Source organism: Cupressus sempervirens, chromosome 11 (assembly GCF_028749045.1).
Source record: "Cupressus sempervirens isolate cs-2001-9-10 chromosome 11, ASM2874904v1, whole genome shotgun sequence".
Lineage (NCBI taxonomy): Eukaryota > Viridiplantae > Streptophyta > Pinopsida > Cupressales > Cupressaceae > Cupressus > Cupressus sempervirens.
The window spans coordinates 306,406,735-306,550,913 of NC_143128.1; the positions used below are offsets into that span (position 1 = coordinate 306,406,735).

The 144,179-nt window shown below is 34.4% G+C and overlaps 1 pseudogene; it reads right to left on the reverse strand.

Moving 5' to 3' along the window:
- Positions 1 to 13,820: 13,820 nt before the first annotated feature.
- On the reverse strand, positions 13,821 to 110,504 carry LOC149529352 (chaperone protein ClpB1-like; annotated as a pseudogene).
- Positions 110,505 to 144,179: the final 33,675 nt, after the last annotated feature.

Sequence of the window (144,179 nt, forward strand, 5' to 3'; positions counted from 1 at the left end):
AGTTTTATTAGCCCTTTTTGTGAACATTGGTTTATAACATACTAAACTTTATCATCCTTTAGTATAAATGTTTTGAACTTTTGATGTATAAAGTATGGACATAGGGCATAAAATGATAATCATAATTATATTTAAAAAGGGGTTCATTATGTGGTAAAAATCTCTCTTTATGAATGTTTGATATGGGTAGATCTTCCTGCAGCTGAAGAGATTGCAAAAACTATCAGTTGAATAATTAATGCCTTTTCTTTATAAACTAATAAATGAAAATAAATGTTTGTGGTAAGTCTTGTGTGTATTAAATGTTGATCGTAGGATATTGTACACTCGAAAGTGTCCCACTCTAAACCCTTCTATCCAAACGATTCCATGAGATTGGAATGTTCAGATGTCGGCTTAGAGCTCCCTATCCATGGAGTGCAAGAGAGTATATTTCAAGAATAAGAAGGCTCTCAGATGAGCCTTAGAGATACTCTTCTTGCTAGTAAACCATGCAATGGGAGGTTCCAAAGACAAGATGCAAGAATGCAAATGTCCCAAGGAGTTCCTCAAGAACGCAATGCAACTAAAGATTAAACTAGAATGAATATGAAAAATGCAGCTATTCTAAGCATGGATGAGAGTGTTACAATACCATTAATAAGCTATGTGAGATAGATTATTGCAAAATAGAAGCTAAACTAACATGCAACATGAATCTAAGCTAAAATGCTATGGTATGAGAGAATGTAGACAAGAAATAGAAGTTCTCCACAAAGCTCCAAAGAAACCTGTTAGAAAACCTCCAGCATAACAATATTCAAAAGATGGATGCTTTGAGGGGGAAAGCTCTCTCCCTTTTAAAGATGTATGGACGGTAGAGATCAAGATGAAGATGGTGGATGATCAACGGTGGAATTTGAAAATAGGAGTGATCCATGTGCACACACAAGTCAACCAATAGAATATAAGTTGACTTGTCATATAAGACAAAAGTCACAAAGCCTTTTCTTTTAATTGCAAAATAGAAAAAGGACTTTATGTGTGCACTTTAAGTGGGTTAGAAGAATGGGGTCTTTTATTTAATTAAAAGGGGACATGTTCTTTTAATCAAATAATGAACTTAGGATAGCATAGTCAAACTATAGGTTATAATCAAATAAATTGATTATTAGCAATTTGGCTTAGGTAAGTGATTAAATTAATTTAGCCAAAATGCTGAGAAGGGGACTAATAGTCTAGATGACCATTTTTAGGTGATTACATTTGCCCCTCTTTGACTAATGCGTGATCGATCTGGGAACACATTATGTCAAAGAAAATCGAAGCCAAGTAGGCAGTGATAGATATAGATATCTGATTCCAAAGAATGAAATCCAGAAATAGATAGCAAGTCCTAAATGCACAGCCTGATAGCGGTAATACTGAACACTAGGAAGAGATGATGTTAGAATTCAAGAAGAATACTAACACATAGAAAAGCAGATAGAGTGAGAGCAAGTGAGAAGATCAAACAAATGCTCCTAAGCAGTGATAGAGTATTTCTGCCCCCTCGGGATCGAAATTGAAATGAGGTAAGGGGATGCAAAAATTGGCTAGAAATGAGAAAATTAGAATATAGCAATGTCCAATATGACAGATAGATGATTAGAACTCAAGAATGACTATTAGAAACTGACAAAATGCCCCAGTTTGACTAGAGTTGACCTTGAAGGATATAGCATAAAATTAGGTCAAATCTAGTAGAAAGATGATTTAGATGTGAAACAGTGAATTGAAGTAGATATGAAGTATGGAAATGATGAAGACATGAATAAATGAAGATGCCGCAGTGATGATTCAGAGATTAGACCTCAAAAGGTCAGCTAACTACTTAGAAGAAAGTAGAATTTTAAAAGACAATTTTGACCATCAAGATGAACTCGAATTTGGATTTTGATCCCGAAAATAAATCTAGCACGTTGAAATTATTTAAGAGGTCAAAAATTTTATATAATGTGATGATAAGATAGAAAAGAGTTGAAGCGAAAGATTAAGAAGGTGAAAAAACATGAACAAGAAGAAAGTAAAGAAATATATGAAAGGAGTTAGCTGATATGTCCACAAAAAGATGAAGAAAGAGAGCTCTCCCCATATGCAAGAATGGAAGACTAAGCTAGAAAATGAACCTAAAATGCAAGCTAATATGCAAAGTGGTTTACCAGCAAGAAGCGCATAACATTTAGACTCTTAATTTCATCATTGAGCATTTATTAGGGACATCATGAGATCATACAACCATCACTAGTATAACTATGAGGATATGAATATGATCGATATTAGATAGGTATGTGGAAATCCAATCTAAGCATCAGAGACATGTAAGTCAAGATAACTACACGATTAGATTCCCTAAGTTTAATTTAGCAAGATTACACCTGTATCAAGGCATAAGTGCCGGGATAAACCCTGAGTGCGGTCTTGCAAAACAATCAAGGATGATACATTTATAAGTCAAAGTGTTGAATAGGACCAGCATAAATGCTTACAACACTATAGACAAACAAAGTATACCCACAAGCAGAAATCAAGAAGACATGCCCCATGCCCCCAGTCTTCTAGTCAATGACATCCTCGAAAGACTATTAGGGAGGTAACACATGGAAAAGAAATCATCATAAACAGCACAGAAAGTAGATAAAGATAAGCATAGCTCAGTTTTTTAAGTGTTAAAGTGTGTGTGTGCAAGTCACTTGGCCATTTCTTCCAGACTTGATTCTGATAGTGAGAAATATCGCGACATCAGAGACCGTAGGTAAACTATCTGTAAAGTGTTGAAAAACACTTGATGTCAAGGTGGGGGAAGTGTTGAGAAACACTATTTTGTGAGTTGTCAAAGAAACCCTAATGCACAAGAATACCTCAATAGGCTAAGTAGTTATGCCCCCAAGATGAGGACAAGAAACAATTCCAAGAAAGGAAATGTGTAGCAAAGTGGATGATTGAGATGTAGGAAATGTGTAGCCCCTCTTTGACTAATGTGTGATCGATCTGGGAACACATTATGTCAAAGAAAATAGAAAGCCAAGTAGGTAGTGGTAGATATAGATGTCTGATTTCGAAGAGTGAAATGCAGAAATAGATAGCAAGTCCTAAATGCACAGCCTGATAGCAGTAGTACTGAACACTAGGAAGATGATGTTAGGATCTTAAAAGAATTCTAACACCTAGCAAAGCGAATATATTGAGAGCAAGTGATAAGATCAAACAAATGCTCCTAAGAAATAGATAGCTGTAACAATCAGCAATAGAGTATTTTTGCCCCCTCGGGATCGAAATTGAAATGAGGTAAGGGGATGCAAAAAATTGGCTAGAAATGAGAAAATTAGAATATAGCAATGTCCAAGATGACAGATAGATGATTAGAACCCAAGAATGACTATATTAAAAAATTGATAAAATGCCCCAGTTTGACTAGAGTTGACCTTGAAGGACATAGCATAAAAATTAGGTCAAAACGAGTAGAAAGGTGATTTTAGACATGAAATAGTGAATTTAAGTAGATATGAAGTATGGAAATGATGAAGACATGAAGAAATGAAGATGCCCCAGTGATGATTCAGAGATTAGACCTCAAAAGGTCAGCTAACTGCTCAGAAGAAAGTAGAATTTCAAAAGACAATTTTGACCATCAAGGTGAACTCGAATTTGGATTTCGATCCCGAAAATGAATCTAGGACGTTGAAATTATTTAAGAGGTCAAAAATTTTATATAATGTGATGATAAGATAGAAAAGAGATGAAGCGAAAGATTAAGAAGGTGAAAAGACATGAACAAGAAGAAAGTAAAGAAATATATGAAAGGAGTTAGCTGATATGTCCACAAAAAGATGAAGAGAGAGCTCTCCCCATATGCAAGAATGCAAGACTAAGCTATAAAATGAACCTAAAATGCAAGCTAATATGCAAAGTGGTTTACCAGCAAGAAGTGCATAACATTTAGACTCTTAATTTCATCATTGAGCATTTATTAGGGACATCATGAGATCATACAACCATCACTAGTATAACTATGAGGATATGAATATGATCAATATGAGATAGGTATGTGGAAATCCAATCTAAGCATCAGAGACATGTAAGTCAAGATAACTACACGATTAGATTCCCTAAGTTTAATTTAGCAAGATTACACCTGTATCAAGGCATAAGCGCCAGGATAAACCCTGAGTGCGGTCTTGCAAAAACAATCAAGGATGATACATTTATAAGTCAAAGTGTTGAATAGGACAAGCATGAATGCTTACAACACTATAGACAAACAAAAGTATACCCACAAGCAGAAATCAAGAAAATATGTCCCATGCCCCCAGTCTTCTAGTCAATGACATCCTTGAAAGACTATTAGGGAGGGAACACCTGGCAAAGAAATCATGATAGACAGCACACAAAGTAGATAAAGATCAGCATAGCTCAGTCGTTTAAGTGTTAAAGTGCGTGTGTGTAAGTCACTTGGCCATTTCTTCCAGACTTGATTCTGATAGTGAGATATCGCGACATCGGAGACCGTAGGTAAACTATCTGTAAAGTGTTAAAAAACACTTGATGTCAAAGTGGGGGAAGTGTTGAGAAACACTATTTTGTGAGTTGTCAAAGAAACCCTAATCCACAAGAATACCTCAATAGGCTAAGTAGCTATGCCCCCAAGATGAGGACAAGAAACAATTCCAAGCTAGGAAATGTGTAGCAAAATAGATGATTGAGATTGATAGACATAGGTGCAAGGGTTTCAAGTAGCACCTGTTTCCAGGTTTTCACCACTTGACAAATTTTTTCAGGACTTTTTTCAATTTTTTTGTATTTTTTAAGGTTTTGAATTTTTTTGGTGATACATCAAAGTGCCTATTGCTAGATTTTCACTAAGATGATCTTTTTTTTCAGGACATTTTTTGATTTTTAGGATTTTTTAGAAGGTTTTAGAGATTACTAGTTCTCAAGCAAGATCACATCATTTTCTCCCAATGTCTAGCAAGGTATAGGATATGATGGAGCAACGAGCCAGTGGATAAGCAAAGATGCAAAAGAAAGAAATGTGAAGCAAGTGAAAGTGATCCTCAAGGACTGACTCCTCAAGAGTACCCAAGCTAGGGAAAGAGGTGAAATAGTCATATGAAGCATATTTTGGATAAGCAATGGAAGTAATGAGAAAGATAGCGTAGAATAAGTAGTGAAGCCAACAAGTGAGATAGCATATAAGATAAGCGATGGAAGCCAATGAGTAAGATAGCATTTAGGATAAGTAGTGAAGCCAACAAGTGAGATAGCATGAAGTGTGTAGTCCAAAAGAGTAGCCATGTCAAGAGACCTATGAGAACTGTGTTTCATTTATTGTGATCAAGACCAAGGGGTCAACTAGATAGTATAGCAATGGGATAGAGCCATAAGAATAAAGCTCAAGATAGAGGCTATGAGTGAATGGGAGAGCACAATAGAAAATCTCATGGATAAGATAGCCAATATGCAAAGATAGCTCAACATTGTCAAGATCAAAGAGAGAAGAGGGGATAGATGGATGATGGAAGAATTACGCATGATGCCTATTTGCCAGGTTTTCATCATGGTACTTATCCAAGGTGCCACAAGAAGTAGTTTTCACCATAGGATGCATTTATTTCTCTTTACTTTTGCTACCAAGGTGCCACAAGAAGTGGTTTTCACCAAGGCACATTTTCAAATTTTTTTTTTCTTTTTTAGAAAGAGCTCAAGCTTTTTGAATTTAGATAGTGCTCCTATAGGAAAGATAAGCCATGATAAGCCAAGACCATAGAAAGGTATGCTCAAAGATGTTGATAGGGTGATGAAAGGGAAATGGTAGTAGGAAGAATATATGGAGGATAATAGTTCATGTATAGAAAGTTAGTGTAAGCTTTAGAGGATTTCATGAGGGTAGTTGAAATATTGGACAAGATCAACATTGACACACACCTTGAAGGGTATTGGAACAATGGAAGAATCATGGATGAAGTAGCTTGAGGTTTAGATGTATGAGGTGGTAGAAGAGATTTGGAAAAAAGTGGAGTGGAAGGCTTTGGAATATTTTTAGAAAGATTTTTGGAAGAAGATGGAATGGAAGCCTTTGGAAGTTTGAATGTCAACTTTGAAGTATTTTCAATATTCAAATCTTTTAAAAGAGACTTGGGAATCCATATAGCTTTAGATTTTTCTTTGGATACTTCAAAACACATTTCTTCAATAATGGGTTTAGGTACCCATATTTTCTTTGATTTAGCTTTTTTAATAGTGGACCTTTGTGGTCTCTTTTGTGCATTTTCCTTCTTAGCATTCACATGTCGATTAGATGGGACATAGTGATCTTCATTTTTCAATGGATTCTTATGTTTATTCTCACTTCCAAAGGACTTGGGATTTGTGGATGAATAAGTATGATATGACTGGTTTGGATGTATAGATGGGTGAAAAGTCATCAAGGATGAGTGTCTTTGTTGATCTTGAGGTATTATAGGAGAGCTAGGAGTGGAAAGTGTAGGAGATGAAGGAACATAAGGTCCCAATATAGATGGAAGGTTTGAAGGCTTTAGCTTTGATGGATAAGGACCAAGGATAGACTTAGGAGATGCAAATGGATAGTGAAAAGGGATATCAACATCTTTAGAGTGAGCAACGTGGTCAAAGCCATCAATAGACTCATGAGTAGCTTTGATAGGAACAACATTTTTAATAGGAGCACTTGAAGCTTGAGTAAAATTTTGAAGTGGATATGGAGAAGTAGAACATGAGGGGACACTTTGATCTTGACAAGTAGCTTTGGATAGCATATGAAGAGAACTTTTCTCATAATTTTCAGTGAGCTCAAGGGAGATAATGGAAGTGGTATCTTCATCATACTTAGGAGGTGGACAAGATATAGAATATGGAGGGGAAAAATCTTGAAAGCGATGAAAGGGTGCTTGATCTTGATCTTTCTTGACATTTATAGCTTTTTCTTTTTGAGAGTCCTCTTGACATGGAGCCACTTCCAAGGACAAGGGAGAATGAAGAGTGAATAGAGTAGTGCTTGGATTAGGCATAGTAGTGCATGAAGGTTGAGGATGTTTAGGATTAGTAGCATGGAAAAGGTTTGCAGCCAAGTGAAGGTTAGCTTGAGTTTCTTTTAGAGGTAGCCCTTGAGCATACACGTAGTCTATGTGGAAAGTATTAGGTTCTTTATTTGATGGAGGCATGTTGGGAAGATTTGAAGTGTTGGGAGATGTATGAGTGTTGGAAGAAGTGGAGGATGTAATGGAGCCACTACTAGACATAGGCTCATCAACGTAATCTTGCTTAAGAGAAGTATCCTCAGCACATGAGTCACTAGAGGTTCCAAGATCAACAATCTCATCATCAATGAGATCTTGGATTTTATGTTTAAGCTCTATACAATCAGAAGTAGCATGGTCATTAGATCGATGATAGGCACAATAGATATCCAAGAAAGGATTTCCATAGGAGCTAGACTTAGGCAACATGATGATCTTAGTTTCAAGAAGTGTTTGCAAAATGTCATCATAAGAATGTTCCAAGGGAGTAAAAGTCCTCTCAACAATATGTCTAGGATCTTCTTGTTGTTTCTCAAGTGAATAGCATGCGTTCATGTCTTCATCATTATCTTCATCAAAGATAGGTCCATCATGAAATTTTGGCATAGGCTCAAAGGAGGTATCACTTGCTTGTTCTCTAAATAGGTCTCGAGATCTAGAAGATGAAGACATTTGATGTCTTGAAGTAGAGCATGTAGACCTAGAAGAAGAGGATGACCTCAAAGAAGGTGACTCACATGCATGTAAAGATCTTAAAGAAGATTCATGTAATGATGCAATCTTCTCCTCTAACTTTTTCTCAAGTTTAGACTTCATTTCTATCATGCGCTTAGAGAGATGAAGGTAAGAAAGATCATTTGTCTCTTCTAGTTCTTTGTATTGCGCATATAGATCTTGAAACTCTTTAGTGACATGGAGGATATCATGATCATCTAGATTCAATTGAAGTTTGGTAGCACAAGATTTGAATTCCATAGTGATAGATAGATAATCAAGCATGAAAGAGCCTAGAAGATAACTTGATGTTGAAACTATAGGAGGTAGAGTGTTCACTTGCCAAGATAGTAGAGAGAGATGAAAGTGACTTGTCAAAAAATATGTCCAAGAAACTTACGACATGAATGACTCAAGTCAATAGCTAGGCAAGATGCCCAAATAGCCAAATAAATAGAGCAAGCGGGGTGACAAGTGAACAACTCTCCAACCCAAGAGTGTAGTCAAGAAATCAAGGCAACCATTTCAGCAAAAATATAACTAGCAAGTGGACATAGACCATGAAGACAAAAATACCAAGAGCACTAAGACCAAAGAGCCACTTTAAGCATGTTCAAAAACTAGAGACATAGAAAATCAAAGTCAAATGATGAGACTCCCCTTAGCAAGCAACACAAGAAAATGTTTGCATTTGATGTTTTGACTTGGTTGACAAAGTTTGACAATAGTTGATAGCATAACAAGTTTGATGTTCAAAAGCAATTTCTTTCCAAGCAAGATAGTGACACATGGAGTAGTCTTCAAACAATCAAGCAAGGGACAAAGCAACCTTGCATGATACAAGCATATGTGATGTCTCAAAACAATTCCCTAGAATTATCGTCATGTGTATGTTCAAAAGATTTTCACAAGTATACCACATTCGAGAACACATCAAGCAATATCTACCTAAAGGACATGGTTCATTACTCAACAACTTGGCCCACGCTTGATGCTCCTCTGCCTCACACCAAGTGGTTGCCCACAAGAGATATTGGCTTTGTCATGGAAATGCCATAAGCATAACCAAGGGAACACATATGGTGAGTGTAAATCTTGGGGTGATCCGAGTAGTCCACTAGGATCAATCCTTGCACCAAGAAGTTGAGCGGCTAAAAAAGGTAGTTACTAACTTAGGATGTTTAGATAGGGCTTCCGTTCATAGTGTTCCTCTTGCTCCCAATTACGGGACACCTCACCTTGCGATGAGTAACCGATCTCGCGATCACAAGAGTACCTTAAGCATTCTTGCCTAGTGATCTCCCTATGGTCAAAATCCCATAAGCGATCACACTAGGCGAAGACAAACACTATGTCTACCAAAGTTTTGTGTCCTTGGTAGCCTTGAGTTTATAGTGGGTTGGAAGAGCCAGGTAATCGGCTTGTCCCCACTTGGGTCGTTCCTCTCAGGTTGTCCGAGAGCAGGCCCTCTAAAGGATTCTAACTACACAAAGTGGATCAACTTTTGGAAGTCAAGATTTCTGGTTCACCACAAGGGTGAAGAGCATACTCTCCTATTCCAATAATTTTCTCCCAAAAACACCAAGAAGATTCAGTTACCCCTTGCTTTTGAAACCAAATGGCAAATCAAGATTTCTGATTCACCACAAGGGTGAAGAGCATACTCTCCTATTACCAAAAGACTCCAATCACAAGTTTTATGTGCCTATGAAAAATGAACAATTATTCAATGCCACACATGAAAACAAAAAAGCAAGAAATTTGGGTTTTTATGCTTTGGGCAGCCCTGCAAACAATCTTTAGTAGCCCTTGTGCATTTGAAGCTTTGACATGCGTTCTTTTTATGCAATGTTTCAATTTTTTTCACAAGGATGGCAACCTGAAATCACAACTTATTAGCAACAAAAGTTAGTGTGAAATAACATTAAAATATGCAATAAAAAGTGGTGAGTTGCTTCAAAAATCTAATTTATCTTCCAACCAAGTACATGCAAAGAAAGTGCAAGTTAATCACAAATGCTTTCATTTTTACTCTTTGGTTTTGACCTAGTCAACAAGATTGGACTTTTTTGCTATGATTTCGTATCCAAAAATGAAAATGAAAAAAAGAGACCCCTGTTAAAAATCAGAGAGCTTTCCAAAAATGCAAGAAATTTTAAAAAATCTCTTCATTTGCTCTCTAGAGATTGATTTTGTCAAAACAGGCCAAATTTATCAAATCGAATTTTTTATCCTTAATACGATCTCAAAATTAAAAACACAAAGAAAAAACCCCTATTAGAATTCAAAAAGCTTTCTGAAAATGTAAGTTTTTTCAAAAAATGCGTTGATTTGCGATCAAAAATGGCTTTTTATGAAAAATAAAGAAAATATCATAACTTCCAAAAATCATGTCAAAATGCTCTAAAAATTGGACTGAGACATTTTGAGCATATACGAAACCTGTAGAACAAAATTCAGAACCAAATTCTAAGTGGTTTAAAAGATATGATCAAATCTTTAAACCAACTAAGTTTTTGGCCTTCAAACCAATTTACTTATGGCTTGGCCTTAAAACCAAAGTGAAAATTCTACAAAAGCATTTGATTAGACCCAATATGCTGCTGTAAAAAACTAGAGATAAGAAATGAAAGCAAATGGAGCTGAAAATTTGATTCAAGCCCCACGGTGGGCGCCAAAAATGTACACTCGAAAGTGTCCCACTCTAAACCCTTCTATCCAAACGATTCCATGAGATTGGAATGTTCAGATGTCGGCTTAGAGCTCCCTATCCATGGAGTGCAAGAGAGTATATTTCAAGAATAAGAAGGCTCTCAGATGAGCCTTAGAGATACTCTTCTTGCTAGTAAACCATGCAATGGGAGGTTCCAAAGACAAGATGCAAGAATGCAAATGTCCCAAGGAGTTCCTCAAGAACGCAATGCAACTAAAGATTAAACTAGAATGAATATGAAAAATGCAGCTATTCTAAGCATGGATGAGAGTGTTACAATACCATTAATAAGCTATGTGAGATAGATTATTGCAAAATAGAAGCTAAACTAACATGCAACATGAATCTAAGCTAAAATGCTATGGTATGAGAGAATGTAGACAAGAAATAGAAGTTCTCCACAAAGCTCCAAAGAAACCTGTTAGAAAACCTCCAGCATAACAATATTCAAAAGATGGATGCTTTGAGGGGGAAAGCTCTCTCCCTTTTAAAGATGTATGGATGGTAGAGATCAAGATGAAGATGGTGGATGATCAATGGTGGAATTTGAAAATAGGAGTGATCCATGTGCACACACAAGTCAACCAATAGAATATAAGTTGACTTGTCATATAAGACAAAAGTCACAAAGCCTTTTCTTTTAATTGCAAAATAGAAAAAGGACTTTATGTGTGCACTTTAAGTGGGTTAGAAGAATGGGGTCTTTTATTTAATTAAAAGGGGACATGTTCTTTTAATCAAATAATGAACTTAAGATAGCATAGTCAAACTATAGGTTATAATCAAATAAATTGATTATTAGCAATTTGGCTTAGGTAAGTGATTAAATTAATTTAGCCAAAATGCTGAGAAGGGGGCTAATAGTCTAGATGACCATTTTTAGGTGATTACAGATATAAGTTGAGTGGGAGTTTAAAAAATTATGAAGGAATATCACTAAGGCATTGATGACATTAAGGAGAAGCGTTATGACACCGTTGTAGCTAGAAGACTTGGCGAAAAAGTTAGAGGGGATTTTTTTAATGAATAACCAAGCGGGACCTGATAAAGTGGCCGAGCAAGGAAGTAAGCATCAAAGAAATCAGTTAAACATGCAAAGCACGATACCTAGATTCTTGGAAAGCTGTTTGAAGACAGATAAATGAGCAAATCTAGCATTTGCTATGATCTCTATATTTGTGGGGAATTTAAGGGAGAATTAATGTTTTTCCAATTGCATGTTTGCATTCTTAAAGTTGTAACTGGCTTTCCTTCATGAGGAAGTCATAGTTTTAGGAGTTTGTTGTTCTTCCCTATAAATAAGACCTCATCTGTATCTATGAGGTAAACTAGTGAATAGACAGACAGAGTTGATAGACATCTTACTATTTTTCCTAAGTTATTGTAATACTGCATATTTGATGAATACATGCCTTTGCTGAGTTTCTACACTTTTATCTGAGTTTGTCTTTCCTTCATTCTTCCATGGGGGCCCACGCGGAAGGTGGAGTTTTACCTTAGTAAGTAGGAGTTAGACTTAGTTTTCTAAGTTAAAGTTAAAATTATTGTTCCTGTAGCCACTGGAAATAGAACCAGTCACTATTCTTGCAGCAGTAGGTGCATAGATGTATGGCTAAATAATTAGAATTTCCTTTCAAGTATTTGATAGTCATCTTTCCTTTGGATAAACTAGATTTCCTTAACAATTATTGCATTCAAAGTAGTAGTGACTTTTAGTGAAAACTAGAGCATATATTTTGTAGACATCATCTCAAGTTCACACTCTCGGATTGACATTTAATGAAAATTAGCATAGAACTTTGGTGGTAAGGGATGTCCAATCCTGCAACTAAAAGGGTGTTATATTGATTAGACATATTTTTGGTGCCGTTGCTAGGGATGGTGTTAGTGTAGTATTTACTATTGAGTCATTTACTTTCATTTTCAACATTATTGCATGCATAGAAGAAGAGATCACCTTAGAAGATTTCCTCCCAACTTCAATCAGGAAGATCCTTTTTATCCTAACTCTAAAGAAAGAGAAGAAAGAGAAGAAGAACTATTTGAGAAAGTGTTTGTAGAAGTACTAGAACAAGTACAATCACCAACCAGATCTGAAGAGTCTTTTCATTTGAATAATCTTTTTACTGAGCCAAAATATCAAGATAATCCATTAGCTCTAGTCATTTATTAGCCACCACTACGACACCTACAAATGGTAGCAACTCAACCTACCTTTCCTTTTCCAATTCCTCCTCAGCAAGGTAATCAAAATTTGAAAAATATACCCTTAGCTACCCTACCTAAATTCTATGGCCTTATTACTGAAGATCCAAAAACTTTTCTCTTTGAGTTTGACATCCTTTATTGAAGTTATGACTACACAACTAATGCCCATAAGCTGAAATTGTTTCCATCAACTCTCAAAGAAGCCACTTTGAGATGGTTCATAAGTTTAGGTGCCAATGCTATGACACATTGGCCAACTATGAGTAACCTATTCTTTAATAAATATAAGGAATATTGCACAAGCCATGATTTAAAAGGGGATGACATTTTTAAAATGTCACAAAAGGAGGATGAGACTTTGGAGGACTTTGTTGCCCAGTTCATGTTTAACCTACAGTGCAACACACAACATTAGCTGAATGAGGAGTCTCAACAGCATCTCTTTCTAGAAGGAGTACATGACAGGAGTATGGAAGCTTTAGACTTAATGGCTAGAGGTGACATTACACAGAAGACGTGGGCTGAAATCTGGAATATTTGTTTAAACTATTCTAGAGAAACAACAAAAAAAGGATGAGGTTTGAGGGATTTACTCCAAAAGACTCTTGGGGCAGGAGTATCTAAGATAGAATTGTCAAACCTCTTGTCAGATTTCAAGCAAGACATCATTAATGATGTTGCTACAAAATTGGATACCATGCAAGCATGCAGGAAGAAGGAAGATATTGATAGTATGTTGGCAGAATATTGCCCCCATTGTAGAGAAAAGAAACGCAACTGCTGATGTAAGCCTATTGCTAGTGTGGAATCACAGCATGTGCCTACTAAGTTCAAGGCAATTGATGAAGACGGGGAAGTCTTATATGTTGCTGAACGAAGGCCATGGGCTCCAAGATTAGGTATTCCTCAAGACCCACTTCATAATTATGGTAGTAATAGTCAATGGCAACAACAACATGTTAATTAAAATCATTGGCAACAACCTCGCCAAGGTTGGCAACAACCTTACCAAGGTTGGCAGCAACCTTACCAAGGTTGGCAGCAGCCTAACCAAGGTGGGCCGCAAACTAACCAAGGGTGGTAGTAGCCTAACCAAGGTTGACTGTAGACCAACCAAGGGTGGCAATAGCCTAACCAAGGTTGGCACCAACCTTAGTAGGGTTGGCAACAAACCCAGAATTGGTAGTAGCATCAGCAGCAGCTGGCTTTGACTCAACCTCCTCAACAGCAAGCCTTAATGCCTCCTGCAGCTAATACAGCCCTTCCAAAATAGAAACAATTACCTGCACAACCTGCACCTAACCCTAATAGTGCAAAACCTTCAGCCTAGCAACAAAGTTATTCCATCACCCTAAATGATATTCATCTAAGATTTGGAACAATGCTTGCCTCACCTCAGTAGCCCATTATAATAGAAATAGATGATAAAAGTGTTGATTCAGTTCAAGAACCTACCACCATTGTTTCTCCTATAGCCAAAACACCACCATTTCCTAGTAGGTTAATAGAGCAAATATTGCCAAGTGAAAATCAAGCCGCACTAGATTTTCTTGAGCAACCCAAGCAAATGACGGTAAAAATGCCCTTGCTTGATGCAATCAAGGAAGTACCTATATATTCAAAAGCCATCAGAGAAGCCTGTGTTAAAAAGCTAGGAAGGAAAAAGAAAGTCCCAAAGACTATCCATGTCCTTGGACAGCTTTCTGATCATATGCTTGATAACTGCAAAATGCCTAAGTATGCAGACCTTGGTAGCCCAGTAGTAACCCTCACCATTAAAGGAGTACAAGTATAGAATGTCTTAATAGACCTAGGAGCATCCATCAATGTAATGACCAAGGAAGTAGTGTCCAAATTAAGTATCATTGGTCTTAGGTAGATGCCAACAATCTTGCAATTAGCAAATAGTTCTACCATCATTCTTGATGGTATGCTAGAAGATGTCACTGTCATATTAAATTCATGGGAGTATCTAGTTGATTTTGTTGTACTCTCTCCAAAAATAAGTACTGGAGGCTACCCTATCATTTTAGGATGACCATGGTTAGCAATAGAAGATGCTTATATTGCATGCCAATCAGGGAAAATGACTATTTCAGATGGAACAAACACTAAAAATTTGACCTTGTATTCTCCTACTCAGCCTTTGCTACAAGATGATTAAGTTGTCTAGCCAAATATGGATGACTCTGATATGGACATAGATTCTATTCAATAATTGATGATGATCTCACGAGACTCATTTGTAAACATTAAAGAAGAAGATGATGTCATTTCTTCTATTATACTGAATGAGTATGGAACACAACTTGAGACATCTTCTACACAAGAGTATGTCTTAGAAAGCATTCTACCTTTATTTTATGAATTGCATTCACTCCTTCCACATGAGATAGATTCACAACCAATTGTGCAAATTTCAATGGCTAAAAAAGTAGTCAAAATAACAATCATCCTAGGAAGAGAATTAAATATAAGCAAGTCCTTATCTCAGGCACAACATCATGATACCCTGCAGCTATTACAAAAGCATCAAGATGCTTTTGCTTGGGAGTATACAAATATGAAAGGTTTGGATTGTGCACTCTGTACCCATAGAATTTATATCGGTCTAGATTATAAACCTGTGAGACAACCTTAGTGTAGGATAAACCCAACATTAAGGGATATTGTCAAAAATGAATTGCAAAAGTTAGTCAATGTTGGTATCATATATCCTATTTCTGATAGCCAATGGATGTCACCATTAATTATTGTTCCCAAAAAGGGGGGAAAATGGTGAGTTTGCATAGATTATAGAGAACTTAATTCAGCTACCAAGAAGGATCATTTTCCATTACCTTTTTTCGATCAAGTGCTCGACAATCTTGTAGGAAAGAAATACTTTTCATTCTTAGATGGGTTCAGTGGTTACAATCAAATCCAGATAGCACAAAAAGATCAAGACAAGACAACATTCACATGTCCATGGGGAACATTTGCTTATTTTGTATTACCATTTGGTTTGTGCAATGCACCCGCAACCTTCCAAAGAGTTGTTATTAGCATTTTTTCTGACATATTTGTAGATTTTTTGGAAGTGTATATGGATGACTTCACCACATACAAGAAAACATTTGAAGAAGCCATGAAAAACTTGGACAAGGTTTTACAAAGATGCAAAGACTACAATTTGTCTTTAAACAGTGAAAAGTTTTTTATGATGATGCAAGAAGGAGTGGTCTTGGGACACTTTATTTCTCCTAAAGGAATTGAATTAGATTTGACAAAAATAAAAGTCATACATACATTAGCTATACCAGCAAAATTGAAAGAAGTTAGGATTTTTTTAGGACATGCGAGATATTATCGGTATTTTATCAAAGATTTCAGTCAAATTGCAACACCCTTATACAAATTGCTTCGAAAAGATGCAGAGTTTGTATGGGATTCAGAATGTACAAAAGCTTTCCTGCAGCTTAAGGAAGTCCTCTCAATAGAACCAGTGCTTCAAGGACTAAATTGGGAGTTACCTTTTCATATACACATAGACGCTTCAGATCATGCCATTGGAGTAGTACTTGGCCAAAAGATAGATTCAGCAGAACATGCAATTTACTATATCAGCAAAAATCTTCAAGGAGCTAAGTATAACTACATGGTGATAGAGAAAAAATTGCTTGCTATAATTTATGCTCTAAACAAATTCAAACATTACATTACAAGATACCAAATATTTGTACATACAGATCACTCTGCTATCAAATATCTGATGAACAAGCCAGCAATCTCTGGATGATTGGCTCGATGGTTGTTACTAATGCAAGAATTTGACATCACCATTATTGACAAGCTAGGTAAAGCAAATGTTGTCTCTTCTTGAAACACCTGATGATCCTACAGCCACAGAAGATAGCTTTCCTGATGAACATCTCTTCCTTTTGTCAACACAAAATCCTTGGTATGCTGACATTGCCAACTATCTAACTACTGGCATAACTCCTTCACATTTTTTTGCAAAAGAAAAATTATTGCTAGCAGAAAAGAGTTTTAATTTCTCATGGATCTCAGGATTCATGTTTTATACTGGACCAGATGAGGTAATACAACGATGTCTCAGAGAGGATGAAACATATGATGTTCTTCGTGCTTGTCATGATGATCCTTGTGGTGGACACTTTGCTAACAAATGGACTGCATTAAAGATTCTGAATACAGGTTATTATTAGCCTACACTTCACAAAAATGTGGCTCAGTATACAAAAAAATGTGATAAATGTCAAAGAATGGGTAGACCAAAAAGAATAGGTGAAATGCCCCTACAGCCACAAATAGTAGTAGAACCATTTGATAAATGGGGAATTGATTTTTTTGGCCCTATTGAACCATCATCAGAAGGGAAAAGTTAAATATTGGTTTGTACTGATTATGTTACTAAGTGGGCTGAAGCAAAACCCATGAAGTATAACCATGACAATAATGTTGCAAAGTTTCTGTACGAATGTATCTTTACCAAATTTGGTGTTCCAAGAGAATTACAATCAGATCAAGGGCCTTAGTTCACATCTAACCTAATAGTAGCACTCATGGAGGAATATAAAATTTGGTATGGCAAATCATCTCTGCATCATCCAGAAGCCAATGGACAAGTAGAAGTAACAAATAGAGAGCTGGAACATATTCTCACTAAAACAGTGTCTTTGCATCGTAGAGATTGGGCACCTCAACTTCCTAAATCCTTATGGGCGTACAGAACAACATGGAAATCCACTACTAGGTTTATGCCTTTCCAACTCCTTTATGGGAAGACAGCTGTCATGCCTATTGAATTTGAACATAAAACTCTGCGGACAGCTTTAGAACTTGATATTACCCTTCCTGCAGCACAACAAAATCACATTTTACATCTCAATGAGTTGGATGAATGGAAAAAATCAGCTCTTCATAACATAGAATTAATTGAAAGTCAAAGAAATAAATGGCATGATAAATTCATTAAAGACAGAGAATTCTCTATTGGTGATTGGGCACTCCTGTATGATTCACGATATCAGCATCACCAAGGAAAATTTCAAACTCGATGGCTTGGTCCCTATGAAATCATTACAATTTTTAACAATGGAGCAGTTCAACTATCAACAATTGATCCAATTAAATTCAAACTCCTGGTTAATGGGCATCACCTGAAGTTATATCATAAACCAACAACCAGGGAAGAATTTCTTCAACAGTTCACCACAACATAAACATCTCTTCCTATAGCCACTTTGTCTGAGGCTTCCACTCAGATGCCTGTAGTCCCTTGAATTTATTTTCAAGGCCTTCATAATAAAAATTCTGTGCTCATGCGCAAATTCATACCTTTTCTACCTCATTCCATCCCATCTTCTTGTCTTTCCATCATTATTTCATCTCACTTTCTTTCTCTAATAAGGCACTTCTCGGTTCATCCTTCCTATCACACCCTAGGTCAGTCACACTCAACCCCTTTGCATTTATTTAATTTATTATTTATTTAGGAATGCATGTTATTTCAATTTTCAAAATTTGCAATCTTTATGATCTGGTGAAACCCAGTCTCTACTAGGTTGGGGGGAGGGGAAATCGAAATCATGAATGCAAAATCAAGGAATTCTTAAGTTAGCATATAGGATGTATGGGGAAGGCTCATTTTAGTAATGAGTTGGTAACCCTTTGTACTTTCAAAATGTGTGAAATAATATTAAATCATGATTTCACATAACTCCTCATTAATATGGCATATGTTTTTGAGCACGATCTTTATCCCCATTATGGTTTGGTGATTAAAATGTCGTCATGAAGTATTAAAGGATGTGATGTTTGGAAAGTATTGAAGTATTGCAATTTCTCTTTGTTGAAACCCCTGTAGCTATCACCACCCATACTTTCAAAATCACTTGCAGTGAAATCGCCTGTACTAGCATTTTTTTTTTCAAAAATATGGGTGGAGAATCTTAGCGGCATGAACTAGTAGATCACAGAGTCTTACTGGTAGACCCAGCAACGTGTCACAAAGATCACAGAGCTCATTTCAGAGCTTTTAAATTGTAGGTCCCCATCTCCAGTTTACACACTATTCCTAAAGGAGCAAATGATTAATTTTCAGTTATCTTGAATAACTCGAGGGTTGAACCCTTCCTTACATACTCCTCAGGAATTTTATGCAACATTCAATTTAGTTCCAATGACTTTGAAGAATCTCCTCTATGAATTATATGTTCATAATTTTTCTGTGCTAGATGATAAAGATTGGAATTCATTGTTATATGTGGGAGATGTGTAGTTTAGAGCCATTATGTCATGGATGCAGAATGAGATCAGTCGAGAGAACTAGGCTGCTCCTTATAGGGAAAAATGAATGTTTGAACCATTGTACATTCGGCTAGAAATATAGAACACCTTCAAAGTATTCTTCAATTGGATTTCTATTAACAATAATCGTAGTGTTGCTACCAAGATCCACCCCATTCATGAATAGGTATTTTTGGATTGGGAGTAACATTGTTTTGAAAATGCCCCTGATGCTATACAAGCTTCTCTTCAAAGATGGATTGGATTGCCAGAAGATCTGAAAACCAAGGAGTTGCACTCTCCCCAAAATCTAAAATTAGCTATTAGTAGGATGCCCAAGTATCTGACGTTGGGAAGAAATCATAAAAATTATTGGGTACCTCTTCATTTCCAACCGCCAATACTTTTGCATCCTATGCTTGAAAAATATGATTTGTTTGCTAAATATAACATGACTATTGAAGAACAGAAATGGGAAAGATTGAAACAAAATCATGGATATTTCAATTATAAAGCTCATGAATTAGGGGATAAAATTGCCAATGATCTCATACTACAAATGACGATCAGAAACCTATAGATGTTGAAGGGACCAACCTCAGGACGGTTGGGGGAAAAAATGATGACATAAAGAAATAGAATTTTTATTAGCCCTTTTTGTGAACATTTGTTTATAACATACTAAACTTTATCATCCTTTAGTATAAATGTTTTGAACTTTTGATGTATAAAGTATGGACATAGGGCATAAAATGATAATTAGAATTATATTTCAAAAGGGGTTCATTTTGTGGTAAAAATATTTCTTCATGAATGTTTGATATGGGTAGATCTTTCTGTAGCTGAAGAGATTGCAAAAACTATTAGTTGAATAATTAATGTATTTTCTTTATAAACTAATAAATGAAAATAAATGTTTCCGAGAAGTCTTGTGTGTATTAAATGTTGATCGTAGGATATAAGTTGAGCGGGAGTTAAATAAACTACAAAGGAATAGCACTAAGGCATTGATGACATTAAGGAGAAGCGTTATGATACCGTTGTAGCTAGAAGACTTGGCAGAAAAGTCATAGGGGACTTGTTTTACTGAATAACCAAGCGAGACCTGATAAAGTGGCCGAGCAATGAAGTAAGCATCAAAGCAATCAGTTAAACATGCAAAACATGATACCCGGATTCCTGGAAAGCAATTTGAAGATAGATAAATGAGAAAATCTAACATTTGCTATGATCTCTATATTTGTGGGGAATTTAAGGGAGAATTAATGTCTTTCCAATTACATGTTTGCAGTCTTAAAGTTGTAACTGACTTTCCTTCATGAGGAAGTCATAGTTTTAGGAGTTTTTATTTCTTCCCTATAAATAAGACCCTGTCTATATCTATGAGGTAAAATAGTGAATAGACAGACAGAGTTGATAGACATCTTACTATTTTTCCTAAGTTATTGTAATACTGCATATTTGATGAATACATGTCTTTGCTAAGTTTCTACACTTTTATCTAAGTTTGTCTTTCCTTCATTCTTCCATTGGCGCCCACGCAGAAGGTGGAGTTTTACTTTAGTAAGTAGGAGTTAGACTCAATTTTCTAAGTTGAAGTTAAAATTGTTGTTCCTGCAGCCACTGAAAATAGAACCATTCATTGTGCTTGCAGTACTAGGTGCATAGATGTATGGCTAAATAATTAGAATTTAATTCTAAATATTTGATAGTCATCTTTCCTTTGGATAAACTAGATTTCCTTAACAGTTATTGCATTCAAAGTAGTAGTGACTTTTAGTGAAAACTAGAGCATATACTTTGCAGACATCATCTCAAGTTCACGCTCCCGGATTGACATTTAATGAAAATCAGCATAGTACTTTGGTGGTAAGGGATGTCCAATCCTGCAACTAAAAGGGTGTTATATTGTTTAGACAATTATCTTTCATATAGTTATAAATGCTCTTAAAATTGTCCTTATAGCCTTGTATCACATGCAGATAAGATTTGCAAGAACTTGTTCAATATCTTCCTCTTATAATTCCTTACAAAGAACCTACAAAAATACAAATTAGAATGTGCAACTAATTTAACCTATCTTTTTCATTATTACAAAAACCATGTACAAAAAGGGTTCACATTTTACATCATATTACATCATAAATCTTAGGAATTCTCTCCAATTCCACCCCCCCCCCCCAAAAAAAACTCTTCATGATGTACCTACATTCCGATATCATAAAAAAATTAGTAACTTATTGTATTAAACAAGATAATCATTAGTTCATTGAATCATTATGAAGAAAATAACATAAGAAGTAATATACCTAGTTGAGTGTTCTAATAGGGTCCTCTTTTTGTTTTAGGGTCTCCAACAAGGCTTCATGATCAGCATTAGCAATAGTAAAAAGTTCTTTTACTTTTGGTCTTCCTTGATGCTTCAACAACTTTACATTTGTTGCTATAATAAGATGTGAATATATGAGAATTATTTTGTGCTTTTGATAGTCTTCGAATGCAGGAATTCTATTCCTTCTAACCATGTATGGCCATAGCCATGTTCCAGTGACAACCACTGAACTAGTACGATATGTGAATCCATCATCATCTATGATCGGTTGTGCAAGTTTTTGTTTACCTCCTACACAATGTGCTAACCAATAATCAAATTTTTCATCATTCCCCTGTGGTGGAACCAATGCAAATACATGTCCTGACTAAAGTAGATCTAATAGATGGTTATGCTAAAGTGAACTTTCCATGTCATCATTTCTGATAGAGGGTATGATAGACAATGGAGTAGGATAATGTGAAACCCATGTGTCCACCCACTCGACTCATAGTGATCCCAATCACACTGAAAATAACTAGGACAAAAGCAAGCTAGTTATCATGTCCAAATGGTCCATGTACTAGAATCAGAGCTCTGGAATGAATGCATTTTTGATGAGTCTCTCACTATAGCACAATCTGATCTATCAGCTATAGACCCTTCCTCAACCAACCAAAAGAACCTGTGTACCACTAAATCAAGAGTCCTCCCCTATGATAATGCTAAACTACATTGATCAACAATGCTGCGAGCATCAAGAAGCTCTTCTACTGAAATCTTCAGTTGCTCCTTAATTAGAGCTCTCTTCACACATGCCCCTACTCCATCATGTTCCTCTTTTCCATGGATAGACTCAAAAGAAACTCCAAATATGAGGTACCCCTCTCTCTATGTGCATCCTACACAACCAATAAAACATGCGAGCATTCTTGAATTGACTTGTACAGTTATCTAACCAAATGATATGTTTATCCATAGAAATTGCATACTCATGTAAGAAATAAAAATAATTCTTGAAACAATGTTGCACAAACTCATGAGAGTGAGATCTATCATCACTCATATAAAAATTATACTCTCTAATAATATTCTGATTATCTTCTACACTATCAGGGGCATGTCTATATGTTATGTGAATAAAAATAGCAATCTGAATAGACTTGTAATACTGAGATTGTGTCTCATTCTGAGGTTGCAATGTGTAGTTCTCAAAAAAATCAACAACTGATATAATAGTGCCAATGGGAAAAGTCTCCTTGCACATTCTAAATTGTTCATCCAACCACTGAGACCTGTGACTATGTCTTGCATACTTGTAAAAAAAGGTTTTCCTTGCAATCTAAAATAAAACTAGCCACACTGATATCTTTTCCAACCAATTCACATCTAGAGCTCTTAGCTCCACTCTTCAATGTGTATTTCACCATTTCATATCCCTTTTTTTACACAATTGGCTTCCCAAGATCTTGTTCACACCCCTCATGGAAACATGTGTCAAACTTGTATAAGCCACCACATTCTGAACACTTCTCATTTAAGCAAGCATTTCTATAAAAGAAACAATCATCAACTCTATGACATAAAAGTTGATCTAGCAAGTCTCTTGATGATTTTGGAAGCCCACTAGCACCACAGTCCTCCAACATTTCTTTACTATGAAAAGTAGAATGGATGGAGTGTAATAGTTCATAGTGCATAAAAAACTCAACATGATATTTGCAACATGTATTTCAAATTTTGAGTAGCAAACAATAAAATGGCTTCAAAGATTCAAAAGCCCTTTGTGATCTATAAAGACTTGGATGACTCTCTCTAAATTATTTGAACAACATAGTTTGACTTACCTCCAAATAGTGTTTAGGATGTGGCCTATGATCTCTGATGCCAATTCTCAACTTTCACACGTCTTTAGCATTGGGTGATACTCGTGAGTTAGAGTGCCAAAATTGTGTAATTTCTTCCTTCACATCATCAGACAGCTTCTTATCAAAATGTGGAAGTCTCCCATCAAATTCCCATGTTTCATTTTGAAGAGGATCATCAATTTTCTTAGTGCTCTTCTCATAATATGATTTAAACTCAAATCAATACAAGTTTGTCTCATATATCTACCCTTTCTCAAATGATGACTTATCAAAGAGGTTGTAATAACCCTTCAAGCAGCTCTGTTATCCTTCTCCCTGCTATTTTTTCCAATGCTATTGAGAGCACTGAAAAGATTCTTCACAATAATGGTATTTCTTTCCAACTTTTTATTGACATGAATCTTAAATTTGGAAAGCATAGGTCTCATCTTTTGCATCTTTAATAAGTGCATAAAAAGATAACATTGCTCTACCATCGTCTTGTTGCCGAAAAACATCTTATATAGTCTTGAAGCCCATAACTAAATAGTTCTTTCTAATTTTTTCCCTTCCAAACTAGTAATAATCATTTCATCAATTTCAATTATCCATTTTGGTGTTTTAGAACCTTCATGCAATTATAATTAGGAGATATATAAGGTTCTTGTACGTTAACTTCATGTGCATTGTCATGTTCGACATGGTCAATTATGCAATTTGGATTATGACTTGGTAGCATTTCATCTTCAAAAATTTTATTCTCTACTTTTTCAATTTTGGAATTATCATTTTCAATAGGTACATTTTCATTCCCCAACTATACATATTCATTATCTGACTCTATGATTTCACCTTCGATTAATTCATCATCAACTTGACTAATATTTAGCATACCTTGTCTTTTTCTTCGATGTTTCATTTTGTCCCTTTCCCTATATGTCGCAATGTCTTCATTGGATATCTTCCTTTGCATTTAGCCTTTCAATGACTGCTACTCCCCATTCAGATGACAATATCAGACACCTAGGGTTATATTTTCAAACTTCTTTGAATTAGTTGGGCCCCAAAATGCAACATTTTGTAAAACTCGTAAAAAAAAATTAACAAAATGATGTTGTTGGGTCTAAAGGGATAGGGAATATGTTGAAAATTGATGTCAATAATATCAGATATCCAATATCAAATTGGATATCCGATATGCCCCAAGGGACGTCTTGAGGGAAAACTAAGTTTGTGAGCTAATAGTTTATAATTTATCAATTATTTCACTTATATTACTATGTAAAAATATATTATAATATATTATATATGTATAATAATGTAACATAAAGATACAACATATAATCTATTAATATATTATGTTATTCTTATTATAATCTAAAAACATAATATATATTATTAAATTATATTATTATTATTTTTCCTATATTTTTATTAAATATAATAATGTAATATATATATATATATTATAATCTATAATATATTATTATTATTATTATGAGCTATGTTATTAATATATAATAATATATTATCTTATTAGTATGATTATATATATATATATAATATGTCCCTAGGGGTCCTAAGACCCCTAGGGACATATTAGAATTGTTCTTATCTATCAAAGGGGGTCATAGGGTGACCTATAACAACCTTCGATCCATTACATGATGACATATATCCCTAGAAGTCCTAGGACCCCTAGGGACATATTAGAATCATTATTATCGATCAAAGGGGGTCATAGGTTGACTTATGACCCCTTTTGACCCATTACACGATGGTATATGTCCCTAGGGGTTCTAGGACCCCTACAGACATATTAAAATCATTCTTGTGGGTAAAAGGGGGTCACAGATTGACCTATGACCCCCTTTGACCCAGTAAATGACAACATATGTCCCTAGGGGTGCTAAAACCCCTAGGGACATATCAGAATCATTCTTGTGGGTCAAAGGGGGTCATAGGTCCCTTTGACCCATTACATGATGACATATGTCCATAGGGGTCCTAGAAGCCCTAAAGACATATTAAAATTGTTCTTGTGGATCAAAGGGGGTCATAGGATGACCTATGACCCCTTTCAACCGATTACATGAACGCATATGTCACTAGGGGTCCTAGGACCCCTAGGGACATATTAGAATCATTCTTATCGATCAAAGGGGGTCATAAGGCACCCCGTTTGATCCATTAAATGATGTCATATGGACCCTTAGGGACATATTAGAATCATTTTTGTGGATCAAAGGGGGTCACATGTTGACCTATGACCCCCTTTGACCCATTAAATGATGACATATGTCCCTAGGGGTCCTAGGACCCCTAGGGACATATTAGAATCGTTCTTGTGGGTCAAAGGGGATCATAGGTTGACCTATGACCCCCTTCAACCCATTACATGATGACATATGTCCCTAGGGATCCTCGAACCCCTAAAAACATATTAGAATCATTCTTGTGGTTTCAAGGGGGTCATTGGTTGACCTATGACCCCCTTCGACCCATTACATTATGACATATGTCCCTACTAGTCCTAGGACCCCTACGAACATATTAGAATCATTCTTATGGATTAAAGGGGGTCATAGGTTGACCTATGATGCCCTTTAACCCATTACATGATGACATATGTCCCTAGGGGTCCTAGGAACCCTAGGGACATATTAGAATCATTCTTGTGCATCATTAAATGATGACATATGTCCCTAGGGGTCCTAGAACCTCTAGGGACATACTAAAATAGTTCTTCTGGGTAAAAGGGGGTCATAGGTTGACCTATGACCCCCTTTGACCCATTAAATGATGATATATGTCCCAAGGGGTCCTAGGAGCCCTAGAGACATATTAGAATCATTTTTGTGGGTCAAAGGGGGTCATAGGTTGACCTATGACCCCATTTGACCCATTAAATGATGACGTATGTCCCTAGAATCCCTAGGGACATATTAAAATTTTTCTTTTGGGTCAAAGAGGGTCATAAGTTGACCTATGACAACATTCGACCCATTAAATGATAACATATGTCCCTAGGGGACCTAAGATCCCTAGGGACATATTAGAATCATTCTTGTGGGTCACAGGGGGTCATAGGTTTATCTATGACCCCCTCGACACATTAAATGATGACATATGTCCTTAGGGATCCCATGACCCCTAGGGGCATATTAGAATCATTCTTATCGGTCCAAGGAGGTCATAGGTCACATTAAATGATGACATATGTCCCTAGAGTTTCTAGGAACCCTAGGGACATATTAGAATCATTCTTGTGATTCCAAGGGGGTCATAGCTTGACCTATGACCCCCTTCGACCCATTAAATAATTACATGTCCCTAGGGGTCCTAGGACCCCTAAGGACATATTAGAATCATTTTTGTGGGTCAAAGGGGGTCATATGTTTACCTATGACCCCTTTCGACCAATTACATGATGACATATGTCCATAGGGGTCCTTGGACCCCTACAGACATATTACAATCATTCTTATAGGTTCAAAGGGGTCAATTAAATGAGGATATATGTCCCTAGTGGTTTTAGGACTCCTACAAACATATTAGAATCATTCTTGTGGGTCAAAGGCGGTCATAGGTTGACCTATGACCCCCTTTCGACCAATTAAATGATGACATATGTCCCTAGGGGTCCTAAGACTCCTAGGCACATATTAGAATCGTTCTTGTGGGTTAAAGGGACCCCGTTCGACCCATTAAATGATGACACATGTCTCTAAGGGTCTTATGACCCCTATGGACATATTAGAATTATTCTTGTGGATCAAAGGGGGTAATAGGTTGACCTATGACCCCTTTTGACCCATTACATGATGACATATGTTTGTAGGGATCCGAGGACCCCTAAGGACATATTAGAATCATTCTTGTGGGTAAAATGGGGTCATAGGTTGACCTATGATCTCTTTTGACCCATTAAATGATGACATATGTCCCTAGGGGTCTGAGGACCCCTACGAACATATTAGAATCATTCTTATGAGTCAAAGGGCATCACCTATGACCCCCTTCGACACATTACATGATGACAAATATTCCTAGAGGTCCTAGAACCCCTTGGAACATATTAGAATTTTTCTTATGGGTCAAAGGGGGTCGTAGGTTGAACTATGACCCCTTTTGACCCATTACATGATAAAATATGTCCCTAGGGGTCCTAGGATCCATAGTGACATATTAGAATGCTTCATATGGGTCAAACCCTTCAACCCATTACATGATGATATATGTCCGTAGGGGTCTTAGGACACCTAGGGACATATTAGAATCATTCTTGTGGGTCAGAAAGTATTATAGGTTGACCTATGACCCCCTTCAAACTATTACATAATGACATATGTCCCTAGGGACATATTAAAATCATTCTTGTGGGTCAAATGGGGTCATAGGTTGACCTATGACCCCCTTCGACCAATTAAATGATGACATATGTGCTTAGGGATCCTAGGACCCTTAGGGACATATTAGAATCATTCTTATGAGTGAAAGGGGGTCATAGGTTGACCTATGAACCCCTTCGACTCATTACATCACAACATATGTCCCTAGGGGTCCTAGGACCCATAGGGACATATTAGAATTATTCTTCTTGGTCAAAGGGGATTATAGGTTGACCTATGATGCCCTTTGACCCATTACGTAACAACATATGTCCCCAGGGGTCCTAGGACCCCTATGAACATATTAGAATCTTTCTTATGGGTCAAATGGGGTCATAGGTTGACCTATGACCCCCTTTGACGCATTATATGATGACGTATGTTCCTAGGGGTCCTAGGACCCTTAGGGACATTAAAATATTTTTTGTGGGTCAAAGGGGGTCATAGGTTGACCTATGACCCCCTTTGATCTATTAAATGATTACATATGTGCCTAGGGGTCCTAGGACCCTTCGAGACATATTAGAATCGTTCTTATGAGTGAAAGGGGGTCATAGGTTGACCTATTACCTCTTTCAACCCATTACATGATGACATATGTCCCTAGGGGTCATAGGACCTATAGGGACATATTAGAATCATTCTTATGAGTCAAAGGAGGTCACAAGTTGACCTATGGCCTCCTTCGACCCATTACATGATGACATATGTCCCTAGGGGTCCTAGGACCCCTAGGGACATATTAGAATCTTTCTTATAGGTCAAAGAGGGTCATAGGTTGACATATGACCCCTTTCGACCCATTACATGATGACATATGTCCCTAGGGGTCCTAGGACCCCTATGGACATATTAGAATCATTCTTATGGGTCAAAAGTGGTCATAGGTGTATCTATGACCCCCTTCGACCCATTACATGATGACATATGTCCCTAGAGGTCCTACGACCCCTAGGGACAATTAAAATCACTCTTATTGGTAGAAGTGGGTCATAGGTTGACCTATGACCCCCTTCAACCCATTACATGATGATATATGTCCCTCAATGTCTTAAGACCCCTAGGGACATATTAGAATTGTTCTTATGGGTCAAAGAGCATCATAGGTTGACCTATGACCCCCTTTGACCCATTAAATAACGACATATGTTCCTAGGGGTGCTAAGACCCCTAGGGACATATTAGAGTCATTATTTTGGATAAAAGGGGGTCACAAGTTGACCGATGACCACCTTCGACCCATTACATGATGACATATGTCCCTAGGGGTCTTAGGACCCCTAGGGACATATTAGAATCTTTCTTGTGGGTCAAAGGGGATCATAGGTTGACCTATGACCCCTTTCAACTCATCACATCATGACATATATCCCTAGGGGTCCTAGGACCCCTAGGGACATATTATAATCATTCTTATGGATCAAAGGGGATCATAGGTTGATCTATGACACTCTACGACCCATTATATGATGACATATGTTCGTAGGGGTCCTAGAACCCCTTGGAACATATTAAAATTGTTCTTATGGGTCAATGGGAGTCATAGGTTGACCTTTGACCCCCTTCGACCCATCACATGACAACATATGTCCCTAGGGGTCTTAGGACACCTAAGGACATATTAGAATCATTCTTGTGGTTCAAAGGGGACCATATGTTGACCTATGACCCCCTTCGACCTATTACATGATGACATATGTCCCTAAGGGTCCTAGGACCCCTTGGGACATATTGGAATCATTCTTGTGGGTCAAAGGGGGTCATAGGTTAATCTATGACCCCCTTTGACCCCTTACAATATTTCATATGTCCCTAGGGGTCTTAGGACCCCTAGGGACATATTAGAATCATTCGTGTGGGTCAAATGGGGTCATAGGTTGACTTATTACCCCCTTCGACCCATTAAATGATGACATATGTCCCTAGGGGTCCTAGGACCCCTAGGGACATTAGTTGTTCTTGAGGGTCAAAGGGGGTCATAGGTTGACCTATGACCACCTTTGACCCATTACATGATGACATATGTCCTTAGGGTTCGTAGGACCATTAGGGACATATTAGAATCATTCTTATGGGTCAAAGGGGGTCATAGCGTGACGTATAACCTCTTTCGACCTTTTAAATGATGACATATGTCCCTAGGGGTCCTAGGACCCTTCGAGACATATTAGAATCATTCTAATGGGTCAAAGTGGGTCATAGGTTGACCTATGACCCCCTTCGACGCATTACATGATGACATATGTCCATAGGGCCCTAGGACCCCTAGGGACATATTAAAATGCTTCATATGGGTCAAAGGGGGACCCCCTTCGATCCATTACATGACAATATATGTCCCTAGGGGTCCTAGGACTCCTAGGGACATATTAGAATGCTTCATATGTGTCAATCAACCTATGACCGCCTTCGACCCATTACATGATGACATGTTAGAATCATTCTTATGTGTCAAAGATGGTCATAGGGTTACCTATGACCCTCGTCAACCCATTTCATGTCAATATTATATTTAATAATTATATTATATTGTATATTTTAATATAATAATAATATATTATTAGATTATATTGCAATAATAATCATATATGTTACTAGATTATAGATTTAATAATAATAATAACAATATATATTATTATATAGAATAATTTTTTCATATAATACTATTATAATATTTAATAATAATATGTATTATATATATCACTATATTATATTTTAAACTATATTATATTTAATAATAATAATCATATATATTAATATAATGTAATAATAAATATAATATTAATGTTCACATAGTCACGAAATATATAATTTCTTCTAAAATTGTCTAAAGTTTTTGATTTGGAAAATAGGTTTTACAAGGATCCTGAAACCCAAAGTTTTACAGCATTAAACAACTTAAAGCATAAAAAGTCAGAAAAAACATAAACAACCTCAAAAGGCCAGAATCAAAAAGGCCTGAAGCTAAACAAAGGCTAGAAAATGAGCCTGGCGGGCAAAATAGTGTCCCTTCTTCTCCATTGCCTGTAGGATTTCTGTAGCATCACTTTCCTGATGGATGGCCTCCTCCTCCTGAGTCGCGGGGGGGAAATGCAACTAGTCCCCCTAGCTTTCCTGGATTTTAGTCTCTTTCTGAGGATTCTCCTGGCTGGTTCCGTTCTCTATACTCTGCTCCACATTCCCCACAAGATAGGCATTGGTCAGATAGTCCCCCAGATTAACAATGTTTTCATTCAATGTATGAAGGGTGTCCATAATCTATTTAGTCACAACCTAGTGGACGGAGTCTAGCCTTTGGACCTTCTACTTGAGCCAGGTGATTCTATCCTCCTGATTGTCACTGGGGTCCTTGCTTCTGTCTTTTTCTTGGCTACCCACCTGGTCTTTACTGCCTCTGGCCTCATGATCCTTGACTTCCCTCCTGTTGTTGGTCTAGTTGGACCTGTCCTTCAGAGTCTCAATTTCCTAAAAAAGCCACTTAATGGAGCAGAAATTGTCAATCAGGCTCTTCTTTGCATTGTTGAGGAAGTTGAAACCTGTTTCACGGGCATTGTCAGAGAGAACCAGAAGAGTCGGGTCAAGGAGCTCGTCATAGTGGGTGCTACTGTCAAGATCCCCCAACACCTAAATTTTAGCAGGTTCTCTAACAATGCCCATACTAACACTATCCATATTGAAATTTTGCCAAGCTCTTCTCTTATTTTTCCTGATGGCCTCCCCTCCCTTTTCAACCATAATTTCTATCATCTCTTCTACTGGCAAAATGGGGATCTCCGGGGGGGAGGTGGGTGCAGTGGGGGTGGGGGGCAAATCAACATTATCGCTGAGATGATTATGGGTAGAGGTTTGGTCCAATTTTCTTTTCTTGGGGTTATCCTAGGTTACCAAGGGGGTTGCCTCCTTCTTGTTATTATCTTTTTCCTTATTGTCTTCCAACTCACTTTCCTTCTCTGCCATTGAATCTGCTTCCTTCAACTCCATATTCGACTCCTCACTAGACTCCTTAGGATGAGGGGTAGGGGGATTAGGGGGAGGGAACATAGGGCTCTTCTTGCTAGGCAAGCAGGGAGAGGGTTTGGTTTTTGGGGTTTCAGACTTGACAAATTTCACAACGCGCACTTCCCTTGATTCTGAGCTAGCAGTGTCCTCCGAGGAGCCACCCGAAGCCCCAATGGGCCTGACTCTTGTTTTGGTTTTTAGAAACTCAAAAATGAGGAGCAGAAGACCTTCATGAAGGGAGAGATTCTTGACAGGACATTTTTTGTAACTCTCTATATTCTTAGTCATAGAAGTAAAAATATAGAAAGGAAAGGAGATTTTCACTTTATTTCTAAAATGATTAAGTAGAACAAAATGATGGGTTCTGACTCTATCAAACCTGGGCTCCAAAGTGACATACTCTATGATGATCCTCAGAACAAGCCCCCAGAACTTCTTGATGGACTCTATGTTGTAGAAGGTGTCAATCTTTACCAGTTTTCTTTTCTCCTTGTCATTCTTGACGAAAGCGTTGACAGCATTGGCGGACATCTTCTTATCCCTGAAAAAGCTAATGCCTTCCTGGGAGAAGCCCGTCACCTCTGCAATGAGACCCTCTATGATTTGGTGGGAGACACCATCAATTATGACCTTTCCATTTTGCCAGGTTTCAACCATTATCTTGGTAACCCCCGCGTCGAAACCATGGAGCCTCTCCATGAAGCTGGTTATGCCACCCTTCTAGAGTTTTTTCCAAACCTTCCCTTTTTCTTTCCAGCTCTCCATTCCTCCCCATGGCTCTCTTCTAATCCTTTCTCCCACCATTTCAATTTTATGCTGCTCTAACCCTAAACCCTAAACAGAATTGTAGAGCTCAAAGATGGAAAAATCGCTAAGGACGAGAGCATTAATGCGCATGTTTTTGGGTTTAGCTCTGGCTTTCTTCTGCTCGTGTAATCCATACATGTTATTATGAAATGGTGGGGGTTCCGCATAACTCCTATTGATTCCCTTTTTAAAACATGATTTAGCATGTGTCATCATCATAAAAATATTTTGAGTTGGTACCTTGAATTTTCTCCTTTTGGATGAGCTCAATATTTGCCGCTGAAAAATGATTATTGTTTCCCCACATCATCGCCTAATTTAATGTGACCATTGCGTTTGCGAACCAATCAACAACCACGTTAGCTTCACGGTAGACATGGCTGACATGGTAATTTTTAAATTTGCTCAAGTCCATTTTTAGGTCCTCAATTATGCTTTCAATGGTCCATGATGGTTTGGTTACTCCTAAAATACAATTAATTATATTTAGGGAGTCACCTTCAAGCCACAGTTGTTCGATCCCTAAGTCTAGGGCCAGCTTAACAGTGAGTCTTGCCACACTGGCTTCAGCCAAATAGTTGGTTTGGTGACCAATAGGGGAGGAGATAGCAGCAATGCCCCCTCCCAAGCTATTTCTTATGATTCCACCGCATCTGACGGGACCAGGGTTCCCCTTAGCTGCTCCATCGAAATTGGCTTTATGCCAATTTTTGAGGGGGAAGGACCAAGAAGCCTGCTGTCTTCTTTTGATCCTGTCTTCTTTCCTGGTCTTAATTTTCCCTCTTTCCTTTATGTTTCCATCTGTAGTTGTGGAATAGTTCTCTTTCATGAGGCTATCAATTTTCTCTGCTACAATACCCTCAGGAGCTTCTCTATCTCTGAATATCCTATTTTTGTGCTCCTTCCAGATTCCCCAGCAAAAGTGCGGGATAATCTAGGAACTCAAAATTTGGGATTCCAGGTCTTTGTGGTTGCTTCTCCATTGAATGGAGAAATTTTGGATACTGGCTGGCAAGCACCAATAGGAGTTCATATTGGAAGTCAGAAGACTCCACACTCTAGAGGAAAAGGGGCAGTGAATGAAAATGTGATTAACCATTTCCAGGTCAATTTTATAAAGGTAGCATCTGTTGGGAATAATTTGGCCTCTTTTGGCTAAATTATCCAAGGTAAGCATCTTGTCTTGCAAGAGGAGCCAAAAGAAAATGTTGATTTTGGCCATTAATCCAGGGGTCCAGGCCTTGGCCCAAATAGGTTTCTCCCCTGTTCCCACAAGGGAGAGATAGCCTGAGGCTACAGTATAATGGCCTCCAGAAGAGTCTCCCCAGACTAAGGTGTCACCTATCAAGTTGATGTTAATAGCATTCAAAGAGGCCATCAAAGGCTCAAGATCCTACAAAAGTTTTGCTAGATTGTGCCAATCATTCCCATTTTTATAGTTCCTAACCAACATGCCATATCTACCTATTGCCTGATTAGCCCACCTGCCAAATGAAGGATGGTTAATGATAGGTTCCTGAAAAATCCAGTTGTCTTGCCAAAAAAGGATTTTGTCTCCCATTCCAGCTTTCCATTTGGCCCTAGATATGGCAAGGGGAAGGGCCTTCAGAATACCTTTCCAAATGTAAGAACCCAATGACAGCTCAGCCCCCTGGAAAATAGAGGAGAGAGACAGGCCTCCCAGGTACTTCTCAGCCAAAATGTCCCTCCAGACCCCTGTGCCTTGGAAGATGCACCAAGGGACTTTAGCTAAGAGGGATTGATTGAGGTGAGAAATTTTCCTAATTCGAAGACCTCCCTGGCTTTTGGGCAAGCAAACCTAGTCCCAGGCTACCAAGTGGTATCTCTTGTGGTCATCAGTTCTAGTCCAGAGAAAGTCCCTCTGAATCCTCTCCATTCTATCTGCAAACTTAGAGGAAATCCCAAAGAGACTAAGGGCATTGTTGGGGAGGTTCTGGAGAATCGAGTTAACCAGGGTGCATTTACCTGCCTGACTGAGGGTGGCCCCTTTCCAGCCAGCAAGTTTCTTGTTGAAGTTGTCAATAATGCTACTCCAAAAGGAGTTTGGGGGTTTGGAGCCTAGAGGAAGCCCAAGATAAGTCGTCGATAGGGACCCAATGCCACAACCCATAATTTGAGCAATTTTCCTCTGCCTCTCCAGAGGAGTGTTGAGGAAGAAGACAGAGCTCTTGTCTAAGTTAATAGCTTGGCTAGAACCCCTAGTATAGGAATTAAGAATGCTTTTGAAGGTTCCGGCCTCCCAGACTGAAGCTTCTCCCACCAAAATTGTGTCATCCACAAATTTCTGATGAGTGAAAGAGGATGGACCCGAAGAAGGCCTCAAACCCATGAAACACCTGTCCCTGATCTTCTTTTGAATGAGTCTGCCAAGGAATTCTTCCATGATAACAAATAGGACTAGAGAGATGGGGTCTCCTTGCCTTAGACCCCTAGAGGGGGAGAAGAAAGGAGAGGGGTGGCCATTTGACTAGAACCAACAAAGAGGGTGAAGACACAAGCTGAGAGATGAGTTTGCAAACCTTATCATCGAGGCCAAAGGCACAAAGAACAGCAAAGAGAAACTTCCAGTCAACCCTATCATAAGCTTTTGATAGGTCTAGCTTAAGAAGGAATCCTTCCTTTTTTCCTGCCTCAAGAGAGTGGATGACCTCATGAACCGAAACAATTGAATCAAGGATCTGCCTGCCAGGGACAAAGCTAGTTTGCTGAGGAGAGATAACTAGAGGGAGAACTCTAAGGAGCCTAGAAGTGAGAACCTTGGCAATGATCTTATAGAAGGAATTACAGAGGCTAATGGGCCTAAATTTATCCAAAGAATCAACACTCGAGATTTTAGGGATGAGAACCAGAAAGGTAGCATTAAGGTCTTTAAGAAAATTCTTGGCTCCAAAGAACTCCTGAACTGCTTTAACCACATCCTTTTTCACAACATTCCAAAAGATTTGAAAGAAGAAAGTAGGGAAACCATCCAAGCTAGGAGCTTTATCCCCTGCGAGAGAGAAGAGGGCCTGATGGATTTCCTCTAAGGAGGGGATTGCCTTCAGCATGGAGTTGTGGTAATCTTGAAGAATTGGTGGAATGGTTGCTAGGATTTCCTCTTCTTCAGACCCAGAGAGGGAAGGATCAATAGAGAGGAGAGATGAGAAGTAGTAGATAGCTTCCTTCTCAATTTCATCCTCTTTGGTAATCTGGGCCTGGCCCTTTACAATGTTGGATATTCTATTATTAGCCCGGTGCTTAAGGTTGGTCAGGTGAAAAAATCTGGTATTGCAGTTTCCTTCCTTCAACCAACTAATTCTTGATCTCTATTTCTAGAAAAGCTCTTCCTTAGATATGATGTTGTGCAGATTCGAAAGGATGGCCTTTTCTTGTTGGCTATTATGTGCATTGTATCCTGAATGTTGGATTTCATCCTAAATAGAAGGGAGTTGATTAGAAACCTCATCTTTCTCCTAGAAGATGTGGCCAAAGTCAGTTCTATTCCATGATTTGATGTTTCTTTTCACATTTTTCAGCTTCTAGGAAACTCTGTACATAGCAGTGCCTTCAACCTCAATGCTCCACCAATGGGAAATATTATCTTCCAGCATAGGGTGTGGGAGCCACATTTTCTCAAAGCAGAAAGGGAAGGCCTTGTTTTTGGAAAGGGGGGAGGCAGAAAGAGAAATCGAGGAATGATCAAAGCCCACCCTGGGGAGGAGGGATAATCTACAAGAGTGGGAGAGGAGCCATTCGGGGGAAATGAGAGCTCTATCAAGATGAACCTGGATACTATCACCCCCAATTCTTCTATTAGACCAAGTGATTGTTTTATGTTCATTTCCATTTAAATTTGTTTCTCTCCATATTTAAAATTGAAAAAAACTTGCCTTTTGAAATTTTCCACCGAATTGGCATTAGATGTCATTGAGCCTAATCAAATATCTGATCTCAAATCAGATATCCAATTAGGCCTAGTATTTACCAACCCTGCCCAGTCAACCCATAAAACATGTTTGAAGAGGGTTTTAGTGATACTTAGACTTCGGGTAGCCATTTGACAATGTTATTTTGATCGACATTGAATGAAATGAAAAGGGTTTTTTAATATGCTCTCGAGATCCCATCAATATTATTTCTATCAAATTCTGAGTTCAATAAGCATTTATTAGTTAATTATTAATGAAGATTATTGTAAAGTGTTGATTGACGTACTGATTAAAAATAGCTATAACTTTCAAACTGTATAGATTTTTTAAATCTAAAAGTTTTGTCACGTTCTATGCTTTGCCTAGTATAAGAGAAAAAAAATTTAAAAATTTGGTAAATTTTTCTATTAGTTAAGGTGGTTAGACACAGGAGTTTTTTTTCCAAAAATGTTGTGGTAGAAAATTCATATTTAGTTATTTATTTGGAATAAAAATACCAAAAAATATGCATCACATTTGGGCATGAGTCTACTTTTTATATCTATAATTATATTAAAAAATAATTATAATTTTATTTTGATTAAGGTGGTTAGACATACACCTACTTTTTATTTTCACCCTGAAATTTTTGTAGTACTGCATTAAAATCCAAACTTTTGACCAATCAATTATTTTTTCCTCTTGATAAGGCCTAGTAGTTTAGAAACTGCATTCAATTTCCTACAGATTATTTTCTTACAACTTTTTGATATAAATTCCATAACCACTTTAAAATTATGTGTCAAGTTGACATAACCCTGATTTGCTGATTTTTCACTGGCACTTAAGGCCATAATTTGGTACACCATGATCCTGCACATACCTTGATCTTTGTTTAAAAATACAAATCTGTTGCTAATCAAAATACAAGGGCGTTTGAAATATAGATGGAGTAACTGAGAAGTGGGGGAGTGAATCAGTTACCACAAAATATATCCACAGATTCTTTAGATGTCTAACAAAACTAATTACTATTGTCACTTAGTAAACATATTAAAAATGTTGTAACTCAGTAAATGCAGAGTATGTTTTACTTTAGCAGATCTAACATCAATCGTAATAGTTTGCAAACATGAGAGAAAAGAAATGAACATAAGAGACACCAGATTTAATGTGGAAACCCAATATGGAAAAAACAACCAATGTAACTAGTTATTATTTTTCACTCTTGTGAAGTGAGACCTATTAGGAGCCAACCTGATTAAAGGTTACAAAACACACTATTAGGTGTGACCTTGTTAGAGGATTCAATAACTCTGCAAGGAGTGGCCTTGTAAGAGGCATTTAAAACAATTCAATGGATTTGTCACCCTATTAGAGGATTTACAACTGGCTATTAAACCAACTCTATTAAGAGATTTTGGATCACTGCTACAATGGTAACAAAGTAACAATGAAATGAAATTATTGTGATGGAATTGAATTGCTGATTATAGATCTTTGTTCTACTTCATACTAGATCCTTCCTAATGGAATATTACTTTGCTGCTCCACAAGGATATACGATCATCCTTCAAGTTTTCTCACACACTTTCCTTCTTAATCAATCAATACACTTGCATACAATTAAAAATCACAACTTGACCTTATATTTATATCATTTAGATTGTCCATTCAGCTTAATACAAATTACAATGACCAATAATCATTACCATAGTCAACTAGAATCAATACTTGAAATAATTAAACTTCATATCCCAAATCAACAAAATCCTTCGATAGCCAACCCAACTCAATAAACATTGGTCCTAAAATGATTTCATGTGTTAACCAACAAAAGCTTGATTAACACTACAAACTTTGCACAAATCCTTTGGCAATTGAATGAACTCGGTTAATACTAACTCTAACCAAATTTTCTTCATTAACCATGAGAACTCGGTTAACACTGCTTTCTACCATAATTTCCTTCGACACCCGAATGAGGTTGGTAGACATTGCTTGAAAATTGATATGACATTTGTGTGACATCAAAGACAACACACAATTAGTCAATTTTATACAACAATCTCCCTTTTCAGCATTGATGGCAACACAACATGTCATAGCATAATGAAATTTGAGAACAAGACGTACTTTCTCTAATAGAAAGTTTCTCCCTCTTAGATTTTATACCACAAGCTTCTCTTTTATGCAGTAACCTCCCTCTATGAAGGAGTTACATAGCTTCTTTCTCAAAAAAAAAATTAGAAAGATATGATAGTAAACTCTCCCTCTTTGAAAACACATGCCAAAGACAACACATACTAAATGAGGATTAATATACCTTGAGTACTGATTCATATGTAATTTTCTCTTGACTATGTAGGATAAACTAATTTATCTTCAACTAGGTTCATATTGATGCATCACTAAAGCTTTACTTAGTGAGGTTCAGATAGGGGAATGACCCCTAACTTGCCTCTTAGATATAAGAATGTATCCTTAGGTTATGGCTTAGTAAATATGTCTACGATCTATTCTTTTGTATGGATATATTCCAATATGATTTCTTTGTCCTACACCAGTTCTCTGACAAAATGATATTTCATAGCAATATGCTTGGTTTTGGAATGTATCACTAGATTCTTTGATATGTTAATTACGCTTGTATTATCACAAAACATGAAAATTGGTTCCTTGATTTCAACCTTCATACCTTCAACAACTATTTAAACCAAACAATATTAGAATAATTTATTGTTGCTGCAACATAGTCTACTTCTACTATGGATTGGGATGTGCAGTTTTGCTTTTTTCTCGTCCAAGATACCAACTTTTTACCATGAAAGAATGTTCCACCACTTGTGCTTTTTCTATCATCAATATTTCCTACCCAATTAGCATTAGTAAACACTTTTAGGTCTAGATTTCCTCCAAGTTTATACCATAAACCATAGTCTTGAGTGCCTTTCAAATATCTCAAGATTCTTTTGATTGCCATCATATGATTTTCTCTAGGTTTAGTTGAGAATATTACCACTATCTCAACTGCTAAAGCAATATCAGGTCTTATACGAACTACATACTGTAATTTTCCAATCATTGATCTATATAAGGTTTGATCTACCTCTTTTGAGTCATCATCTTTGGTAAGCTTTAATCTAGTATACATGGGAGTTCCAACTAGTTTTGAATCTTACATACCAAACTTCTTGAGTAGCTCTTTGATATACTTAGATTGAGTCATGTAGATACCATTCTTGCTTTGATGTATCTAAAGTCCAACAAAGAATGTTATCTTACCAAACATGGACATTTCAAACTCTTTGTTCATTTTTTCTAAAAATTCTTTATATAGATCATCATTCCTTATAAATAGAGTGTCATCCAAAAATATTTTTGTAAATACAATCTTATTATCTGGTCCTTCCTTGATGTACAAACTATTGTTATCATTAGTTCTCTAAAAACCAATCTACATAAGGTAGTTATGTAATCTTTCATACCATGCTCTAAGAGCTTGTTTTAGACCATAGAAACTTTTTGCAGCTTGAAAACCATGTCCCTTTTATCTAGATCAAAAAAACTTTCTAGTTGTTCAATGTAGACTTCTTCATTAAGAATACCATTGAGAAATGCAAATTTAACATCCATCTAATATACCTTAAATCCTTTATGTGTTGCATATGAAAGTAAGGTCTTGACACCTTCCAATCTTGCAATAGGAGCAATATTTTCACCATAATCAATGCCTTGTTCTTGAGAGTAGCCTTCGCATACCAATCTAGCTTTATTTCTTGATACCTTACCATCTTCACTCAACTTATTCCTGAATACCCATTTTGTGCCAATCACATTTTTGTCTTTGGGCCTAGGTACAAGAGTCCAATTTTTGTTCTTCTCTATTTATTCAATTTCTTCATAGCCTCAATCCAAGTTTTATTTTCTAATGCATCTTTAACACTTCTAGGTTCAAATTCAGCAAGTAAACATGTACCTTTTAGCTTACTTATTGTCATAGTACCTTATGTTTTATCTCTAATAATTTGATCAGGTGTATAATGCCTTTTGACATATTTGGCTAATATAGGTTCTTTGCCTTTTGAATGAATTACATTGTCTTCCTCTTGAATTGCAACTTGAGACTCAGGTTATTCTATCTATGGCTTGGGTCCTTCAAACTTGGTAGGCATTGGCTTGGTAGCTTTAGACTATAACTTGAGTTCCTACAACTTGATTTGGACTATTTGCGACTTGAGAACTATACTGGACTCAAAAGATGTAGGCTCCTTGTTATCAAATATACCTAGCAAAGTGTCAGATTCATTGTAGACAAACCTTCTATAGTCTTTTGGTTCTTTCTTGCTTTCTTCTTCAACTTTTTTTTGTAAACTCATCAATTCTCACATATCCACTTTCTATGATTTTGTAGTAGAAAAATTTAAACATTTGTATGTCTTTCTTTTGCTAGAGTATCCTAGAAATATACCTTCATCACTTTTTACATCAAACTTTCCTTTTCTAGAATCTTTCAAGATATAACATTTACTTCCAAATACTTTTAAGTAACTTACATTGGGTTTGTAGCCGTACCATAGTTCATAAGGAGTCTTGTCTGAATCCTTCTTCAACTAAACTCAGTTTAGGATGTGTGTAGGCACATAACTATGGGGCATCAGCTTCTCATTGGCTTAGTAAGTATGGATCCATAGCTTGCAAGCAAGTAGCATGATGTGTTGATGTTTCAGGTCAGTTACAATCAGTGCCTTACCAACCAAATATATGGGGTAGGGCCACCCACCTATTGATTTATCAAGTAAGTGCATACAAGTGTTATTTGAAAAGGCTGGCATTTGGTAGGATGCTAGATCGAGGGCCTTTAGAAACTCAGCTAACTACAGATAAGAGGGGTGGATCCTACAGAAGCTATAGCTACTACGAATTATGTACCGATTGCTCTTCGGGTCATTTCAGCAAAAACAACATTTTGGAGTACACCTCTATCAATTCTATGGCGATTCTTATGAATGAAAAATACAAGCTCGGGCTGTCCAAGAACCATGGAAGGTGTAGAAACTCCCTTTAGAATAGTAGGGTGCCATTCAATATATGCATAATAAACTGGAGAAACCATGAGAATATTTTGTGGCTTTTTCCTCTCTTCTAAGACAAGGATAGGTTAGAGACTGACCCTCATAGTGGTCTCGACTAAGTAAGGGGCCAGGGGATTCTTTCCTCCATCTCTTCATAGCAACCCTACTATGAATGTTGGGGGACACAACCTTTTCACTATAGTGTTGATAGCTTCTTTTCAATATTTGATAGCAACATTCTTTTCAATCATCAAAGTCCTTAGACAATCCATGATGGATCTATTTCTCCTTTCAACTATTTCATTTTTCTTAAAAGTTCTAGGAGTTGATATCTATCTTTTGATTCCTCTTTCAATGAAAAAGTTTTTGAATTCATTGGAGATGAACTCACCACCTCTGTCTAATCTTAAAAATTTTAGTCTTTTCTCTATTCTTTCTCTACTCTTGCCAAATACCATTTGAATTTCTCAAATGCTTGTAAATTCTCTCTTAAATACGTAAGAGTCATCATTCAAGAGTAGTCATCAACAAAAAGAATAAAGAATTTTTTTCCACTATAATAGCTTTCTACTCCAATAGGTCCACACAAATCAGTATGCACAATTTCTAAGATATCTTCATATTGATAGTTTTTCTTTTAAAAACTAGTCTTTCCCATTTTGCCAATTTGACGGTTCTTGCATAAACCAACATATAGTTTCTTCAAACTAGGAATAATTGTTACTTTCCTAAATTTGCTTATTTTCACCATGCGATCAAAATTTACATGATGTAACCTTCTATTCCATAACCAACTTTCTTCAACTTTAGCAATAAATCATGAGCAATCACTAAGATCAAGATAAAATAAGTTACCTTTTGTTTGTTTGCCTGATCTAATCAAATTTCCTTTGTCATCCAGCAGTCCTATCTTGCCATGCATAAATTCCACCTTGAATCCAATGTTGATTAGTTGTACCACACTCAACAGATTATGTTTTAGTCCTTCAACCCAATAGGCATTGTCACATACAAGTTCTTTGGTTAATGAGATTTGGCCTTTCCCTTTTATACAACAAGGTTCATTGTTTCTAAATCTTACACTTCCTTCATCATAATGTTCAAAATGTTCAATTTTTTTTTTATCTCCAGTCATATGATGTGAACATCCACTATCTATGATCCATGTATCATTTTTGCTAGCATGAGAGATACGTATCATCCTATCTCCTTCATCATTAGATTCATCTTTTACATCAATGTAAATTATTTCATCTTCACTATTATTAGAATCCTTAGCCACAAAACACTATGAACTTTGCACAAATCCTTTGGCAACTGAGTGAACTTGGTTAATACTAACTTTGACCAACTTTCCTTTGTTAACCATGAGAACTTGGTTAACATTACTTTCTACCATAATTTTCTTCGACACCTGAGTGAGCTCAGTAGATACTACCTAACAACTGATATGACATTTTTGCGACTTCAAAGACAACACACAATTAGTCAATTGTATCCAACAAGGGGATCATCTATTTTCCTTCTAGGCTATCTTCTTGTTTCTTATATGTTGACTGGGAAAAATTGAAACCCTTATTAGGGAAAAAATTATTTGCCACTAATTATTGATGTGGGTTTTTTCCATAAAAGGAATGATTTAAAAATTTGGGAAATGCTAATTTATTCACTTGATTCACAACTTTTGTAATTCTCACTATTTTTCTATATTTTTTCTTCCTCATAAAGAATTTCCTTGAGATCTAGTGTATGATGGATATTAGTGATTTGGACCCGTGATTGATCAATGACTTGTAGAATCTCTTCTAAGGGTGCCTTCCAAAATTAGTGCATCTTCCTCAAAATATATCATTGAAAGGCTACTACATTAGGAGTGCTTGATTACAATTTTCATATCCTTCAATGCATGTACCCTCAAAATATAGACCATTTAGTGCCACAAATTCATCATGAAAATTAGCTCCATCTCAAGAAAAATTGATGCACATCAAATTCAAACCATTCTTTGAAAAATTCCTTCTACAAATAAAAAGTATGCACATTTGATTTCCCTATTATGTGTGTTAGCATTATACAAATGGAGAAAATAAGTTATGTGTTCAATAAAATGTTAGTGTTGTGATTTAAAGAATTCATTGGTGATGAGATCATTAAGTTTCAAACTCATGTTGAGTCATTGTGCTCTCAAGCCTTATACATTGGCTGAGTTGTTGAAGTTGGGAATTTGAACAAGTAAAGTATGGGGGATGAGTTGGTTTTCTACTTAACCTGTTCATAGTTCTGGGTCAAAATCATTTCAAACAAATCAAATAACCTATCAGTAAATGTGTACCAATTTAGCTTTTTAATATTTCTTAAATATGTTTTCAAAAATTAAACTGTGATTCCTTAAAACTTATGGGATTGTAATGAAGATTTAGAGTTAGATTTTTTTAATTTCTCTTCTACAATTCAAGTTTTAGAAATAAACTATGCAAAAATATGACCTCCAACACAATCAACAATTGTAACTATGACTTGGATGCCAAGAAATGTTCAAGCAACTCTAGATCATAATAATATTAGATAGAAATTAGGAATTAAAATATCATAATGATGTCTGCATTCCAATTTATTGAAGACTAAATCAATATTATAAAACTTAGGGTGGTAGATGGTTAACAATTAATGAAATTCAAAAATTCTAATTAATTTTTTTCAATAGAATGAGGAGTGACTTAATAGATAACAATCAAGCATGTAAGGAAGAAAAAAAATCAAATAAGTAATAGAAAACCACAAGAATCTTGTAAAACTAACCACAATTAAACAAATATTTACCAAGTATGGTTACTCATGTGGGAATCCATGTTCACCATTCTTGATTCTCCCAATATTGTTACAATGAATAAGATGCCTGATAAATTCCATTACAATCCTATATCCCATTTCAAGCATTAGCATGGGTGAAAATTCTAGTCCAATTTCTTTTCAAAACTAAACCTACCCTCTCTTAATTCTATAAAATAACTAAACAACAACTACATTCACCCTTAGGTTATAATAGACTATTATTAGCAATAGAATAATAGACTATTATCAACAACATCATTCTATGAACCATCTTACTCAATTATTCCTACTATATTAATTATTTTTAATCCAATTAGTTTAAGAAAGTCCATGTTTTTATAGCCTAAAGGTCACTCTTAGAGAATGAAATAGATAATTAATTAATTTTTTGAGTTATCATTGTAATAGTTCATTTGACAAATTCCAAGTTCTATTTTACGAATCAAAATAAAACTTCTGGGAAAATTAGTGATTCCCTTATTTCTTGTAGTATTATATTTATTTAGGAAGGAAATAGCTATAGTTTTTACTAGAATATCCCTTATCAGGTCCTTCATTAAAAAATAAAAATTTATCTTATTTTACAACTCAAATTTTAATAATATGGTTGTATGATGCTAATTTAACTACCTATGATTAACATTGATATATTTACTTTCATTTATCTAATATCTCATTTCTATAAAAATTTAAACAAATAAGTACACATAAAAATCTCATTAACTAGGTCTCCTAGAATATTAATATTGTTCCACATTCATAAAATATTCCCCCTAAGCCAATCAATGTTTGCTTACATCTACTACTTTTTTTTTTCTATTTAATTTTATTAAAAGTATACTCTTTAAATTTAAACCATCTAATTACTTTAATGCATTTTGATCTTCTAGACCATTAATGGATTTATTTTTTAATGTTTCAAGAATAGATTTGATATTTACTCATGATAGTTTCCACTGATCCAATTAAGGCATTTAAACTTTAGATATGTAATCATATTATATTGTCAAACTATAGGTCAGGTTAATAGTACATAATGATAAGAATTACTTAATTTCTAAAGGCTTCGCTATTAAATAAAATAATCGTTAAAACTAAAAATCAAGTTAAATCAAATCCCTTCATAATTAAGAAGAGAAGTAGATACTTAAGAAGTTAAGTCAAAATCCCATAGTAATAAAAAGTTTCCTTATGAATTTACATTAAAAAATTCAAATGAAACAAAAGATGACATCATAATAATAATTTCTCCCCTTAAGTGTAGATTTCCCTAATTAAGGTGTAGCCAGAGAGAAATATTCTAAATTATATAATATTCTTTCTTTTCCCTCTCTCCTCTTGTCCATCCCTAATCCAAAATTGAAATTAGGGTTATAGATTTTTTTAAAAATAAAATAAAATTTGGGTTATGTTGCCATTTTTTTGTCTCTCGCCAAAGTTTCAAATTTGTATGCCCTTCTCACCCAATGGTCACTTCTTGTTATTTTAAAATGTCTAGGAAATATAAAGAAATCAACGATCAACATTAGGCTATCTCTTTATTTCCTAAGTGACTGCGCGTTTTAACTTTTTTGCAAACCCACAACTTTCTTGCCAATGGATCAAGATGGATCTATGACCCTCGCTATGTCGCTATGAGAAAATGCCTGACCCTTAGCTATAGCGACATAGCATCTTGTGGCTGCATGGCTAGTGGGTCCTCCCTTCTCCTTGTGTTTCTCTAGTGCCAGATTTTGCTAAGTGTTTTGTGGGGGCTATGGTGCTATCAAAAAATTTGTGCTCCTCGTCAATAGTAACATAGTACCCACAGGGAAAGTGATGCTATAAGAATATCAAGAAGGACGCTGGGTCCCAGTCTTTGCAATCATTGATCTACAGAGATTTATAATCGGTGCTATATCATCATGAAAAGTTGCACGATAGTTATCCATAGTGATATAGTGCCCTACTATCGCGTGTCCCAATGGGGCCTGTCTCTTCGAAGGTCGCCAATTGTGGTACGTGTGCTGAGGTCATTTTCAGGTGGACCCATGAGCTAGAAAGTTTTAAGGACAAGTGTAGTATTATGAAGATTTCCTCACCCTCAGATCAAGATCAATCTATGGCCCTCACCATGTCACTATGGAAATTGCACATTGATTACATATAGCGAGATAATGACTTGAGGACATGTGTCCTCATGGGCCTAGGAAGGTAATGCTAAGTGTTAATAGTGAGGGCTGGTAGTTAGTGAGACCATCGCAATTAGGGTTGAGAGATGGCACGGTTAGTAATAAAATAGGTAGTCAAACTTAGAAAGACTCCTGCGAGGTGACGAGATAAAGGGAAGTCATTGGCCCATGCGGCTTGTCCTGCTTGCATTTTTAGTTTGACTCATTGACTTGTTGATTCACTGAGACAGAAGTAGGGGAAATCGAGGGTTTTTGTATGAATCCAATCTTCATGATCATTCCCAACCACCAGAAGTAAATGCAAAACAATGAGGAACACTCCACCACCCCTAGCTGATCCATCTACTTGATCAAAGCACAGTTATGGCACCGTTCTATCTTTTTGAGGCCCTATTTTAGTTAAAAAATCAGATTTCATGGTATCAAAAGGCTATATTCAGATCAGATTTTCTTTTGGATCCCCATGATTATTCTCTAAAGGACTTCAATGTAGTAGTTGTGAAGTAATTATCGAGAAATGACATCCCCGTTATGCTTCAACTATAAAGGAAAATTTTGTGAATTTTGTAAGCGTCGACCATTGTCTATTTCTCTATTACTGCTCTGCAATTCTCAATGTAAATTCCCTTTGCCTCTGAATCAAATGATATTCTACCTTATCTCCTTCAGCCATTGGTGTGAAAGTGCAAGAATTCTTTGCCTCTTACTGGTGTTTTGTGGATATCTACAATCTGAATGATTGTATCTCTTTTGGCCTATGAATGATAATATAAGTGAATCTTCTCTTTCCTTGTGTCATTCATCTTGGTTTTCTAATCTGCATGTGATTATTAGATTAAAGCAAGTTTGAAGGTGTATATCCTTAGTTTCATTCTGGTTCAATAATGTATGTATGGGCAAAGTTTTGGTTCAAACATGCTATTTTGGTGCATCACCTCTTTAGATTAGATTAGGTAGATTTTCTTTCATGCTCTCATTCTCCCTTTTCCCCTCCAAGAGTAGTTAGGTGCATCTTGATAGTAAGAGGAAGCCGGCCTTCTCTGGAGACTCAACCTCATAGTTCAAGTCCCATAGCTTGGAGGTTTTTTCCATGTTTCACTAGGTTTTCCTCACGCATAGGCTTTGGACAAGGGTGCAAACCTAAGTGACAACAAGTTTTTGGCACGCCTGGTGGGACTCTAGTCAGAAGATTTAAGGTCTATTGGTTAGCTAGTTGATCCTGATACACTAAGAATTTGGGTGTTATTCCTAGTGTTACCAGCCTTTGGAGGCATTCAATCAAACACCATGGTGACTCTAGTGCAAATCTACTGGTTTCAAGTAGAAACGGTGCTGGTATGTAAAGATCATTTTTTATCTTTTATGATTTTCAAGTTTTCTATGAAATTGCAGCTTTTATGAAAGCCTTGTTATGGATTCATTTCATAGAGATAGTCATTATTCTGCCCCATATCATGAAAATTTTATTCCTCAGCTCTCATATTGCCAATTTCAAACTTCACCCCAAGTTTTTTATAGCCAAGCTGCTCAAAATTACAACCCTCCCACTGCCTCTACTCCATTAGCCCCAACATCCTTAGTTGAAGAACTTAAAGATATATTTTTGGGATTTCAAAGAAAGATGGATTCATGGGATAGGTAAATAGATGAACGAGATGAGAAATTATTGGCCTGGGCTAGACAGCTCGAGGAGATTGATGGACAACTTGAGGAGATTGATGGGTGGCTTGATGAGGTTGCAAGGCAATAAGAACTTGAGAGACAGCAAGAGGAGATGGCCTACCAGGCCTATCTCAAGCATGAAAAAGAGGAAAGGGAGAAATAGGGACATTTTGAGGAGAGCCTTGCAAGGCAAGTTGCTGCAGCAAGAGAGGAGGAAATGAGGCTCCAATCAGCTCAATTTCAAACCAAGGAAGTAGATACCCCCCCTGCTCCCAAATATGTCATCCCAAGCTTTAGCAAGCCCCCTCCCTCGCAAGACCCTACTATTTTAACCCCTCCATCCCCTATAAGAGAGAGTTGGACTAGTCATGACCCCCCTAAGCCTACTACCATTAGATTATTTCCAGGTGGGTTGGTTGTATGGACTTCTGATGGTTCAAATACAGAGTTTTGGGAGAGTGAAACCAAACCCACAAGGATTCCATGTGAGGAGTTGTAGTCTGCTGAGGAGAATAAAGTCGTGGCTTTTGAGCCCTTGCTAGTAAATGAGGACCTATTGCTAGAGGAGGAAGAGGATCATTTGCTACAGCAGACAACCCTCTATGATGTGGAGGATGGACAAGAAGGCCTCAAGGATAGCTTTTTCCTTGAGGAGGAATATGCTAACCTACATGAGGTTTCCCCCCAACCTATGGGTATGTGCAGGATCATGGTGTACCAAACTATGGCCTTAAGTGGCAGTGAAAAACTAGCAAATTAGGGTTATGTCAACTTGACACATAATTTTAAAGTGGTTCTAGACTTTATATCAAAAAGTTGTAAGAAAATAATCTGTAGGAAATTGAATCTAGTTTCTAAACTATAAGGCCTTATCTGGAGAAAAAATTATTTGATTGGTCAAAAATTTGGATTTTAATGCAGTACTACAAAAATTTTAGGGCAAAAATAAAAAGTAGGTGTATGTCTGACCACCTTAATCATAATCAAATGATAATATTTTTAAATATAATTTTAGATATAAAAAGTAGACTCATGCCTGGATGTGACTCATATTTTTGGCAATTTTTATTCGAAATAAATAATTAATTATAAATTTTCTACTATACTATTTTCATAATTAAAAAACTCCCGTGTCTGACCACCTTAACTATTTCAAAAAAAATCAAAATTAAGTTTTTTGTTTTTTTTTCTTATACTAGTCAAAGCATAGAATGTGACACATCTTTTGGATTTCACAAATCTTATACGGTTTGAAAGTTGTAGCTATTTTTCAACCAGTATGTCAATTAGAACTTTGTAGCGAACTCCATTAGAAAATAAGTAATAATTACTTACTAAACTCGTAATTTGACAAAACTTACATTTATGAAAAGCTAAGAACATTCTTAAGAAACCCTTTTCATTACATCAAATTTTGGTTAAAAAAAAGTTGTCAGCTACATGCTTGAAGTAAAAAATACATAAGAAAATGCCAAAAACACATTTTTGGGATGTTTTAAAGATGACCATATAGGGTTGGTATTGAAAGATATAGTAGGAATTATAAAGGTATTAATTGTTTTCATTTAGTATCAAGATGGGTGGGAAAAAAGTAGGAATAGATTTTGAAATTCTTTGAGGCATTTTAGAACTACATATTTTTCAGATTGCCACTTTTTGGCACACCATGATCCTGCACATACCCCTATTCATATCCTTGCAACTGTAATGGAGGATATTAGTGATGAGGATGATCTTTGGGATGATTTGGATTCTCTCTTCTCTTAGATAGATATTAAATCAATATCTCTTATATATGAGGAGCATTTTCTACAACACCAACAAGTGGGAGATCACACCATACCAATAGATCCAAAGGAAGTGGTTCATGGGCAGCATGACCAAGATGTGGAAAAGAAACAAGAGGAGGAGCCACTTCCAAACCAGTTAAAGACTACCATTACAGAGCACAATCAAGTGGTCAAGGATGATTCCTCTGGCCCTACACCATCAAGAGGGTGCCCCATAAGGTACCTAGCTCTACAACAAATCAACAAGTTTCCCTCTGTCATGTTCACTCTAGAGCATGAGGAAGATTATCACAAAGAGGAGCAGGTATGTTTTTCTCCACAAAGTAACACCCTAGTGTTGGAAAGCTTCATTGTTTTCAGCATTGGGAGGACGGTGTTTCATGCATCAGTATGCTTGTCATACCTCTTGATCCATTTAGCTGCCCCTTTGTATGAAGGAAGAAATCAACTGGTGAAGAAAGGCAGTTATTTCAACAAACCAGTCAATGGGTTTGTTTGACCCCTCTCTTTAAAAATTCCATGTATATAGTAGAATAGTTCTTTGTTTTTAGCTTTTCCTTTTTTCCCAGAAGTGCACGGGCACAGGTGTCTTGCTGTGAGATGGAAAGTTTCAAAATTTTGAAGATTGCAGAAGGTTTTTGTTCTCTGGTTCTAGTTGTAGAGATAGGGTTTTTCAGTGTTTTTCTATCTCAGAGGTAGGGTTAGGGTTTCATAGTATATACAAAATCCACATCTTTTTTACTCTGTAGCCCAATGGATGCTTAAGGCCATTTGTCTTATGCATAGTTGGCTTGTGTCCCCTGTGAGTCACCAGAAATGTTGCCATTTTTTGTCTCTCATCAAAGTTTCAAATTTGTATGCCCTCCCTGCCCAACAGTCACTTCCTGTTATTTTAAAATGTCCAGGAAATATCAAAAAATCAATGATCAACCTTAGGCTATCTCTTTATTTCCTAAGTGACTATGCATTTTAACTTTTTTGCAGACACACAACTTTCTTGTCGATGGATCAAGATGGATCTATGACCCTCGCTATGTTGCTATGAGAAAATGCATGACCCTTAGCTATAGTGACATAGTGCCTTGTGGCCACATGGCTGGTGGGTACTCCCTTCTCCTTGTGTTTCTCTAGCACTAGATTTTGCTAAGTGTTTCATGGGCACTATGGCGCTATCAAAAAATCCATGCTCCTCACTTATAGCAACATAGTGCCTAGATGGAAAGTGATGCTACAGGAATATCAGGAAGGACGGTGGGTCCCAATCTTTGCAATCGTTCATCTGTGGAGATTTATGGTGGGCGTTATGTCGCCATGAAAAGTTACATGATAGTTATCCACAGTGACATAGCACCCTACCACCACGTGTCCCAGTGGGGCCTATCTCTTCAAGGTTGCCAGTTGTGGTATGTGTGCTGAGGTGGTTGTCAAGTGGACCCATAAGCCAGAAAGTTTTAAGGGCAAGTGCAGTATTCTAAAGATTTCCTCACCCTCAGATCAAGATCGATCTATGGCCCTTGTCATGTCACTATAAAAATTTTCACATTGATTATGTATAACAAGATAGCAACTTGAGGACATGTGTCCTCATGAGCCCAGGAAGGTAATGCTAAGTGTTAATAGTGAGGGCTGGTAGTTAGCGAGACCATCACAGTTAGGGTTGAGAGATGCATGGTTAGTAATGAAAGAGGTAGTTAAACTCATAAAGACTCCTACAAGGTGGTGAGATAAAGGGAATTCATTGGCCCATGTGGCTCATCTTGCTTGCATTTTTAGTTTGACTCATTGACTTGCTGATTCGCTGAGACAGAAGTAGGGGAAATCAAGGTTTTTGGTACGAATCCGATCTTCATGATCATTCCCAACCACTAGAAGTAAATGAAAAATAAAGAGGAACACTCCACCACCACTAGCTAATCCATCTACCTAGTCAAAGCATAGTTATGGTGTTGTTCTATCTTTTCGAGGCCCTATTTTAGTTAAAAAATCAGATTTCATGGTACCAAAAGGCTATATTCAAGTCTAATTTTCTTCTGGATCCCCATGATTATTCTCTGAAGGACTTCAATGTAGTATTTGTGAAGTAATTACCAAGAAATGGCATCCCAATTATGCCTAAACTATAAAGGAAAATTTTGTGAATTTTGTAAGCATCGACCATTCTCTATTTCTCTGTTACTGCTCTACAATTCTCGGTGTAAATTCCCTTTGCCTCTAAGCCAAATGATATTTGACCTTATCTCATTTATCCATTGGTGTGAAAGTGGAAGAATTATTTGCCTCTTATTGGTGTTTTGTGGATATCTGCAATCTTCATGACTGTAACTCTTCTGGCCTATGAATGATAATATAAGTGAATCTTCTCTTTCCTTGTGTCATTCATCTTGGTCTTCTGATCTGCATGTGATTATTAGATTAAAGCAAGTTTGAAGGTGTATATCCTTAGTTTCATTCTAGTTCAATAGTGCATCTATGGTCAAATTTTTGGTCCAAACACACTATTTTGGTGCATCGCCTCTTTAGATTAGATTAGGTAGATTTTCTTTCATGCTCCCCTTCTCCCTTTTCCCCTCCAAGAGTAGTTAGGTGCATCCTGATAGTAAGAGAAAGTCGGCCTTCTCTAGAGACTCAACCTCATAGTTCAAGTCCCATAGCTTGGAGGTTGTTTCCATGTTTCACTAGGTTGTCCTCATGCATAGGCTTTGGACAAGGGAACCTAAGTGACAACAGGTTATATGGTTTATTTAGATGTTGAACACAATATGTATCAATTAATTTCTTCTACATGAGTGTATGATAAATGTAATATAATATTTATCGTATGACCATTATTTTTTTATATATGTAAATTAGAAAAAATCATTTCACTAATATATGTTTTTTTATAAGATTTGTTATGTGTTTAAAATTCATTTCACCAAATTCGATAAATAGTTGTTTATATTTTAATTAAAACACTCCACTAATTTCTTACAGAGAGAACAAAAAGATTATTTATCTTGCCTCAATAAAAAAAAATTATGAACACATTCCCTTTCAAGTTTTTTTAATTCTATAATTCTTCTTATTATGGACCCACTACCTCTAGCCTAAGTTTACACAAATTTTGTTTACATTCATTCTTTGTCTTGTTACTTATCTAAATTGTAGAAGTATAAATTTAACATTTTGATTCTTAGTGCTTTATTTTCAAACCTTTAATGTGGCCTAAAGCATACATACCACTTCTAATTAAAATTTTAATGTTCTAGTGAGTAATATCAATACTCATGCTACATTATTTTCTCTAACAAGTCTACACTTTTTACATTTTGATTTATTTTGTTTTGATTGTAATAAATAGCATGTAGAAAATTGTCTTTAATATATTCATAAAATTAGTTTTCCATTAAGTAATGGAGACAACAAACTTTTATTAACATCTCAACTTTAATTTCTCATACTTATACATCTAAATGCTTTCTACTCCTTGCTCACGAAGCACTTGTTGGAAATGATTGAAAAGCTCATGAGGGAGATTGTTGGAAATGATTGAAGAGATCATACATAAAAAGTAATGGAATTGGTAAAGAATGTTCTCAATCATTGTTTTGTCATTGATGTCAAACTTGCTGCTTGCAAGAATGACAATTTATTTAGTGATCCAAATACTATCAATTGATTTATTGACAAGGAGGCGGCAATCAATAAGATGTAACCAGAACACCTAGAGAAAGGTTGAAGTTATGATGTTGTAATGAAGTACAAGGATCAGCTAAGCCATTGATGAAAAAGTGTATTGATGACATACTCTTAGACACAAGAAAATGGGCACACTGAAACATATCAAAGATGCAAGGTTTTAGCTATGTCATTTGTAAAGCTGAACTAAGTTCATTAGAGAGAGAGAGCCGAGCATAAATAAGTGCTGAGCAAATACAAGTGTTGAGCAGAAATAAGTGCCAAGCAAATGCAAGTGCTGAGCAAAAATAACTTCTAAGCATAAACAAGTGTCGAGTAAATACAAGTGCCGAGTAACACAGAGATGTCAAGCATCAGTAAACCAATAGTGTTGAGTTGCTACATTATTTCAAAAAATAAAGATTCATCAGATCTGAGCTGACAAGGTTGTTATCTTGAATTTTTTGAATTAAATAGAAGATCAGAGTGATGAGCTGATGGCACAGAACACCATGTAGAACATTTTTGGAGAATACAACTAGACTGTAGACAAAGTTTCTAGAAAAGAGAAAGATATGGGATAGATACATTGTATCCTACCTAATCCATTTGAAACCCTAAAGTTGGAGAGGGAGAATCGAGCGACAAAAGGCAATCCAGATTTCTATTTAAGGAATAACAAGGTCACAAAGAAAAAGGAGAAGAGAGGTCAAGCATGAAAGTATAAAGTGTTGAAGGAGGTGCTAAGGAGTAAGAAAGTACAGTTACTCTACTTCAATAAATGACCACAGATATGATTGCATTGGTATGATGAGTAACAAGACTCAAGGAGATGAAGCTTGAGATGACAAGCTATCAGAGCTGAAGTGATTAAAGCCAAGCAAAGGATTGAGCTAAAGTGTGATCTGAAATCTGCAAGATATGTTGTAAGTTGTATCAGATCAAAAAGCCATTATTGTTACTTTCTAGCAATTGTAACAGTTAGTTTAAATCCTATGGACTTAGGTTGGTTTAATATCCATGTTGTAAATCCTTTAACAGAGTGACATTCCAAGTGAATGTTCTAAATTCCTTTGATCAGGCCCATTCCTAATAGTATGGTGAAATCCTCTAACAAGGTCACATTTAACAGTGTGTTGTAAGCCTTTAACAGGGCATCACTTTAGAAAAGTGAAAATCAAGTAGCATGTTATTGGTGGTTTTTGCCAAATTGGGTTTCCATGTAAATCATTGTGTCATGTGTTGATCTTGTATGTTTTATCTCTACATGTTGATTTACTATAATTTTCTAAGGATGATTGATTTAAGCTTGAATGGATGAAAATTTTATGGATTCACTACAATTTGTGAAAAAGTATTATTAGGGTATTTGGACCTTGAATAATTGATTCACCCCCCGTCTCAGTTATTCTCAAAAATTCTAACAATTGGTATCAGAGCCTAACTGCTGATTTAGTTTAAAGGGACTAGAAGCAAAAAAGATCAAAATGCCTAAGAGAGAAGTCCCCAAGCTCAAGAAAGACAACTTTGTTGCATGGAAAAGTTTGATGAAGCTACATCTTGCATCCATAGGAGATTATGCTCAAAATTCAATTGTTACTGAACATGTTGATCTAACTAGTACTCTTACTGTAGAAGATTTAAAAAACAAATAGGAACACAATTAGACAATGCTAGAGATTGCTTCTGCACTCAACTATGCTGAATTTGATGATATCAAAGGATGTGACACTGCATTCAAAATATGGAAAGCTCTATCAGACATCTATGGAGGAGATCATAATGTCCAAAGAGCAAAAAGAGAAAACCTCAGAGGAAAGTTTGATGATATGAAAATGGAGGAAAGTGAGAATGTTTCTCAGTATGGTGCAAGAATAAAGGAAGTGGTAAGTGCAATAAGATGTTTGAATGGTCAATTGGATGAAGATACTATTAATAGTAAGTTCTTAAGAACCTTGCTCCCTATCTATGCTATTAGAGTATCAACAATACAAGAACTAAGATGTGTGCCAGGAAACAATATAAGTTTTGAAGGAATAGTGGGTAGACTGACTACATTTGAGTTATCTAAGTTTGATAAGTCCAGACCTGAGAATGTTGAATCTGTTTTCAAAGCCAAGCTATCACTGAAAGATGCTAAACAAGTAAAATCAAAGAAAGGAAGAAAAATGAAATATGTATTCAATGACAGTAGCACTGATGAGGAAGATGTGGAACAATTGGAAGCATTGCTAGCTAGGAAATTTCATAGAGGCAAAGGAAAATTCAAAGCTAAGATGCCTATCATTTGTTTCAATGGAAATGAAGTAGGACATATTGTTGCAAGGTGTACACATAAAAAGGATTACAAGGAAGGCAAAAAATATAAATATAAAAGAGAAGATGATAAGAAAGATTACAGAGACAAAGGAAAGACATGTTATAATGCTGAAGAGAATTCTAATGAAAATGATGATGAAGTTGTTTATGTAGCCATGAAGGACCAGTCTAATGAAGAAGAGCCTACATCACTAGTAACATGTATGAACAAAAATGACAGGTGGATCATAGACAGTGGATGCTCACATCACATGATAGGAGAAAAAAGTAAGTTTGTTAACTTTACTCAATATGATGGTAATAGTGTTAGATTTGGTAATGATGCTCCATGTCAAATAAAAAGAAAAGGTTCCATTAAACTTACAGAAAAAATTTCATGTGATAATGCATACTATGTTGAAGAATTAAACTACAATTTTTTGAGTGTCTCATAGTTAGGCAATGTAGGATGCATAGTAGAATTTGGAAACAAAACTGCAAAAATCTATGGTACTGATGAAAAATTGATAGGAAAAGGAGATCAAATGAGAAGTAATCTATTTTACCTTTATATGGATGATGTTTCTTTTTTTGTTGCAAAATTTGATGATAAATGGTTATGGCATAGAAGGCTATGTCATGTCAACTTTGACAATCTGGTCAATATTAGTAATATGAAGAAAGTCAGAGGTTTACCTAAATTAAAAAAACCTGACAATATCATGTGAAAACAATGTCAATTAGGAAAGATGACAAAGTCAAGTTTCAAAAGTAAAAAATATACATCTAAAGAAGTACTTGAGTTAATTCATACTGACTTATGTGGTCCAATGGAAGTACAAAGCTACAAAGGAGATAAATACATAATGTTGTTTGTTGATGACTATTCCAGGATGATGACTGTTATGTTCTTAAAACAAAAATCTGATGCTTTTCAAATGTTTAAGTGGTATGTGGCTAGAGTTGAAAAGAAAATAGGAAAAAGTTTGAAATTCTTGAGATCAGATAGAGGTGGTGAATTCACATCAAATGAATTCAAGATATTTTGTAATGAGAAAGGAATCAAAAGACAAACATCAGCTCCTAGAACTCCCGCACAGAATGGAATTGCTAAGAGAGAAATAGATCTATGATTGACTATGCCAAAACATTAATGATGGAAAAGATTGTTGCTCTAAAATACTAGAGAGAAGCTGTAAGTGTAGCTATTCATACACTAAACCGAGTACAAGTCAAGAAAGGTACTAGTGCAACACCTTTTGAATTATGGTATGGTCACTCACTCAATGTAAAACATTTCAAAGTATTTGGTTGCAAATGCTTTATCCTTAAAAATGCTAGAAATGGGAAATTTGATGCAAAAAGTGATGAAGGTATATTCCTTGGTTACTCCACTAGAAGTAAAGCATACAAGTGTTTGAATACTAACACTAACAAAATTGTGGAAAGTGCAAATTTAACCTTTGATGAGCATACAGAAGTCTAAGCTGAAAAACCAAAGAGAATGAATGAATATAGAACCTTTGTGTATTCTTATGAAGGAATGCTTGTTGACAAGGATGATATCAATCAAATTGAAATTCAACAAAAAAATTCAGTTTCAGGTGAGTCACAACCAATGAATGTCAAGTTACATTCAGAAGTTGAGCTACAAAATGAAGAAAATGCACAATTTGATCCTAAAGTTAGTACACATGAAATAGATGAAGAATAACCTAACAACGAAGTGCATAGTGACCCTGAATCTGAAAGATCAAACATGCAAACAAGGATAGAACCAAGATTATCCAAATATGTAAAAAGACATCACCCTGCTGAATAGATAATTGGTGACAAAGATGCAAGACCAATTACAAGGAAAAAACTAAGACATGAATCATGTCGGATCAGAAAATTTGAACCTAAGATAGTATATGGTGCATTACAAGATGATGACTAGTATAAAGCTATGGAAGAAGAGATTGATCAAATAAAGAAGAATAAAACCTAGAGTATAAGTTCCCAGACCAATTGACAAGAATGTGATTGGCATGAAGTGGGTATTCAGAAACAAGCTAGATGAGAATGGTGAGATTACTAGAAACAAAGCTAGACTAGTATGCAAGGGTTATGCTCAAGAAGAAGGATTAGACTATGGGGAAACATTTGCTCTTGTTGCTAGAATGTAAGGAGTAAGAACTTTACTTGCATATGTTGCATATAAAGGTTTTAAAGTCTATCAGATGAATGTAAAGTCTACTTTTTTAAATGGTATACTAGAAGAAGAGATCTATATTGAACAACCAGAGGGATTTGTTGATGAGAACAATAGGGATATGGTTTGTAAATTACATAAAGCAATCTATGGTCTGAAACAAGCACCCGAAGCATGGTATGAAAGACTTCACAAGTATCTAGTGCAAATAGGATTTGAAAGAACTAATGATAACATCAACATGTACATCAAATCATAAGAAGGTAAGGATATTATTGTATCTAAGATCTTTGTGGATGACATAGTTTTTGGAGGAAAGGAAGTGCTTTGCAGAGGCTTTGCTGACAAAATGAAACATGAGTTTGAGATGTCTATGTTTGGAGAGATCAAATTCTTTGTTGGATTGCAAATACATCAACTAAAACATGGTATACTTGTGACACAATCAAAATACATCAAAGAGATACCTAAAACATTGGAGACACCCCCAGTTTGAAAGAAAAATGGAAGAATGGTGGAACATCAAAATTGATGGTACTGTTCTCTTCAGAGTGACTTCTAAACTTTAAAATGTCAAAAAAGAAAGTCAAAATGTGGAACAAATACTGCTTTGGGAAATTTTTTGAGGATAAATCTATATTAAAAGAGGATATCCAAAAAATCTAGGATAAAATTCAAAAGGAGGGATATTCCCTAGACCTTCTTTTAGAAGAAAATGAAAAGCTGACTCAATACCATGACATCATTACTAAAGAAGAGATCTACTGGAGGCAAAGATCAAGATTGATATGGCTGACTAAAGGAGATAAAAATACCAATTTTTTCCATCTATCCACTCTGAAGCATAGAGCCAAATCTCACATTTCACATCTTATGAAGGGAGATTTGAAGATTGAGGAGGATAAGGACATCATGGATAAAACATGTGACTTTTTTCTCTAGTCTTATGATAGCTGACCCCAACATCAATATGGAACACTAGGTTGAGTTCCTCAGAGTGATCCCCACTCTAGTTTTAAAGGATCAGAACAAATTGTTAAGCTCAATTCCTAAGAATGATGAAATTTTTTAAGCTGTTTGTTCTCTAGGAGGAGATAAAGCTCCTGGTCCTAATGGCTTTCCCATGTTTTTCTTTCAGAAACTTTGGAAACTTGTTGGAAAAGATGTTTGTGATGCGGTGAAGGAATTCTTTGGGGCAAAACAAATGCTTAAGGAAGTCAATTCCACCTTCTTGTGCCTGATTCCTAAGAAAATTGGAGCTGATTCACCTGATCAGTTTAGGCCGATCAGTCTTTGTAATTCTTTCTATAAAATTATCTCCAAAGTTCTTACTTCTAGATTGCTTTTGGTGACCCCTTTGATCATTGCTGACCAAATAAATGGCTTCACTCCAGGTAGACAAATCCTCAACTCTGTTATTTTTGCTCATGAGAATATTCATTCCTTATCTTGTTCTAACAATCAAGGATTTGTAATGAAAGTGGATGTTGCTAAGGCTTATGACAGAGTTGATTGGTCTTTTCTCTCAACCATTTTGATTGCCTTTAGCTTTGACAACAAGGTTGTTGGACTAATTCATCAGTTGATCTCTACTTCTTCTATTGTTGTCCTGGTTAATGGTAGCTCTTCTCATTTTTTTTATCCCTCTTGGGGATTGAGACAAGGGGACCCTTTATCCCCCGTCCTCTTTGTTATTATGGCTTATTGTTTGGGGAAGTACATTGGGGATCTAGTGTATAAAGGAGTTATTAAGGGATTGCAACCCTCTTCCCATCCTCTTATATGTTCGCATGGCCAATTTGTTGATGATACCATCTTTATGGGGAAATTTGAAGTCAGGGAAGCCAAAAATTTGAAGCAATAAATAATTATTCTTCTGCCTCGGGCCAACTAGTTAACTGGAATAAAAGTGCTATGTTTTTTCTCAATACCCCTATTCTTAGACAACATAAAATTGCCAAAATCCTTGGATGTTCTATAGGTTCTTTCCCTTCTTCCTATCTGTGTCTTCCTTTAGGCTTGAAGGCTTTGGATTCCTTCTAGGAAGACCTTATTAACAAATTCAGCAAGAAGTTGGCTGGTTGGAAAGGGAACCTTTTAAGCCAGGCTGGTAAATTAATTCATCTTAAAGCTTCTCTCCAAAGTATACCAACTTATGCTTTAAGTCTTTTTTAAATCCCCACTAAATTTGCTAAGGCTATTGAAAAAATTCAAAGGAATTTTTTATGGACTAGTTCAGAGGAAAAAAAGAGAATGCCTTTAATTGCTTGGGACCAAGTTTGTAAACCGATCAGGGAAGGTGGACTGGGCATCCGAAAAATTAGAAGCATGAATAAAGCTCTTCTAGCTAAACAAGGATGTCATTTTTTCCATGAAAAAAAGAAGTGGAGTACCATTTGGAAACACAAGTACCTTCTTAATTCTATGTCTCTTTCTAATTTCTTCTCTTCATCTGATGTTATTCATCCTTCCTTCATATGGGGAGTTGTGTAGGGAACAAAGAAAATTCTTGGAGAAGGGTACTCTTGGAAAATTGGTAATGGGATTAGGGTGAGATTTTGGGAAGATGTCTGGCTTAAGGATCACCCCCTGATTGAAGATGTTCAAGATATGACACAAGTTGACTTATGCAAGTAGAGATATGGCACTCTTGTTAGTCATTACTGGCAGAATGACTCTTGGGTGAACTTGAAGGACATTGATCAAAGCTTCAATCACATCCAATTATCTCTCAATGTTGTTTCTCTCCACCCTTCTTTTGAGGATGAGATTATTTGGTATGCCGATCCTAGTGGGAAATTCAAAGTTTCTTCTTTCTTTGTTTCTAAGGAGAAGGAAAATCTTCCCTTTTAGTCGCAAGCTTGGACTAAGGGTCTCATTCCTAAAATTAACATCTTCTTTTGGGTCCTGCTTCAAAATAAAATTCTGACCCTTGATAACTTGCAGAAAAGAGGTATAAATTTGGTGAATAGGTGTATTTTATACAATAATGGATTTGAAGATAGAGACCACCTATTTTTAAACTACTCTTATACCTGGCAAGTCTGGACTGAGATCCTAATGTATTGGAACTTGACCTGGGTTCATCAAAACAATGTGGAATCTTCCTTTAATAGTTGGAAATGCCCTTCTAAGAATTTTGATGTTCAATTCCTATGGATAATTACTCTTCTTCATCTTTGGTGGGGTATTTGGAAAGAAAAAAATAATAGAATTTTTAGAAACAAAGAGGTTCCAGGATGGGTGCTTGGTCAAAATATTATTAGAGATTTTTAAGGAGAATTTCATATCTCTAAAGAACCCTGATCAAACCTTTCCTATTGATAATCCAATGCTTTTTGAAAATCCTAAACTTCAAACTGATAACCCAAGATTGACCATCTCTTGGAGTTCCCCCCCTAATGGTTGGATTAAAGGAAACTTTGATGGTGCTGCTAAGGCCAACCCTGAAAGTGCGGGTTGTGGATGTGTGTTGAGAGATCATATCGAAAATGTTAAAGATGCTATAGAAATCCCTATAGGCCGGACTAATAGTCACATTGCTAAAGTAATGGCTACCCTTTATACTATGAAAATTGTCGTGGAATTGGGATGTCTGAATTTATGGTTAGAAGGTGACTCTTTAAATATTGTTAATATCCTAAATAATAAAAGTTCTATCTCATGGTTGATAGAGGCCACAATCAAGGAGATCAAATACCTTATTCAAAAATTTGAAAAAGTTGCCATATCTCATACCTTTTAGGAGGCCAACGGTGTTGTTGATTGGATAGCCAACTATGTTTTCCTAACAAGGCAAATGGTGAGGTGGACCAATGAATTAACTAACCAAGTTGATCTCAAAGCGATTATTCATTATGAAGCCATCCATGCGCAAGTGGGAAAGATTTGTAAAGATTAGAAAGTTAATGATTTCGTAGAGTGATCATATTATTGCCAAATTTTCTTCCCCAAAGAAGTACACTCAAATGAATGCGATGTGGTTTTCGCATGTATCTCCTAAAAAGGGAGTCTCTTTTGATGGGATGAAAAATAGTTTTCATTTTAACCCTTTCATTCTCTGTTTCTGGTTACTCTAGTTTGAGTGTGTTCTCTATTCTCTACAGATGGGGGGCACACTATGCAAGTAGGAACCAAAAAATTGTGATGCCTGGAAGGCCCATGAGGATGTATGGAAAATTATACAGAAAGGAAATGTGACTTTTTATCTAGAGCGACTCAAAGGTTTTAAGCCACACATCACTACAGCTTTCTTTAAGAACTGGTCCAATGAAAAAGTCACTCTCCATGGTGTTACTGTGAAACTTACGAAGGATTTTATTGCAGAGATCATGGGGCTCCCCATGGAGAGCATAAAATTCACCAAGCAAACCAGTATTTCAAATGCAGCCTACAAAAAGTTTTTGAAAACAGAAGATGAGGAGAAGCAACTGGAAAAGAGTGGTGATTTATTTGATGTGCATCAGATAAAGGAGATCTGGAGGGATGTTCTTTGTTGTATCCGTGAGTATTTCATACTTTATGGAAGCAGTAAAAGAGTTCATAAATGCCACTTTGTTTTTCAAATCACTTTAGACACAAAGATAGAATATCTTTCCCCTTCTATTTGTGATTTTCTTTACTTCATAGTTTAGAAGCCCATAAGAAGAAGGAGTCCAGACCCATTGTACATGAAGGGCTGATTCTTTTTATTGAGGGGTATTGTAAAAATAAAAACATTGCCTCTACTCCCTCTAAGGAAAAGAAGAAGGACTCCATTAAGAGTAAGAAGGGTGACTCTATTAAAGATAAAGATAAAGTCGTGAATTTGAAACCCTTGGCTTCTCAAAAACATGAGGATGAGGAGTCTGAGACCGAGAAATTGGAAAGCTGTGAGAATATTAACCCTGAGGATGAGGATGATGCTGACATCAAGGATTTAAGCTCTAATTTGGATGGGTACTTGGAGACTGAAGGTAATAATGAAAAACAGAGACAGGAAGCTAGTAATGAAGGTAATTCTGAATAGAGTAAATCTATTAATGAGGGTAACCAGGCTATATCTAGTGGGGGTGATAAAGTGGAAGATAACACTGTGGGGAACCTTGTTGAGAAGAGTAAGGAGGACCATACGGCTAAGATTGCTTCTCTTGTCAAGGGGATAGAGGAAGAAAAAAGGAAGGACTCTGCTCACATAGAGGACTCTACCAAGGTTCGAAAGGAGGATCAAACAGAAATGGAGGATAAAAATGACAATGTTCACTCCCCCCCACACGAGATTTCTGAAGATGATAGTGATTCAACACAGAGGGATACCATGCTCACCTTCCTACATTCTGTAAAGGTTAAAGCCAAAACCATGCTCAAAGTATATTCTTGGATCTATAATGAAATGATGGGTTTGAAGAAAAAGGTTGAAATTTTGCAACAAAACCAAGACACTACCAATGCAAAACTTAGCCAACTAGAAGGGTAGATGGGAGACATCCCTAACAAACTTAACTACTATGAGAAAAACCTTAAAATTTTAATCAAGGAGAGTGGCACTAAGATGGAGCAGGTCACCTTGAGTATATGTGCGGCCACTGCAAGCCTGGGCAAAAGGGCTAATGAAGAAATCACTTTGCCTGAGGGTCTGACCAAAAGAATAAGGTAGAGGTCAAGGAAGAGTGTAATGAAAGTTGTTTTTTCTTTGGCTATTGATACCATTCAAGAGACTACAACAATTGGTAAGGAAGCTGCTAAAATGATCTTAGAGCTGCAATAGTGGCTCTGGGTCAAGTTCTCTAGTTTTGTTCCTATCTGGTGCTGGTTACTGGTTGGGGTCTCTGGTCCTAGTTTTTGGTTTTTCTCGTTTAGACTGTTAGTGGTTCTAGGTCCCTGTAAAACCTAGTTTAGTTTGTTTTTGGACTTTTCTAGTGGTTTTAGGTCCTTGTAAAACCCTCATTTTGATACTGTTCTATAGTTTGTTGCAGGTTTCTTTTTCCTGTTGGGTTGTAATGCTTTATCTTTTTTCTTTTTGTTAAAGGGTTTTGGGGTCCCTTCAAAACTTTCTTTTACCATAATCTAAAATATTTGGATTGGAGGAATCCAAACAAGTTAGCACACCAGTGGCAATAGGAAATAAGCTATCCAAAAATGATGTATCAGTTGAAGTCAATCAAACAATGTACAGATCCATGATTTGAAAACTACAATATGTTCTACATAGTAGAACAAACATAGCATTAGCAATTGGAATAGTGGCTAGATTCTCTACTAATCCCAAAGAAAATTATCTCATAGTAGTAAAAAGAATAATGAGGTATCTCAAAGGAACTAATAATTTTGGTCTATATTACAAAATGAATGATAAGTTTGAACTCAATACATATACAAATGCAGATTGGGGAGGCAACATTGATGACAAAAAAAGCACAAGTGGAGGTGCATTATTTTTAGGTAAAAGGCTAGTAACTTGGACCAACAAGAAACAAACATGCACATCCCAGTCCACTGTAGAATCAAAATATGTGGTAGCAGCAGTCAATTGCACAAACATTGTGTGGCTCACACATCTATTGAAAGGAATGAAAGAAGAAGTAACTAAACCTGTGATATTGTATTGTGATAATCCAAGTGCTATAAACATATCCAAAATTCCAGTAATGCATGCAAAAACCAAGCATATTGCAATCAAGTATCATAATGTCAGAGAATTGGTAGAAGACAAAAAAGTGAAGTTGGAGTACATTCACACAAAGGAACAAACAACAGATATCTTCACCAAACCATTGCCCAAGGATGCTTATGAATATCTTAGAGGCAAGTTGGGGGTAATACCCCTAACTCAAGCAGTATAAAATAACAAGGAAGTTTCCCTACATCAATAGGAACAAATCATTGAAATATCAAAAGAATGATGTAAAGGATGACAGCAGGACCAGAAACTCCAAATCAGTCACAAGCATGGTGACAGAGGGAGAAAACATGAGATGCAAAGCTTATACTTTGCTTGTTAAAGATGCTACATCTTTTGCACTTACTAAAAAAATGGAAAAATATGCAGAAAAACTAATCAATACAAAGAAAGAGGGAGATATATAAGAAAGAGGGAGATATATGAGATTAGTAGTAAGGATGCAGCAATCTAAGAAAGTAGCAGACAATGTATACAATCAATTTGGTAACTAAGTTGATCAATTGATCAGTTTGGTTTGCCATCAATGCCAAAGAGGGAGATTGTTGAAAATGACTAAAGAGATCATACATAAAAAGTAATGGAACTGGTAAAGAATGTTCTCAATCATTGTTTTGTCATTGATGTCAAACTTGTTGCTTGTAGGAATGAAAAATGCTTTAGTGATCCAAATACTATCAACTGATTGATTGACAAGGAGGAGGCAATCAATAAGATGTAACCAGAACACCTAGAGAAAGGTTGAAGTTATGATGTTGTAATGAAGTACAAGGATCATCTAAGTCATTGATGAAAAAGTGTATTGATGACATACTCTAAGACACAAGAAAATGGGCACACTGAAATATATCAAAGATGCAAGGTTTTAGCTAAGTCATTTGTAAAGCCAAACTAAGTTCATTAGAGAGAGAGAGAGCTGAGCAGAAATAAGTGCCAAGAAAATACAAGTGCCAAGCAGAAATAAGTGTCGAGCAAATACAAGTGCCAAGTAGAAATAAGTGTTGAGCAGAAACAAGTGCCAAGTAACACAGAGATGTCGAGCATCAGTAAACCAATAGTGTCAAGTTGCTGCATTATTTCAAAAATTGAAAATTCGTCAGATCTGACCTGACAAGGTTGTTATCTTGAATTTTGTGAATTAAATAGAAGATAAGAGTGATGAGCTAGTGGCATAGAACACTATGTAGAATGTTTTTGGAGAATACAACTAGACTCTAAATGAAGTTTATAGAAAAGAGCAAGATATGGGGTAGATACATTGTATCCTACCTAATCCATTTGAAACCCTAAAGTTGGAGAGGGAGAATCGAGCGACAAAAGGAAATCTAGATTTCTATTTAAGGAATAACAAGGTCACAAAGCAAAAGGAGAAGAGAGGTCAAGCATGAAAGTATAAAGTGCTAAAGGAGGTGCTAAGGAGTAAGAAAGCACAGTTACTCTACTTCAACAGATGACCATAGATATGATTGCATTGGCATGATGAGTAAGAAGACTCAAGGAGTTGAAGCTTGAGATGACAAGCTGTTAGAGCTGAAGTGTGATCTAAAATTTGCAAGATATGTTGTAAGTTGTATTAGATCAAAAATCCAATATTGTTACTTTCTATCAATTGTAACAGTTAGTTTAAATCCTATGGACTTAGGTTGGTTTAATAGCCATGTTCTAAATCCTTTAACAGGGTGACATTCCAAGTGAATGTTCTAAAGTCCTTTGATTAGGCCCATTCCTAATAGTATGGTGAAATCCTCTAACAAGGTCAAATTTGATAGTGTGTTGTAAGCCTTTAACAGGGTAGGCCTTTAACAGGGTATCACTTTAGAAAAGTGAAAATCAAGTAGCATGTTATTGGTGGTTTTTCCCAAATTGGGTTTCCACGTAAATCATTGTGTCATGTGTTGATCTTGCATGTTTTATCTCTGCATGTTGATTTACTATAATTTTCTAAGGATGATTGATTCAAGCTTGAATGGATGAAAAGTTTATGGATTCACTACAATTTGTGAAAAAGTATTATTAGGTCATTTGGACCTTGAATAACTGATTCACCCCCCCTCTCAGTTATTCTAAAGAATTCTAACAGCACTAGGTGGGATTGCAATAAAATGAGATATGTAACAATGTTGTTCATTCCTTCCATAGAATATATATACATGCACAATTTTATATGAACAAATAGCAAGACATAAGTGTTAAAATATATTTATTTTTGAGAAACTTCAAATCTTGTTACAACTTAGTATATTGAACTAAGCTTCTGCAACTTCTACAGCTAATTTCTTTTTCAATCTCCTTTATAACCTAGTACTCAAAGTAGAAATGGACTTTTTTTAACCAACATTTTAAAATTTGAACTGAATTTTTAACTAGTGACAAATAAAAGAAAATACATTTCACTTAGGAAACTCACTGTAATGTCTACCCCTAGTTTACTTTTCATGTTGTATTGCCAAATTCTTTTAGGCCAGCTTTATGGTTATGTTTTATGATGTAGTGGTATTCGGTTACCTAATTTGATTTGGATGAAATTTCATAATCAATTTATATATTTGATGAGCTTCTTGATACTTAGTTATTTCATGATAATAGTTATATGGATGATTTATATGCAATTTTTTTATGGTTACTTAACCCATAATTGCATGTGTATGGTGTATATGTATCTTTTACTTTATGTTTGATAATTCTGATGTGGTTGAGGGAGGGAGTCGTAGTCACCTACTATTCAGAATCTACATGACTCACCACTCTCTAATATTGTCTATTTAGTTTAGAATTATATGTATATGTACATGCTCATCTTTTATGTAGATTGCAAGAACTAGGCATCAACTTCCCTGAATTGCCAAGATGAGTGTGCCCTATCGCAATATCTCAATGGTAAAGAGGGGAGATATTTCTTGAGTCCAAATCCTAACCCTAAGCCAATTGTCCTATAAAATAAGATAAGTATATGAGTTATTTTCCCTTCTAAATTCATCAAGTGGTGTGAATTTGAGACATTAACCCTTTAGCTTGAGTACTTTGTCTGTAAAATAGGTTTTCTTATCTAGTTATGTAGGTCTCTTGTAATTTTTAGTTAGAATTAAATCAAACTGAGACATTTTTAAATGATTCAATTTAACAAAAATATATATAAAGAAAAATAAATTTATATTTATATTTAATTCAATGAGAAATTAAATAAATAGAAGAATTAAATTTAAAAGATTTAATTAAAGTTCCAAATGTGGTGTAATAATATTTATTTAATTTGGGTTTTAGTCATTCTGACATTAGATGTTATTTCATCTCACAAGAATATCTATCTTGCATATCCCTCAAGTGTGTTGGTTTCTAATGGAATTTAATTCACATAAGAGACGCAATTCACTCTCCTCATTTATTCCCAAGCCATTAGTTTTAGCACTCTTTCATTCTTGATGTTTTGGTATTGCTCTTTGACATGGAGGCCTGCATCAAGTGTGACTCATGCTCTCAATTTCATCGATCAATTTTTCCATAAAACTATCATATTTGGCTTCAACCAAACATGGATGAATGTGTTCTCCCTTTGATGGTTGCAGATTCAAATGTGGACATCATGTTCTCTATTCATTCACCTTCTATATAGCAGGCAATTAGACACGTGATTGGGGAAGATATTTTCTCCCCCTCTTCTAGACATTTCCTATTTTTTCTAGACATTTCCTATTTTTGTCCAACATGGTATCCATATTTCTATTAAATGCAATGGATTTATTGCAGTCTATTCCCCTTCTAGAGATCCTAGCTACTAAGGTAGTTCTCTACAAATTCTAGAGTGATCACAAATTGTAGGTTGCAATGCAACATTATGACTTGTGGGTGGGTAATGCTCTAGTGGGTGGTCTTTTCATGCAGTTGCAGCTCATGCAAAAGCATGACTTTTTGGCTACTTAGGAGGCTCTCTAGAAATCATTTAAAAAATAGACCTCCCATCTTATGAAGAATACTCTACAAGTTATGGTGTGGGCTCTCAGCTTTCAACTAGTTGAGTAGGTTAAACATATAGGGCATGCCATCTTGGACCTATTAAAATTTCCAAACTTGGCTGCCTTACCATCCCCCACTCCATGGATTTCATCTTGACCTACTCCTATCTCTTAGTAATGGTTTGTGGATTCAAAGGATACTCAGTTTTCTAACTTGCAGGATGCTTCAAATATGTCAAGGGATCATCTTCTTTCTTGTTCAAACCAACCTCTCTCCACTCATGATGCCCCAGTATCTTTAGCCCCTTGGGGTGTATATCATGGGTTAGGCTAGGATTCATCCCCTTAGCCCTTACCCAATGCTAGTTTTGGGATGCAATACTCATGATGCCTCTATTTTGACACCATCCAACATGCCTGCATATGTTGCTATGGAAGAGTGCGAGTTGGTTTCGTCTCAACTGTCAATTTTTTGAAATTTTGACAATTTCTCGATTGGATGATTGATTTTAGTTTTGAAGGAAGTATTGGGTCTTCATTGTAATTAGGAAACTTATCTCATCAATATGGTATTTTGTAAATATCGATGTTTCTTATCTTTTATATTTAACAAGGATTTCAAGTTTTCTTTATGATTTTTTCCTAGTTGAGGTTTGAATCAGTTTTTTAATAAAAATATAATATATTTAGTGGCTTGCCCACTTTTGAAAAAAAATTAATTAATTAATTAATTTATAAGTTTCATTTTAATTAATGAACTATAAATATTATTATTATTTAAGATTAATAAATATTCTATTAAATATGTCTTGTAAGTTAATAGGAGAGAGAGAATAAATTAAATAAAGTTTATTTTAATTAAAACACAAAAAAATTGTACATGAAATTAAAATACATAAAAATAATAAAGAAAAGGGTCTACATGCTTGTCAAATCTCAACCCTAAAGGAGAAAGCTATTTATTAAGAAATTAGAGCTCATTTCTTTGCACACACTTCTAGAGGAGAAAATTTTGAGAAATAGGGCTTTCAAGAAGATGAGAATTCTTGCAACTTCTAAGAATTCATCTAGTTAGCATCAGATCGAGGTAGGATTTTTGTTGAGATTATCAAATTAATTTCACCTTGAATTTCCTTTGTCTTCTCCATGTTTGTTTATGGGTCTATTTTCAGAAATAGTTCTGGTTGAAACCCTTGTTGATAAATTTATTGTTCTTTGTTGTTGAAATGTCTATGAACAAAAATTGGATTTGAAATCCTTTTTTTGAGAGATTTTATTATTTGGTATTGAATACTCATATTTGGATAATTGGATTATTTTAGAAAATTATGAATCAAGATAGGGTTTGGAAAAGAAACCAAATTTAATTTATTAGTTTTGATTATTTAAATTTTGTTGTCCTATTAGATCTAAATTGGAAATTTATTTATTTTTAAACATATACTTAACACATTAATTCCAAAAATTACTATGGTAATTACATTATTAAAATGTGGTTTTTGGTATGCATTTGAGGAAGGGGGCTTTGGGTTTTAATTCTATTTTTTTTTAATTTAAAAAATCAAGAGATGGCCCACCTCCCCCCTCCTTTTTCATTTTGGTAGCCTAGGAAGGACTACACATGGCAGATTTGCTATTGAGCACATATTGCTAATGCAGTACCCTACTGCTATGACAACAATACTGTCGTGGCTGCATTTTTAGCCCATGGGCTTTTCAAATAAAAGCTAAGGGTTGTGGTGTTTTCATTTAGTTTTTTATTAAATATTTATTATTAACTATTATTATTATTATTAAAATAGTAATTGTTCATTATTAATAAATTAATACAAATTAATTGTTAATAAATTAATAATTATAATTAACGATAATTTAATATTTAATAATAGATTTTAATAATATTTTAAATTAAATATTTTTATTAATTAGTTTATAATAATAATAAATTTAATAATTTAAATGGATAAATATAATTCTAATTTTTATTAAGAGAAATTTGTTTATAACATTCTAATTAGTATTATTTTTAGTATTTTATTTTCTATGAAATGATGTTATATACATAGGTGAATTTGAATGAATTATTTAGTCATTTGAAGTACTTGTAACTCGAGAAAGTTTATCAGATGTGGCACTTTGAAAATGAAAACTTGAAAACAATTGAAAATCAAAATTTTATGTTTGGAAACCAAATGAATTATGAATCTATATTTAGCATGATGCATGGTTCATTTTTATTGGGGTTGATTTTGACTTATTATGTTTACCAGCTTTGGATGTTTACCAGAGGCCTAGGAGTTATTGTTTTATGATGGTGTATGTGATGTCATGGTTAGGTGTTTGATCTATGATGTTGTGTTCTATGGTATTTTCTCATGATCTTTTATTTCCAACCATTGTGATGCAATCACGTAATTCTATGATGATTTTAGATTAGTTATATTTTGGTGCTTTCCAATTACTTGTATACGACTAGGGTGAATATTGTGATTTTCTTAGTGTAACCTATGAGTTTCGATCAATTATCTTTGGTGCTTTCTAGTTGCTTGTATAAGACTGAGGTGAATATTTTGATTTTATTAGTTATATTGTTTATGGGCTTAGGGTAGGTTATCTATGTGTATGTTGGGAAGTGGCTTGCAATGGAGATTGGGGCCCTAAATAGGCTACATAGGTAACCCATTGTAAGCAGTACTAATAAGCGATAATATTTCATTAAATGGGTTTAAAATGAATTAATGAGAGTTGGTGTTTTTCCTCAGCCATGCCTTGTGTGCTAGTACAAACTAGGATGGGAGTAGAGAGGATCCTTGGTTGTGACATTGCCTCATTAGTATGTCTTGTTTGTACAAAAGGATCCTTATGTCGAATAGAGTCACTAGGGGCAGAGTCCAGAGAGCCTACCAAGGTAACCTTGGAGTTGACTCATGCAAAGACACTTGCCCACTTACATAGTATATTTCCTACATGTCTTTATTGCCTCTAGGTTTAGATGTTACTTACATGTCTTTGTACCCTTTGAGATATATTGTTATTAGGTTTTCCCTAACCTAGATGATGGTTATGACTTTTGGGATTGATATTTGTACATGGTACTTGAGATTATCACCCTAGCATGGTAAGAGTTGGCCATTTAGGTTCCATGATGTCAAGTGGTAGTTTTTCTTCTACCATTGAAATCTGACAGCTAGATGTCATTGCTAGATGTACTTTTGTAGTCTTTTCTTTCATTTTGATCTTGTGTTTATGTTCAATGGTTATATTTTGATATACTATACTTGATTATCTAAAGAACTTATGAGATGATGTATTTATTCATTATGTATATTGTTTGAGCTTTTCATACATAGTGACTTGTATAGTGTATGATTATGCATTATGGTTATGCCACGTGTCATCTTATGTAATTGCATATTATTTCATTTGCTTTGTAATTACGGTTATTCCATGATGTGGATTTTGTTATGTATCATATTTAGTATTAATAAAACTTATCTATGTAATTCAACTTCATGGAACCCTTAAGAGATGTAACTTTTAATGTATGGTTTTGTATGTATGTTAGTTATTGCTTCCACTATTATATCTCTTGTTGTATTAATCTTTAAAAAAAATGTTTGGAAAACTTAGTGACATTTTAGGTTATTTTCTCTTGGGTTCCTTGGTAGTGTATTACACTCTCCCACACTTGTTACAATGCAAAAGTTTACTACAACACAATGGGAAACAATAACAACTACAACCTTCATTCTAAAACTTTCAATAACTCTTCAAGAAAAACCTATAGTAAAAACTAATGGAAAGCTCACCTCCTATCCTAGTCCTTTACAAGGCCACCCTCAAGCTAGGATAACTAGATAACAAACTAGGTTACACACATATCACACACAACATAATAAGTTACAAAATATGTATTTACATAAGTCAAAAAACATCCTTTTCCTAGGCTTGCACAATAGGCCACCCAAGGTCCCATTAAAGAGGGTGAAGGTGTGCCAACCCAAGAAGCAAAGCCATACAATTAACCAAGTACCATGCCTTCATAAGGCTTCAAGATCCACATAAATAATATCATGCCTTTTCAAGGCTTCAAGATGCGCATACCATTATTTGCACAAATTCTTTATTTCCCACTCTCAAGTGTAAAACTAAGATTTGACTCATGGAGCCCATGCTTCATTTTTTTTTCCTTTTCCCTCCAAGGGAATAGACTCTCCACTCAAGGGTTATCCCAACTAACCCCTTCACCAAAAAGGCCACTACTTTCCTTCCAAAGGTTAGTGATGTCTTGAATACCCATTTCAACACACAATGAAACAATAAGAAAATAAATGACATCCAAAATACCCATTGTATGCAAGCAACAATATTTTGTAGCAAGAACATGAAATCTGCAAGGTGAGAAGAAGACCAACCTTGGTTCAACCTATCGAAAGATATTTTATGAAGAGATCCCTTCCAATCCTCTAAAATTCTCTAACTCCTAAACTTGTCTCCAAAGTTGGATAGTGGGGATGACCTAGCCAACTATGGAAAAACCCCATAAAAGGGATCAACCTATCTCCCCTAATCATCTTGGGTAAGTGTGACCTCCCATTAGACCCTCTTTGCAAGTCCTTACAAGTCTTGTGTTTAGAAACTTAAAAGGTGTCTCAAGAGAAAAAGGTTGTTTACACCAAAATCAAAGGTTTCCTAACCAAAGTCATGATTTGAAAACTTCATTTTCATCCATCTTGGGAAAGAAACTTTTGGAAGGCCTCCCAAGTCAACAAAGGTTTGTCCTATAGTTAAAATTTTCCCTTATCAATAGGGATACTAGGTGGGTTTTCTAAAAGAGGCCTCACTCAACCCTAGGCGCTCATTTGAACCTTCAAAAGACTACCTAAATTTCTCATATTGGTTCTGTGAGATTTAACCTATATTAGGGCTCTTTAACCAAGTGGATCATGTGTGAAATCTAATAGGTTATCATAGTGAAAGTAGGATTCACATGTTTTCTAAGTGGACATGTCATACATACACATCACATGTGTCAAGTGACACTATAATTGCACATCACAACACACATGACACTATCCACCTAGGAATTACACATTCATAAATAATAATAATAAAATTACACTCGTGGAGCTATATATTTATGAATAAAACACTACTACAAATGAGGTTTTTTCTCTCAATGCATTCAACCTTGGCCGATTGTTTCATGTAAGTTTATATCTTGTTCTCTAAATTTAGTTCCACAGACTTCTTACACATCTCAAATCTAAATATCAATAGCCCAAGGAAATCATGCACACACGTGGTTGAACTACCTATTCGTTATTTTTTTAGGTCTTTTTGTTTTAGATTGATTACTTTTTTGTTGAAATCTGATTGAATAGATCATTGTTGAGAGAGAATATTGACAGAGGGAGATATTTGAATAAAACTATGTGTTTTGATCATTGTTTTGTTACTGATGTCAAACCTAGTATTTTTTGGTAAGACAATTTCTTATAAGATTCAAGTAGTATCACTTGTTTGATTGATGAAGAGGAGTTGATCAAAAGATGTAACAATAGCACCTAGAGGAAAGGTTGAGTTATGATTATGTAATGAAGTACAAGGATAAGTTAAAACAATGGTGACATGATGTATTGATAATATACTCAAGGTTACAAAGGTTTTTTTCACTTAGAAAGATTAGAAGAACAAGTCAAACAAAGTTTGTCTACCAAGCTTGACCGAGTGGATACTAGGTGCCAAGAAAAGAATAATTCTATTCTATTCTATATTTTATGATATACAACATAAGTCATTCGTAATAAAACCATAAGCACATCACTTGAACTTAATTACTCATTTTTAGAATCATCTCAATTAAGAATTATTCATCCCAATATTATATCATTTTTATTAAATTCACCATTCCTCAATGTACTAAAAATAAACTAGATAATTCACATTAGAACTATAACTCCATTACTTTAACTAAATTCCCTTTCTTTTCAAAATTCTCTTATGAAAAAATATTCATGTTGTATTGAATTATCATCATGAGATACCCGTCAAGAGATCATAACATCAAATAAGTCAATTATTTAGAATGCATTCTTGGTAAGGTCAATATAAGTTTAACAATTAATCATCTAGAAATATCCTCATATCCTATTCTATTAGTCTCTATCAAGTTTAAAGAAAAATTCATTAAATAATAAAATATAGTAATATAAAAACCAACAATAAATATTCGTATATCATCAATAACATAATGATTCATTTGATCATTTAAACATCATATATATATATATATATATATTTTTTTTTTTTTTTTTTCTTTTTAAATTTTTTTTTTTGTTTTTTTAAAAATTTTTTTTTTGTTTTTTTCTTTTTTTACCATGGAAACATTTCTTGCAATGTTCACCCCTAATTTTTCTAATGATTCTTTTATGTCCTAGAAATCATATGCATATAAAATATTGTATGAACTCCACTACAAGATAAGTTTCTTATGTTATCTATTCATAGTATATGCCTAATCATAGGAGGGGAATATATTTATAGCACATAACATTTGAGTTCAATCCACTCACAACCATTCAATTCTCATCGACATACAAACTTTGTGATAATTTCTTGAAACAAATTCCACATAAATTACCTATAGAGAAGAGTATATCAAGGAATTTGTTTAGTTACCTAACATCCTTAATGATGTAATTTTTGATAGAATCCCATACTTCTATTGCATCATTGCATGAATTACATAAATTATGAAATCACAATGCTACTAGTGATGTATTATAGCATAGTCTTCATAAGTTTATGAATTAATCATAAGGATAGTATCGAGTCCTAGTCATTTAGAATCTTTAAAAAATGATCTGGTACCAACCAAATAGGAGAACTAATAAGTTTACATAAATGAAAGTCTATATCTTCCTCAATTAGGTTCTCACAAATTTTCAATCGATGTAGATAATGGAAAGAAATAATCTTGGAAATCTTCTTAATGAAATCCTTATAAAAAATTTCCACATGGAGAACACTATGTGATTCACAACCATATTCTCAAGGAATTTCATCACTAGTCTCCCAATGCCACATCTCATCTTGCATACTTAATATTTTAATTCCTCCAACAATGGCACATTTATAAAATTACATTTTATTAAGAGCTTACAAGAACTCCTTCTAAGTAGAATGAGATATACAACTCATGTATCTCTTTGTCACCTACATCTTGCACCTCAACTTCTAGGTATGTGCTTACACCATCTATAAGAAAGACTATTAATCTTAGATTGGTTTTGACATATGAGTGAAAATATGCATAAGTCATTTACTTAGTTCATGTTGAACAAGTAATACATGTCGAGTATAAGTTATCAGATAGTATATTTTGAGCAATAGATATTTAGTATGTGCCAAGTAATTGGCAAGTACTGAGGAGATAGTATGTGTCAAGATATTTATATGTCAAGTGATCAATGAATGTTGAGTCATTCAGAGGCCAAGTTACAACATAGAAGTTGTAGTTGATGTTGAGCATTAGGGACTTCAAGTGTCGTGTAAAGTCCCATTTTTTTGGAGGAATTAATTATAAAGTTATCAATTAAAAAATATATATTACAAGGTAACTTTATAAACTAAATTAAAAAAATTCTTCTAGAGGTTGCTGGAAGAAGCAGAGAAAAAATTAAAAAGGGAGGCCGACCTATCAAGGAAAAAATAATAAATAGGCATTAAGGGCTTATTGCCTATCATCGAGATTTATTATTTATTTTTTCTAATGTGCATTCTAGAGCCTAGGGTTTCTGCAAGTAGTCACATTTGGCCATTGAGAATGAAAACTCTCAATTGGTACTCAATTTTGAGGGTATGAAAGATCACCTGAATTATTGAAATTGTGGGAAGGATATTTTAGTCCTTTCACTTGTGCTTAATTGCAGGTTTGGAGTTTCAGTTGGAGTTGCACTTTCATCATATCATCTTCAGCATTCAGTCTCCACCATTTGATCAATCTAGGTTCTTCATTTCAATCTGTAGTTGCAACAAGTTCTCAATTGTATACAACTAGTTAGGGTTTCTCTGTAATGTGCTATATCATAATGTTTTGGTGCTGAAATTTTCCATATCATTTTTAAAAACATTTGGTTTTCATTGAATGAATACATTGGCACTATAATTTATTTTATTTCAGCAATATATTTTAGCAGTGTATTAAATTTAGCATTTTGTTTAGTGGCCTATTGATACAGGTCATTATAGTGGTATCAAAGCAATTTCCTGCCAGCCTAATAGGGTTACCCAGCCACCATTTAATTTAGTCTACAAAAGAACCAACATAACTAAGAATATGGTTGAAAGACATTCTCAAAGCCCATCCAAAAGTGTGGGGGATGATGAAACTTTACAATAACAAGAGAGGCTTCTACAGTTAATAGAGGCAAGTACACAGGAAATGATGGTTATGATGCAACATTTGATTGGGGAAAATAAGAGGAATAGTCATAATAATGACCAGGATGATAGGAGCATAGCAGGATCACAACATAGGACACAGTCTGGAATAGCTGATAGACCCACACGTCCTACATTCAAAGAAGAAACTCCAGCATGCACACCTAATGCTATGGTAATAGATATTGTAGATGAACTTTGACAAGTGAGGAATGAGTGGGATTCATTACCAGAATATGTAGAGGATGGATGGACATTTGACAGGTACCTAAACTATAGAGCTGCCAGGAAGAAGCAAGTAGATAAACACAGTGAGTTGCAACAAGTCACCAACAAGTTGGTATTACCCACATTTGATGGCAGTGGAAAAATGACTTCTTGTGCTTGGATTCATAAGGTGGATACTTTCCTATCTTTGAAGATGATGACAAAATTTGAAGCACTCAAGTATGCCACTTTACACTTAGATGGGGCAGCACATGATTCATGGACACACAGCATGATCACATTGCAACACAATCAGGTAACCACTTATCAGGAGTTTCTAGATAGATTGATAGAAAGGTTTGATAAAAAAAATCTTGAAGTTTATTTCCAGGAGTTAGCCCAATTGAGACAGTCAGGAGGCTTAGAACAATTTATCAATGACTTCCATCAGATTACAGTGATGGTGTCTGACATTTTAGAAAGGAGGCTAGTCATTTTATTCACAAAAGGATTAATTGAACCACTCAAGGGGTGGGTAAAGGCCTTTGATCCTCCTACATTACAAGAAGCCATTAAGAAATCTCGTAGTATGGAACTTGCAGCTCTAGAAAATCGGTTTAGTTCAAAGAGTTCTTCATCATTTAGAGATAACAAAGGGGAATTCAGCAAGGGTAAAGAGAAGGTTAGTGACTCAAAAGACAAGCTAGCTACACCTTGGGATAAGGAAACACTTAATGACCTACGTAGGAAGAAGCTATGCTTCTTTTGCAAAGGTCCCTATGAGTTTGGTCATGATTGTCCTATGAAACCTAAGGGGAAGCCTAACTAGGTGATGTGGGCTTATTACAAAGGTTCAGATTTAGACATCTCAGAGCACCATGATGAGGATCTTGATGAGGCAGATGGTGAACAAGAGGTAGATAGTGCTTAGAAAAAAGAGGCTCCAGAGATACATTTACAGGAGGCACGTTTGTCTAGTATTCAAAGAGAGGGATCTTTCAGATTTCGGGGAGTCTTGGCAAGACAAAAGATTATTACTCTATTGGATACAGGTGCCACGCATAATTTCATTGATGCACGATTTGTGGAGAGGAGTGGACTCATTACTGAGGAGTTCGAGGAACTAAGATTTAAGGTAGCTGATGGATATACTCTTCGTTGTGAAAGGATGGTGTGAGATCTACCTTTGTGCCTAAAAAACTATGAGTTTAAGGCTGACTATCATGTGGTCAACATGGGTGACATGGACATAGTACTTGGGATGCAATGGATACATTCTTTGAAGGAGGTTACCTTGAGATTGGAGGATATGGAGATACAATTCATGGTGGATGGCGGACTCATGTGTTGAAGGCTATCCGTAATGGTGATGTCAGGACTATCTCATTTAGGCGGTTGGAGAGATTATCCAAACATAATAATATAGAGTGGGCAGAAATATGCACTTTGATGCCTACCCAGGAGGGGCAACATAAGATTGAATATCATCTAGATATTCAAAAATTGAGAATCAAGTATGGGAAGGTATTCAATGAGATTCCACTAGGCAGGCCACTAGATAGAGGTATTGGGCACATTATCAAGTTGGAGGAAGGTGCTAAGCCTATCATGATCACACCATACCAGCACCCAAAATGACTCAAAGATGAGATCAAGAGGACCATCAACGAGTTGCTAGCAATGGAACACATCAGACCAAATAAGTCACCCTTTGCATCTTCTGTTGTTTTGGTAAAAAAGAAGGATGGTACTTTACGAATGTGTATTGATTATAGGGTGTTGAATAAGAGAACTATAAAGAACAAGTATCCCATCCCATGCATCAATGAGCTAATAAACGAATTGCATGGGGCTTGTTATTTCGCAAAAGTTGATTTGAGATTAGGCTATCACCAAATTAGAGTTCCAGAGTAGGATATTGAAAAAACTTCTTTTAGATGTCATTACAGGCATTTTGAGTTTGTAGTCATGCCTTTTGGTCTGACTAATGCACCTGCCACTTTTCAGTCCACTATGAACAAGGTCTTCCACCGTCAGTTGAGGAAATTTGTGCTAGTGTTCTTTGATGATATTTTGATCTATAGCAAGACATGGTAGGAACATTTAGAGCACTTGGAGATAGTATTAAGAATTTTATAGAGCGAGTCCTTGTATCCCAAAGAGTCCAAATGTGATTTGGGGATGATAAAATTGTTGTATCTTGGACACATCATTAGTGCGGAAGGAGTGCGAATGGATCTTGAAAAGATCCCTGCTATTTTTGATTGGCCACCACCAATGAACCTTACATAGTTAAGAGGGTTCCTTGGTCTATGTGGATTCTATCGTAGGTTTGTTAGTGGCTACATGCAACACCCATGATAGATTTGCTAAAGAAAGGGGCATTTGTATGGACTTGGGAGGCACAAGAGTGTTTTATGTGGTTCAAGGAAATAATGACTACATGCCCAATATTAGCATTACCTAATTTCACAAACCCATTTGAGCTTCATTGTGATGCTTCTGGAGAGGGAGTTGGTGTTGTACTCATGCAAGACAAGCATCATATAGCTTATGAGAGTAGGAAACTCAAAGGGGTTGAGAGATCATTCAACACATATGATAAGGAGATGTTTGCCATCATGCATGCCTTGGCCAAATTTAGACAATATCTTGTGGGTAGAAAATTTTGTATTAAAACTAATCATAATAGTTTGAAGCACTTTTTGGGACAGTGGGACCTGAATGATCGTCAGCAAAAGTGGGTGAGTAAGTTACAGGCATATGATTTTGATATCACCTATGTTAAGGGGACACAGAATATTGTTGCAGATGCTTTATCCCATAGGCCACACCTCACTTCTATGATTCAGATATCAGAGGATTGGTGACAATTGATTGTAGCATAATATGCCAAAGACACGTGGGCCGCTGCTATAGTGGAGGGGACAAAAATTGACACTAGATACACTCTCATAGATGATTTGATCATTTACAAGAATAGGATTTACTTAGTCCTAGGATCGAAAGTGAAGTTGTTGATTTTGAGAGCATTCCATAATTCACCTACAATAGGCCATCCTGGGTATTTCAAGACTTACAGGTTAGTACGAGAATGATTCACTTGGAAGGGACTTAAAGCTGATGTTTTGCAGTATGTGCATGAGTGTCATGTTTGCCAGTAGAACAAACAAGAGCACACTTATCCAATAAGGCTCCTATAGCCACTTCCTATTCCTGACAAAAAGTGGGAGTGCATCTCTATGGATTTCATCACGGGCTTGCCTAGGGCCCACAGGCGCGATTGTATCTATGTGGTGGTGGATAGGCTAACAAAATATGCTCACTTCTTACCTATCACTACTACATACTCAGAAACTCAGGTGGCAGAGGTCTTCTTCAGGGAGGATTTTAGATTACACAGTTTGCCTCAGAGAATTGTGAGTGACAGGGACAGCTGCTTCATGAGTCACTTTTGGCAAGAGATATTTCAGTTGTGTGGCACTGAGCTTACACCTAGTACTAGTTATCACCCACAGACTGATGATCAAACAGAGATTGTAAACAAATGGATGGAAGGGTATTTGAGGAATTATGTGGCAGATCAACAACGAGCTTGGGTTAGATGGATATATCTCTTTGAGTATTGTTACAATACTACATATCATATGACTATACAAATGACACCCTTCATGGCACTTTACAGTTATGAGGCACCTAGTTTCTTATATTTTTTGTTGGGAGATAGTCGAGTACCCCGTGCAGGTGAACTATTATAGGAAAGTAAGGATATAGTTGCTACTCTCAGAGACAACATTGCTAGAGCTCAGAACTAGCAAAAATAGTATGCATACAAGAAGAGGACTAAGCATTGTTTTGAGGTAAATGATATGGTTTACCTCATGTTGCAGCCATATAAACAGTCCACTCTCAAGAAGAGTGGTACAGAGAAACTCAAGCCACGCTATTATGGACCATTCAAGATCATCAAATGAGTTGGTGAGGTGGCTTATGAGTTGGAGCTTCCCACAGATAGTAGAGTGCACAATGTGTTTCATGTATCACGCCTCAAAAAGGTGTTGGGTCAGAATGTGATGCCTTCTGCAGTATTATCTCCCTTGGATGATGAGGGGAAATTGATCTTAGTACCAGAATCCATTCTAGATAGTAGAGAGAAGTAGCTTCGTAGGAGAGTAATCAGAGAGTATCTAGTTAAGTGGAAAGATTTACCTATTGAAGATGCTACTTGGGAGGGAGAAGTGATTTTGTAGCATCCAACATTAAGATTGCTTGAGGCCAGGCAATTTTAGGAGGGGTGGACCTGTAATGTCCCATTTTTTTGGAGGAATTAATTGTAAAGTTATCAATTAAAAACTATATATTACAAGGTAACTTTATAAATTAAATAAAAAAATTTCTTCTAGAGGTTGCTGGAAGAAGCGAAGAAAAAATTAAAAAGGGAGGCCGACCTATCAAGGAAGAAAAGAATAAATAGGAATTAAGGGCTCATTTCTTATCATCGAGATTTATTATTTCTTTTTACTGATGTGCATTGTGGAGCCTAGGGTTTCTACAAGTAGTCACATTTGGCCATTAAGAATGAAAACTCTTAGTTGGTACGCAATTTTGAGGGTGTGAAAGATCACCTGAATTATTGTAGCTATGGAAAGGATATTTTTGTCCTTTCACTTGTGCTTAATTGCTGGTTTGGAGTTTCAGTTGGAGTTGCACTTTCAGCATATCATCTTCAGTCTCCACCATTTGATCAATCCAGGTTCTTCATTTCAATTTGTAGTTGCAAAAAGTTCTCAATTGTATAGAACCAGTTAGGGTTTCTCTGTAATGTGCTATATCATAATGTTTTGGTGCTGAAATTTGCCATATCATTTGTAAAAACATTTGGTTTTCATTGAATGAATACATTGGCACTATTATTTCTTTTATTTCAGCAATATATTTTAGCAATGTATTAAATTTATGGTTTTGTTTAGTGGCCTATTGGTACGGGTCATTACATGTCATGTTATACAATTTTGACATATCTAGTTGTTTGTAATGGCACAAACTTGTATGTAAAATTTTTATGGCCCGACTTAAGGATTGTTTTACGATCTTAGATGATAAGGATGAATCTTAATTGTGAATCTATATGCACTACATGCATCCAATCAGAAAATGGGAAGGATTAAGCAATAATATGGGTGAATCACAATCATTGATTCATACCTAACCCTAAGTCACCTAGGTCTTCTTAAGGAGGAAAAATACCTAAACTTTTGATGAATGTGTAAGGAGAAAGGAGATAATTTTTCATGTGAAAACATAGCATTCATGGTGACTACGGAGTTGTAATTTGAGTTATAATGTAGAATTAGTTAGAGGAGACTAGAGGAAAGGGATTAGAAGACATGATAGATGCATCTAATCAAAAAGATCAAGTATACATCAGTAAAGAGGTGATTTAACATCAAGCAATAGAGTGCTAACTAAGCGATCATTGCTACGACATTCTAACAAGTGGTATTAGAGCTTGGTCATAGGTTTGAATCCTCAAACCCTTGGGTAATGTTGAGGGGGGATTGTTGGAAATTTGTTCAGTGCTCCCCTCAGGATTTGTGACAAGGGTTTAACCACCTCCTATGTACTACAAGTTGAGTAGTTGTATCAGACATTGATAACATCATCATGTACTAGTGAAAATATTGTTTCATCTTCTACATCCTTTCCTTGTAATATCATATCATCATAGTCTAGATGATCACTTTGTCTGCTATCAACTAGATTGACCTTGTTTATTTCTTCTATCATTTTCCCCTTTCTTTGTTTTAGGGTAAATGCACAAACCAGTGTCACCCTTTTATAAAGGAAAAGGCTAACAAAAGTATTAAAAAATAAACCTTCAATGACATAAAATTTGTATTATTATTTAGAATTTAAAAATGAAGTAAACTAATGAAATGTGTAGAAATGGATGAAGTTTAGTTTTATTATTTCTATGATTATTTATAATAAGAATTTATATATTTTCCTAATTTTTAAGGTTGATTTTTTAGTTGCTAAAAAATTAGGGGTCTAGTTTCCACCACAAAACTATATAGAAATAAACCCTTTTCCCTTTGATATCAGGTTATTTTATAAATGACATATATAGCTAGATCAATCAAAAATAAAAATTGGCTTTTGACCTATACTTTTTCTTTTATAACAATTTAAATTTTGACTCATCAGAAATTGATAGTTTTCATCTCCCACCATATTTTACAAAATAAATTGTTCTAACCAAAAGAAAATTTATACATTCTAGAAGAGGACTCTCTCCTCTAAAACATCAAATCTTTACTATTTTTTTCTTTCTCAAAATCATCATCTTCTTGAGTGTTACAATATGTACTTGTAGTACGTTTTTATTACAAAAAACTATATAGATAATTAAAACACAATAAGATCAATACAAGAATATTCTTGACTTTGAGCAAGCTATAAAATGGTGGTGATATGTTATTAAAAAATATCATTAAAAAAAAGTTATTGAAACATCAGTTTTGTGGAATAATTTAATTTCTTTAGTAATTGGAAACAAACTAGTATAAAGCATGCATTTAATAGATATCTTCAATTGGAAAAGTGTGAGAACCTATATAACTTATCTAGAATGAATTTATCTAGATCATATATTTGAAAAAATTTGACTTTTAGATAGAAATACTCAAATTCAGATGCTAAGATAAGTTAGCTTGAAAGGTGGCACATGTAAGACCCCTCCTTGTATGTAATTATCAATACAAATGCTCTGTTAAAACTGCTATAGGAGATTGAAATGGATAAGGTGTAATGTTTTATGTTGTGAATGCCCTAATGAAATTGTGATTAGTTAATTTTTCCATGATTAAAATGCTCAGTGATTTGAGAACTACTACATTATCTTGACTGTGTAAATATTAAAATTCTACTAATGATAATACAAGGCATTTTTTTTCACCCAATGATAAGGGTGTTGATTTTGGTACCTCGATGATTAAGTTTTATGCTTCTAGATGGTTCAGTATTCCTAATTTAGTGATGTTATGATGTTAGGTAGATGCATGCCTAACAATGATTATTCTAGTATGTTAATCTAAATTAATGAATAAGTTATGTTATATTGATTTTGTGTCTACTGATGATTAAATGTGAGAAGAAATGAATTAAATAGTTAACTATATGAAAGATTCATGTTTTGATTTATGTAACTATATCGATAAGTTTTGAATTTATGTATGTGATTTTCTTGAACTACTGATGTGTGCAACTAGTGTGCAGGACATTTAACCAGGAAATAAAATGGAAAGACAAGACTAAACCCCTTGCTATTTTTCCTAAATTGCATTGTCATTCTTTGAAGGTTGCTATATATAGTCTTAAAATTATCCTAACTTTTGATTGGTTCCTATTAAGTCTTTAAGGCCTAAAAACATTAACTTTAAGTTTCCTAGGGGTAAGGGTATGGGTTGGGAGTACTTTCCACCCCCTTAGCCTCTTTGGTTGACTTTTAGGGTCACTCAAAAACCCTACTTTTGGTTGATTGAAAAAATTGAGTTGTCTCCTTCATGATTTGGTGACTTAAACTCCACCTTGGGGTTACCTAAAGTCTAGTTGAGTTAGGATCATATTTAGATGCATTTTGGAGAAGATTTGAGTTTGTTACCCAATCTCTAGTTTTTAGAGAGAAGTTTGAAGATGGAAGGAAAGGAAGGATAAGCTCTTCTCAACTTGTCATTTTACCATAAATTTTTTTGTGAAGGTAGGGTTCTCCACTCTCTTGATCATGTTCTTCATATTGTTCTTACTCGGTTCATGCATAAGGCATTGTGTTGTTCTTGTATTGCTTGCATGTATGTTGAGGTTATTTTGGGAGGGATCTTACCTTGTTCTTGGGTGTCATTCCTATGCTTTTCTTTGAAATTTTGAGGGGATTTCATGGGGATTGTTTGGCATCACTCACCCTTGGATAGGGAAGAAGTGGCCAAGTTCAGGGGAAGGGCCTTAGTTGGACCTCAATGGTGTAGAGTCTCCCCTCATGGTGAGAAGAGGGAAAGAGGGTAGGGTGTATGGGCCCCTACTTGTTATCACATACATTGTATAAAAAAATTGGATTCTTGAAGAAGGGAAGGAATGAAAACCCTTGTTATATTGGCCTCGAAAGGGCATTTGTAGAAGAATGGAAGTTCTTGAATTTTAGCCCCGAAAGGGCTATGTTATGGTATGGTGATTGATGTCTCCTATTGAGAAAATCCACCTCCCCCTATTTTGGTTCAATGTTGATCCTATTGTGCAAAATCGAGTTGGGAATGCATGTTTGAATTGTTCATTATATATGTTATTTTATCTTTGGGTCAGTTCTTGTCTTTCCCATGGTTCCCTTAGTGCATTGAAGATATTGGAAAAGACCTCTGTGAAAGATCTAGAAGAAAATTCAATTGAATTGTAACATTATGTAAAAATGTATTTAAATTTTGATGTATTTGGCAAAGATGTTAGATTTTCTTACTGGTTCTTTCTGATGGAGCCTTGAACTAGGTTGATTAATAGGAGAAAAAAAATTGATTGAGTAATGTTCTTGCATGTAAATTTAATATCTTTTTTCTTTAGTTTTGCATATGCTATTTAAAATTAGATGTGATGATGTTGACTCTTCCTTAGACATTCTTATGTTTTGAAATTGTAATCATAAGATCAATATTAATTAGGTGATATGAAGAAAGGATGGAATGATTGATCTTACATATATTTTGTGTGAATGTTTCATAAGATAATAAGTGCAAATTAAATCAAAATCATAGTGTTTGGATAACCTACTTTGGATGCGATTAATTGTTTTTAGACTTGTTAAAAAATCACTAGTTTTGTAAATGAGTTGAGGTACATTCCTCTTAGCTCTCAAGTTGTCCTTAGAATTGTTGAGATTTGATTTAAATATTATCATTGGAAAACTAAAAACCTAAAATCAAGTAACTTTTTCTATTTAGAGCTTTCAACAAAAAAATTCAAAAAATACCCACCTACAAGATGCTGGAATATGTATTAGAAAATTTAGACTTTTTTTCACAGAGCATATTCCTTTTGGATATTCTTATTATCCTTGTTTTACCTTTTTAAGAATATATAAATTACAAGAGAAATAATAAAAGTGAAAAATTATATATATATATATATATATATATAGATATACATATGTATATATATATATATATACATATGTATATGTATATACATATACATATGTATATGTATATACATAGACATGTATATAGATACATACATATGTGTATGTATATACATATACATATATATATGTGTATACATATATATGTATGTATATATATGTATATACATATACATATGTATATATATATATACATATATATATACATACATATATATGTATATACATATATATGTATGTATATATATATGTATATATATATACATATGTATATGTATATGTATATACATATATATACATACATATATATGTATACACATATATATATGTATATGTATATGTATATATATATATATATATATATATATAATTTTTCACTATACATATGTATATGTATATACATATATATGTATGTATATATATATGTATATATATATATACATATGTATATGTATATACATATATATGTATGTATATATATATGTATATATATATATACATATGTATATGTATATACATATACATATGTATATAGATACATACATATATGTATGTATCTATATACATATATATATATATATATGTATGTATATACATACATATATGTATGTATATATTTACATATGTATATGTATATACATATATATGTATGTATATATATATATGTATATATATACATGTATACATATATATACATATGTATATATATGTATATGTATATATATACATACATGTATGTATATACATATATATATGTATATATATACATACACATATGTATGTATCTATATACATATGTATATGTATATACATATACATATGTATGTATCTATATACATATGTATATGTATATACATATACATATGTATATACATATATATATGTATATATATATATACATACACATATGTATGTATCTATATATGTATGTATCTATATACATATATATATGTATGTATATACATACATATATGTATGTATATATTTACATATGTATATGTATATACATATATATGTATGTATATATACATATATATGTATATGTATGTATATATATGTATATATATACATATATATGTATATATATGTATATATATACATATATATGTATATATATGTATATATATATATACATATATATGTCTATATATATATACATATATATATATATATATACATATATATATATATACATATATATATATATATATATATATATATATATCAAAAAAAAGAGGGGGGGCAAAATAATTATAAATATGGATGACACTCTTATCACTCTACCCTTGGCTCAACTACTAAACTTTACCATTTATTACCCTACCCTTGCATGTTCCTAGGTGCAAGTCTATTTGACTGTGAAGACAATCAAGTCAAGAATGTTGGGATTTGGAAAAGATCTTAGTGAGCAAGTTGCAAATTTTGTGTGCAATGTAAAACTTACCTTTTGCTTCCACCTTAAGTCCTTATCCCTCCTTGTCCCCTCCTGACGTGCTCCTCTCCTTGGGCTGCATTACCATCATCTTGGACTGCATGGGGAAAGGCAAGAGCCTACCATGTCAGTAACATGACATAGTATAAGACTTTAGGTGGAGTGTTGTTTTGTTGTTGGCAAAGTTTAATGCCAATGTTGGAAAAGTTTGTCAAAGAAAATACCCATTTAATTCCTCCTCCTTGCAGCCAGCGTACTTCTTCTCTGTCTTTGTGGTGAGTAGGTGACTTGGGAATACACAGGGCCTAGGAAGTAGGGTGGGGAGGGAGGCCAAGTGGCTAGGGTGGTTAGGATTTCTAAGTTAGAGTATAGGTTAGCATGTTTGGTAGTTAGTTTAATTATTATATGTGATATTTAGTTTAGTTGTATGTCATTATATGTGTTATTTAGTTTAGTTTAATTATTAAAAGTTTTAATTTAAAAGTAGTTTAGTTTAGTTGCTTTATATATTATTAATGTTAGTCAATAGGTTAGTATGGTTACATATATAAAGTTTTAAATTTAGTTAGTTTTCTTTTATTAATTTAAGATTAGTAGTAAATAAAGTGTTAGATTAAGTTATTGGTTATAATTTAGTTATGGAGATCAATCCATTTTAATTTAAAAGTATAGATTTAAGTTTAGTAAAATTTGGATGGTGTTAGAATATTAGTTGAGGGATCATTTATATTGTTACTATGTCTTAGTATATTTTAGTTAATGTGGTCTTATGATTAGATTTTATTTGGAAAGGTTAACATGACTATTGATTTAATATGTTGTTGAAAATGAGTTAGTTATTTTTATTTAATCCATTTTAAAATAATAATAATTTAGATTTATTTTTGTCAAGTGGTTATATTGTGTTTTAAATCGAAAGATTGTGTTATTTTGTTTTTAAATTATTTTGAGACTAATAGTGGTACCAAGATTAGTTAAATTTATGACTTGTTTAATATGTAGGTTTAAGTTATGATTAGTAATTTATTTAATCTCAAAATAACAAGACTTAGATTAAACTCATAGTGTTGAACAAACAATGAGGTTTGAATTAGTATGCTTAATGTAGACAATATTTTTGTCAAAATATGATCAATGTTAGATAATGTAATTAATTCAAAATAAAGTTGAAATTTATTTACTTAATTATATTAAGCTTAAAGATTAAAATTATTAATGTAATGTTAAGTAGTATGTTTGTAGTAAATTGAATTAAGTAGTTTGGTAGGAGGATTTTTATCTAGTTGTTTATTTTATTTTATTTTAGCTATAATTTTATTATTAGGAATTGTTTTATTTGATATATAAATGATAGAATTGAAAACAAAATTGTTATTTGAATAAGGTTTAAATAAATTTTACTTAATCGTGTGATATTACTGCAGTTAGTAAGTTCTTTCAATCAACATTTCAAATAATTAGATTTATGTCTTTTAAAAGGTCATTCAAATCAATTCATTTTAGGAGTTAAATGATATTTTTCTTAATTGATAGCTTTAATGATTAATTTTAACAATTTGTTTTTAGTAGTTGAAAATTATGTTTGCTAGGAGTTTGGTGCATTTTTGTTTTGTGAGTATATTATTTTTAAAAGTATATAAAAGTAACAATCTAATAAATCTTTTAATATTGAAATTGGATTGGTTAAGTTAATTAATCGATTAAATGATGAAAGTCAAATTGTACGATCTATTCTTACTCATAGATTATAAAACTTAAATGGAATGTCAGGACACTATTGGGGAAAAGTGTTGTTATCTTACTATTTTAAAACTTATCAAACTTAGTGAACTTAATTATTTAAAAAATAAATAAATAAAATTTGTTGGTGTGTTTTTGCTCAAATTTTTGGGCATGACAGTAGAACTTTGTAATTTTACCCTCTAGATTTTCTATTATGGGGGGTTGTGTGATATTCTTCATGTTGTTGATTCTTTTTCAAATTCTCACTTAAGTTCTCATGGTTTCATAGTATGAAAGCATGAATTATTTGAATCTTGCAAAGTAATAAATGACTTTAAATGCACATATTTATGTTGGATACAATTGTTCAATTGTGTGTTGTCTTTGATGTCACACAAATGTCATATCAGTCATCAGATAGAGTCTACTGAGCTCAGAACATTAGCAAGGAAAAGGACAGTGTCTACCAAGCTCAGAAGGTTAGCAAGGCAAACGACAAAGTCTACCAAGCTCAGATGGTCAGTAATGAAAAAGGATAGAATCTACCAAACCCAAAAGGTTAGTAAAGAAAACTTGCAGTATCTACTGAGTAAATAGTTCTTACAAAGCTAACTCGGTCATCAAAGAAAATGTGGTAGAAATAGTTCTTATCAAGCTCACTCAGTCATTAAAGGAAATGTGGCAGAAATAATTCTTACCAAGCTAACTTGATCATCAAAGGAAATGTGGCAGAAACAGTTCTTACTAAGCTCACTCGGTCATTAAAGGAAATGTGGCTAAAACAGTTCTTATCGAGCTCACTCGGTCATCAAAGGAAATGTGGCAGAAGTAGTTCTTACCGAGCTCTCATGAAGCAATTCAGTTCTTACCGAGTAAACTCGGCAGCCAAAGGATTTTATAGATATTGCAATGTTAACCAAGTCAAGAAGGTTAACTTAGGAAATTTTTGGAAACAGTATTTACCAAGCAGGGTCAGCCAGTAAAGGATTTCATGTTTTATGAAATAATGTTTATTTGTTTAGAGTAATATTTGTAGTTGACTGATGTATGATTTATTGGTAAATGTAACATGTAAATGGGCTGACTTTACAATCTGAATGGTATAATTAAGAGGTCAAGTTATGAATTCTAAGTGTGAGTGAAGTGGAAGTGGAATTAATGTGATATGAGGACTGATTATTGTGGAAGCAAATTTGAAGGATGATCAAAGATGATTGAGGAGTAGCAAAGCTATATTTGATCAACAAGGATCTAATGATGCTAAATAGAGACCTATAGTCAGCAAATTCAGTTGCATCTTGTTGAGGTCAATTCATTGTTTCTTTCTAACCATTTTAGTAGTAATTTCAAATCTCTTAACAAAGTTGGTTTAATAGTCATTTTGTAAATCCTCTAAAAAGGTGACATTTCAGTTGAATTGTTCTAAAGACCGCTAGCAAGGCCACTCCTAATAGGGTGATTAAATCCTCTAACAGGGTCACACCTAACAGTGTGTATTGTAACATTCAATAGGGTTGGCTCCTAATAGGGCTAACTTCAAAAGAGTGAAAAATTGGTGACTAGTTACTTGGTGGTTTCTCCCATATTGGGTTTCCATGTTAAATCTAGTGTCTCTTGTGTTCATTTTGTTTTTAGTTACATGCATGACTACTTGAAGATAAGTAATAGTTTAATTTACCTAGTTAAAACATTTGTTTATCGAGTATCATCAGTAACTTGATCTTTAAGACATCTAAGGGATCTATGCATTAATTTTTGTGAGTAATTGATTCACCCCCCCTCTCAGTTACTCTATCTTTAATCCCAACAATTTATGTCATAGAATTGTAATATTAGGGTTACAATAGTTAGAAAAAGCTTCACCTACCACTAGACATGTGTTATTAATGATTTTGATCTACCTTTTTGTATTTACTTTTCACCCTATGTTCTTTGATCAACAAGTTGCATTTTCTTTCAATATTAGTATTTTCACTTCTCACTTTGTGTTCTACTAGTTTAGACTAAGGGATTGGTTTATGATTTATTCCTTTACCCTCTAAAGTTAATGAGCTTATTTTATTTGTAAGGTCTCACCAATCATTGGTGAGATTATAACCTCATTGGGATTCACTACATCCCCCACTCCACTCTTCTTTGTCTATGTCTTTGTGAATCTCTTTTCATGTTTCTCAACAACACAACTCTTTATGTTGCCAATAGATGACTAGTTGTTTTGTTTTTAATTTCTTAAATGAAATCTCTTGCAAGATGTCCAATCTATTGGCATATGTAGGAGGCCATTCTAGTATCTTTGTATGGTCAATGCATCTTCTTTGGATCATCCTTATTCTATATTGTGTCTCTGGATAACCATCATTTCCATAGGTTGTGTATACATGAATGGGAAACATGTCCCTCTAGGTGGGACTAGTTGCCTTTGAAGATGACTAGTTATCTTTGGCTCTTGCTTTGAAATCTTTTGTTTTATGTCCATACATGTTGAAATAATAGACATGTCCATCTATTATCTTCTCATTAAAATAAGATATGCATTATTGTGTTGTATGGCCATAAAGATGGAAGCTACTATAGTATCCTTCAAATGTACACAACTTAAAAGATGCTTCACCCTTGTAAGCATTCCCTAGATCCAATGAGTGCTAAGTGATCAGTTTATTATCATGAGAGATGGATTCATGTTGAATCACTAATCATGAAACATGGGTCAATGAGTTTGACTCAAAATTCACACAGTCAAATCATAATAGCAATATCACAATTTGAATTGCTATGGAAATTATCTCCTACTTATCAATTACTTAAAAGGTGTTATATTCTTAAACCACTAGATGTATGTCCTTTCTTACCACAATAGTAAATACACACTAGATGTATGTCCTTTCTTACCACAATAGTAACAGGTGGGTTTAGTAGTACCCTTATCTTTTGGAGATGTTATTCCTATCCTTCTATTATCTAGGTTCTTTTCTTTTAAGGTCTCACCTTCTTCAGTCTTGTTGCCACATTCATAACCAAGACCAGTAGTGCTTTTTTTTCTCCTTTGAGCTTTTAGTTGCTTGTCTATTTTATCTCAGATCTTGTTGAATCTTCTCAACTTTTTATTCTTCTCATTTTCACTCATTGGCTCTTTTGTTAGCTTGATTACTTTATCTGACATCTAGGAGAACTATTCTATGTGAGGATGACAATTCTTCTTAGTCTTTTGTGTTTCATTTCTTCTAACCATTGAATTGTCTTCATCTTTTTCTAACATGGCATTGTCTCACTCATTTTGAGCTTTTCTCACTTCTCTTGTTAACTCTTTTTCTCCCTTCTCATCTGAGAAGTGGTTTATTTCAAACTTTTTTTCTCAGTCATCAAGCCAAATGTGGCTTCTTTTGAATATTTAGAATTGTTATGCTCTTCCAACTACTCAATAACCTCCTGTCAGTCACTTAGTTTTTCACTAGCTTCTTCCTTTTAGTCAGAGGCTTTCTCCATTTTTATTTCAAATCTTCAATGGTGTTAAGTGCTTCATAAAGCTATCTTTCTTATATGAGAGATGTCATTGGATCTTTCCTCAACCTGTCACACTTGGTGCAACAAGGGATTGTGCTCTAAAACCAATTATTGGTCCCAAAATGCACTAAAAGACAAGGTGAAGAGAGTGGGTGAATTAGTACTAGCTCTAAAACTGGTTACTCCCTTTCCCACTCTAAATATAATGATTAGTAACCTCTTAACAACTAAAGCAAATAAATGTAGTAACATAAAAGCTTATAAACTCATACACAAAAAAATCATTAAATGACATAGAGATTTATATGTGGAAACCCTTGATTAAAGAATGAAAACCATGGTGGGAATAATTTACCCACTTGCCCTTATAATGCATGGAAATGGTTGTCCAGTTAAGAGCTATAGTTCTTTCTTCTAGAAATAAAACCTATTAAGAATGTCTATAACTTATATGAGGATTTCATAAGCCTATGCAAGCTACCTTGTTAGAGGATTTACAAATATTCTTCTTACAAATACTTTTTTAGAATATTTACAAAATCTTACTAATAAAGCTTTTCCTTTTAAGAGCTACAACTAGATGCAATGGTGAGAAAGAAATCTAATGTATGATCTAAATATAGCAATATCTTTCCTTGAAGATCTTTGTTGTGTATCCTCAAAAATGCACTAAACTCCTTGTTTACTTGGTGAGTGCTTCTATCTAACCTTTTCCCTTCTTCCTATCTTCCACTGCAAATAACTCTTTTCTATTACCCTTTTGGTAATCTCTCAACTATGTTAGAAATAGTCTTTCTACATTCTTCCACTAGTAAATTTGGACCTATTTTTTATGTTTTCCCATCAAAAAATTGACTCAAAAACATCAAAAACTATCATTTCTATACTAGAGGCAAATGTTCGATGGACAAGATGGGTGTTGATATACTAAGAACAAAAAATGTTGAAAATTATTGCCATCATTGTCCCATGGCAGCATCAAACAACTAGTTTGGAATGTTGAACTATCAAAGATTATAAGAGATGGTTCGACAGATATTCCACATGATTGGTGGCAAGATGCATCAAAATATCGACAGCCTAGAGATATGTTTTGATGGATTTTTCATACTCTCGATAGTAGGATGTGTCAAAATAGAGATGACTTGTAGAGATGTTTCAATCAGTTACTTATATTGTTGATGGCAGTAAACATTGAAATAGCGATAGTAGTCAAAGTTTTTTTTTTAAATAATGTAGTAGCAAGTAGCATTCTATAAAATAATTGATATTCAAATAATTTATGTCGAAGAAAACATATTAGAAATCATTTGTTAAGCATGGCTTGTATCTTTACTTTAAGCTCACATTTGTTTTTCCATTTACAAAGAGCTACTATTGATAAACAAGAGGTTACATGAAGAAGACTTGCAACCCAAAATCACACTAAATCTCAAACTATTAAAGGAGAATGGTAATCATTCCAAATAATCATTGATTACTTAGACTTTATTATACATCCAATAGTGGTGAGTTTTGAACACATTTTCAATGTAACATGTCAATCATCAATATATGTGAATAATGCACATGCTAGCAATAAATTACAAGATTGAATTGGAGAACTATGACAACATAAGTCCATTTATGTGAAAGCATATCAAGGAGGGCTTTGAATATGAGATCACTTTTTAAAAATGACAATGGCAAGTTAATTCATAGGGTCATTCCATTACAAATAATCAAATGTTTTCATGACATACAACATGACCATTGTGGCAAACAAAAAATAAACATCATTATATATCATCGTCATTGGTTATGAAAATAACTACAATAAAGTAATGATGCACACTTTTTGCATACCAAAAAAAGTTTGTTTCTATCTTCACAACCTGTAGAATTCTTGACCTTTTTCTCTCAATATAGACATGAATTTTTCTATGACATACTTTAAGGAGCTAAGAGAGAATAGGGATCTCGGGGTTTTTTTTTATTTTTGGCAAAATAAGGATGAAAATAAATTAAAACCTGGAAGAAACTCTTGGTATCAACTAAATAAACACTATAGTCTGTGGTACCTAATGCTCTCATGCCCCTCCAATCTCATATTCATCTTTCATCCTATGATCTACATTCATTCACCTTCATTTGACTTGTATAGATTCATAGCTCATACTTGTAGAGAGTCTCATAAGAAACCTGGAGCCAGTAAACTTAGAAAATTAATATACCTTAATATTGACAATCAAATACTTTCTCCTCCTTGGTGGACAATAATGATACACAATCTCTTGCGAGAGTAGCTCCATGTTTACATAAAACTTATAGAGAAAGCAACATGTTGTCCATTTCTACCAAAGAAGTCATTGGTAATCAACAATAAATCATAATATGCATACAAATTATAGAGAAAGGAGCATGTTTTAATTCATAGTACTTATATTAAGGCCATTTTAAAGCATTCACCTAGAACCTTCTATGTCCACCCACTAAAAGTAAGTACCATGTTGGAAAATAGGTAGTTCGAGCATGCCCATGATCAATAATAATGACAATAATGCATGTGAGAGTCGATATGACATGATACAAAAATAAGTTGTAACTAAAATGCTTTTAATGGGTTTAGTTTGAGCTTCACTTGGTTTCTAGAATCCTTTTGTATTCTCTACTTAAGAAGGCCAACCATTTGAAGGTGGAAGCTCATTTGGCCTACCCCTCCCCCCCTATAATCACCCTAAATTCCCCATTAACAACTAAGTAAATATTTCATTCATTCATTTTAGAAGTATATCATTGACTCATTATAACCACATAACATACATTAACATGACATACAATTAATTAATACATATAAACATTCATCAATAATTTGTGAACATGTCAATCATTATATTCACATTTAACATTCATTAACATGACATATAATTCATTAATACCTATAAACATTCATTAATAATTCATTAACACATCAATCATTATAATCACATAAAAATATTCAATAACATGACATAAAATTCATCAACATTCATAAAAATCCATCAACATTCATCATCAATAAGAAACATTCATAAAAATCCATTAATAAGAAGCATTCATAAATATCCATCAACACATTCATCATCAAATAAGGTTTTTAACATTCATTTCTTCTTTTCTTTTTTCTTTTTTTGAAGATAAAAGCTAATAGGCACACCTGACTATCTTTGGCATCCTGTGGCTCTTGTGGTTCTAATCTTACAACATGAGGCTTCCTCTTCTTTTGTCAAGGACAAGGATGATGTGCCCTTGTATAATAAAAAATAAATGGATTTAATTTTATATTTTTTTTAATATTATAAGTATTTCATTAACCTAAAGAGCATAATAGGGATTTTTATTTACCTAATAGTGCCACATCATCTACTATCACATTCTATTCAGCCCCAACCTCAACATGCTCAACACTAACATCATGCTCTGCATACTCAAAAAATATCACATAAAGGTTAGACAAGTTGTAATTTAAGATGTTAAATTTTATTAATAATTACATGATTAATTTAAAATTTAGAAATTGAATATGTACCTATATCATTGTTATGCACATTGAGGTCTTTGTCATGTGTAGGATATGTGCCTTTGTCATTATGAATAAGATCTGTGTCGAGAGTAGTAGGCTATAGTGAAATGTCATGAATTCTTTGTTATCATTGTTCAAAATTAACATAAAATAGATTATTTTTCATGGAGTTCTTAGATATTGTTATTATTCATTTGGCCTATTTACCTATATGTCAATTGCTACACTAGAATCTTCTATACTTGTTTGGCCACTGGAATTTGTGCAATGGCAAGCAACCACTGCTTTATAGTCAACCTACATTTTTTGCATAATATCATCAATAATTAATTTATATGTTATTTTTTATTTCATATAAAAAAAAGTGATATGAAATTTCATTTACTACTACTTACAAGGTGTGAGTTAATTTGCATATACCCACAAGAGCCAAGATGGTGTTGACCAACCTTCTCTTTCCTAGCTTGTGTTACCTTTGATGTGTCTTATAGCCTATATACATAAACTTTTAAAAGTGTTAGAAATATGTTAGATTATATAAATCCACAATCACACTTCTAGAAATATGTTAGATTATACAAATCCACAAATGAATTAAACATGTTTGATATGTGAATTGTGGGAGATGATGTTTTGAACACTTTGTCAAAGTGTGATGTGTGATGAGGCACAAAGGCGACTTTTCTTGTGCTATGCAACATCATAAGAATTGGCAATTAAATTGAAAACATAGATTGTCAATGAAGACATTAATATGTGAATCTAACCATTGTTTACACAGAGATTATGATTGTAGAGTTAGGAGATTTTCATTTCAGTGATCGGATGAAGTTGTGGTGTAAATGTTTTTTGAAAATATTTGAAAGTGACACCACCATTTTATTAAGACTAGTCACTAGAGAGAGAATATAGATAATTATTTGTGCTATTAAAGCATCTTCCTACTGAACTACTCATGTAAAAAAAAGAGATCATGCAATAGAATAAGTTATATGAATTTATATCAATAGTAAAAAACTAGTTATTTATGGATTGATTCTACTGTCTTCTATGTACTTTGTGCAAGGAATTCAAATTTTTCTAGATTAGAGATGAGGCATGGTCTATTGAATTTATGCAAGGTTGAGTAGTCTTGGTTTGAAATTTGAAGCGCAAGATAGCCTCCAACAACCCATTTACATTTTAAAAATCCAAGTAGGTGTGGTGGATGGATGTGAGAAAAGGTATAGCTAAAATCTAGAGCCGATAAGAGGCACCACTCTTCTCATAAATAAAATACATAAATTGAAGAGTTTTGAATGTTTCTTGTAGAAGAAAGTTAAGCTTGTGTTAATAAAAGGGAATCTATAGTGGGACATTTTAAAACATTTTAATTGTTTCACCTATCTTTCATATGCCTTCTACAAAATCTAGTATGTGAAGAGTGGATTGAAGTTTCAAAGGGATATATCAAAACTTTGATAGGAATGTGAATAGTTTTGTGTGAAGATGAGTAATGAAATGTCTTCTTGAATTCTTTCTCATCAATGGTTTCTTATGATTTCCATAGTGATAAGTAAAATATTACCTTACTCAATTATATATTCCTTTTACACCAATCTAATCATGACTATCTCTAAAATTTCGAGTGTCCATTTTTTGAGTTTTCCTATTGCAATGCATGCATACAGAGTTAGTGAAAAATTTGATGCAGATAGATTAGAGAGATACATTTAGCTAATTCCTGAACATTAATGAAGGAAATTCTAATTTTTTCCTGAAATAAATATGTTAATAGCTTTCATCACTTCAAATTGGGATGAATTGATAGTATGTTGAAAAGACAAAGACAAAACATGATAATGATATTTTTTCAAAATGATTTTTAGTTGTGGTAGAAAATGTGTGACACTGAAGTTTTCTTTGACCTCCTCCCATTGTATTTGCATATTTTCATCATGGCACTTCTTTTAGGACAATGCACTAACCTTCTTATAAATAACATGCAATAGAAAAAGGCCTCACTGCTCCATGTTAGACAGTAAATATTGTGCAAATTCATAATCAAGAATACATTGATTGTATGTTTGAATCATAACCATTTCTCCTTGTGAAGAGTTGACCCCAAATGAGCATTCTTGACAAAAATGTGACTTAAATTTATGAGACACATACCTATTTTTTTTAGGTGGTGGATTAATTCATTTATCTCTTAGTCTCTTATCTTTTGCATCTTCAATGATTTCATTCCACTCCAACTATGGCACCATAGGAGGACACTTGAACTTTGGGTTGAGCTTTAGAGCCCTTTGTACTAGTCTCACAATCTTTAAATTTTTGCAAGTATTTTTTAGAATTTGGGCTATGTTCAAAATATTTTGACAAAAGAACTCCTCCATAGTTTTTATGAGATGATCTTTTAATTCAAGGGTTGGTCAGTCCAGCTTTTAACAAAAAAAAAATGTTAGATAAAAAAATTATGTCAAGGATGAACAGAAAAATGTAGAAACCAGTTATATCAAGATATGTACCTTTTACATAATGTGGTCCCAAATATCTACAATGTTAAATCATAAAAAGGTTCATAAAAAAGGATTGTTTCCTACAAAATCATCACCACATCATTAGTTGAAAATGAGTTATGAATAAGTAAACTACAATTGCATCTAAATAATTAAAATTTTAAAGTACCTAGAAGCTTAGGCAATTTTAAGGGGATCATATCTTTCTCGGCCATCAACAATGATGCCTCCAATGATCCAGTACAAGTAACATAGGTTTCTCTAGGAACTCCTAGTAAATTATCAGTAGTACTAGTATCAATTCTATCATCAACATGGAAAGGTGTACTTGTCACATAAAAAAGGTAATCAATGTAATAATATACTCAAATGAATAATAAAGTAAAAATATTATCATATTTAACACAAAAAAAATAGAAAAATAAGGATTTACCATCTCTAGTTGCAGCAGGTGTGAATGTTTACATGCTCCTTGTTGTGGATCCTATAGTTGACAATCTTAGAGTGTTGGCCGGCCTCATGGAAGTAGGTGTATGGAAATCATTAGCACCTGAATAATACTCATATATATGTTTACATAATGTATTTTTCATGTCCATTATTTTTCTCTAATATAATTTAATAATAAATAATAACCAACAATGGCATCACTATCAGGAGAAACTCTCCACCCATGTGTCATGCCAAATAAATATTATCAAGTCAAGAGTAAGCATTATACCACTATAAGCGGAACCAGTCCTATAGAAATATATCAAGAATACCAAATCATCATATTACAAAAAGAAATATTTAAAAGACAATTACATATGTTTAAGGATCAAAATTAGACACAGTGATAGCATCACTGAGAACACTTGCAAGTTTTCATGAACAGATGAAGAATACAAAATGCATCACTATGAGCGATAGTAATTATAGTGACAGTAGAAATATATTGTAGCTTACTTACACTATCATATCAGAGATAGCTACCAATCTCATTAGTTGAATAGTTCAAATTAAAGATCATCCTTGCATAATTGTTATGAGTCATATCAGAAATAATAAAGATAATCTTAACATTGTTGCATTGGACAAAGTATATATATAGAGAGAAAACTCATCTTACATATACCTAATTTTTATATTAGAGATAGTAGTGACATTGTTCTCATATATCATATCATTTGTATAACTTAATAAAAACCATTTAAAAATGGTACTGTAGACTATTTTTCTTACATCAATCATTATTAGTTTTAAGTGTTACTTGAGACTTTAAGAAAAGAAGTCTCTTGCAATTGAGCTTTGTAAGTTATTTGTACATGTTTCCCACATTTTAATAAAAGGAGACATTACATCAAGGACATTATCAATGAGGAGAAACAAAGATATCAGAGGCATATATAGAAAGTTTTAAAGGCATAGTTTACATGACAATGACAATGGAATCATATCAAAGCCAATGCTAGAAAGTTTTAGACCACTAGTACATTTGAGACCATTTTTTGACCATTATTGGTCAAAAATTTGACCCAATTTTTTACCAAACTTTGACCAACTTTGACCAACCCGTTGGTCGGAATTTTTCTGATCAAAATTTTGACCAATACGTTGGTCGAAAAACCTCCATAGCCATGGTGCAAGTTCTACCAGGAATTGGTCAAAATTTTGACCAATGAAGGTAGAAAATTTCGACCAATAAACGTAGAAATTTTGACCAATGAAGGAAAAAGATTTGACCAATAAAGGTAGAAATTTTGACCAATAAAGGTAGAAATTTTGACCAATGAAGGTCAAAAATTTTGACCAATGAAGGTAGAAATTTTGACCAATGAAGGTAGAAATTTCTACCAACAGGTAGGTGTAAATTTTTTTTCAAGCATTCTATAAAATAGTCACATGCCTTGCATATGATATGACATTTTGCATGCATCTTGCACTCTCTCATCCAGTTGATGATGGATTACGGAGAGTGATCTGAAACCATGATGCTAAAAAACACACACAATCAAATCCAAAATGAACTTGCATTACAAATGGATTGTGGAAATCTAATATTGTTAATTTTGCATGCATGTCTACTAGGACAAATATATGTTTAAGTTTTGATTGTCTTGGTAGACATGCATGCAATTTTACCAATATCAGATTTCCACAATCCATTTGTAGTGCAAGTTCATTTTGGATTTGATTGTGTGTTTTTTAGCATCATGGTTTTAGATCACTCTACGTAATCCATCATTAGTCGGATGAGAGAGAGTGTAGGATGCATGAAAAATGTCATATCATACACAAGGCATGTGAACTATTTTATAGAATGCCTAAAAAACACTAATAGTAACTAATATGAAAAATATATAATTAGTTATATGATTGGGACAAATCATGTACCAGTGAGTTGGTCAAAATTTTGGCCAGATAAATTTTGACCAATGGGTTGGTCAAATTTGGTCAAAAATAGGGTCAAAATTTTGATCAATGAAGGTCGAAAAATGAACCCAAATGCACTAGTGCAAGTATGTTGGCCAAGTTGAGTCTTTGATTTTAGTCATCAAGTCACCCCACCAAAGTACCTCATCAAGGTTAGTCTTTAGGTCTGCTCATCGAGCTTGCTCACCAAGTCAACTCACCATGTCATGTCTCTAAGTGGCCTCTCTAAGTCGGCTCGCCAACTCGCCCCACCAAGGTGCCACTTTAAGCCCACACACCATGTTAGATTGCCAGGTTGACTCCCCAAGTCAGCTCGCTAAGCTAACAATTAAAGTACGCTCACCAAGTCAACTCTCTAAGTTCGCTCACCAAGTCTGCCCCCTAGGCCAACTCTCCAAGTTAGCTCACCAAGTCACCCCCACCCAGTCACCTCAACGAGTTGACTCATTAAGTCAGCTCACAAAGTTGACTCACCTAGTGGTTTTACCACCTTGCCCTAGGAAGTGGGCTCACTCGGTGTGCTTACGAAGTTGCCCCATAGATTTTCTTCTCTAAGCTTGCTCACCATGTAAACTCACTTGGTTGGCACACCAAGTTGACACTTTAAGTTTTCTCATCAAGTCACCCAACCAAAGCGACTCATCAAGGTCAATCTTCAAGTACACTTATTAGGTCAACTCACCAAGTTGCTTCATGAATTTGCCTCACCAAGTGGCCTCGATAAGTTAGCTCACCAAATTGCACCACCAAGTCGCCACTTTAAGTCAACTCACCATATCAGCTTGCCAGGCCGACTCCCATAGTCAGCTCGCCAAGCTGACAATTCAAGTACGCTCACCAAGTCAACTCTTTAAGTTCACTCACCAAGTCTACCCCTTAGGTCAACTCTCTAGGTTAGCCCACCAAGTCACCCCCACCGAGTCACCTCAATGAGTTGACTCTTTAAGTCAGCTCACCAAGTCTATTGTTCAAGTACGCATGCCAGGTCGACTCACCAAGCCCACCAAGTCATGTCACCAAGTTGATTGTTTGAGTACACTCACAAAGTTGACTCTTTAAGGTTGGTTTGCTAAGCTAGCCCACTAATTCATGTCATCAAGTCACCTCACAAAGTCAGCTGACCCACATGTCCCACCAAGTCCCCAAGTCTGCTCGCCAAGCCAACAATTCAAGTGCGCTCACCAAGTTGACTCTTTAAGTTTTCTCACCAAGCCCATCCCCTAGGTCAACTCTCTAGGTTAGCTCACCAAGTCACTCCCACCCATTCACCTCAATGAGTTGACTCTTTCAGTTAGCTCACCAAGTCTACTGTTCAAGTATGCACACCAAGTCAACTCGCCAAGCCAGCCCACCAAGTCATGTCACCAAGTCGATTGTTCGAGTACGCTCACAAAGTTGACTCTTTAAGTTCACTCATCAAGTCACCCCACCAAAGCACCTCATTAAGGTCAGTCTTTAAGTCCACTCACCAAGTTAGCTCACCAAGTCGTTGCACCAAGTTGACTCACCTCTTGCCTCACCAACTTGCCCACCAAGTTGACTATTCAAGTATGCTCACCAAGTTGACTCTTTGAGTTCGGTCATCAAGTCACCCCACCAAAGTGCCTCATCAAGGTTAATCTTTAGGTCTACTCATCGAGCTTTCTCACCAAGTCAGCTCACCATGTCGCATCTCTAAGTGGCCTTGCTAAGTCGGCTCACCAACTTGCCCCACCAAGTTACCACTTTAAGCCCACTCACCATGTTAGATCACCAGGCCGGCTCCCCAAGTCAGCTCGCCAAGCTGGCAATTGAAGTATGCTCACCAAGTCTATTTTTGATTCATTGTCTACAGCTTAAAATAGGAATACATCTACTAAAAAAAATACAAATCACTCAACAAATTTGAATGTGGTAGAAGAGTGATCAACAAATAGTGAATCGAGTCTATAGGTTAATGGCATTGACGACACTTGCTGGTTTGAGAAGAGATTCAAAAGGAGGCCTGGTTGAGGATGCATTTCAATAGCAAGCAAGAGCAAAGACATGATGCATGCATCACTCTGATGAAAAGACTAGCAACAAATAACATGCAAACAATTTCTTATTTTATAAACTTCAATGAAATCTATTTTCTCCTGATCAGATCAAAAGACTGCAAGACATCACTCAAGGCGTTCGCATCATGATATTAGCCAAATTATAGGAAGTCATTTTAATCAAATTACTTTCTTTCAATATAATGGGAGGAATCTCCTTTCATAGCAATTCACCAAAAACAAAAAACTCAAAACATGTAGAAAACAAAAAGTGGAGAATGTCATTTAAAGAACTTTTTCAGTATGCTGAAGAAAGCTGATAGGCAATACGGTACAGAACTAGATTAAACATATACCCACCATTTTAATCTCAAAAAAGACATCCACTAAATTGTTATCCTATTTTAAAACAAAATCAAGATTCATGAAACTACCAATTTAAAAGGTTCATAGTGCATTCTATCCATTAAGCAAAGTGCATCTTGAGATAAAATTGTTTGAAAAGTAACCTTCCAGAACATGTGTAAAATGAAATGTACACTTTCTGCCAAGTTTGGATTAGGGATGTTCTACTTCTAGATTAAGAGGTTCTGCAAGTCTAAAATAAAACTAAAACTCCAAAATCAATGACAATTTTTCTATTTATAGTGTTACTGCTGCCACAAACATAGGAAAGATACATAAGAATATACCCACTATTTAGAAACATCGGATAGTAAGACAAGAGATGTTGAAGGGAAAAGAAGAGGAGGTTCATAGAATTAAAATTACAATTAACGAAAAAAAATCATTTTGGCATATAGAATTAAAATTACATAAACTTCCTTAACTAAATTTTGATCAATATTTTGACCTTCCAAATCCCAAAAGTACTTCTGAATGCAAGCATCTCCATTAGCTTGATTCAAATAAGCATGGAACATATCAAAAGCTACAGTCCCAAAATATAGTCCAATATCCAAATAAGAGATATTTGGGTGTGGAACAGAGGTTGCATTTTCCTTATGCTCATAGATGTCATTGAAAAATAACCAGTGCACTAATTCAAGTAAACTGAAAGGGGATACAAATTGACTTAACACAAAAAGCACATAAAATGAAGTTAAAGGAGATATTTCGTAAGAATTTCCTTTCATTCTTTTAGAAATTTTGATTTTAAATACTGCAAATGACTGCATAATGAGAGTTTTGGAAGATGCTATAATGGCTTTGCAATATGACTCCCACTGGTTTAAGGTGTGACCTCGATTCATTTTACACTGGGAAGACACAAACTCCATCAGGGTCATCAATAAATTGAGTATGCCATTATCAAATACATGAAGCTTATCCTTGCATAGACCCAGAAATATCTTCCAATTTGGCTGATCAGTTTTTGTCTGCCATTGATCACAATGCAAGTCCTCATGCTCTGTATCACAATTCTCTAAGCCTTTGGTATTCTTTGAAACTGAATAGCACATCCGTTTATGCATGAACATGTTTATTACAGGATGACCTAGAGCTGTGCGAATGATTTCTTCAATAGACATCATATCCAAACTAGCATCAAGTCTATCCGTACAATAATCACTCCAGAATCCCTCTATAGCATGAATCAGAAGATGCCTTAAGAGAGAAAAGCAAGTTTCTAGTTTCTCTTTTGAGTCTGCCTCTTCGCTCAATGATGATTATATTTGTAAAATCCAATGCAAAATCAACTATAGCATGTTAATGTAATCAAAAGAAACTTGACATAATTTTGCCTCCAGAATGGCTTTCATGTACACACAGCTCAAAAGCTTTGATTGATAACAATTTGCACTTAACATAAACAAAACAGAGAATGGTATGGATTGGATAAAAGAAACAAAAGCTATAGTAGCTGAATCATTAGAACATCCACCACCCATGGAAATAGACAGTGACTGCTTCTCTGTACTTTTATGTCTCATTTGATAAAATTTGAACCCATCATCCAAAGAAGAGTCTTGCTTATCAACATGATGTACTTGGAGATTACCATTATCTCTACTTGTCTGATAAAAATATCTGGCAAGCTTCAGACCCAATAATAAATAATCATCCCAGGCCTCAGCAATTCTACCAAAAAGATCTTTGTGCGCACACAACAAAGCCAACAAGACAGAAAAGTTCTTTCCAAACACTTTATGGCATAATGTAACAAGGGAAGGAAAGTTTTCCACTATTTCCTTTGGCATTGCAGATACTATGGAGGATGCAAATGTAGTTGCTGCACCAGATTTACTCTCATAATAAGTATTCTCTACAAGTGACAGCACTTGGGAAAGAGATCGTTGAATAGTAGGATTGCCTTTTCCCAAAAAGTGAGTATATATTGATTCCAAACTGGATCTCACTTGCTCTTTGGATAATATGCCTTGGGAAAAATGAAGCAAACTTCTCAATGGACTCCATTCACAAAGAAAATCTTCTGAACTATGATCAGATTGATATACTTGATTGATTTTTGGAAGCAAAGTAGTCACAATTGTGAAAGATAATGACCTTGAATTAGCCTGTGAGAGGAAATATCCACTTTTCAACATAAGGATCTGACTTCAAACTCAAAATGAACTATATGAGGAAGAACAGATACACACCTGAGCATGCAAAAGAAAGTTCGTCACACTGGCTACATAGAATGAAATCATTGTCTGGTGGGCAAGCTTCTGACTTTTGGAACTTGACTCGACAACTTGAAGGCACTTTTGCAAGACACAGATCACAAAAGGGCTAAAATGTGGAGGTGAAAGATCTGTATAATTTTTAATGAGTAAGTTATTAATCAAAAATAAAAGAGTAAATGAATAGACAAGAAACTTTATTATACAGGCCCAACTAATAATTTTCACTTTTTAGAATGAAATTGTGGTTGGTGTCAGACATCTGTTTTCCATAATTTATTGTGCATCAGAAACTACTCATCAAAGGCTAAGAAAACCATGTAGTGTTTGGAACTAGGCTATTATTTTCTTCAAGTCAAAGGGATGAAATCATTTAAAAGAAAAAAATTATTTTTTTAATAAAAATATAATTAGTGCTACAGTTAAACACAAGACAGACAAGTCATTCTATGATTCTAGATATTTTCTAATAAAAGAAACAAAAAAACATGAAATGGGAGGTATGGGGCATAAAACAGTCAAAAGATGCTTCTCATAACAAAAGTGAACAAGAAAAATTCACCCTGATGAAAAAAAGATTACTTATTCTTCAACTCTAGTAACTTAGAAGAGTAAGAACCTTTAGTATTGGAAATTGAAATGAGCAATCTTATTAGTCATTTCACACGGGCTAATGACATAGAACATGAATTTCAAGACACCAAAACATTTGATGATGAAAAACACAATTCATAAATAAAGAATAAGGAAATGATGGAACTTGTAAGCACTCTTAAAAATAAAATACAACTGAAAGTAAAGTGTACCAGAGAGATGCATATTCTGGATTTGATTGTGTGCCACATTTTTGCATCAACATTTCCAATCACACTTAGTGATCCATCATCAGGATGAGAAGAGCTATAGGAGATCAAACAAATTTGAATCCAGAATATGCATCTCTCTACTATGACTGATTGTGGAAATCTATTCTTGTTAATAAAGTGTACCGGTTGAACAGGAGTCTATAAAATTTGCAAATGATTAATGCCCCTTGAGATCATATGTGACTAAAATAAGCTCCTTATCCCAAAAATAGAAAATAGAATTCAATTTTGAAAATGGAAAAATAGAAAATTATAGCATCACAAGGATTTCCAAATTGCTAATTGTAGCAGGTGGTGGTTACAAATGTATCTTGGAGATTAGAGAACTATTATGAAAGTTACAGATCTTTCATGGTGACTGTGGAGCTAGAAGCATAGTTCCACTATGTTTTAGTCATTCTTCTTTGAGTAGTGGGCAAGGGTTGATGGCTTGATTGTAGTTGGTGGCATTAGAGAGGAAACATTACAATTTCATCAAGCTGCATGCAGACAATATCTGTGGCCCTTCCAAAATGAAGAACCAGAACTTTGTCCAATGTATCCCTAATGTGCTTGTCAACTTCATGTTTCCTCATGAGAGTTTGTAGTAAGTAGCTCATCTCTTTAGAAAAAGGAATTCAACTTCACCCTTTTTCTACAAACAAACATTGGCTATTACCACAATGCAAGCAATATGGGACACCTCAAGTTGCTATATAACATGCAAAGTAGAGAATGGATTTAATAATAAACATCTATCCTAGAGAGATTTAGAATAATGTCATAGGAGGAATGTAAAGTAGCTCATTATGCTAGATTGAGCCCAACATTTAGTAGCATAACTTTTGAAAGATATAGATGTCACTTTTTTGGGAATCAACTGCACATTTATTGAATGAAATCAATCTATATGATGCATCTTTTCACATGGAATGATTCACAAGAGACCATCTCTTGTGAGGTTGAATGTTAAACAATGGAACTCCCTCATGATCATTCCTACTAATGTTGGTACCAAATTTGTTTACAGATATCAATGCTCGCCACAATATGACAATGACAATGCTATTTGGTGGGTAGTTCATCCACGGCCATTAATACCTTCTTATAACCATTTATTAAATCCCAACATTCTAACCTCATTAAGCTCATTTTGAACCTGTGGAATTTGAAAAATAAGAATAGTACATTATCCTATAGAAATCCCTTGCATACCACAGTAATCTTCTCTTTCTATGTGTGTATACAATGCTCATGCAATATAGAAAAACAATCTTTTTAAAAGAAAGGTAGATCTCCATACTAACCTCCACAAGCCAAGCCTTGCTTGCTCTGTCTTTCTCCTTTTCAAGAGTGTGGAGCTCAATTTCTAATTGAATTTGTTTCCTTTCAAGTGCATCAATTTCTTTAGGTTGACTATCTAATTGCACTCTCACATTTGCACATGCCTCATCAATCAGATCAATTGCTTTGTCAGGAAGATTTCGGTCTGTTCATAGTCCAAACAAGAAAACAATAATTAATCAATTTCACAAAGCCCACAAAATGTCTGCATTCTACTCAATGAAAATTAGTGTCTCAAGCTTCAAAAAACTTCTTATACTTTAAAATCAAGTAATTAATTATACACAATCACTCGATTAAAATCAAAATTCTATCCATTTATGATAAAATCTCATATCTAAAGAGCTGCCACACAATGTCATCTTTTTCTATCACCACTTAAATCATATGAATATCTATTTGAAGAACTTACCAGTTATATAATGACTCGATAACTAGGCAGCAACCACTAACGCTCTGTCCATGATCCTCACACCATGGTCACCCTCGTATTTTTTCTTTCAGACAATGCAAAAATATGATTGTGTCGGCCACACTTGGTTTAGCCACATACACCTGCCAAAGACACTTGTTGAGATAATCTACTCACAAGGTGATCTATGATCCTACAGTGATATAGACCTACAAATAAAATGCACCAATAAAATTAATCAAGGGCCAACTTTCTGAAATCGGCACTCGAATGCAGCATCTTTCTCTACGTATTTTCGATAATTGTCTAGTGTAGTTGCTCCCACACACCTTAGATGGCCATGGGCAAGCATTGGTTTCAATAAATTAGCAGCATCCATTGAACCCTCGGCACATCCTAGGACAAACCCCCTTTGTCAAATTGAAGACAACTAATTATAATGATACATATTTAGATTTAATCAAATGGAGAAAGAAAACAATTTAAAAAAAACACTCACCAGCACCGAGAACCAAATGTATTTCATCAATAAAAAGAATGACTCTTCCTTGGGATTCATCCACCTCCTTCAAAATAGATTTTATTCTTTCTTCAAAGTCACCCCTGTATGTTGTTCCAGCAACTAGGGCTCCCATGTCCAATTCTATCAATCTAAATTCCAGCAAATTATTGCAACATTCCAAAGAAATTTTATGAATGTCAAAGTGCAAATTCATGAAGTCCCAAACCAACTGCAAAAACTGAAATTTAATGCCAGTCCCTATCCTAATACTACTTAAATATTCCCAAGCATCAACATTTTATTATATGTTAGCTTACAAAGGCAAAACTATTTTACAAGGACACGTGTCAATCTTTAACCAGAATGCACAAGGAATCATGTTGACCAGATATCTAGAGCTTAGAATAGCTTGTGCAAGTTGCTTCAGTGTTATTAATTTCAGCTTGTAGTAATATATAAGGGGGCATAGTGTTGCATCATTTGAACTGTCAATTGCTAATTTAGAAAGAGATGTACCATGTAGAATAGTGTAACGTATATATAGCCACCAAAGGAAAATTTGAATGTAAAGTTTGAACAATAATGTAACTGACATAAAACAGATTATGAAATCCTTCTGCAAGTACTAATGTATGCTTACTACTATCTATCCTACAAGAAGCCCTAGGGTATATAAAATTAAAATAAAAAGACCGACATAAATGTCAAATGTTCCTCTCTTATTAAGCTTTTTCTTTACTTCAGAATTACTAAAAATAAGAACCTATTTAGTAGAAAAGAACTTGCCTTGGCACATCTCCTCTAACAACCCTTTGAGATAGTCCCTCCACCACAGTAGTCTTTCCAACACCAGCCTCTCCAATTAGCACTAGATTGTTCTTCTTCCTCTGACACAAAATTCTGATGATTCTCTTGGTCTCTTCATCTCTGCCAATAACTAGGTCGAGTTTCCCGGCTAGTTCCACCAGGTCGCACGCATAGATCTTCAAAGCTTGGAAGTTTGTATGACCAAATGTAGTCTCCAACTTCTTTCCTTCTACCCTCAGCTTCTCAATTTCAGATTTAACACCCAAAGCACTCATGCCTACTTCTTCAAAGTTGTCCACAATCTATGAATCCTCCAATAATCCTAGAATAAGATGATCTACAACCAAATGAGAATCTCCTTTCTTCTTTTGTCTCAATTGTGCGTGCCTAATGCATTTGATTAAAGCAGTGCTAGGGGGATTTTCTTGTGGAGTAGGGTTATGAGAATTGGGATATACATGATGTGAGTCCATTCCCTTACATGATTGAAGGTGCTTATATTCCTAATCAGCCAAAATATGTGGGACTAATGATTTTTAAAGGTTGTCTACTTTAAATGTTCCCCATAGACAAAGGAATATGCCTATTTAAGTAGTATCAATTCATGGACAAAATTAGTGAAGATTTAACAACATCTCACCTTAAAGGGCATAGTCCAAGAAGGTTAATAGGTTGATGACCACTGGTTTATTTGTATACAAACAACATGACTAATTCTTCTATCATATAATATCTTAGTAAGTAAAGATGTTGAGTAGTGATCGTAGAGGTCTTCTACCTTTGGTGGTTGGCTTCTTGAATGCGGGCTTCACTTAGAGAAACTGAATCATAGCACATGCATTCATGATATACTAAAGAATCCTCCTAGTTTCAGAAAATATTGTCCCAAACTCTTGTTTTGTCACTCCCTTCCAATACCCACTCAATACTACCCACACCCATTTTTATGTCGTAAAGAAATTTAAGGATGGCTTCTTGAACATGTAATATGATCTTTTGAGCTAGCACTATAACTAAAATATCATCAACATGGTTAGCTTTGTAAGATGTTTATCATACATCGGCATGCTGTGCACAAATTTGATGACATAACAACACAAACAATCTTTGTGGAGTCTTTTGTCTATTGTTGTTCAAGGAGACAATCAATTCGATGGAGTGAATAGTTCTTGTAGTGGTTTGTTGAGGGTTTTGTAATTAATATAAATCAACACTTATCTACCTTTCCAGTTTGTGGAACAAAGATCTTTTAGCTAACGAGTTTCAACAAGTTAATTTTTGGGGGAAAAAGTAAAATTGTTTTCTCAAATAACATCAAAATGATCGCAGACAACTAAATAAGATGAGCTTGCATTGAAATGTTGGTTTTCATCTGCATGGAAGAAAAATTAGAATGAGAAAAACTAGGACACTTCAGAGTTCAAGGCCCAAATATGTATTGATAAGATTTAGCAGATGGTGATTTGTAGGAAGAAACTATTAAGTGTCAAGATTGGTTTCACCTTTGCCTAACAAACTGAGCCATGTTTGTGTGCACTTCTATATAGAATTCAAAGTTTAAAAAAATCTCTTTGCTCATCTGACATGTTCCTAATTGCATAACTAAAAGGAAATTAAAATAAAATATTTACAAAATCCAAAACTGACTGTTGTGGGGGATACAAATTTGACTAGCTAGTAGAGTACAGAGCATCATAAGCATGAGCTACTCAGCATGAATCTATTTTTTTCAATGTGTAAAATTTTCTAAACTCAACTTCTAAAAAGTAAGTAAGGATCATTGAACTTGGTAAATAAGAGGTAGAATTGAGCTGCAAATAATACATTGTGAGCTTCCAAATTATCTGCTACAACAGTAGACCAGTTTTTGTGTTCTTGAAATTATCATGAAGATCATTACTAAGTGCTTTGTTTAAATTAAGGAGGCTCGAGCTTAGTATTGTTTAGGTAAAGTAATTTGAAGAACTAATTATTCTGTCCATCTCTTGACCATAGATGGAATGTTGGTGCTGAAAAGAATCACTTCAATATAGTATTATAAATACAGCAAGTGATGTATAATAGTTAAGAATAAAATCATTATATTTCTTATTATTTATCTCACATCTATGAAATAGTATTATTCACAAAGAACTATTAAACCTCTTGTGAGTGGATTAGAATGACTTTTATGCATCCAAGATTGCATATGAGAAAAGATACAGAGTTTTAGAGTTACCTCTCAGCTTCTGGTGCAAAGCCAATAACATAGTATGTAACTGAAACCCAAATCAATGCTTCTAGAAAAGATAGTGGGATCTTCACTATCCATGCTAGTAATGAATAAGCCCAAGTTGGATAGAATAGGAGGTCTCTTTGCTTGTAGAAAACTAGAAGGTGGCCAACTATCATTGACATTTTTGGAAATCCATTGAACATCATATGGACTAGACTGAAGAACATAGCTCCCATATATAGATTTCCATCTGTAATGTTCTGCTGGTGCATTTTTGTGCGCAAAAATAGTGTCATTGTGATTGCCCCAATAATTGCAATCTGCATTATATATTTCTTAGGATTCATTCTTCTTTCTCTGATAAGATAAATAAAAGGAATGCTTGAGCTCCCCAAATTTGGGATCCAAGTGACTCACCTATCCTGCTTTAAATATGTAGACAAAAGAGTTTCTCTTCATAAGCAGTACTTCTCAAGAGAAGCAAGCTTTGAGCATGTTCATTCTACTAACACCATATCTGGTAGATGTAAGAGCTATAGTATGGTTAATTTTTTTATCATATGAATGTGATAACTCTTCTGCGAGACACTTGTCTACATGTAAGTCTCAACATCAGGTACCAACACATGAGGTATCTTATAGCATAATACTAAATTTAAATTTTTTGGATGAAACCCCAATCTACCTAAAATATCCAATGATTCAGGAATTCTAAATTATTACATCATAATAAATTTAACTCTGTATAAAATGCATCGACTACAAAAAAATAAATATCAATACTATTTTAACAAATCGAGCCCCAGTTAGCCCATAGCTCACATTGTGCAATGTAGGTCTTTCCCAACAAATGTAAACCCTACCCTAATGCTATTTTCTCTAGAACTGAATGATAACAAAAAAAAAGTGAAATAAATTCAAGATCAATGCACCCATCAAAGCAGATCTCTGGTCAAATAGCTCTAGTTCCTCAACTCCCACGCACGTTGAAGCTAAATAGAATCAATGAAATGGGTGGCATTTTCCTTTTTTACATATTAAGCTCATGTTGGTCAAAATTTTGACCAACACGAGCATCGATTTAAAAAAAGCCATATTTTCCCTTTCCATACCAACCAATTTAATAAATGGTCAAAAAAATTGTCGAAAAATGACCTCAAATGTACTAGTGGACTGACTGTTATGTACAACACAGATATCAAAATCATATCATCACAAACTCATGGACATGGAATTGGTTAAGAGGATATACATTTAAGACTATATCAATATAAAGGTTCAACAATTATAATTAGAAAAGATATATGAGTTTTTCACATACAACAATTATCTTAAGTATCAAAGAATGAATACAAGTGGTTAAGTAAAGGAGAAGAGTGAACATGACAATAGGTAATATAAAACTATCAATAATAATCATGAAGAAAATAATGTCCCTTCTAATGATTGAGAATTGAAATCACATACCTGTAGGATGTACACTAGTACCCTCATCAGGTGGAAGAACTTGGTGTGGTCTCAAAAATCCTATAAAAAAAATACATATTGTGGCTCATGATCCATAAATTAGTATAAAACATAAAGCTTGATTGAACTATTGTCCTAACAAAAGACTCATTTTTGCTTACTTCCAAACAGTGTTCTCTACAACACAATTCATTTCTTGTGGCCTCTTTTTTGTCTATTGGATGTGGATCCATCACAAGCCCAAGAATTTTTAGATTAATGTTCTTCATGGTATTTTTACATAGGCTAACAAGGTCAATGTTATATGCAATGTCATCATCGCATAACATAGTGGTTTCCATATCAGTAAATAATTGTTGTTGTGCAATTTGTTTCTTTCCCTTTCACTTTCCCTATGAATCAAAATGTGACAAAAAATATCATTGAATCAATCAAAACAAACCCAAAACCTTCATGAAAGTAACATAATAATCTGACATTTTGTAAAATTAAAATTGCATTAATTTTTATATAGAAGGTTTACCTACACTAGAGAAGTGGTAGGAGCAACATTTTTGCCTTTTTCATCTGATGGCTCGGTCTGTTAAAAATATTCAAGATATGATAGGTTACTGAGAGGGGAGGGGTGAATCAGTAACTTCAAAACCTTTTAAAGTAATTTAGCACTTTAATCATATATAGTATTCACCATTCATTCATCTAGTCTACTGCATATATGAGAGAACAAACATTTATAACACATGTACACAATGATTTGGTGACCCAACAACCTTCCAAATAGAAAGTAAAGCTGGGGTGGGGATGATACCCACAAAGCTTCATTACTATAGTATGAAGTTGTCTTTTTAAGGCTTACATTGACCACTTCTAGTGATCTGCCCTGTTAGGAGCACAAAGGACTGCTAGTCCAGCTTGTTAGAGGATTTACAAACATACATTGAAGTATGCACTCTATTAGGAGATTTATACAAAGACTATTAAGTCTACCTTGTTAAAGGATTTACAAAATTGATTCACCTATTAGAATGAAATAGTGGATCTACTTACAAACTTGATTGCTGATTAGATCCTTGAAAGATAGATCACCTGTTGTGACTGATGAATCTTTATTGCTCCTTGTAGACCTTGCTAAATATTTTTCTCTTCTATTGATTTGCATTTACACTTCTCAAAACATTACATGTCTCTCTTCATACTCTCATGCATATCTTGTAAATGATATAATACATTACATATATACCGTTCAAATAATTACAATTGCAAGGTTAGCTAAAACACAAGTCAACAAAACATTACTGAGTTGGCCAAATAGTAGAAAACTCAAGTTCTTCAAGCTAACTTGGTGACCTTATGATACTCGACATCTACTGCATTGCTCGAAATCATCGTGCACTCAATAGAAGTAGAGGCTTGGTCCATACTAAACACATAATGTAGCTTGGAACTCAGTAACCATTGGAGACTCGGTAGATATAGTGTCACTCAGTAAAAATTGGATCCTTCGTTTACCTTGATTTCATTTGGTAAACACTATACTTTCATCACTCGGTAAAAACTGTACTCTCATTACTCGATAAACTCTATGAAGCTTGGTGAACAATGTAAACTCGGTAGACACTGCTGGATTGCACATTCACTCAGTAGCTTCATGAATTCTTGATAAGTGATGAACCTACAAGGTAACCACTGAATGCTCAGTATACACTGTAGATGCTCGGTATAAACTATGAAGCTCGGTGAGTGTAGGAAACTAAGTGCTGAGCTTGGTAGCTATACTGATATAGATAATTATTGTCACCAATAGAAATAATAACTTAATGCCAACAATCTCCCCCTTTGTCATTAGTGACAAAAACACTTATAAGCCAAAACATATAACCTGACTTAATGAATTTTGGTTTTCCAAAATTGATCTTTGTAGAACTATTGCATATAAATTTCTATATATATCTTTTTGATGATGTATATACAAAGATACTTAAGTACACATGCTAACTTTATTGAGTGCTAACTCCCCTTATTACTTATAAAGATAACTGTCATCACTTATTATGCTGACTCCTCACTTATTATGTTGAATCTCTCCCCCTTTTTGACAATAATGCCAAAAGACTTCATATATACAGTTTATATGACTATACCAAAGTAAGATAGAAATTCTTGATGTACCTTGAGGATGGTGGAATACCTATTATCCCAAGTCTATTGCAAGATTTGACAAGTGGAGAGAGCAATTTGAACTTCTGCTAATAATTGGATCAAGTGATCAGCCACTAAGAAGTTTTGATCTTGGACCAATGTTTTGCAATGAGTAATATGTTTTTTCATTTTGTCCATGATATGAAGGATCATTTTTTGGATGTCTATGAGTGTAGACCAGATCCTTTCTTCCTCTCTCAATAGTTCTTCTTATACATCTACCAAATATCTAATTTTGGTGTGATGGGAGGTTGTGGAGGAGGATTCCACCTTTAACTTGGATGCACTTGATTTCATATCAATGTCAATATTATTTAGCTTATCCTTTATTTCTTTAGTAAAACTAGAAACAATAAAAAGTTTGGCAAAAAGTGATGCTGCATTATTAAAAGAATTTTAAAAATTTCCCAAAAATGTTGACAATTAAACTTGCTTGATTGCTATCTTTTGAGCAATATTCTCTAGCACCTTATTATCAAATTTGTTTTCAGCTTTTTCAATTAGTTTCTCTTGTCTAAAAGAATCTTCATTAAATTTTTGTACTGCTTCTTCTAACTGAATCAAAATGTGTTGAGTAGAATCTACTTCAACACTTATAGCATCTATAATTATATCCTTGGCATTCTCAATTATTTGGTATTCCTTATTCCTTTCTGATCTTAACTATTTATGCGTAGCTTTCATCTCTATGAGTTGACTAACTAACCTCATCTCTTCAACGGTAGCATTGTCATAGTCAATCTTTGGAATCACTATCTCTGTGTCTAAGTCAATGTCTTCTGGAATTTCCTTTCCAGTGATTAGAATTTTTAATGGATGCTTTTGTTTGACTTCTATGATGACTGGTTTGATCTTAGGGCTAGCAGTGAAAACTGAGATAGGACTTGATGATTGAATGCCAATAGAAGTGCTAACTAGATCAAAAATTGAAACACTTCCCAAAAATGGTATCATACTCGTTAGAGTACCCATAGTAGTATCTGAACTAATTGGAATGGAAGTGGATATAGATGATTCTAATGGAAACAAAACTATAGAACTTACTGGAACTGATGGAGACAAAATTGTAGAACTTAATGTTACAGTCACTGATGATGGAGTTAAGGAGGATGACTTAGTGGTTGAAGAAGTGATAGATAGCTTAGTAGATGAAGTGCTTGGCACATCTTTTTTAGATACCTAGAGCTGAGAGGAGGTTGGTGAAGATTGAGCAATTGATGTGATTTTTGTGCTCACAATCTCACTTGCAGAAGCTATCTCCAAAGTAGATGTAACTATCTTTGGTGGAGAGTGAGGAAGGGATGCAATAACTTCTTCTGCAATTTTTACTAGATCTTTTTCATCTATTTCTTCCTCATGTGCTTCTTCCTCCTTGTATTCTTCCTCTTTTTCTTCCATTAGTGCATGTAGCTCTCCTAGAGTAACTGTGATGGATGGAGTGCTATCAAAATCATCACTGTCACTGCTATCATCATCCTTGATTTCAACGGGATCATCACTAGGCTTGTGCAGATGATAGATGTTCTTCCACATGGTTGTTGCATCACTTACAACATGCTCAATGTCCTTAGTTAAAATCAAACATGTGTGAAATCTAATCATCATTTTACCTTCATGGTTCTTCATTGTTGCCTTTGTTTTCGCTTTAGTGAGACTCGATAGAAAATTTTTTAAGGATTGCTCATATATATCTTTGGTCATTTGGGTGGCTAACTCCCACCTAGGTTGTAATCTCTCCAACAGTTATTTGGAGATTTGAGGGGCAAGCTGGTCTGGGGAGTATTTCCATTTTCCCATCTTATTGAGTACTAGTTCTTCAATCTGCATTTTCTCTGCATCTATCCTTGTTTCAAATTTCAATGCCTTGAAATTTGTGATGCCAGCTCCCTCTTCCAATTGTTTTAGCCTTTCCTCAAATGTGAGTGGAGGCCTAACAAGTACAAGTTCCTGCTTGCCTTGTCTAGTTCTTCTAGAGAATACTGCAGTAGGCTTCTTTTTAGGTTTGGTGATAATCACCTTTCCTTTCTTCTTTGGTGGTTCCTCTTCTTTGTCAGATTCAAGTTCTTCACCTTCTTCTTCTTCTTCTTCATCCTCACCTTTTCCTTTAGTTATCATAAGAGGGCTGGTTTTAGTTTTTAATTTGGCTATCTTCCTCTTTCCTTTGCTTATGGCTTGAGGTAGCTTGATTTCAAGCTCAATTCTAGCCTTTGCCTCATCATATGTTCTGAAAATTGGTTGCTTTGGATCTACTAGCTCATTCACCAGTGCTTCAATAATATCCCTAGTTTCATCAATATTAACCTCATAAGGTAGAGGTTTCACCCATGCAACTCGAGGTCTGACTGCTTGAATGTACACTTTATCATAGTCAACCATGAAGCATACATCATCTTTGTAATCTTCAACAAGTTTTGGTGGAATTCGAAACTTATTATTCATCCTTTCCTTGAAATCTTCAAAATAATTATCCATGATGCTATCAATATTTTCACCCATTTCTACTACAAACTCATTTATCTGATATAGAATAGGAATGTCTTTTCTCGATACTATAGTTCCTTTTGATGGAAAGAATTTTTGAACATAGAAAATAAACAAGTCAATAAAGAACCAAATTTGCAAGGATTATTATTTGAATTCCTTATATTTTCCATGTTCTTGTTCAATTGTTTCAACAATAATTCTGACAGGTCAAATTCAAGGTTCTTTTTCACAATTTTGAAAGTCAAATCGACAGCCTCATAGGACGCACTGTTTAGATGACTGGAGCTATAAATTTTGTGGGCAATGATATGAATGCCAAACCTTAATTCAATATCAGATACAATGCTGACCTTCAAACCTCTACCATCCCATTCAACTAGGGTTTTCTTCTGTAACTCCTCCCGACCTAAGGTTTTTGTATTTTTTGCTTTACTTAGTATGGGAAGATCGATAATCTTATTAATCATCTTCTTGGTGATTAACACTAGCTTTTCTAACCATAGTTTTTCATTGTGAACATGACTAAGTATGTACCTGATCCACTTCATTTGAAAACTTCTTGGCATATGCAAAATGTGGGTTAACCCTTTGGTCTCCAGATGTTTATGCTCGGATTTCAAAGAACCATCAACACTCATTTCTCCTAGGGCATTATCCATCTCTAGGTTTCCAATCTCTTGAACAAAATATTTGAAATGAGTATGAATGTCATTTATGAGAAGTACCTTTGGTGGAGTTTTTGATTGAGCTCCATTGGGGTCGAGTGATTCTGCAATTGCTGGAACTAGTTTAAAATTCGGCGCCTTCCACTCCACACCTTTAACTAGCATTTATGAACCTCCTTTTGCCTTGGTGCTACTACTACTCCCAGATGCCATTGTTGCTCGATAGGTGTAAGAAAATTTGGAACAAATTCTCCGCTTAAAAATCACTTGAAATTGCTTGGAATTTGCTTTGGAATTGATGGAAATTTCTTAGCTCTGTAATCATGGTGAAAAATGAAATCAAATTCTATGCTTTTGACGAAAATTTTGCCATAAATGCTTAGTACAAAGGTAGCTGAGATGACATAGTGCTTAATAAGCTATCATTCACTTGCTCAGTAGAAGCTTGCAACTTGGTGATTGAATAAAAAAAATTTGCTCCTAACCTAGCTCGGTAAGATCTTCAACCAACTTTCCTCGATAGATGCAACTCGGCGAAAGACACACTTTCTTTGATCCTTGTGTATCTGGAATACTGATTTGATCATTTTTCTTTCTTTCATTTTGGAATTGGTTGAGATATCACTAGAAGATGCAGTTCCATATTCTCCTTTATGAATCTAATTGGAAATGGTGGAGTCATCCACTTCTTGAGTGACATTGCCATCATTTGAACTATCTTGCTCGGTAGATTTTGGAATTCACTATTGCCTCATCTACTTTCAAATGTTATTAGCTTTAATTTTCTTTTTATCTTCGACTCTTCCTATGCTCATGCATTTTTTAGCTATATGATCGAGTTCAGTACATGTATAACATCTCACAATAGTGTCCTTCTTCCTTAGGTGATGTCTTGCACAGTTTATACCAATATGTCCATATTCTCCACAATAATGACATCTACACTAGGTATTTTAGTCCCATCCAAATATTTCTTTAACAAGTTGTTCAACTAGATTGAATGATTTGGATCTACATTGGAATGCCTTGTGACCATGCTTCTTGCATTTGTGACAATTGCCTTCAAATTTTGGTTTCTCTTTGCATTCATTAGCTTTGTGACCATGCTGACTACAATTGTAGCATTTACCATTGAATTTTGTTTTTCCATTGCTCCAACATTTGTTTGATGTATGACCTAACTTACCATAGTGATTGCAAGTAGGTCTTTGATTCCTTTGGGCACCTTGTTTGGAGGTTTCACCTTCTTCCTTATAACCAAGTCCAACTTTACCTTTTTGTCTATAAAGATTTTGCTCAATTTGTTGATTTAATTGAGCCATGTCTTCTTGGGATTTCATCATTCTCTCATTGATTTTATTTTTAGTGATCAAGTCATTTTCTAAACTTTCATTGATTTGTCTTTCAAATCTCAAGTTGCCTTTTAAGCTTTCATTGATTTGTCTTTCACTGATTAAATCATTCCTCATGCTTTCATTTTCAGATCTCAAATTCATAATTTCTTCATTTGCATTAGACAGTTGATCTACAAGATTTTCATGTTGAAGGGATTGATTATTTCTTGTCTCTAGGTCTTCATTTTCCTTGTTTCTCTATTCCAAAACTTCACATAGCCTGATTGATTGGATTTCTTGTTCTCTTTCAAGCTTTCTTACTTCCTCCTCTAGAGAGCCATTCTTTGCTAGAAGTTCCTTGATTGCCTCATTAGCTTCATCTAAACTGCTTGATTGTAAAAGGTCTTCAATCTTTTCTTCAACATACTGGTGATCATTCATTTGTCTTGCAAGTTCCTTCCTTCTCTTAAGGGATTGGGAAAGATGCTCTGTTTCTTCTTTGAGTTGAGCCATGGCCATTTCTAGATCTAGCTTTTCATTTTCAATAGCTTTGTCAAGTCTAAATATCTCCATTGTCCTTTATCTTTGCTCAAGTTGTCAAGCTTTGTCCTGAGAATCAAAATTCTCTAATACAAATTGTTGGAAATATTCAAGATATGATAGGTTATTGAGATGGGAGGGGTGAATTAGTAACTTCAAAAACTTTTAAATTAATTCAGCACTTTAATCATATATATTGTTCACCATTCATTCATCTAATCTACTACATATATGAGAGAACAAACATTTATAACACATGTACACAATGATTTGGTGACCTAGAAACATTCCAAATAGAAAGTAAAACTAGGGTGGGGATGATACCCACAAAGCTTCATTACTGTAGTATGAAGTTGGCCTGTTAAGGCTTACATTGACCACTTCTAGTGATATGCTCTATTAGGAGCACAAAGGACTGCTAGGTCCACCTTGTTAGAGGATTTACAAACATACACTAAAGTATGCACTCTGTTAGGATATTTATACAAAGACTATTAAGTCTACCCTGTTAAAGGATTTACAAAACTAATTCACCTATTAGAATGAAACAATGGATCTACTTACAAACTTGATTGCTGATTAGATCCTTGAAAGATAGATCATCTCTTGTGACTGATGAATCTTTATTGCTCCTTGTAGACCTTGCTGAATATTATGCTATTCTTCTTATTTGCATTTACACTTCTCAAAACATTACATATCTCTCTTGATACTCTCATGCATATCTTGTAAATGATATAATATAAATTACATATATACCATTCCAATAATTATAATTACAAGGTTAGTTAAAACACAAGTGAACAAAACATTACTGAGTTGGCCAAATAGTAGAAAACTTGAGTTCTTCAAGCTGACGTGGTGACCTTCTGATACTTGACATCTACTGCATTACTCAACATCATCGTGCACTCGGTAGAAGTAGAGGCTCGGTCCATACTAACTACATGACATAGCTTGGAACTCGGTAACCATTGGAGACTCAGTAGATATATTGTCACTCAATAAAAATTGGATCCTTCGTTTACCTTGATTTCATTTGGTAAACACTATACTTACATCACTCAGTAAACATTGTACTCTCATTACTTGATAAACTCTATGAAGCTCAGTGAACATTGTAAACATGGTAGACACTATTGGATTGCACATTCACTTGGTAGCTTCATGAATGCTAGGTAAGTGATGAACCTACAAGGTAACCATTGAATGCTCGGTATACACTGTAGATGCTCGGTGTAAACTATGAAGCTCGGTGAGGGTAGGAAATTGAGTGTTGAGCTCAGTAGCTATACTGATATAGATAAGTGTTGTCACTAATAGAAATAATAACTTAATGCCAACACAGCCATGTCACCCTATGAGAAAGAATATATATATATAAACATCAACATAGTCAAAGGAATAGTCCACTTAGCAAAAAAAATTATTATTAAAATGGAATATTGTATATTAGAGTTCTAATTGGATGTAATTAGTTTAAAATTTACATATATAGTAATCACAAGTCCCATGATAGTAACTTTCTTTGTATCTAGGTGATTCAAATTTTAATCTATTAGCAACTCTTCTCCTAAAATTATTGATTTTATTGTACATCTAAAACATGATTTCCCTTACAGCCTTGAAAATGCAATTGGGTCACTTTTTAGTTGACCTAGGATGTGTGCTATTTATAAAACTTGCAATTTTCCATGTTGCTTTTGGCCTTCCATCAATGTACATAGCAAGTCTTTTACTTTGATCATTTTCTTTCCATTGTAGATAATTTTTTGATAGTACATACCTACGCATACTTTTTTGTAAATTGAACTCTCTGCATCTAGTTTTTGTAATTGTAACAAGGTCATACATACTCCATCAATTCAACAATCTTGTTATAACTAACCTTTATTTCATCAATAAAAAATAGGCCCAAACCACATAATGATGATGGAGCTATGTGATATATCCTCTCATTAACACAAAAATTAGTGTTAATTGGAGATAATTCCTTGGGCACCAATTCTTTCTCAAGATGTGTGTACCTCAAGGGAACCTTGATGTCACCCTTTATCTCATCATCATAAGAACATGAGCTCCCTTGAGCAAGGAAAAAATACATGCATTTATTGAATTTTCTTTTAATCTTTTGCCCTCTAGTTTGTCTGTCTTTCATAGACCTACTGCATGTCTCACTATCCTCTTCTATTCCTATATTTCCCTCACTTAAGGAAGACAAATCTAATAGATACCTATTTTATGGTATTTAGAGCCTATCAAATGAGAGATATAGTTGAAGGAATAAAATATCAAGATATAAAATGAGGCTAATATTGATAAAGTTTTCCTAAAGTTAATGTCGAAGGTAAAGAGAAAGCAAGCATGTAGTAAACTTATACCTCCCAGTCCATGTCACTTTGTACAATCTTTGTTAATGGGGTATAGTTTTTTGCATATGTAAATCATTTGTCCTAATTTAGTTACAAATTAAATGATACTTATACTACAAATTATGCATAGAACATAACATGAACAATATGCATACATCACAAAAAACATAACATTGTATATTTTTCAATTGGTTACCTCTACAAAAAAACATATTCTAAGTAATCAACACCTAACATATTTCTATTGATCATCTTCTTCATCCATCTCATCATCATCATTATCGCCATCATCATCCAAATCATTAGAATAACCATCATCAACATCATGATTGTTACTATGACCATTGTCATCATCATCATCATCATCATCACCATCACCATCACCACCATCATCATCTTCATCACCACCACCATCATCATCATTAATTCCATCACCTTCATCATGAACATCTTCACCATCATCAACATCATCATCTCCTCCTTCATCTTCACCATCATCATCATCATCATCTCCTCCATCATCTTCACCATCATCATCATCTCATCCTTCATCTTCTTCTTCAATCTTCCTGTTGGATTGTGTCTAATGAAAAATGATTAACCCAGTTTATGTGGAATGCCAAAGTAAAACACTTTCTCACATTAGCTTGGAAGAATATAGGGTTCATTTCCAACTAGCTCAAATGACCTTGTATTAATCATTGTAAATCCATTATCATGTTCAATAATAGTTATATTAAGATCATTTTGATTCAGTTATAGCCTATACCGTTGAGCACTGGATAGAACTTGTTTGAAGGAATTAAAGTTTCACTCAATTATATCATCCAAAATGCCATAGTATCTATTTTCAAATAGTTACTAGGATGCATGTCATTTCTAGATGAAATATTTGTGACCTCGAATATTGTAGTTATCCCAGAATCGCTAGTTCTCTTAGTCTTGTTCACCTTTTTTATGCAAAATTTATGACCATTGTAGTACATAGCTCTGTGGTGCTTGACCTATTATTTTTGAAACATGTCAAAATTATGCATCCATCCTTCAGTTAATATTAATCAAATGGCTCATGATAGATTAACTTATACATGCCTTTCCACCTCTTAAACCATTTTCTAAATCAATTACCATTGGCATAACATTGGGATCTCCATTATGATGAACTTCTTTAACCAATCAAGAAACACCTTCCCATGTTAATGAGTGACCATTTTGTTGAGATCGTTCAATCCATAGCATCATCCAATCAAGATTGTTTGCAATATATAAATGAAGTGCATCTCACTCATGATTAACTGTATAAAATAAATAGACCAGTTAGAAACAAATTATATTGATGATGTATAATAATTAATTAACTATAATAAAATCTTATAATTACCTCTCACTTTCTTCAATCTACCTTTCCCTATCATGTACTCCCATTGAATCTGTTAATGGCATTGGGATCCCAAATGCAAACTTGGGAAGATGTTCACTTGACCATGGAAGCCTCAAGATGTGCTCTCTATCAAACCAAACCCTTCAAAAATTTTAAGTGCCTCTCAACCATCCACATTGATCTAGTTGGTACAAGTCCACACAATTCAATCTCCTCAACTAGATATATGAGGTTATGTTCTTGTACATTGAAAAAAGTTGAAGGTAAACACTTTTGCATCTCACACAAAAGTTGAGGAATTTTTCTCTTCCATTTCTTTGTCTTTCTTTTATCAATTTCTTTAGATGACAACCACCTAGAAGATATTCATCATGTAAAAATATATTAATGAGACTAATAACACTTATATAGAACAAATCTAACAAATAACACTTCTATCCTCATGTATTTTCCAAGATCATATATAACATGTTTGACACTCATGTTGTTGAAGTTGTGTGGGAGAGATAAAAGTAGAACATATTGCAGTAATAATAAAATGATCTTTTCAACATATTATAAAATAAAACAATAAAAAGTACATGATGTTTTACAAATTTATTGCAAATAGAGAAGAACATGACTTACCTTGACAAAGATATGCCAATCATGTGTTTTCAACCCTGACCCAAAATCACCTTTCTTTGATATGAAACTACTTATGTTTTAAACAAATCCTATGGGAAATTTATTTTTTTTATGGCTTCATATATGGTATTAGTTTGTTGCTACATTAATAACCAATGAATGGCACTTGTATTAATCTAGTTTCCATCTCTATTTGATTCAACAAAAAACTTCAATGTATGATTGCATTCATCAATGTCATTGAAAATTTTAACTAATTTTTTGTTTAGTCACATCTTCCATCCAATATTTTACATAGTGTCTCTATTGTATTCTTTCCAATATGCATAGCATCAAACAAATGCACAATTGGGAGGTGCTCATAGTACGACAACCTACAAAATTTTATAGGATAGCTTCTAAGTCCTTTTGGAAGTTTCTCATTGATACCTTGATGACCTTCATGAACATCAATTATATCATTAGTAAAAAAAGATAGTATCCAAATTTAAATTTCATATGAAAACCTGCATCATATGGAATGACACTATCTTGACGATTCATTCTATTGTATTCCAACTTCCACATGTGAGGTGTCAATCTTTATGGCTTTGATGTTGTCTCTTCTTTCCCATTGAAAAGATTTTTTTTGAAAATTTTATACTTATGATTTTTGTGGAGAAAGTGTCTATGCTCATCGAACACCTTCTTTTCTAAACTTTTTGAATGGTAAGATTTCATATTTGGACCACAAATTAGACATGAAATTTTTTCCTTTGTCTGAAGACCTACAAGATCATGTATAATTAGATGACATTTGTACTATAAGATTCATATTTACAATTATCACATGCAACTTAAACATAAAATGAAAAATATGTGTTAATAGTTTTACATACCACAAAAATGTGTTAGTTTAGGGGCATCATGTATAGTCCATACAAGCATTGCATGAAATTGAAATTGCCTTTCACCAATTGGTCTAGAGATGTTGTACATAGTGACCCCATTCCATAACATAACAACTCATCAATAAAGGGATAAATATATACATTCATATCTTTCACTTGGTACTTACCTAGTTGAATGAGCATAAAGAAAACATAATTATTATGACCATTTTGATACTATGTTTATAAATTAATTCAGAAGACTATTAAATAAAAAAAATACCAAGTACAATCATTGCTAACATTATGTGCTCCCTCTTTATGAAAATCTAAGGAGAAATTTTATTGTTAATAAAAAAATAGGTCAGACCAAGTAAACAAATCTCATCTCTCCAAGTGGATTGACATTGTTTGCTACCAATGAAATCTTTAGATTATGAGGTTATTGTTTAAATATTGACCACCTATCTTCTATGTCCCTAAATGAAGAACCATCTGCAATAATTCACATAATGTAATCTTGACTTCCATTGGGTGCATGGTAATCCATAAATTGTGCCAAGCTAGTACACCTAAATAATCATTGTAGACATGGAATAATGGGAATGTATCGAAGAACTTGTGAGGCACCTTTTTCATTATTTCATCTGATTGATATCTATTAATGTGACAATCAAGGAATTCTATTTCAAATTCATGTTTTTTATGATATATAATATGATTATTGGGACATGCATGCATTGTTTGGTACTCTATTCTAGTATCTTTCATAATGGTCAATAATTCTCGGTAAGAGCAAGGTAGAATATTTGATGGTGGTAACAAACATTCACCTATCAACCTATGAAAACACATTGATATTAATATAAAGAACATTAATGGTACACTAACATAGAAGATTACCAAAATGATTTTGGAATAATTGAGAATAACTTGGGGGGGTGAATTAGCTATTTAAGGTCCAAATGTATAAATAAAAAATTTCACAACTTAGTGAACTCATAAAACATTTATCTTCATGCATGCATCCATAAGATTATGAAATCACTTAAAACATGTAGGTTACTATCAAATCAACTTGTAGAAATGTAAACATGAAACACAATAGATTCATCAACATATTTGACACAATGATTTATGTAGAAACCCAATTTGGGAAAAACCACCAGTAACATGCCTCTCTTTTTCACTCTTCTAAAGTGATGCCCTATGAAAGGCCAACCCTATTAAAGGTTACAATACACATTGTTAAATTTGACCTTGTTAAAGGATTTCAATCACCCTATTAGGAGTGAGCCTTGTTATAGGACTTTAGAACATTCACTTGGAATGTCACATGGTTGAAGGATTTAAAAATGAGTGTTAGGTCAACCTTAATCCAAACGATTTACCCTAGATTGATACAAGTATTAGAGAGTAATAGTAAGGCTTGATCTGATAACAACTTTCAACTCCATTTGCATATTACAGTTCTCTATTCTAGTCCTCCATTATGCTTGGCCTTCACACATTTCAACTCTGATAGCTTGTTCACCCTTCAAGCATTCATACCCTTAAGCCTTCTTGCTTAACATGCCAATGCAGTTTCTTCTCTTAGTTCACTTGATGAAACAAAACCCTTGACTCCTTTTCTTCCTTAGGTTCTCACACATAACCACCTTTGCTTCTAACAAACCATTCCTATAAATAGAAAATTAAGATCTTTTACCATTCATTTTCCATCATCCAATTTAGGGTTAGGATGGATTAGGTAGGATATAATGAATCTATCCCACATTCCATATTTCTTCTAGAAACTTCTCTTTGAATCCTCTTTGAATTCACCTAAATATAGTTTACCTTGAATTTTGTGCCACCAATTCATCAATCTTATCTTCCACCTAGTTCACATAATCCAAGAAAACAAATTTGTCAGCACATACTGTGTTTCTCAACATCCTTTGTGAAATTACTCAGTATGAACTAAAGTTTACTGGTGCTCAACATCAACTAAAATTTACTCGACATCCACTATTCTGCTTGACATACACTAGAATAAACTTTTACTTGGCTCCAACTAATTTTTTTCTAATCTTGAACTAACTTTTCTCAACACCTAGTATCCACTCGATCAGGCTTTGCAAACAAGTTTTGTCTAACTTGTTCTTCTAGATATTCTTAGTGTAACCAAACCTTGTAACCTTAAGTATATTATCAATGTATCATGTTATCACTGTCTTAACTAATTCTTATACTTCTTTTCATAATCATAACTCAACCTCTCCTCTAGGTGCTATTGTTACATCTTTTGATCAAATCTTCTTTACCAATCAAATAAGTGATAGTACTTAAATCATATAAGTAGTTGTCTTACCAGAAAATAGTAAGTTTGACATCAGTGACAAAAAAATGATTGAAGCATATTGATCATACTTGTATCAATCTGTTCTCAACAATCTCCCACTTTAATAGTCTACTTCAATCTATTTCAAACAATTTCCCTCTTTGGCATTGATGGCAAACCAAATTGACTAGGTTAAAATAGTAAGAAAATACCAAAAAGAAAATAATTCCTTGTATTGAAATCTCTCCCTCTATCATCAACTTGCATCTTTTGAGTAGATTACAAAATTCTTCATTATAACTCCCTCTAATTTTTTTCTTATCATATCTCCCTCTTACTATATCTCCCTCTTACTAGGTAGATGTTAGGATTTCTCCCTCTTTGGTAAATCTCCAATCTCTTGTATATATATCTCTCTTTTTCTTGTATTTTACTATCTCCCTCATCATACTTGTACTTTCCTTTGATCAACAATTATCTCCCTCAACAATTACTTCCTTGATCATTCCCTTGATAAATAATTATCTCCCTCTTTGACAAAAATTTCAAAGACTTGTCATCTTAATATGAAGTTTTGAGCTTCTTCAATTTCTCCCTTTATCACCTTGCTTGTGACTAATTTGGAGTATTAGTTCTTTTATTACTTTAGGAAGCTCCAAAATTAATATCCTCTACATTAATTTTTAGTATTGAAAAGTAGCTTGTTTGATGCAAAGCACTCTTCTTGTCACTTAGATAGCCTTTGATAGGGGTATCACCTCTAGTTTACCTCTTAGATACTCATGAGCATCCTTAGGTAATTCTTTTGTGAAGATGTCAGCAATTTTCTCTTTTGTGTTGACATATTCCATCTTCACTTCTTTATCTTGAACTAATTCTCTCAAGTGATGATACTTGATTTTAATGTGCTTAGTATTTGTGTGCATCATAGAATTCTTTGATATATTGATAGCACTTGTATCATCACTACTAGTTTTGTGATCTCTTCCTTCATACCTTTGAGTATCTATTTGATCCATACAATGTTTGTACAATTTACAATAGTAGCAACATATTCACCTTCAGCAGTAGATTGTGAAGTGCAATTTTGTTTCTTGCTAGTCCAGGTGACTAGCCTCTTACTTAAGAAAAATTCTCCTCTACTAGTGTTCTTTTCGCCATCAATGTTTCCAACCCAATCAGCATTAGTGTAGTCTCTTAATTCAAAATTTTCATTTTTCTTATAGTCTAGACCATACTCCTCTATTCCTTTTAGATCTCTCATTATTCTCTTTATAGCCATCAAATGATTCTCCTTGAGATCAGCAAAGAATTTTGCAACTATCCCTATAGATAATGCAATGTCAAGTCTACTATGTACTACATATTGTAATTTACCAATCATAGACATGTACAATGTTTGATTGACCTCAACTAAATCATCATTCTTTGACAACTTGTGTCCTATCACCATAGGTTCACTTACTGGTTTGGAAATCCTCCAATCTAAAAAAATTTAGTATTTCTTTGACATATTTTGACTAAGTGATGTATATACCATATTTTATTTGATATACTTGCAAACCCACAAAGAATTTGATCTCTGCAAACATAGACATTTCAAACTCTTACTTCATTTCATTTGCAAAAGCCTTACATAAAGCAACTTGATCTCTAAATATGATATCATCAAAAAAAAAATTAGATAACAAAATACTTTTTCCTTTTCTTTTTTATGTATAGATTGTTTTTGTCATCAGTCCTTTCAAATCCAATCTTCACCAGATACTTATGAAGTCTCTCATACCATGCTCTTGGTGCTTGTTTCAAACCATATAGAGCTTTTTGTAATCTACATACCATGTTCTTGTTGTTAACATCAACAAAACCTTTTTATTGTTCTATCTAAAATTATTCCTCTAATATGTCATTTAGAATTGTAGATTTAACATCTATTTGATAAACTTTGAAACCTTCACATGTAGAATAAGCAAGTAAAGTTCTTACTCTTTCCAATCTAGCAATAGGGGAAAATGTCTCTCCATAGTCAATTCCTTCTTCTTGTGCATATCCTTTGCAAACTAATCTTTCCTTATTCCTTGTTACTTCACCTTTTTCATCTAGCTTGTTTATGAATGCCCACTTGGTGCCAATCAAATTTTTGTCTTCTGGTCTAGAGACTAGAGTCCATGTTTTATTTTTCTATATTTGTTCAATCTCTTCTTCCATGTCCTTATTCTAGTCCACATCTTCCAATGAATCTCTCACTAATTTTGGTTCTTTCGTTCTCAAGAAACATGTATCATTACTCAATTTTTTTTCTTTTCATTGGTCTAGCATCTTTATCTCCAGTAATTTGTCTAGTAGGATGATGTCTCTTGACATATTTGGACAATCTTGGTTCAGCTCTAGTTTCTTCATTTTGTTTTTCAACTTTAGAATCATTGTGCACATGTTTGTCCTATAGCTCAACATTTCCACTAATCTCAAAATCATAATATAATTCAACCTCATTCTATAACTCGGCATTTGAATGGAGCTCAATTTCTAAATGCAACTTGAGATTCATAGTATGTGACTAGGCAATCACTAAAACTTTTTGTTGGTTTATAACTCGATTTTTAGTATCTTCTTTAGTAGGCATACCTTCATAAGAATATACAAATGATTTTTATTCTTCTAGTTCTTTTGTAGGTTTAGCCTCATATATTTCTGTATACTCATCAAAGTTCACATTTGCACTTTCCATAACTTTGTTAGTGCTAGTATTCAAACACTTATAAGCTTTACTTATTGTAGAATATCCTAGGAATATACTTTCTTTTTTTGCATCTAGTTTACCATTCCTAAAGTCTTTAAGAATGTAACACTTATTTCCAAATACCTTAAAGTACTTTACATAGGGTGAGTATTCATATCATAGTTCAAAAGGTGTTGAATGAGTACCTCTCTTGACTTGTACATGGTTCAAGGTATAGACAACTATACTTGTAGGTTCTCTCTGATATTTTAAAGCAACATTTTTCTCCATCATGAGTGTTCTAGCATAGTCCATTATAGGTTTGTTCCTTCTTTCAATAATTCCATTTTGTCAAGGGGTTCTAGGGGTTCTAGGGGCAGATGCATGTCTTTTGATTCCTTTGTCATTACAAAATGTCTCAAATCATTTGATGTAAATTATCCTCCTCTGTCAAATCTTAAACACTTCATACTTTTACCTATTTCCTTCTCAACTCTTGTTAGGTATCACTTAAACATTTGTAAAGCATTAGATTTCTATTTCAAAAATGTAACTGTCATCATTCTAGAATAATCATCAATAAACAACATAATGTACTTATCTCCTTTAAAGCTTTTCACATCAATTGGTCCACACAAGTTAGTATGAACAATCTCTAATATTTCCTTAGAGGTATGAGTTTTACTCTTAAAACTTGACTTTGTCATTTTTCCTAACTGACATTATTTGCACATTATAATATCAAGCTTCTTTAGCTTATGCAAACCTCTAACCTTTCTCATATTCCTGATACTAACCAAGTTATCAAAATTAACATGACATAACCTCTTGTATCATAGCCATACATCATCAAATTTTACAACTAGACAAGCAGCATGCTCTATATCAAGATAGAATAGATCTCTCCTAGTTTAATCACCATTTCCAATCAATTTTCCATTTGTGTCATATGTCTTAGCAGCCTTGTGTTTAAACTCAACCTTACATCTCAAATTATTCATTTGTGACACACTCAAGAGATTATAGTTAAGTCCTTCAACATAGTAAGCATTGTCGCATAAAATCTTATATGTGAGTTTGATAGAACCTTTTCCTTTTATCAAACATGGTGCATCATTACCAAATCTTACATTATTTCCATCATAACAATTCAAGGTAATGAACTTACTTTTGTCTCCAGTCATGTGATGTGAACACCCACTATCAATGATCCATCTATCATTCTTGTTCACACAAGTCACAAGTGTAGTTGCCTCATCTTCATCAGATTCATCCTTTATTGCAACATACACCACTTCATCATCCTGTTCACTAGGATCATGTTTTTTTTCCTCTTCACCAATGTAGCATGACTTTTTGTCTTTTTCTTTGTAGTCCTTGTTGTCTTCATTTCTCCTACTTTTGTACTTGTCAGCACCTCTATAGTTTTTCTTCTCTAGACATCTAGCAGCAATATGACCAACCTCATTTCAATTGAAACAAATGATAGGTAATTTACCTTTGAACTTTCCTTTACCTTTGTGGAATCTTCTTGCCAATAGTGCTTCAAGTTGTTCTACATCCTCCTCTTTTGTATCATTGTTATTGGATACATACTTTGTCTTTTTCTTCTTCTTCTCATCAGGCTCCTTCAATGACACCTTAGCATTGAAAGTAGATTCAATATTCTTAAGCTTTTTATTATCAAAGTTAGATAGCTCAAAAGTAGTGAGTCTACCTACTAGACCTTTAAGTGATAGATTATTCCCTACTATACATCTCAGTTCTTGAATTGCAAAAAATCTAATAGCATATATGAGCAATAGAGTTCTTAAAACTTTTCTTAGTATAGTATCATCATCTATTTTACCATTAGCTCCTCTTATTGCATTGAAAACTACTTTTATCCTTGCAAAATATTGAGAAATATTTTCATCTTCTTCCATTCTCATATCATCAAACTTACCTCTTAGACTTTTAGCTTTGGCTCTTAGAACATTGGTGTCTCCTCCATAAGGAATCCCGCATTTTTTTTGCATTTTAAGACCTTTAATATCATCAAATTTGACATAACTTAAGGCAAAGGAAATCTTCAGCATTTCTTGGTTATGTTCTTTCAATTTTTTTCATATCCTCAACTATTGGTGCTCTAGTAGGGTCAACATGCTTAGTAGTAATGGTAGATTGTGCATGATCTCCAAGTCCTCCAAGGTGTAGCTTCATCAAACTTTTTCATGTGGGAAAGTTATCTCTATTGAGCTTTGGTACTTCTCTTTTTGACATCTTGATCTTTGTGCTTCTAGTACCTTCAAACTAGTCCTCTTAAGCAGATGACTATGATACCAATTGTTGGAATACTAGAGAATAACTAGGGGTGAATCAGTTATTCAAGGTCTAGATGTATAAATAAAAAATTTTACAACTTAGTGAACCAATAAAATATTTATCTTCATGCATGCATCCATAGGATTATGCAATCACTTAAAACTTGTAGGTTACTGTCAAATCAATTTGTAGAAATGTAAACATGAAATACAATAGATTCATCAACACATTTGACAAATGATTTATGTGAAAACCCAATTTGGGAAAACCACCAGTAACATGCTACTCTTTTTCACTCTTGTGAAAGGCGAACATTGTTAAAGGTTACAATACACACTATTAAATGTGACCTTATTAAAGTATTTCAATCACCCTATTAGGAGTGAGCCTTGTTAGAGGACTTTAGACCATTCACTTAGAATGTCACCCGATTGAAGGATTTAAAAATGACTATTAGGTCAACCTTAATCTAAAGGATTTACCCTAGACTAATACAATCATTAGAGAGTAATAGTAAGACTTGATCTGACAACAACTTACAACTACATTTTCAGATTATAGATCTCTATTCCAATCCTCCATTCTGCTTGGCCTTCACACATTTTAGGTTTGATAGCTTGTTCACCCTTCAAGCATTCATACCCTTAAGCCTTCTTGCTTAACATGCCAATGTAGACTCTTCTCTTAGGTCACTTGATGAAGAAAAACCCTTGACTCCTTGTCTTCCTTAGTTTCTTGCACATAACCACCTTTGCTTTTGACCAGCCATTCCTATCAATAGAAAATTAAGATCTTTTACCGTTCATTTTCCATCATCAAATTTAGTGTTAGGATGGATTAGGTAGGACACGATGAATCTATCCCACATTCTATATTTCTTCTAGAAACTTCTCCTTGAATCCTCTTTAAATTCATCTAAAAATAGTTTACCTTGAATTCTATGCCACCAGCTCATCAATCTTGTCTTCCACCTAGTTCACACAATCCAAGAAAAAAAACTTGTCTCAGATTCACTAAATTCACAATATTTTAAATAATGCAGCCACTCGACATCATCTAGCTTTTGATGCTCGGCACATATTGTGTTGCTTAGCATCCTTTGTGAAATTACTCAGTATGAACTAAAGTTTACTAGTGCTCAATATCAACTACACTTTACTCGGCATCCACTGTTCTGCTCAGGATACACTAGAATAAACTTTAACACAGCTCCAACTAATTTTTTTTTTGGCTTACACTAACTTTGCTTAGTACCTACTATCCGCTAGGTAAAAGCTTTTTAGACAAGCTTTATGTAACTTGTTCTTCTAAACATTCTTAGTGTAATCAGCCTTTGTAATCTTAAGTAGATTATCAATGCATCATGTTATCACTGTCTTAACTGATTCTTGTACTCTTTTTCATAATCATAATTCAACCTTTCCTCTAGGTGGTATTGTTACATCTTTTGATCAAATCCTCTTCATCAATCAAATAAGTGATACTACTTAAATCATATAAGCAGTTGTCTTACTAGAAAATAGCAGGTTTGACATCAGTGACAAAATAATGATTGAAGCATATTGATCATACTTGTATCAATCTATTCTCAATGATCTCCCTCTTTAATAATCTTCTTCAATCTATTTTCAACAAATGACACTATACCTTAGCATGTGTGAGATTGCTACATTGGATATACCATTCATAACCATGAAATTTACTAGCAACAATACAATAGAGAGAATTTTTTTTTGGGAGCCTTGGTACAAGGGCTCATATGCCTTTTCGATTATAGTTATATCAAGTCTCTCTTCTTCATCATCATTAGATGCATGAACATCATCATCTTCATGTATTACACCAGTAACATCTTCTCCAATCATGTTCTCTAGCACATTATTAGCTACACCCATACCAACATCTTCAATTATTTTCTCTTCCTCGTGATTATCTTCTTCCATGGGAGCATTAGCTTGTACTTCAATATTCACACCTCCATGTGCCACCAGTTTAAAATTCACATTCACCAAAGGATGAAAATCCTTTCCCCCTTCAATGTGATCATGTTGCCTACAATGTCTCTAAGCTATTGTGATTAGAATTCTTTGATTCTTTAAGCCCTTGCATTTTTTGCAAAGACAATAACATTTTCCATCATCATTTCTTTTGAAGTGAGACCACAATCTAGCAATTGTCACCTTATTTTGTTCTAGGTCCATATTGTTAGTCATGAACTTTCTTCAAAAGAAAAGATTTGGGCTATAAAATTATAACAAATATAAACATACAAGCATTAGTAGTATGTTTTATATAATCAATAATAAATAATTAATTAAATATTACTATCTTCTTAGTACAAATGGCATCTAAATAAATCAAATTAATTATGCAATATAAATATCGACATTGGTTTTGAACAATGTAGCATTAGTATTGATTCCAAACTTATTCAACTTTGTAGAAAGCTTTTGAACTATTATATCCACAAGGTAAGGCTAGAGAAAGTGCATACCACATTTTGATGATCCATGCTACCTAACTACGTCCAAGGTGTCTTCACACTAAAGGCATACTCTATCTACCAGGCTTCCTACATACCCATATACACGAGATCAAGACCCTTGAACTACTCACTCTAACGAATATGTAGTTCTAGTTTCTAATTGTTTTGATGTAGAACTATATTCCTATAACCACTGGTGAGATTTACTCACCTAATATAGCTCTTCATCATCATACACCCACTAGTGTAATTCAAGCAGTTTTCTATAATTACAATCTTATAATACCCTATTGCAACCTTTGTGTTGTGTTTCAAAGTTAATGTAAGGTTAACCTATATACATCCTAACTGTAGGGCCCACTTGCCATTGCACCAAAAGCCATGACTATTAGTGAACATGGAACACCACATAATTAACCACCTGTGGGCAGGGGAGCACATCGCATCACCCAACAATCTCCCCCTCGAAGCGCATACTAGGTTCTTACGTGGGTCGGGAAGGCACCGGGGAGATTTGAACCCATGACCAGGCCAAAACCAGGCTCTGATACCAATTGTAGGGCCCATTTTCCATTGCACCAAAAGCCATGACTATTAGTGAACATGGAACACCACATAATTAACCACCTATGGGCAGGGGAGCGCGTCGCATCACCCAACACTAACTCATTCCTTATAGAGTTATGTTTTAAATCTTGCAACAATAATAAATGGGTCTAAATAGACCAATCAAGTTAATGCTAGTTAGGAACATCTGATTATTCATTTTACTGTACCTAATCTAAGGACAGCTCTACATAAATTTGTAATCGATCCAGCTAATTAGCAACTAGACCAATTGACTTGTATACATCCTAACACATTCCTTATATGGTTATGTTTAAAAGCTTGTGGCCATGCTACCAGTTGAGTGAGTTTTATTGTTTATATACATATATACATACATACATACATACATACATACATACATATACTCATACACATACATATACATATACATACATACATTTATGTATATGTATATGTATATGTACATACATACATATACATCGATCAAAAGAGCACGACAATAAAATTGTAGATCTTGGTGCAGGGGCCCTAGGTCCTAAATGAGGTGGTCAAACACCATGTAGGATAGTATAGAAGGTGATCAATAAGCATCCAAGTTGACACAAGATAGTTTAGAAAATCTCAAACATGCATTAAGGCAAGTAGTTTGCATGTTGTAATAAGGTTATAGGCAAGTCAAAGGTTGGTCAATGATTCGTTAAACATTGTGAGTTGACCAAAAATCTCCATTCTTTATGTTTTATAATCCTTTTGCATATTGTGGTATAGTTTTGAAGGCATGTGGAGTCTTTTATTTGAAGTTTGTGTAAAAGTTGTAAAAATTGCAAAAATTTCAATAAAAGTTGTCATGCAAATTTTTGCAATTTTTATTGCAACTTGGAAGTGCAATAGTTAGATCAATATTTTGATTGAACATGGAAGGATGAAGTTGTAAGGTCAAGAGTTGTGACCAATAAATTGATTATATTCAACCTAGTATGGGGTTGGAATAGTATTGTGCAGATTTGGAATGAAATAGCAATCCTTTAAGTGGGAAAATTCTTACTCTTGTTGATTCAGTCTTCATCCCACCATAACATATACATACATACATATGTCTTCATATACAATTTTATCACCTCATTTAACTAATTTTACTTTTGACTAAAAATTTAGGAACTAAAATATTGGAATCATACAAAGGAATCATGGAGGAAAGTCAAATAGGTAAGTGAATGAATGTTGGAAGGCATAGATGTTAATGATAGGAAGCACCAAGAATTGTGAATAGATATGGAATTTGATGGTTCTTATTTTGTAATTTCTATGTTCATAATGGAAAGTAGTAGTTACCTTCACACTATCATTCATGGTTTGAGAAATTATATATGGCCTACTCTTATTTCTGATTGTCTGTTATTGAAGGAGATATATGATTACATTTTGTCTGAACAACAAACATGATGGTAATTTTCAAACTTGTTCAAAATGTCTCCCACTCCTATTCCTGCTTGAAAACCTAGATCTCCTACTCAAATATCTAGTTCTCCCACTCTTGGTGCTTCTGCTTCTTTAGCATTTGGTTACACTGAGGTCTCTACTCCTGCTAGTTGTTTGGGTGGTGGAGCTGATTTTGGAGGATGGTTTGTGGTTGGGGATGGGGCTCCTTTAGGGCTTGAAATGGCTTCTATTCCCATTCGTAAACTTGGTTCTTCTACTCCTACTCCCATTGAAAAACTTGGACCTTTTGCTCATGGTGTCCCTCCTTCTACATTTGGCCATCCTACTGGTCATACAGATGGAGGTTTTGTTATTGCTAGTGATGATGGGCTTCGTTCGGCCTCTTTTGTGAGTGGGGTTAGGGCTTCTTCTGCCCCTCACTCAGCTCCTAAGTCTCCTCCTTATTTGGGAGGAAGGACTTTTGTAGATGTGGCTACCTTCGAAGCTGGCTTACATAGTGCTCTCCCTCATGTTGGCTTACGTGGTGCTCTCCCTCATGCAGCTTCATTTGGGCCCCCTCTTGTGTTGCCTGTAAGAGCTTTAAATCCCATCAATGTTTCTCTTGATCTTGAATCTATTGAAGAAATTTTTCATACGGCAGAAGAGCTTTCCTCTCTTGCTGCCTTTTTTTGATTCTGAGGTTATTGGCCCTCTCTTGCTGATCTACATGTTTGAATCTCCAAGAACTAGATGCCACTTATAGAAAATAATGTCCACATCTTCCCGTGTGTAAAAGATTTTTTTATAGCTATATTTTAAAGTTTTGATGACAAGAAGATTATTTTGTGTCACAATAATTTTTCTTGGCAGGGCAGATTTCCACTTATGGAAAAACTATGGCACATGGATTTTGATCCAATCTTGGAATTCTTTAATAAGTTCCCTATCTAGGTCTGGCTTCCTAATCTTCTGATTCATCTTCGGTAGGATTTAGTTTTTGAAACTATTGGTAATGCTATTGGTGCTTTCTTATATGTGGATGCTAACACTTTGAATATTCTCCATTCGACCTATGCATGCTTTCTTGTAGACTTGGATTTTTCTAAGGGCCTTCATGAGGTGATTTTCTTGGATTCCCCAAGGGGCTCTTGGACACAAATGTTGGATTTTGAGGGTATCCCTTTTCGTTGCAAGAACTGCCACTTAACGGGGCACATTGTTGCCCATTGTGCTACTGGGAAATCCAAATCTAGATGACCACTTTCTTGGTAGCCTGGGACCTCCTCTGAGCACTACATGATGAAACAATCTTGAGTTTCTCCTGTGGATTCTGAGGATGAGGCTAGCATCCATTATGAGTTGATGGTTGAGGTGGATGCTTTGGTGAATTCCCTAGATGTTCCTATGAATGTTGTGGCTATGGATTGCATTCTTTTCATGCTGGTGGTTGAGGATGATGCTTTGGTCTCTTCCCTTTCTTTGGATGATCCTCCTAGGGAGTTTGTTTCTCTTAGGGAGTTTGATGTGGCTTTTGTGTCCCCTAGATTCCTTGGGTCTTTATCTTCTAAGGATTGGGTTGCTAAGGCAGCGAAGTTTGAGGATGGTTGGATTGCGATTAAAAGGAAGAAGACTAAGTCTTTTGCTCCCCCTTTAGATATGATCCTTTGATTGTGTAAGGACAACTTCAAATCAAAAGTAAAATCTTATGTTCCCTTATGTTGACTGGTTTTTTAGTGATGATGAACTGGTCGAGTTTCTAGTTTGCTGGAAATTGGTTTGGGAGGTTTGTCAAGTTGCTTTGTTCCAGTCTATTGACTTTCCAGTTTCCAATGTTCTTATGGTTGATTTTTTTGGTCACATCTGTTGGTCTTAGGTCTGTGTAAAACCTAGTTTAGTTTTTTTTCTGGTTTCAGGTCCTCTTAAAACTTGGGTGTGCTTAATGGTTTATCTTCCTAGTTGTTGTAAAGGGTTTTGGGACCCCTTCAAAACCTGATTTTACCTTGATCTAAAACAAACATGATGGTAATTTTAGTATGAAAATTACGAATGTGTGTCTAAGGAATCTATCAAGTCAAAGCAATAATGGAGGGAAGTGATATGAGAAACTTGGGAAGAGACTATTCATCTTCCACAATTAGTGGGAAGATACATTCACTAGTTTGTGTATGATTCAATGGAATAATTTGAGGCAAGATGGACCCCTAGTTTTTTTTTTTCAAAAGTTAGGTCCTCCATTTATTATGTTGAAAAGTTGAAAATGGACAATTATTGATGTCACTTGATCTCATAAAGAAATATTGTCCAAAATCTTGAGAAAGAATATGAAGCTTTGGAAAGATTCTTTCAAAAAAAACATAAATAAATTCATTATTACTGGTGAGCCTAGTGTTGGAAAAAAATAATTTTTTGAAGGACTTGCTTAACATATTATACAAGGAGTTGTTCCTAAACTAGTTATAAACAAAAATTTGTCTTTGTAGATATGGATGCACTTATTATTGGAACTAAATTCTATAAAGATTTTGAAATGATTGAAAATAGTATAAAGAAAAGTTATAGCATTGAATGATCACCTTGTTGCTTCTATTGAAAAAACACCAAATCTCAATTCACAAGGGGGATGGATTAGGGCTTAGACCAGAATGATATATGAAATAGCATGCAATTATTGTAATGCAAAACAACAAAATTTGGAGTCAAAATTGGTAGAAATTAAGATTAGATTTCTCCCAATGGTTATAGCTCATAACCATAAATCTAAAGATGCTATAGTAGAATTCCAAGAGGACTTTCAAAACTGATTCAAGAAAATGATCAGATATGTATCTTATGGAGGAAATAGATGAAATTAATGAGTTTTAGTGCTAAAAGTTATTTCAAATAATGGTCACATCAAAATCAAAACCCATGATAACATGATTTTCTTCCTTACTTTATTAATGCGAGCAAGAGAACTTCAAATACATCCATTACAATTTCCTAAATAGAAAACATCCTTGAAGATTCTAAAATAAATCATTATCCAAAAAAAATCCATCTCTATGATTCCCAATTCAAATATTTATCATGAAGAGGGCTCATTAATGGAAGATGGAAACACAATAACAAAATTGAAATAGAGAGAACAATGGAGATAGACCAAGCCAATGTTGGAAATGAAGCAATGAAAAATATGCAAAGGATAAAGAGGATGATGATACTTATGTGGTTCAGAGCATTATTGAGGAAGCATCCAAATTAGAAACAACTTTTGCAGTCTAATAGGTTCAATCAATTAAAACTTTCGAATGTAATAAAGATGCCAAAGAAATTCACAAATGAAACCCATTTTATTATCACAATCAAGGGTAATTTTTTGGTTCAATAAATCTTAGACAACTAGGTCTTTATATAATCCAATCAAGAAATTAGGCAATATGAACAATGTTTGAATTGCCATAATTGATGGCCAAAGTAAAAATTACCTTGAATCCTTACCCTAAAATTATACAAACAAAAATTACCTTGAACCCTTACAACAAAAATGAAAAATACCTTCAACCCTTATGTTGAAATTAAGTAAGCAAAAAGAAGAGGATGAGACCTTACCTGGAAAGCAAGTTCCAAATAGAAGAGGACGTGGATAGTAAAAATGAATACATCAACCTTACCTTTATAGTGCTAAAAATATTTTAATTGGTCATGCCTAAACCCTCCCACCTGCACTTTGTCACGTGATATAAAATGAAGTTTCACTTTTCTTTTATTTTTGTTTATATCCCCAACAACATTGAAAGTTCGACACCAAACTTAATTGTCATCAAAATTTTGACATTATCAGGATCAAATTTTTAAAAAAATGATTTTGACAAGCCAAATTTGCCTGCCATTGAAAATTAACGTCAAAAATTACCTCCAAATGTACTAATGTTCTATGCACACTTCTCTCACTATTCTTCACACATTCAAAATGTAATATAAGCCCCTTTATGCACTCTGTGATGTCAGGTCATAGTTACACATGAAAAAATATTTGGCTCAAGTTTGAATTCCATGTTCAACCCATTCACAAAAAAAATTGACCCCTACTCCTAGGGTCTAGACTGGTAGCCCTAACAGTCCAACTATGAACCTATGTGTAGCCTTTGTCCTTTCCTTCTTTTGTCTTTTCTCTCTTTATTTTGCTCACATCCATTCTAAATAATATACTATCTTGGCACATCTATGTTGACTCACTTCATCAATGATCTAGATCAATTACCCTTTGCACTTATCTATTAGTGGTGGCATAACATATATTCGCATAATGGTTTACTCTTATGTGGGTGACCATGTTACCTTGTAACTTCATCTTCCTCTGATTGGTTACCATTCATTGACAACACCATTTCACAATCTTCATGCCAATGAGACTTGTGGGATAAATATTTTTAGTGTTATAAATTTCCCTAAATTGTTATTTTGTAACAACTAGTCATCATCTTTCCACCATATTCTTGTGGACTTCAACCCAAAATATCATACAATGTGTAGATACATTCAATCGTACAATATCTAAAATGTTTGCATGACCACAAATCTAATTGCTTCTATACACACACACACACACACACACACACACACACACACACACACACACACACACACACAAAATTTCTAATATCTAAAAAAAATCTCTAATAAAAATAAATGTCAACAAGATCAAGAAAAGCTAAATGTTCCATACATCGTGTAAGATCATAGTCCATTGATTAAATATGTTAATTAAAAACAAAAAAATAGAAAATGAAAAATGCAAACAAAGTTGTAGAAGAAAGAGAATTCATAGTAAATTTGAAAACCCTAACTAGATTATGAAGTATTTTAAACCCTAAGACATTACATGCATAAATTTTGTCTCATGAGACTAACCTTTTTTGGGCATAGTGTCAAAGCATGAACTAGGAATCAAAGATTAGTTTCCTAACAATTTTATGGTTTCAAAATTCTTATGTGTCTTCTCTACCAAACCTAAAGTATGAAAGGATATTTATCTCAAAGGAATGCAAGGGTCAACTTACCTTCAATCTATAAAACGTACATAGAAAGTCAGGCAATGGTTTTGTTTGAAAGAGTTCTCGTTCATAACAAGGAATGCAAGTGATAAAGTTCATGCCTTTGATGTCATGGCTATTAGGATAAGAGTTAAGTTGTATATGTCACTATGAATTTGAAATGGAATGTCAAATGGTGGGAAGATCTTTTAATTTTTGAAGATCATTTTCTCTTACAAGCTATTTAGATAAGAAGGGGCTAAAAGTTGTAAAATTCAAAAACTTTGAAAAATCAGAATTGCAAAATTGAAAATTGAAAAAAAAAAAAATTCAACCAAGCTCACTTCAATTTAAAACTACTAAATTTTGTGACTACGTAAGTTTAGAATTCTTCCATCACTGATCACATTGTTTTTGTTCTTCGATATGTGCAAGCATAGAGACCCTGTGACATTCATGAGTTTGTGATTGACTTCAAATTGTAGTTATGACTAGTGAGGCTTGGAGCTTTTTTCTTCTAGTTGGAAATTTAATGGAAACATGACTTGGGTTGTTGCATGTATATAACTCTAAGATTTTAATTTATTTCTAGAACTGCAGTCAATTCTAATAAACATTAGTTTATAATTCGGTAGATGCATGCTTTATTTTTATTGGTTTGCATCTTGTGTTTACTCCATGCTTTATGTGTGCTATCCTTCAGTTGATTGAACTACTTGTTCTATATTATTTTGAGCAGGCAAATTAGAAAGTGTCTAATCATGATTGTGTTACTACTTGTTCTTTTTATTAGCTTATTTTGTTGCAGCTTAAACAAATGTCATCTGGCGCACACATCCTTTTTTGGAAAGTAAAATTAGGGCTACATGGGAAATGAAGACTAGTCAGACGTGAGGCTATTTGATACATCTGTAAATGATAACTATTCTTAAAATAAGAGTTAAGTATTAGAGTGTTAGGGGACTAAAGTTTTGGTTGTGGTAAGTCAACAGACTTTCAGGACTAGTAGGAAATAGGGGCTTAAGCTTTCTAAAATGAAACAAAGAGAACTGTAAAGAAAACAACTAAGATCTATTAAACCCACAAACCCAAATTCATCCACATGGCTTGTACTCTATAATCCATCAAAGTCCCCAAACTTGAATTTAAAACAATCAAATTCT